The sequence below is a fragment of the Patella vulgata genome, chromosome 5 (genome assembly GCF_932274485.2).
Source record: "Patella vulgata chromosome 5, xgPatVulg1.2, whole genome shotgun sequence".
NCBI lineage: Eukaryota > Metazoa > Mollusca > Gastropoda > Patellidae > Patella > Patella vulgata.
In genome coordinates this window covers 57,318,687-57,462,865 of record NC_065883.2, presented here as the reverse complement: position 1 = coordinate 57,462,865, position 144,179 = coordinate 57,318,687, and the positions used below count along the sequence as shown (strand labels likewise).

At 36.8% G+C, this 144,179-nt stretch overlaps 5 protein-coding genes across 7 annotated transcripts; 3 read left to right on the top strand and 2 right to left on the bottom strand.

The window, feature by feature from the left end:
- Positions 1-59,211: 59,211 nt before the first annotated feature.
- On the bottom strand, positions 59,212-67,621 carry LOC126820769 (E3 ubiquitin-protein ligase RNF113A). Its single transcript, XM_050548886.1, has 10 exons — positions 67,476-67,621; positions 66,503-66,588; positions 65,828-65,926; positions 65,331-65,438; positions 64,004-64,113; positions 62,961-63,067; positions 61,912-62,001; positions 61,315-61,408; positions 60,593-60,699; positions 59,212-59,429 (listed from the first exon to the last, which is right to left on the bottom strand). Exons 1-10 carry the CDS (start codon positions 67,585-67,587, stop codon positions 59,302-59,304), a joined length of 1,041 nt encoding a protein of 346 aa, XP_050404843.1. The 5' UTR covers positions 67,588-67,621; the 3' UTR covers positions 59,212-59,301.
- Positions 67,622-67,682: 61 nt separating this feature from the next.
- LOC126820761 (D-ribitol-5-phosphate cytidylyltransferase) lies at positions 67,683-87,222 on the top strand. Of its 2 annotated transcripts, XM_050548875.2 has the most exons (9): positions 67,683-67,904; positions 71,366-71,526; positions 72,238-72,338; positions 73,614-73,763; positions 75,207-75,311; positions 82,693-82,738; positions 83,296-83,387; positions 85,169-85,459; positions 85,892-87,222. In XM_050548875.2, exons 1-9 carry the CDS (start codon positions 67,759-67,761, stop codon positions 85,976-85,978), a joined length of 1,179 nt encoding a protein of 392 aa, XP_050404832.1. In that variant the 5' UTR covers positions 67,683-67,758; the 3' UTR covers positions 85,979-87,222. The 2 variants fall into 2 exon arrangements, with proteins under 2 accessions (XP_050404832.1, XP_050404833.1); XM_050548876.2 differs by lacking the exons at positions 83,296-83,387; positions 85,169-85,459; positions 85,892-87,222 and having other exon boundaries at positions 75,238-75,311.
- A 3,498-nt stretch (positions 87,223-90,720) lies between these two features.
- LOC126820736 (uncharacterized) lies at positions 90,721-103,931 on the top strand. Its single transcript, XM_050548834.2, has 4 exons — positions 90,721-90,880; positions 97,880-98,042; positions 98,656-99,297; positions 100,140-103,931. Exons 1-4 carry the CDS (start codon positions 90,874-90,876, stop codon positions 102,139-102,141), a joined length of 2,814 nt encoding a protein of 937 aa, XP_050404791.1. The 5' UTR covers positions 90,721-90,873; the 3' UTR covers positions 102,142-103,931.
- A 2,884-nt stretch (positions 103,932-106,815) lies between these two features.
- Positions 106,816-117,052, top strand: LOC126820748 (FAST kinase domain-containing protein 4). Of its 2 annotated transcripts, none has more exons than XM_050548858.1 (7): positions 106,816-106,906; positions 109,994-111,399; positions 112,125-112,243; positions 113,343-113,457; positions 115,534-115,603; positions 115,989-116,103; positions 116,842-117,052. In XM_050548858.1, exons 2-7 carry the CDS (start codon positions 110,019-110,021, stop codon positions 116,944-116,946), a joined length of 1,905 nt encoding a protein of 634 aa, XP_050404815.1. In that variant the 5' UTR covers positions 106,816-106,906; positions 109,994-110,018; the 3' UTR covers positions 116,947-117,052. The 2 variants fall into 2 exon arrangements, with proteins under 2 accessions (XP_050404815.1, XP_050404816.1); XM_050548859.2 differs by having other exon boundaries at positions 106,887-107,004.
- A 2,265-nt stretch (positions 117,053-119,317) lies between these two features.
- On the bottom strand, positions 119,318-134,122 carry LOC126820753 (putative malate dehydrogenase 1B). Its single transcript, XM_050548862.1, has 6 exons — positions 134,035-134,122; positions 128,404-128,516; positions 122,943-124,041; positions 121,772-121,902; positions 120,906-121,074; positions 119,318-120,420 (listed from the first exon to the last, which is right to left on the bottom strand). Exons 1-6 carry the CDS (start codon positions 134,054-134,056, stop codon positions 120,167-120,169), a joined length of 1,788 nt encoding a protein of 595 aa, XP_050404819.1. The 5' UTR covers positions 134,057-134,122; the 3' UTR covers positions 119,318-120,166.
- Between the last annotated feature and the right edge of the window lie 10,057 nt (positions 134,123-144,179).

Below are 144,179 nucleotides of genomic sequence, written 5' to 3'. Positions count from 1 at the left end.
ATCTTCAATAATCGTATATCTTCAATTTACATGTTAGAATATAAATCAAAACGGTTGTTTTGAAACGGCCGAAGTGAAATATTCATAAAGCGATCGGAAATTCTAGTCAAAACAAGTAATCAATTTCAATATTTCTGACAGCTGTGAAATTGAAGTATGTGTGAAGAATTGATTAAGCGATCAAATAATTTTCCACAGGCTTATTATATAAGATATTAGGATTCCTTAGGGGTGGGAGCATTAATTTTGAAATTCACGTAATTTGTAATAAAGACATCCTTTAATATCCATCGTTAACCATATTTGATAAGGAAATCTGGCTCTATTAAAAAGAATCCTTTAAAATATGAAGCGACTATCGCGTTCACCAGGTTTTCATGGGTGGTGTGGGGTGGGGTAATTACGGAACGGAAGGTCGCGGAACACTGGACATCTATCGGGTTCGGCTTGTAATGCTTTTCACACCGTGATGTCTAGCGCATTCACTAGACAAACTGTTGGCGGATAATACGCCAAAGGGGGCGTATAAAAATCCAGGTACAGCTTAGCTCAAATATGACCAGCATTAGGATCTATTGATATGTTCAGATCCATGTTATTCAACGTTCGATCAGCATTCGTTTATACGAGATAAATTATGAGTGTAAACATTTTTAGTATACTTTAAAGCGTCTAGCATATGACAATAACAGAATTCTATCTAGGTTTTTAATCAACCTTATAAGAGTTGGCTATTGAAATGGACACAAAACGTGATTAAGACAGTTAAAAACTTACAAAGAAAGTCTCAAGAATCCAATATATTCTTTATGTTTGATCAATTTATTTTAATACGAACAGTTAATTTTAATATTTGTCTTTGCATTTCCTATGAAGGCTGTTCCGTCTGGCAAGATTAGCGGGAGACTGTTGTAGACAATAACATCGAAGGTAGGTTACCCGGTTATTAAATCGTCCGAGGTTGTCGCATATTTATTCTTTTGTAGGTTATTCGAATATATGATGTCAAGATAATAATGTGATATAATTAAATTAAATGAGGTTTAACGCCCTAATGTTCTGCACCGATTGGGCTAATATAACGGGCATACGCCATACAGTGTGCTATGTGGGAAATCCAGAATAAAACGTTTCGAAGCTTAAATTTGGTGTCATGTATACAACATTTAGTTGAATGAGCTGACCATTAACCACAAGCTTTACAGAAAGTAGTTCAAAAGAGGTTTAATTTAAATGACTGAACAATCAATAGTCTGTTTAAAAACAACTGCACATCCGCCGCCATTTCTTCCTAACCTTGGGTTGTGAACAAGTTTATATCCAGATGGAGTGATCCTATTGATATCAATCTGATCTCTGTCAAAAGCACGTAACCAAGTCTTGATCACAGATTAGGTCATGGATTGATTGTGGTTTATCAACTATATAGATGGGTATGAGCTTCAGCTGATCTCGCATTTACAAGTCCAATTTTGAGGAGAGGGGTTTTTTACTTTGAGTTTTTATTTTGACATTTGAACCTCTGTGTGTTTTATGGGCACCACATATACCACTGTATTTCAGTTCGTTGTAGACATCAGATGATAATCTCTTAGGTGCTTGATCTTTAATCTGTTTCAGTTGAGTTGAGGTATATTGAATAAATCCCATTGAGAAACAAATGAAATGAAATGAAATGAAATGGGGTTTAACGTCCTACCGTTCTGCTCCAAACTGGGCTGATGACGGCATTGAGAAACAAAGACACAGACCGAAGTGAATACTGTTTGAACATAATTAATCCAACCGATGAGTGACAATTCACAGTTCAGGTCTGGTTGAGTTTATCAACAACTAATCACTTGTATTGAAATATGTAGAAATTGAGTGGGAAAATGTTAATAACACAAAGATTCCAAACTTTTAGGAAACAACTGGCAAAACACTCAGAACAAATATTACGGGTGCAACCACTGGGTGCGACATTGACCGTGGTCCATGTTGTTGGATGAAATCAAAAACCTAATTCACCAAATGGATGCAGAATTGTTCAAATAAGAGGCATGTCATTTTTCATGTCTATTGGACTTGAATTGACAGAGCCTTTGGCTTTTTCGAAGAGTGTCACCCGAAGAAGAAGAACAAAATGAGTAGCGGTTAGCGACCAGTTCCTGGTCCAAACAATATGAAATGTATTTAAATGTGTTGCTCTACTGGTATAGTTAAGTAAAACTGCAGGCCAAAATCCGTTTTAAAGCGTCTATAGGCATTTAAACTGCTAGTAGCAGTCAGCTGTTCTGACAACTATTGAAGATTTATATCCCTTAGGCGTTGCTCTAAGTGTTGAATGAAAGTGAATATCTCCAATATTTTTATTATTCTAAGAAAAGATAACTCCCAAAGACAAGGAGTACAGAAGCACCTGGATATTTGGGGCCCATGTAGAACGACCTACACAATCAATTTTCTTTTTTCAACACCAGTTAAACATGTTTTGGATTTATATTTATGGGCATTTGCACCAATAGTTTACACAAGAAGACATAATCTATTCTTCAGACATAACTCCAACAGTTGTAAAGCTCTTGTCACAGAAACTCAAAAAAGTTTGAGTGTACCCTCTCTATATCGGATCTATACCGAAGGCCACAGGTCTGAGACCCGTACATGAGCACTGGCTTGATTGCATCATCCATATGGTAATTTAATTTCCTTACAAAGGTCTTAATAGGATTACGAGCTTTTTCTTATTTAAGTAACAGACTATAAGATCAGATGTTCATTGCATCAAAGGTCCATTAATGACAGCATGCATACATATACACTTAGACAAAGTCATATAGATTTAATAATAATATTACATAGACAACTTATACATGAACACGCACGTAATATATTTATACATATAGATTTAATAATAATATTACATAGACAACTTATACATGAACACGCACGTAATATATTTATACAAACAATTTAGTACATGCATGTCTAACGGATTTCAGCTACATGTAGTTACCACCAAATTTTAAAATACATTTAGAACAATTCAGTCATTAAGTTATCTTAGTTCTCGTAGATCTCTCAGCCGCATTTGATACGCTCGATACCGAGGATCTCCTTGGTGCATTATGTTTTGAAATTGGCTTACGTGGTTCTGTTTTAACTGGGTTAAATCATATCTAACCAATCGCACCCAAGCTATCAGAATTAGGGATTCAACATCAAACGATTATTCAATGCTTTGTGGGGTACCGCAAGGTGATGTACTCGGACCTGTACGTGTTATTATCTTCACAAATCCTAGCACTAAGATTGTTGAAGGTTATGGGCTAAATATTCATTTGTTTGCTGACGACACCCAACTTTATACCGAATTTGACACAGACTCTCAACATTCCACGATACAAAATATACAACTTTATCTCAGAGAAATTCTTGTGTGCCTTCTTTCATATACATCGAATTGGAATGATCCAACGCTATCTCAATTATGAAAGTAAAGAAAAACTCATTCAAGTATTCATCTCAATTAAACTAGATTACCACAATGGTTTACTATACGGCTTACCTGACTATCAAAATTAAGAAACTACAACATGTTCAAATTTCAGCAGCTCGACTGCTCAGTAAAACTAGAAAACATCAACACATCTCATCAGTATTGCAATCTTTACATTGGCTCCCAATTCAGCAAAGAATGGAGTTCACGTTACTCCTCTTGGTCTACAAAGCGTTAAACGGCCAAGCTCCATCTTATATATAAAAAAAAGTCTTGTAGAGCCCTATACTGCCAGCAGAAATCTGCGTTCTTAGAAAAAAAATCTTCTAAAATCCACAGCTATTAACTTACAACTTCGAAAACGTGCATTTTCTTATGTTGGACCTTTTCTATGGAATAGACTACCAAAGTCATTGATGAAACAATTATCGTATGTGGGCCATTTGAAATCTCATCTCAAAACATTCTTCTTTCAAAACCGTGATCTGTAAATAATCAACCATAACAACCAACAGCATCTTAAAAACTGTTTTTCAGTATTAACGTGCTTTATAAATGACGATATTATTATTATTATTGTAAATATACCTGTGGCATTTTCACTTTGCATACTTTCAACTAACTGATAGATGTAAAAGAAAAACAAACAATGCACCCCTGTCGGACACCAGTTGTATATTCAGAGATATGTCAGATTATGCCCTACTTTTACACTGTATAATTGTCATAATGCTGTCTGAAGTTTACCATGAATGTCCTTTTTAATAAGCAATGAAAAGAGCTGCATGTAAATAAACATCATTGCATTCGCAATTTATATTCAACAGATGCACATATTGAATACTAGCAGGATACCCGGCTTCGCTCGGGGGTCATAACTCCGAAACCGGAAGAGGTAGACTAACGCCACGTGGCCTATGTTACTCCCCAGTCCGAGCTACCCCTATACCCCAAATTTCAGACTCGGGGCAGACCTAGTGTAGCCGCCAACCCCAAACAGACCGGCTTCGCTCGGGGGTCATAACTCCGAAACCGGAAGTGGTAGACTAACGCCACCTGGCCTATGTTACTCCCCGGTCCGAGCTACCCCTATACCCCAAATTTCAGACTCAGGGCAGACCTAGTGTAGCCGCCAACCCCGAACAGAAAGACTTCGCTCGGGGTTCATAACGCCGAAACCGGAAGTGGTAGACTAACGCCATCTGGCCTATGTTACTCCCCGGTCCGAGCTACCCCTATACCCCAAATTTCAGACTCGGGCCAGACCTAGTGTAGCCGCCAAACCCGAACAGACCGGCTTCGCTCGGGTGTCATAACTCCGAAACCGGAAGTGGTAGACTAACGGCACCTTGCCTATGTTACTCCCCAGTCCCAGCTACCCCTATACCCCAAATTTCAGACTCGGGGCAGACCTAGTGTAGCCGCCAACCCCGAACAGACCGGCTTCGCTCGGGGGTCATAACTCCGAAACCGGAAGTGGTAGACTAACGCCACCTGGCCTATGTTACTCCCCGGTCCGAGCTACCCCTATACCCCAAATTTCAGACTCGGGGCAGACCTAGTGTACCCGCTAACCCCGAACAGACAGACTTAGCTCGGGGGTCATAACTCCGAAACCGGAAGTGGTAGACTAACGCCACCTGGCCTATGTTACTCCCCGGTCCGAGCTACCCCTATACCCCAAATTTCAGACTCGGGCCAGACCTAGTGTAGCCGCCAACCCCGGACAGACAGACAGACAGATACCCGGCTTCGCTCGGGGGTCATAACTCCGAAACCGGAAGTGGTAGACTAACGCAACCTGGCCTATGTTACTCCCCGGTCCGAGCTACCCCTATACCCAAAATTTCAGACTCGGGCCAGACCTAGTGTAGCCGCCAACCCCGAACAGACAGACAGACAGATACCCGGCTTCGCTCGGGGGTCATAACTCCGAAACCGGAAGTGGTAGACTAACGCAACCTGGCCTATGTTACTCCCCGGTCCGAGCTACCCCTATACCCCAAATTTCAGACTCGGGGCAGACCTAGTGTAGCCGCCAACCCCGAACAGACCGGCTTCGCTCGGGGGTCATAACTCCGAAACCGGAAGTGGTAGACTAACGCCACCTGGCCTATGTTTCTTCCCGGTCATATCTACCCCTATACCCCAAATTTCAGACTCGGGGCAGACCTAGTGTAGCCGCCAACCCCGAACAGGCCGGCTTCGCTCGGGGGTCATAACTCCGAAACCGGAAGTTGTAGACTAACGCCACCTGGCCTATGTTATTCCCCGGTCCGAGCTACCCCTATACATCAAATTCCAGACTCGGGGCAGACCTAGTGTAGCCGCCAACCCCGAACAGACAGACAGACAGACAAACGACAGTCACAAATATATAGATAGATAAAACAGTCATTTGGTTTAATGACGGGGTATATTACATGTTGATCTAACGGATTGCAGTGTTTGACAAAATAACTGTGGGTCAATTAAGCTTTCATGGAGCGATAAATAAGGCTCACTATTGTATACAAATTTCTGTTTACAATTATAATATTCATCTTAACTTTACGTTCTCCAATGCCATACAGTTTAGCTGTCTATTACTTTTCTTTTACTGGGTATTTGGATGACATAGATTTGACATATGTTTTAGACATAAATAAAGAACTGTCCCGTTTGTATTTATTCTCAACTTACGATTAAACTCTATTTCTAACCACATTTTCATTATACAATTCTGATTTGTTCTGATTCCAAATAAGTTTTATATTGGGCAATATCTTTATCAGTGACTATATTCTGTGCGAAGTAAATGGTATAATTACTCCGACTAGGTTCTGATCGGAAAATAATTAATAAGAAAAGTTCACTAGAGGCAAGTACGTAATGTACAACACTACAACCATTTTTCCAAGCCAATTAAATTCCCCATTAACATAATCACATAGCCTGTCATTGACAATATGTATATTCTTAATAGAACACAATGCCAAAAGGTATAAGCCAAAATTATTGGTGTTATTGTCCTTTAGTGTTCTTGGAGAGCAGAATTCACCCTCGATATAATCAGAAAAGTCCAAGGTTTCCAAATGACACACAGAATCATCATGCTGTACAGGAAATCTCGGGTGATAACTTTAGTCGCAAAAGCGCGTCCAGATGTTGGAACGACGGGCGGCGGGTACAATGTCCAACCACATTCCAATGTGGGCTTATACATTCTCGAAAAATATTATTTAATGGCCGTATTTTTCATAGTCTATTTCAGGTATATTCCATGAACAAATGACACTAAAGTTATTGCTACATAAGACTTGAGAATATATCTAAATATTTTATCTTGGTATTTTCCGATCAACCCTTTACTGGGCATTTTTATGCTTCCGTTTCTTTGTCAATGTAGGGACTGGTGGAAATGTTTTCTTGGTTTGGTGCATAGTATTATAGCCCGCAGGTGCAATACATGGCTTTTTTTGTCTTAAAAATCGTACGGTTTAATCATAATACGTTTAGGTTAATGCCATGTTCTCAAATACGGGCACATTAAACCAGGTGGATTCTGGATTGAAGTTCAATGCGCACTCCTTTGAGAATCATTAAGTTAAAAAAATTGTTGAAACTTTCCAGGTCATTCCCGGTCCGTTTCCGAAGCCTGTTTCGTGATTGGAATGTCTTGTTACAATTTGAGAAATAAAAACAAAAAAATCCACTAATAAGATTGATTCTATGTTCAAGCTCACGCTGTTTATTTTCTTCCATTTGCTCCCTTGACAGACTGATAATGTCCTTCTATATTTAGATGTATTGCATCGCGACTGCAAATGTGTTAAGACGACCACTAGATGACGATACTTTAAATTACATTATGTTACATTATGCTTACAAAATCAGGTTTCAGTTTCAAGTTAATTAACATTTGGGCACACTAAGTGTCTTCACCATTCGGAGAACGAAGATGGCTATTAAAATGGTTTCGCCAGTCTGTCTATTCGTCCGTCACAGTTTTGGGGCACAATAACTCTTTTCTAAATGAGGTAAAATGTGTAGGTGTTTATTGGATGAATGTCGTCTTGACCGAGATCCATTACGAGCATTTCCAATAAGGCTAAGCAGAGATAAACAATTTGATTGTTGGAACATGATAACTTTGATTCCAATTGGGTGAGAATGATGATAGCTTAGAATACCTTTACGGAGTACGGTGATGAAAAGAAGAGATAATCAGTTGGACTGATCAAGACTTTAATTGAGGTAGAATGTTGAGACTTGGTACAGATGTCCACCAGGTGAACGTCTTCACCGAGGTCGATGATTAACATTTTCCTCTTAAGCTGTGATGAACAATTTGATTGATTGGTGCATTCGTAAACGATAAAATGTCAATCCAATTGAGGAAAAATGGTGAAATTTGGTGTAGAGTTTCAATTCACCAAAACACCAAGTTCGATCCTCTCCGAGCATCCCCCACCTGCAAATGCTAAGTGAAGATAAGCAGTTTGATGTGTTACAGTTATTTAATATGTGTCATCTATTTTATTTTGGGATTTAGGTGGTGGACATAATTTTAACGTGTCTAAGTAAATACAAACTGCAAAGCAACTTGACATTTAAAAAGATCACAATTGTATTAAAATGCATACAGTATCTGTGATCCAGAGTCTCATTGAGTAGGCCCACTACCTCTGAATATAAATGCCAGCGTTAAATGATGTTTTAAAACATTGTTTTATAGAAATTCTTATGAACCATTCGATTTACAACATTATGGAAGTCATTAATACTATACAAACATAGAAATAATTTCTATAATGAACAACAACCATATAAAAAAACTAGAGCTTAAAAAACATTTTGGTTTTTGCGTTCCCTGTACCTATATCAACAATGCCAACTAGTTTACCAGAGTGTCTGTTATGGGTAACTTGTTTTTGAATAGCCATTCATGAAACTGCAACTGAAATATTGCAGTATTTTGAATTGGAACTTTAACGTTAATGTGAAGTTTGGCTGGTAGTAACGCACGGTTCCATAATATGTATGGGCAGTGATTCAGGATTAATAACAAAAGGAGACATTAGTGAATTTATCTCTGATTACCTCAATATGAAATTACGATAAAGAAATATAAATATGTGGTATTAGCTTTTAAACTATATATATTCCTATAATGGATGTGATGCCACTGTACTACTGTTTGTATATAATATTGAAAATCAATTTCGAAAACGACATTTAATACCCATAGCAACCAAAATTACCTTCAAAGTCTTCATTAAATAATTTTTGCAAATTACTTACAATTCCAACTCTTCCTAGCTCCAACCCAAGGCGCTAGATCAAAACCAGCTGCGTTAATATGACTGAGGTTTTGATAGGAATTAAGTATGATATATGTTGCTTATTAAAATAAGCATACTGTTTCAATGTCGGTTAATAATCTCTCTTTCTTTCTCTATTACTCTTGTAACAGTCGCTTGTCTGTCCGTTTGTTTGTGTGTTCAGGGATGGCGGCCACAGTAGGGCTGACAATTCAGATATAAGGGGAGTCTAAGTGGCGTTACACTGTCCGGATTTACACTATTTCTGGCTCAGGACTCTACCCGTGTAATTGTATATCCACATGGAAATATATAATATACGCATATGCGTGAGTTTGTGTGTATTTGTGGGGGCGGGGGAAGGATGGCTGTCAAAAAGGAAATACGCACATTTATAGGACGAAATGTAATAATCGACACTGTGACAGCAGTTTAACTAAAAGTCATTGAATAATTTGATTTTTGTGATTTTCTCACAAAATTTCCTTGTTCGATTTTAAAAACACTTTCCCGAGAAACAAACTGTGTGATCTGATGATATATTTGGACAAAAAACATATTCAAACTAATTAGTCTATCAAACATATGCTTCTAATCCCTCTCAAAACTTTGTATTCGCGGGGACATACCTCAAGCTATAAATAAACAGTTGTTAGACGCCATGGTTGTCACCTAAATTCATTGCGGGCGAAATTGGAAAAGACGCTTATTTAATTAATTATCGGATCTCTCAATATGGCGGTATTATAAAATTTCGCGTTCGTATCCACGATTTACTCATCAAATACGAACGAGTCGTAAAGTGGCGACATATAATTGCTGTCATTAGCTATCATGCGTGTTGCCATCATGCGTGGGCCTTTTCAACGGAAGTGTAATCAAACGTGTCTTTAATTATAAAGAAACAGATTGACGTATATATTGAAGGAACCATGAAAACGTCATCTGGACATTATAGAAAGTAATTTGTTCTTATTTGATCATTTAGCGAGTCTATAGACTGTAATAACAACGTTATATTGACTCAACGAACACTTCATTATATTCACTGTGTGGATATAGACTGATGTTATTTATTCTAATGTATTTATCAAGATGGTCGTATACTCGAAAATTCGGTAACCCAGAATAATCAAAATTGTTTAAGATTAAAAAATCGGACTGTCGTTAATGGGTAACATCAGTTGTTTTTGAAGGTTCGTGGTGCAATCTTTCAGTATAAACAGCGTGGAAATGCGTAATGTAATAACCATCTCAAATGTTGAATTCAACATTATTTATTTGTAAAGAGAATTTGATCGAGATATTTGTCAATAATTCATCGAAAGGGTCTAAAGTTATTCAATGGCACGGCACAAGGCAAACCTAGGATGCCTGTCAAGAAAGGAGGATCAGATCAAATTGACGTAGAAATTGCCAATCAATATTTACATTCAGTTCGCGAATCAGAAAAAAAACGATGTTTTTGATTGTAAAAGAAGTTAGTTAGGTATCAGTCGTTGACACTCTATTAGCTTCAACTCCAGACAATTTATTGGAGAATTTTAGTATCAATAAAAGCCTGCTGTTACAATTCTCACCATGATAATGACCACCAATTTTTTTATAAAGTAGATGTTTAATCGATAATGAACACCATCGCATTCTACCTGGTCTAGGAAAGAACACATCCTGCCAAACGCACGATATTTGGCATTGTCTTTCAGTTCTCAAATTTTATTGATACTTTTGTTGAAGATCGTTTATGATACTCATTACAATTGAGTAGTACATACTTTTTGCATTGTTTTAACATAGCGCTATAATATGGTGCCTTAACCACTTCCAGACTCATGATAAAAACAATCTATATTTCTTATAGATCGCCGACGCAATTTCTGCCCCCCTTAGGATAAATGTAAGTATATTATACCGAAGCAATCACCCTGAACTCTGTTAATTTTCAGTGATAAATTGAATTTATTATAAAACTCAATAAAAGGTTGCAGATATATTAAGACTTGTTTCTTTGTACCTTCTATTACAATAGGTCAGGATGTAATTTAACGTCTGGTTGGGTACAAAAAGAGACAGGAAGAAGATTGTCCTTTAGTCGGGCCATAACAAAATACGTCGTTAAATAACAGAATTTGACAGTTCATTGAGTATTCTTTATTCATTCTGTTTTGGGAGATGGAATGTACAGTATACCCTTCTGACAGAGAGCATTCAACGAGCGAACAAAATAAGACTTCATGGCATCCAATGCACTCGGTTCCTGGAAAAGAGTTATGGTGAAGATGAAGGAAAGTTATGGCGACTTACCTTTTGGTGATTTGCGCACAGAAATCGGCGTTTTTTGTCGCCCTTTTTTGGTACACAGCCAATTGTTTTCACACGAATGACTAGACAAATTAAGTTTTAACCCTGACGAGTGAGAATCTCGAAATATTCTTTTTGATCCGAAGGCGGATTTAAACCCAGGACCGGACCCAACAGTTCCAACTACATACGTTTCGGAGGTTGCTTTTGCACTTTTAACGACCGCGCAGAAGCGACCACCGGACTTCACAGGTAACGGATCAAATAGAAGAGATATCGACTATATTTCACAACAGACACTTTCGCTAACAGATAAACAATAAGTTTTCAAGAAATTGGTAATGTTGCGTTTAAGATCTTTTTGCAACAGGTCATTGCATACAATGAAAACAATTCCTATATAGAATATATCGATGGTCGAGTTCGACCACTTTAGTTATTGCATGATATCACGCTATATAATCATTGAAATGAACAGCAAATCTGTCTGTAAACGACACCTACTTACGATATAACTAAATCCTAATCGATGTATATCACCCTTTATACATTATAGATAACGGTTAAATGGATATGTTTCGTTTTTTTTTTTTGGTTTTTTTTTTTTAAAGGAAATCTAGAACTTAATAAGCTTGATTGATCAAGACAGACCGCACTTGCCAATACCTCTGAAGACACCAGGATTTGTTATCATTGGTCTCATAAAATATGAAAACGGTATAATATTTTTTATTCCTTATTGTGATAAATTAGAGAAAATAAATTAGAAACCGGTGATACCGTCGTTTAGTGTTATTAAAACAAAGAAATGAAATAAAATAGTGTTTAACGGCCTACTGTTCTCCTCTGACTTGGCTATAATGAAGACGCGAAAACAAAGAAAAGCTCAAGAAAAATATAATATTTCCCAGTATAAATTAGCGCAACTATCTTTAGGTAGTTTTTATTCGGAACCGGACCAACTACTTATAGCAAAGGTCAAGGTAACTGAAAGCATGACTGTGAGTATATAAAATAAGCATTAAGGAGTAGTTATGAATAGTTATGACATTTTTAGGAGAGTTCATTTTTGGCCCAGGAACACAAGGGTTACTCATCTTGTTCTTTGGGGGCGACGTTCTTCGAATAAAGCTGAAGGCTCCGTCGAGTCATGTACGATTGACATGTAACTTTGCCTTATTGTTCCTTGGACCATTCCGCATCGATTGATAGATTTTGATACGACAATTCATTCCAAGATTTCTGATATGATCTGATAGTCTGTTCCCGGTCTATTTTTAATAACAAACCCTAGTGCTCTATTTGTTAGTACCCAGAAAAACGTTTGGGGCGAGACATTCTCATCTTGTTCAAGCAATCGGCCATTTTGAAAATACACAAACAATTTTACAAAATTTATGTGGCTGGCTACAAGTGTGAACGTATTAGAAGGACAATAATAAAATATTACTCGTTTTGCCCGATTTTAATTAAAGCATGAGCATAAATTCACAAAATGGTGCATATGGGCCCAGGAGCTGTGTTCCTATTTCAGATGTTGCGTTGGAAGAAGGTGGTGTTTATCTACATTGACACTCTTTATTCCGTCTAAACCCACTAAAAGTACAGTAGCCCTTCAATACCCTACCATATCGATGCTATTATAGTGATGGACGAGATATATATTACTTGCAAACAGCACAATCCATTCTTGGATAGAACAAAAAAGGGTCCAATTACAATTCAATACATCTTTGTTAATGGCGATGTTATATTTTAACATGTGTTCAGCTGTTCTATACAATTTAATTGTAATGTCCTTAAGTGCGATATGTCATGTAATTTGTTTTGAGGACTGACGTGATATCTATTATTTGTGGCTAGCCTTCGACAACAATGGAGTTTAACGTCTCCTCAACAGATACTTCAGTCGCTTTCACACTCATAATTCATTTTATCTAATTCCAGTCGTCAAAATTCGGTGTATAGGAGTGGACCGCGACTTTTCGTTCGACCCAACGAGTTATAAGTACTTTACATGCCAGCCCTGCAGGTACTTCTCTCACACTTGAGAACCCTAAACATTCTATTCAATTATCACGTTTCCTTACTGCTCGGCTAGAAATTAAGGCATCGACCAAGTTTACATCTGATATCTCCTGTTATATTTACGTCATTACTTTCAGTACTCAAATGGTAGCAACCTGGTCAAATGAGAGAAAAAATGTTGGTAAGTGTCAGCCATGTTGTCATTTTACCGCAGTGTATCATGGGCCGAAACCGGTTGGGTTGAAGGAATAGGATATATTTCCCTTTATAATAAATGTATATCTTTGATTTACGTCAAAATTAAATTGTTGATTACATTGGATTATGTATTGATTTGTTTTGTTGAATGACATTATGTCTCGATGTTAAATCCATTGTTGAGATATAACCGATTTTGAATTCAAGTGATGACATAAATTAAAATAAACAAGCCGACTTCCGTTTAATCTTTGGAAACAACAATTTAATAGCATGGAGTTTGTTTCATCGCTTATCGAAATAACACAACAACGCAATTCAATACTTTGTTTTCTCCTGAATCAAAGATGTTTGGCTCCTTTCAAAATTGTGTATAGTCTGAATTCCGCAATTTATAATCGGAGTAGTGATGTATTTCAAAATATATTTCTTCGACAGTCGAGAGGCTAAGTACATCACAAATAATTGGAAAACATATTCAAACTATCGAGAAAAAATGTTAGTTTCTTAAAATATGATATCTTGCAAGTCATATATGGGGGAAAGCCTATTAAATCTAAAAATAGAGTAATTTCATGTATGGCCGTCACTTGACAATAGATGATATGTAAGTGTATTGTATGCCGGACTGCTTCACGTGCTAATGACAAGAGTGTAAATAGTCCATCTGTGTATTATTAATAACTTTGTACATTTCCTCAAATCAATTACAATTTGCTTTACTGCATATTGCCTTCACTGTTAGGATTAACTGCTTATGGCTTCAGTTCACCCCCTATAATACTTGTCCTTTCATCTTTTATTATACTATTCAAAAAAAGTAGGGGATATTTGATTTTGGGGGCATAATACTAAAATATGCAAATGACTACGAAAAAATGTTTCTCAGTCTGTCATAAGCAGGCTATGGTCCAGATACCGTGATACACAATCTGTACAGGACAGACCACGCTCAGGTCGACCAAGGGCGACAACTCAAGCCCAGGATCGATTTATCCGTACCTTGGCCTTGAGAAATCGTGTCATCACAGCAAATCAGATCAGCGCTCGTCTTCAAACAGACACTGGTGTGAGAGTGAGTGGCCAGACGATTCGGAATCGACTGCATAGGGGTCACCTTCGCGCCCGACGTCCTCGCGTGATCCCTTGTTTGAGAGATCATCACATTCAGGCAAGACGTCGTTGGTGTAGGGATCGTCAACACTGGGATAATCGACGCTGGAGCAATGTGATGTTTTCAGATGAGTCAAGGTTCACTGTTGATTTTTTGGACAGACGTAGGAGGGTGTGGCGTCGTCGAAACGAGCGCTTCCAAGACGTTAACGTCATCAGACATGATCGATTTGGGGGTGGTTCTGTTATGGTGTGGGGAGGCATCACTGTTGCTGGAAGAACGGCTTTACATGTTGTTGCAGGGCGTGTTACAGGCCAGTACTACCGGGACAACATCTTGGCAGTCCATGTTGTGCCGTTCGCACGACGTCATGGCCGCCGTTTCATCTTCCAGGATGACAACGCAAGATGTCACAGGGCCAGGATCGTTACAGGTTACATCCAACAACAGAACATCACCACATTACCTTGGCCAGCACTGAGTCCCGACCTCTCCCCCATCGAGCATGTCTGGGACATGCTTGGACAGAGGTTACGTCAACGTCAACAACGTCCTGCCAATGTCCAAGAACTTGCTGCTGCGTTGCAACAGGAATGGGACAATCTGGACCAAAATGACCTTAGACGTCTCATTAGGAGTATGCCACGTCGGATCAATGCTTGTTTGGCAAACAGAGGAGGATTTACCCGTTACTGACTTGGTTGTGATGCTGTGGTAACTTTGCTGTTTGACCCCGGGTATCATTTTACCCTTATAATGGTCAGTCTGTGCCTTACTTAGTCTAACGATCATTTGGAATAAATCGATGAATGTGAACTTCATTTCATTTTGTCATTTGTTTCTTCGTCAGTTTCATTAGGTGACTTTAATAACACTTAAAAATCAAATATCCCCTACTTTTTTTGAATAGTACAAATAAGTGAAATGCCGTACGTAATATATCTGGGACGACATGACATATTTAGTTAAATTAAGTACAGAATCTGTACTTAATTTAACTATCTGATGAGATTGCCTCCCCTCCCCTCCCATTATTCATTATATTATTTCCTCTATTTAAAATGTGATTTTAACCAAATCTAGAACACGAAGGGATTGGGTTTTTTTTAAATTGATTTTGTATATAGTTCGATGAAGTTACGATTTAATTTTCAAAATGACACGTATAAGGGAAGTAACTCCCGATACAGCACAAATGAAATCAACAGGAATAAATGAATAAACATTAAATAGAAAAAAAAAGAATTGCTTGTATAAGATCCATTAATCAAATAACACACTATTTATGGATAACAATTACTGTGGTTTATTTCACTGCGACGATCCTGGCCCTGTGACATCTTGCGTTGTCATCCTGGAAGATGAAACGGCGGCCATGACGTCGTGCGAACGGCACAACATGGACTGCCAAGATGTTGTCCCGGTAGTACTGGCCTGTAACACGCCCTGCAACAATATGTAAAGCCGTTCTTCCAGCAACAGTGATGCCTCCCCACACCATAACAGAACCACCTCCAAATCGGTCATGTCTGATGACGTTAACGTCTTGGAAGCGCTCGTTTCGACGACGCCACACCCTCCTACGTCTGTCCAAAAAATCAACAGTGAACCTTGACTCATCTGAAAACATCACATTGCTCCAGCGTCGATTAGCCCAGTGTTGACGATCCCTACACCAACGACGTCTTGCCTGAATGTGATGATCTCTCAAACAAGGGATCACGCGAGGACGTCGGGCGCGAAGGTGACCCCTACGCAGTCGATTCCGAATCGTCTGGCCTCTCACTCTCACACCAGTGTCTGTTTGAAGACGAGCGCTGATCTGATTTGCTGTGATGACACGATTTCTCAAGGCCAAGGTACGGATAAATCGATCCTGGGCTTGAGTTGTCGACCTGAGCGTGGTCTGTCCTGTACATATTGTGTATCACGGTATCTGGACCATAGCCTGCTTATGACAGACTGAGAAACATTCATCGTCCGCGCCACAACCGCCTGTGTTGTGCCGATCTGTAGCATGCCAAGGGCACGTAACCTTTCATTTTGGGTAAGCCGACGCATATCAAAATTTGTTTTCTGGTCACTAAAACAATTAAACTAATGTTTCCACCCTGGAATTCAATGCCACAATGACTGTAACATTCAAAGTCAGAGTCGTGCAAATCTTGGGTGGGACCCCCATGATGATCCCAAGCATCACCTGCATTCCACGCGGTAGCTATTGGTGCGTTTGGGCGTCACATGTAACTGGAAATGTTTCTTCTGTTAGGTTCTATAGTGACTTTTTTCGAAGTCATTTGCATATTTTAGTATTATGCCCCCAAAATCAAATATCCCCTACTTTTTTTGAATAGTATATTACTATTATAAGAATAAAAAGTTTCTCCCTTTATTTTCTGAAACTCTACAGATGTTTCGACGTGATTGTGAAGCACTAAAGCTCTTAAATAACACACTGCAACTCTCTGCGTTATTTTGTCAGGAACAGGAGAAAAATATCCGTGAAAATATTATGTTTTGCTTTGATTAATCAATAAAACTGTGAAGCGTTTTCTGGAAGTTTACTACAGTTCAGTTTTCGGTGTCCTCGTGAGTCTACTTAAGAGTAAAATATATTAAATCGATTTGCTATACCAGTTTTGTTAATAATTAAATGAAATTTAGTATGTGAATATTGACCTGCGTGCTCTCGTTTCTATGTTAATGTTTCTAAAATAAAATCATGTGGTGAGGGGCTCGAGTGGAATCGTCTTGTTATTATAGAACTATAGAAGGTAATTGTGGAGAGGGTCGAAGTGTGTTCGCACATCAGCAACGCCTCTGAAAGAAAGATAGCAGTTTATCGGAAAGGAAACGTGAATGTTGACCAAGTAACTTTAATAAGTGCTCGTATAGGTCGCTGAAGGTTTAAAACCGAACGTTTCGTCCTCCCAAGATCCGAATGATTACTTGAAGAAACCCGTTGAAATATGTTGCCTCTATTGCGCTCTCGGGGTTTACGGAGAAGCCGGGGTCCATTCCTTCCAACTCCAATGCTTCACACCAAACTTGAAATTCAATAGGGATCAGCCTCCAACTGCGAAACAATAAGAAATGAAATAAAATGAAATGAAATGGGGTTTAACGTCCTACTGTTCTGCTCCTATACTGGGCTAATGAAGACGGGCATAGGACCATAGTGTCACATGCATGGGAGTTAGCTGAAGGATCACCCGATTAGATTTTATTACATACTTCGAGAAGGTTTTTGTTGAGTAATAAAACCTTCTAGTAGTTTATCGAGGGCTGGCCGTCCTTACCGCACGGTACAAATATTATCACCACTAGAAGCAACAAATTCCAGAACAAGCCAGAACTCATACCAAAATGGCCGCTTTAAACAAATGAGTATTTAGGGGAATACTAACCCGAACCCTAACCCTTTTAAGAGAAGTAAAAACTAAATTAGACCCAAGTTCAGTCTTTTAAAAGGGTTAGGTTTAAGAATTTGGGGGAGAGGTTAAGTCTCCACATAAGCACTGACCTAGGATGATGAAAAATTAGTTCGTGATATTTCCTAGTTTTATTAAAATACATACAATACATTAGATTAATATACAAAGGCGATTTCACTGTTTATTGGTGTTGGTGGCGCTGATGGTCTTCCTTGGGTGGTGCTTCTGGTATTCTGGTATTATTGTTTCTAAAAAAAATCGTGTTTGTTCCACATCACCGGGTTACGGCTAGGGATTCTTATATCTAATTGATTTTAATTACTAACAGTTAGGCATAGGATTTGATATATGGTTTGTTTTGGGTCAGGGTGGAGACTGGTCTTATTTAATCTAATTTACTGTGCACTAGGATGTCGTTCAGATTTTTATTTTTAGAATATGCAATTATAAGTTTCTGTGTGAATATTTTTGGGTGATTTTCTTGGAGATCAGTATAGTGTTTTCTGATGATTTTGGACGCACTTGCTGCTGTTGCGCTAAATGGAACTACAAAAGGAGCTATTGCGCTAGCAGTATGAATATTTAAACCTAGGGGGGGCTGTTGTTTTCAATTTGTCAATCCAGAATTTTTCTCTTGTTAGCCTAAACGTTTTAATTTCTTCTGAAGTTTCAAAGTAGCTCTTGGTCTTTTCTATTGGCGTGACAATGAGATCAGAAATGTCATGATTTGGTTGGTTGAAATGAATTGAGACAGGTTTGTCTTTTTTGGTGACTATGTCAGACCGGTGACCGTTAATTCTCCCCTACGTATTGCTTGTCACATTTTCTGCATGAGATTAGATAAATTATGTTTGAACTACTGCATGAAAGTTGGTCTAACATTGGGAATTTTGTGCCAGATGTTTTGTTATGGAAATGGTCGGATATGTTTAAGATTTTGCATGTTTGACATCTTGGATGGCCACAAATTTTGGTTTTATGTGCTGATTGTATATTATTTGTTTCTTTGGCGGCAATCTTAGCTAGAGTGTTGTTTTTTATACGTCGTAGATAGCGTTTGGAGTATCCCCTTTCCCTTAGTTTGCTAAATACCAATGTACATGCTGACTCAAAGTCGGTCTTCTGAGTACATATCCTATGAAAACGGAGAATCTGAGATTTTATGATGCCAGAGAATGTATGTTTTGGGTGAAAGGAGCTTTTGAACAATAATTGATGTGTGTCGGTTTCTTTGAAAAATACTTTAGTTTCCAATTGGCCTGTGATTTTGGTGTTGTTACTTTTAAAAACGGTAGTATCAAGGAGATCTATGCTGTTATGGCTTACATTTGCGGTTAATTTGACAGATGGATGATGATTGTTTAGAATGTTGAAAAACGTCCAAAATTCGTCTAGTGTGTAGGTTCAGACTATGAAAGCGTCATTTAAAAACCGCCCATAGAAATCTGGTTTTAATGGACAGAGTGGCAGAACTTCCCTTTCCCACTCCGCCATGAAGAGATTTGCATAACTCGGGGCAAATCGTTTTCCCATCGCAGTTCCGGAAGACTGAAGGTATACTTGGTCGTTAAAAGCGAAGTTATTCCCACTCAGACAAATGTCGAGTAGTTTGAGGATTTCTTCGTCCGGCCTGGATGCTTGCGGGTTCCTAAGAAATGCTTTCCTAACTGCTTTAATACCTGTGTTATTATCAATGTTCGTGTACATGCTTTGTACGTCGATGGATATTAAAACGGTGTGTTCGGGGACTCTTAACTGGTTGATTTTCTGAATGAAATCGTTAGTGTCTTTAAGGTAGGATGGGTGTTGTCATGCTAGGGGTAATAAGAAATGGTCTATATATTGTGATACGTTGTATGATTCGCTGCCACAGTCTGATATTATTGGGCGTCCCTTGGGTATTTTATTAGGTATAAACCATTCTGTTTCTGGATTTTTATGTATTTTTGGTAGTGTATAGAGATGTCTTTGTCGGCAGTCAGATTTAGCAGATAGATAATCATATTGTTTTGCTGTTATGTATTCCTTATCCTGCAATTCATATAAGATGTTGTTTATTAAATTTGCGGTGTCCTTAAAGATGGGTTGGTCTAATTTAGTGTAATGTATAGGATCACTGAATTGTTTTTCTGCCTCTGAGATATAGTCTGCGCGATTCATTATGACACAACACGAGCCTTTGTCGCTTTTCTTAATTATTATGTTTTTGTCCTTTTTAAGGGTGTTTAATGCCGTTTTAGTTGCTCGGTTGAGATTTGGTTTTTGTGACTGTGGTTGAATGGATGATATTTCTATATTCATTTCGTCGAAAGTTTTTAGGATGGCTGGTGATAATGACTTTTTAGGTGGTTTCCATGTGGATTTTGCTGTGAATAATTTTTTACCTCTGCCGGGTTTGTTCCTAAAAAAATAAGTCAACGAAAGTGTTCTTTGGAAGCGATCGGTTGCCTGGGTGATGGGGTCTATGGATGTTATTGTGGAGGTTGGGATGAATTTAAGGCCTTTATCAAGAATGTTCATTTCTAGGGGTTGAGAAGTCTGTCGCTCAAATTGACAACTGTCTGTCCTAAAGACGGCTTCTCATTCCTTTTCCCTAATCCTAGTTTAAATTCCTCATCCAGCAGTTGATGATCTCTCTGGCCGTGTCTGGGCTCCAGTGGATTGCGTCGTTACCTTTCAGTTCTATTTTGCCCTTGAAGGTTGGTAATGTGGTGGCGTTTGGTGAAGGTGCAGTGGAGATCAGTTGGTTGTAGCTGGTGATGTTTTGGTAGGCGATCGGATTTTCTTGTCGGAGTCGGGAAGAAGTGGGGATCTGTGTGGCGAAGAGCTTGGTTGTTGGGAAAGCTGCTCTGGTCACCTTGAGTAGATCTAGCATCTGCTCGTGTATCCTTGGTCCACTTTCCTCCCTGTTGTTGAGCCCGACGTGTATCACTAATTCCTCTGGTGCAGGACCCATGTAGTTCTGGAGTATCTGTTTGATGTGGCTGATCTTGGCGCCAGAGTAGCTATGGATCTCCCAGTCCCCGACGAAGGATGCAATCCTAGCCAGGTTAGAGGATCCAATAACCAGGGTCTTTGCCATGGCGGGTGGTAGGAACCATAGCTGTGAGGTCTCTTTAGGGATAGGTTGAGTGATCGCCTACATCTGGTGGAAGATCTGGTGGCGATTCTAGGGTTAGGAATGATGGGCGATCTAGGGGACAGACAGTCGACAAGCGCGTTTAGTGGCGATATAGATCCCGAGGAAGTAGGTGAGCCAGACACAGCCCGGGGCGAACTGGTTGATCTAGCTGCACGCTTCGAGGGAGTGTTAATGCAAGTGCCTTCTCCAGGGGATAATTTTCTCTTGTTGGGTGTGTATCGTTTTGGTGTGTCCCGGAGAAGGTTGTGCGTAATGTGCATGGGTGATGGGGGAGGGGGCGTGACAGTTTAGAGACCGTGGACAGTAGGCGGTGGAACTCTGTCTTCACACTATCCTGAAGTCGCTTGCCGTAGGATTTCTTGGCCCATGCTACGGCGTGGCTAGAGTACTCTTGTAGAGCATCTTTGGTAAAGTGACGTGACTTCAAGTACTCCAGTTTCTCCGCTAGCATGGCTCGGTAGTGTGTCGACAGGGATGAGGCGACGTCCTTGGCCCATTTCAAGTTCAATGTCTCAATGGTAGTGGCTATGGTAGGCGTCTTCATGGCCGGCTTCACGAACTTATTCAGGTCTTGGATCTTCCAAGTGAAACTTCTGGTTGGTGTTCCATTCTCCTGACTATCCATAATGGTCAAGTGGTGGAGGCATTGGAGGACCTGAAAGAAGGCTTTCACGACACCTGCATTTTCTGGGGGTGGTTGGCGCTGGTTTGGTTGTCGTTTTGGTTGGCGCTGGTTTGGTTGTCGACTCGGTTGGTTTGGTTGTCGACTTGGTTGGTGCTGGTAGCGGAATCCGGGTGGTGGTTGGTGGAATCCTGGTGGTGGTCGGTTGAAGCCTGGTGGTGGTCGGTTGAAGCCTGGTGGTGTCGGTTGAAGCCTGGTGGTGGTTGGTGAAAGCCTGGTGGTGGTTGGTGGAAGCCTGGTGGTGGTTGGTGGAAGCCTGGTGGTGGTTGGAATCTGCTTCGTAGCTGTGGCCATTCCATTGGTAGTTGAGTTGGCGTGGGAAGGAGTGGGCGTCTGGTGCGGGGCCTATCCATGTTCCAGTAGTGGTGGGGTTGGGGGAAAAAAACTGCTTGTGTGGACGTGCAAATGGGACAAGATAAGAAAGCTGTAAAGACGAGATACAGTAGAGAGTGAAGAGAAGAGGGGGGATAAAATGTATCTATATAGAATGTTGTGCAGTATTTGTTTACTGTGGTATTTGTTCTAAGAAATGGAAAATGCGAGACAAAAAGTAAATTAGCAGAGAGACAAGGTTAGATATTCGACGTATGTGAGTAGATTGATAGAAGAGCTCGTGCTCAATCGTGTACTGATTTCACAATATGTACTGGTAACGTGACGGAATGAAACTAGAAATATAACACGTATGAAACAAAGGGAAATCGTTTGAACTTTGAGGTTTATTAATTACACAGTATAGTATATTGTGTAATGTCAATTGTTCAATTTAAAACTATTAACAGATATAAAAATAAAAATACATAAAAATATAAAGAGAGAAAAAGAATCTTACATATAATATAGATGGGTCGTTCCTCGATTATATCGCGATGCACATTTCGGATTGGTATCCTTTATCAAGCGATGATACTCAACAAATACCTTCTCGAAGTATGCAATAAAATCTAATCGGGTGGAAGGATCATCAAGTATGTTTCAGAGAAATGAAGTCTTTAGCGGTCAGTTTACCAGCTCAATGGAATGTTTCAGCGCGAGCAGATCATGGGCAGATCTTCTAAAAGCTCTTCGGGCGCCCTCTTTCATCCAGAGCTTTAGGACTAACTTAAAAACACATTTATTTAAAAAAAACACATTTTTTTGTGAATGCGCTTAGAAGCACTCATGTGTAATGAAGCGCAATGTAAATCCAATAATAATTATAATACATCCAGCGCGACAAGGAAAATGGTCAGTTATATATTCGACAGATTTTTTATTCAGGTTTTCCGACATCTCCCCATTTTTATGCGCCCACATTTTCATGTGGACTTATATTTTAAAAAACAAAACAAAAAAAAACCTGCCCGCAAATGAGTTATTGAATTACAAAAATTTGTATGTCGGTCCTGGAATGATCCAGACAATGTTCAATCTGATTAAAATACAGATCTATATTTTGTTTCGTTTTTTTATACTTTCGATGTCCTCTACTACATTAATATCTGACCAGTTGTAGTGGAAGGTCGCTTCAGAGGTCATACGAGCGGCTTTTGACCCTATGACGTGAGACATTTTGATTAACGATCAGCGGAATGCCCACAATCCCGTGCATCGCACGCCAAGAACTCGCTACTACAGACCTTTTCATTGGCTTATTCCACACATCAACCAGAACGCGGGTTACGTAATTACACTTCCGGATCCTAGTGTAGTAAAGAAGTAAAACGAAATTTTGAACTATAATAAAACGAAACGAAATAGGATCTGCGTTTTAATCAAATTGGACAATGATACAATGTAGAGCATAAAATCAAGTAGTGGGCTGTACGAAAATTTAAGTTTGGACATAATCCCAGATATTTAAAACAGGGCAATAGTTATTTCTTTGTAAACATATCCATTAAAAAACCACTGAAGAAGAAAGCAGAAACCCCTAGATGGATGGATTTATACAGAATCTCAAAGAATACCACCCAATTTCAAGCCCTGTTGCCTTAAAAATTCTAAACACGTGATGCCAGATACAATAACAAGTTGGTGCCTTAAGCATTGATCTCAGGAGACTTGTCATGCGAGACTTATTCCCCGTAATACGATTTCACACAAGACAAATCGGGTGCTCGCTGATTGTTATACTTATATATAACAGGCTGACACACCATTAGTGTACACGATTGTACTGTGTTTAATAAATAATCACAATCTCGAGGTGTTTGGTCCAGCGAAAAATGCGAAGCCAAAAGCTAGGCAGGGTGTAAATAAAGTGTAATTAATAATAAAATTAGAGACAACAAAAGTACCTTTGTACTAAAATATCTTTGAATTAAACAAAACAATACATAAACAACAATGACGACTATGCGTATTATTTTAATACAAGACAAGACAAGAAAGATAGGATAATATAAATAAAATAAAACCCGGTACAAACAATCCAGACCAATTCGAAGTCATAAAACACGATGTCGGCAAAATATACTGAGCGCCATGGAAAACGCATCACTTAGTTTTTCGTATAACAAAATGATCCTGTAAACATATCTTATTTATTTTGCTTCTTATTGTGAACAATATTCAAATGGGAACACATCAATAACAACACATTTTGTACACTTATGGATGTTTAATCTGTAATTAACGGTACAAAGTCAGAGGGGTCAAAACCAAAAGTACGACACAGATGTCAGTAGCGCGTGTGTCCTCCACGAGCTCTTACGCACGCTGTGTAGCGACGTCGCATGGAATTTACCAATGTTTGAAAGACGGCCTGGGGCAAATTGTTCCATTCTTGGACAAGAGCAGCTTCTAAAGCAGCAATGGTGTGCATCTGTGGTCTCCGATACAGACGACGTCCAATCTCATCCCAGACATGTTCTATCGGTGTCATGTCCGGAGACATGGCTGGCCAGTCCAAGACATTGATGTTGTTAGCAGCCAGGTATTTCATACTAAAACGGGCGGTATGCGGACGTGCATTATCCTCTTTGAATTGCTGAAGTTGTGGGTGCGCTCGAAACATCGGAACAACTATTGGTTGCAAGACATCATCACGGTAGGCTACAGCATTAACGCGACCCCTGCAAATGTGTAGGGCGGTCCGGTGATGAAATGTGAAGCCTCCCCACACCATTACACTTCCCCCACCCCATCGATTCGTTTCGAAGACGCAGCAGTCTGCAAGACGTTCCCCAAGACGTCTCCACACACGTTGACGGCCATCAGCGTGATAAAGATGAACGCGACTCTCATCGCTGAAGAACACACTTTGCCAGTGTACTCTTCTCCATGTCTGGTGTCCTTGAGCCCATATCAAACGCCGCTGACGGTGATGATCCCTGAGGATAGCTCCAACATAAGGTCGTCGTGCACGGAGTCCTACTTCTCTTAGACGACGTCTTACGGTGTTGGCACTTACTGGTCCTTGTCTTCCGACGACTGCTGCACCTGTTCGAGTCGCTGGGCGGAATCTGTCACGCAGATGAGTGACCCGGATGTAGCGGTCTTGAGCCTGGGTTGTAACGCGTTGTGGACCAGGACGTTGACGTTCACGTGTTGATCCAGTAACTCGAACACGTTCCACAAGACTCGAACACGTTGGGTTTTTCATGTGCATCTCGTGCAATTTTTTTTTTTTTTTTGTGCACACGGGCCGATATTTTTTGCGTTTGGGAGCATTATGTGAAACAATAGTTCATAGTATTGCATAATTTTATACATACAAAACCACCTAGTAATAAAATATTTGGGAAAAAAAAGTGATGCGTTTTCCATGGCGCCCAGTACAGTGGTAAAATAGCTGCATTCAAAACATTAGACGAAATCTCGGTAAAATAGCGTAATCAGTAAATAGACTCTCCATAATATGCATAATGCACACGATGAAAAGTGGTGGCAGGTGTCGTACACTCTGCAAACCTCAGCAGATTCCAGTACCCTACATCTATCCTCGGCTGTATGACGAAGTCCGTAATTGGAACAAGTTTCAAGTCCCCGGATTTACCAACGGCGTTGCCCATGACGACGCCTTTGAAGTATGTTTTATCATACAAATATTTCAAAGTCTGAAGCTCTATTTCTTTCAAGTTTATCCGATTTTTTTCAAACAAGGACAACTTTGCACATTTAAAACACACTTCGATCGACAAAATTTTGATAACTTTTTTTTAAAAGCGGCAAGTTTTCATAATAAGTAAACCAGTGCCGCATTGCAATTATATAGGCGTAGGTACATATCAATTACCGTCATACAGCCGAGGCTAGATGCAGAGTAACGGAATCTGCCGAGGTTTGCCGAGTGAGGTGCCGTAGACATAATCAGGAAAATACCAATAAGCGTCAATTAAATATATCTTGAATAATATACGAAAGAGACATGTTATATTTAGTAATCAGGTCAATATGATGGCCATAAAACTTTTTAAAGGTTTTTCAAAGTTTAGTGGGCAGATATCACTGTAGTTGAAGCTTAGATGAAAAATGTCTGGATCTACTTAAAAAAAAACAACAACAGATTAAGCTCTCGCATATCGAACTGAGACACGTGCACTCTGTAAGCTGGTAATAGTGGAATGATACTACTAATAAATGGAAAGTTGACAATCGGAAAGTCAAAGTCATCACGTTTATCAAACAATTTAACATGTAAGTTTATGACAATTGTCAAAATCGAGACGCAAATCCACATAGGAAGCTGGTGATAGTGGAATGATACTACTAATAAATGGAAAGTTGACAATCGGAAAGTCAAAGTCATCACGTTTATCAAACAATTTAACATGTAAGTTTATGACAATTGTCAAAATCGAGAGGCAAATCCACATAGGAAGCGTAATTGTCGCGATCAGTAGGTTTTTTTTTTTAAATTTCGAGCGCATCAGGATATATGAATTCTAAATAATCACTATAAATTTGGGATTATTCAAACGTCTGACAAATCGTTTATTTGTTTTACGAGTGCCTACATATAATCGGCTTCGTAAGAATACAGAAACAAATTTAATGAATGAAATAACAATGTGAAATACAAAACAACGATAATAGACGAAAAAACAAAAACCCATACTGATCGAAAACTGTTCATATTATAATCGCGTTGTTTCTTTGTAGTATTAATTTTGTTTCGTTGTGAAAAGTTCGATGTTTCTAATTTTTAGAGCAGAAAACAAAACAGGCGGCACATCAACGAATCCCGATCATCAAGTTGCATTTACTTAATTATCGGCATGCGTCGTTCGCACTTTTCGGTGGATCAAAGACACCGTTACAATCTGTACAATGTCCCAGTGTAACACCACAGCCTTGTCACAGGGTTATAATCAGTTTGTCACATGCATCCAGAAAAGATGTGACACTATGCTTCAACGATTGACTAATTTTTATGACCGGGATTTTCCTCTTTAACGTCGAATCGTATCTTTAAAACAGACAGTACTTCCGAATTTACGAAGACAACTGATCGGATTGAAATTTAAAGTACATCATTATTGTATTACTCCAGTAATTGATTGATATGTCGTTCTCTCGTTTCCGTTTTACAAGCCAATTTTGTCAGACGTTAAAAAAGTGACTATTTTGATTGCCATGTCACGCCTGTATGCGGTTATATCATCACATGTGATGTAAACCGTAACGAAATTTTGGAAATGGGTTGCAGCTTATTGAACTTCCGGGATTAGACCATGACGTTTTGGAGAAAATAAGTGTTGTCTATTCCCTATCTGCCAAGTGATATTTAAAGCCGCCTGTGCGGTATTACTGATTCATGACATTCATTTTCGCGGCATGTGTTTGATCATGGACCTTATAATACATACATCAGGCCCATAGTTTGATACCCTGATTACATTAGCAGCCTTTGTTATTGTATCTGATAGTCGCAATACTCTTTTGTTGCTTTGTGGGCATACATGTACCTATGGATACTCTACTATTAATTCGTCTGAGATGATTTTATGGTCACCGAAATTGATCTGATGTTGCACGTCGAGTCAGAGGGCAGGGCAGATGTCAGAATGACAGGACTTTATGCCAAGATAATTGTATGGATAATAGACATCAGTTTATGATAACTGTTTACAAATGACCGTCATAACTGTCAAGACTGATACTTTAATACAATTAATGGGTTATTCAAGGAATGTTAAATAAACTGGTGTATTGGACGGAACTGGTATAGTTTTCAAAGAAATGTTTCAAGATTGTTGGACTAATTCGACCTATGTTAATCTAAAATTCTTCAATCAAAACAGCTAAATCGGTATTGGAATTATTAGTGATGTTAAGAAAGTTAAAGGAATGGACCCACGGTACAACGGAGTGTCAAAATGTTTGCAGTTGATTTGCATATCTAAACTCAATGTTGAATTTGCATTTAAGAACTGAACTCAAAATTCCCTTTTTTTGTTATTAAATACTAACATCATTACAGTGCCAAAAGTCTCCCAGCCTAAATCGACCCTGCTCCCACCACGACGAATTTTAGTCCGGATAAAAATAGTGCCAAATTCGTAAGTGTTACGATTTGGTGAGAAAATAAATTACCGTTGCCTCGTATTTTAAACAGTATGGTGTGTGTATGTGAAATAGCTTTATTTAACGTCCGCTTCCATAGACGGTTTTCATGCTTCGGTGGTTGAACTGTGCACGGGAACGGGAGCAGGTCGTTTCATCCCACTACCGGTTCATCCCGGGCTGTTTCATCCGGGCCGTTTCATCCCAAATTTACACGGATCCTTTTCATCCCACAAATTTAAAAACCGGTATTACATGAATTTTTAATATTTTATTTATACATTATTACCAATAACAATATGTCAATGCAATTTTATCATGAATAATGTCCAACCCCTTCTTTTGCATACGCCTTAGCTTATTTTCCGAATATTTTATTTATACAATGTCAATGCAATTTTAACATGAATAGTGTCCAACGTCTTCCTTTGCATACGCTTTAGTTTATGTATAGTCATTTCCATGCATAACAGAACTGCCAGTAATAGAACAGTCTATCAAAGAATAAAATTGCACTTAGTCACTATTTCGACACGTGTTATCTTTAGATGTTCAGACTACTTGGCGCCTAAAATAACCCAACGTTAAAAGAAAGCATGAAGTGTCCACCTTACAACGGGTTCCATTGGTTTACGATTTATTTTATAATTTATCACACAGTTTAGATCACAGTGTGGTACGATTCGCATTTTGATATTCTAAATGAATTCTTATTCGGAATTCCTATATTTTTAGTTGTTTAGTTTCATTTCGTGTACGGAAATTAAATCAACGATCAGTTTTAAAATTAATTATGGTTTCGAAATAATATCAATCAACTTTGTCTTATTTAAAAGGGGCTCCTGCGCAATTTTGTTGATTATTTGGTAATACGTAGAGTCCATGATGTATTTTGGCTAGTGATTAAGCTGTCAATATGTAATTATAAAATACCTTTTTATAAAGAAGATAAATGATGTTAGACATCATAAACTAACAAACAATACGCGTATACTTTATTACAAAAACATCGGTGAACTAATCTAAAATCATAACGGCAATCAACAAAAATCGACGAGTAAAACTTATTTATTCCATATATTATTGTTTATTTAACAATAAGTAAGTGTTTAACAGTTTATTTAACGATAAAGTACAACTCAGTTAATTGACTGCTATTATAATAACAAGGGAGATGAAACAGCCCGGGATTTAAACAGCCCGATAAAAAATTAGGTTGGGATGAAACAGCCCGGGGTGAAACGGTTGTGGGATGAACTGACCCGCATCCCACGGGAACAGCCAACCAGACAATTACCAGACTAATATTCGTTGTAGTTCATGGGGTGAATATTTAGGTCAATTGACCTTTCTTTTTGTTAAATAACAGTATTTATAGCCTTAAAATAATTTTGTTATATATAGTTCCTTATACACACGTTGAACACACCCAATTATCTGAAGGTAGACCGATATTGGCAAAATGTTATTTTCTTATTTCTATCTATTCCTTATTCAAATAGTATTAAGACCATTCCCAAGTTTTGCATTTGAAAACAATTGAATCCCTTTCAAACGATTCGTGTCTGATAGTTAAATAAGATGAATAACCGCAGACATAACAGCAACGAGTCACATTCTAAGAATTTATATAATAGTTAGTTGTTGAGGTATTGGAAATGACCACTTAGATTAATAGAATTTAGATCATGACAAGTAACGCGTCACACTGATCCGCAGTGAATATTTGCTTGGCCGCGACAATCACTGATAAGGATGACATTGATGCGGCTTAATGAGCTTGAAATATTAACTTTTTTCCTGCGACAAATTAAATTCTAAAACATTTTTTGTATATATTGGAAAATAAATAAAGGCGTTTGACGTATTTGTAAGTAAAAATTATTTCCGATTTAGTGTAAATGGGTATTAAATTGACTAAAATGCAGCATTCTCTCCGAAGCAGTTATGTCTTATGTAAACAATGCTTGCGCCATTCAGCCAATGATTCACACCGCGTGCTGTGACAGCACGTGTTAAGCCAGTCATCTATGACAGAGATATTATACGAGACTCGTAATTCTCTGTGAAACAGATTGGTAACGCGTGTGGCCGTTTAAAGAGAGGTTACGTTAAGTTCAAATGAAACTATAAAATTTGCAAACCATCTTAAATTGGGCGAGTTAAAAGTGTGTCTTAGGCGGTTAATAATGGCGTCTCAAAGGGCACAAGGCATTACATATTTATGCTGCGCAAACTGAGCTACCATAAGGAAATTCTGATCACCAATAGTGAGCTGTCAGACTTACGAGCGTAAAATAACACGCTCTTTGGTTTTATCGATAACATTTCACGATACGAAATGACCAAACAACTGTCTGGTTTATAGGGTCTACGCCAGTAGACTATTTAGCCTGAACCCTTTTGTTACATATATCCGGGGAACTTTGCCTTTAAGAAGACTTATTATGTGTTTAGCGGCTAATGTAGACATTTTAACTCTAAATAGTAGAAGATAAATGAATTAAAAGATGATAAAGTCTAGACTTCAGTTGAAAGTAACAATTATAAGTGTATGTTTATTGTAAATAGAACAACGCGATAGACGTTAATTGGATGCTAAACGTCCATCACATTCACACTGTCAATTATTTGATCTATTACCTGGCATGGTAATATCAAAAGTTGACCCATTGTAATTCTTACTCTTTCATCTCGGCTATAATCTATCTGATGTAAGAATATATACAGACACTCTATCTGGTGATGTAGAAGACCGAATAATATACTGCTTTGGGGTGAGATCAACCCACCGTATTAAAAACTTCCTTATGTTGGAGTCGGCGTAAGAGTAATTCTTACTCTTTAATCTCGGCTATAATCTATCTGATGTAAGAATATATACAGACACTCTATCTGGTGATGTAGAAGACCGAATAATATACTGCTTTGGGGTGAGATCAACCCACAGTATTTAAAACTTCCTTATGTTGGAGTCGGCGTTATTGCCAAACAATGAAAACTGTAACAATTTCTTAGTGATAACAGAGGTTAGTTTAATAAATATATTGTTTATTTACATCGGAACAGAATACAACACATCTACATAACTACAACCGCAATACAGGTACTTAGAATATATACAGGAACTCATCAAGACGGTACATAAATATGTTAACTCTACCATTCCGCCTCTCTGCCAAGGCAGCGGTTAAACTCGGGTGAGTCCATACGCCTGTCTGCGCGTTCTCCGTCTTCTCGAAACAGAGAGACCCTTCTCTGGTGAACTCACAAGTTCCACTACTTTGTCTTAACAACCTCAGCCAATTTATACTAAACTTAGATTTGGTATAAGTTAATTAAAGTATGCGTATACATATATTATTGATTTAATATATTAAAATGAAGAACTACACAATGAATCAGCTGTCATTGATAGATTATTTCACCAATATCATATTGATGTTGGCTACACATCGGTCAGGAGTCGATCAGCCTATTGTCTAACGTGAACCCTCTCACACTAATAATGTAACAAAACCTCTAAAAATGGTAATATTAAAGTCTTAATTAGTCTGAAGGCAAATCATCATTTTCCATAAAGATTTTCATAAGAAAAAAGGTAGATATATGTCATTTGACCTGGATGCTTGAGACTAGAAATAAATTAAAACGTCTTACTATTTTTGCACATTCTGGGCCAATGAAGATGGCCATATGCCTTGTAGTGTGCTATGAGGAAAAAGTTGCTTACTTTATTTAGATTACCAACTGCCAGGAATCTTCAACGTGCTCGATTTTTCGCCCTATCGTCCATCCGTTCCGTTCCACTGCCAATGTCGATTGACGTTTTCGACCAACATAGGGAACGACCTCGGGGCCTTCTGGTTATTGAGCCAGTGCCATTGGGGTTGGTATTACAATTACAATATGGATTAAGAGAGAGAAATTGTATTACATTACAATAGGAATTGTAACAGTTCGCCCGTCCTAATTAGCCTAGTCGGAGCAGAAAAGTAGGACGTTAAACTCCATTTCATTTTCATATCATTTGTGAACTTTTAATGACCACAGCTTCCGCTAGATTGGTCGATGTGAAAAATGTACAATCATCAGTGTACTTTTTCGTAAGGCCATTCTATATGATCTTAAAGTCTATATTTGTCTGGACTATTTAGTCAGGGCCGGGTTAGATCAATATAGGCTCTGACCACTTAGAAGATTTTAGTGCCCCTCTCCCCCCATATGGTATACAATTCAAAATGTAAGCAATGATAAACCATAACCAATCCGTCAAGCCTGTGGTTAGAGTTTTTCTGAGGTATTACACACGCCATTATATACCGAGACAAATAAGGTAACAGTAAGAAAAGACAAATTCGTCATCTAACAAATCAGAAATTCTGTGGATCCCCCCATGAGGCCCTAAGCACGTGCTTATTATTTTTTAATGGTTAAACATACAATATGCAAGAGCTAAATCTGCCTATTGCGGGTCTTTCTTTAGGCCTGAAATGTTTTCTTAATTATTAATTAGACATCAACTCTCGATGGCATCGGATTTCTCCGATATTAAATAGATTAGAACAATTCAGCCATATTTTGATTTAAGCTAGCAATAGAGGAGCGAGATTTAGCGTCGAACAACCAGTACAGTTGTTGAAATTATTGCACACGCCTTATCAAACTTTCACAGGCTAATACCTTCGCCCGCAATAAAGTAATTTGAATGAAATTTTCAAATTATTCATCTTACATTATCTATTTTCGAACTAGTATAGCAAAAATGGCCAGCTCTTTATCTGAATCTTACATAAGGTATCTTTAATCTAGCCATGTATTTGGCTAGCCACTAAAAAGTAAATTTAATATTTTTCTTTTCTTGGAGAAAATTCTGGTTTTATCCAACCGTTTGAAGTAATTCAATATATCTCAGTTAAGATGAATACAAAATGAATGTCGTGAATTTCTTTCATTCTGCCAAGTTATGACGCTCAAGTATACTTTTTTGGAAGTATATTATTTTTGAATGACAGTTGCTCTATACCAGGCTTCATGTATGTCGTCAATATTGTCAGGGCGTCTGATTTATGATGGAAATTTAAGAACCCCTTGAAAATTAAATGTAAATCCTCTTACATTTTACTCTTCAAATATTAATTCGCCTTTAACAGAAGATTGTACTGGAAACTGCCAACTGTGTATGTGTTAGAACAGATTGTCTGAAATAAAAATCATCAAAAGCTATTTAATTTAAGACAGTACAAATATTTTCTTAGCAGTTTATTCAAAAGATAGCAATGGTGATATCGTTAAAGGCATATTGCTGAATATTACAAGGTGTATTTAACGATTAAATTTGCTCTGTATTGTGAGTTATCAATGTACCAATAATAGGACATTGCTAGTTAGCAGCACCCGATGACCCTACATAAATTTGCCTCAAATTAACCGTTGTAAAATCTCGAATAATAACGGCAAGTAGCAATCTGATTAAAACACGGGTCCATTTCGTTTCGTTTTTTATAGTTTAAAATTTCGTTTTGTCTTTCCTACACTAGGATCTGAAAGAGTTGTTATATAATCCGCGTTCTGATGGATTAGCCAATAAAACGATCTGTTGCAGCGAGTTCTTGACGTGCGATGCTCGGAACTGTGGGTATCCTACTAGAGACATCAACGCGGATTGGTTAATAATGTCTGGCGTCATAGGGTCAAAAGTCGCTCGCATGACCCCTGACGCGACCTCCAACTACAACAGGTCAGATCTTCATGTACTAAAGGCCATCGAAAGTATAAAAAAAAGAAACGAAATAGGCTAAACATCTGTATTTTAACAAGACTGGGCAAGTAGCGGAGCGAATCTTCTGGAACTGTAGTTTGAGTTTGAGAACTAGACACCCTGAATAAAAATCAGAATTGTGTGATTTTCTGAAATTCTGAATTCCGGTCGGGAATTACATCACCCCACACAATGGTCAATAAAAGTCCCGGATTTCGGGCACTTCTTTTTGCGGGATGGAATAATTTTCACATTTTCAGCTCGTACCCCTACGGCTGAAATATGACACTGGCGTATATTTCGTCTATATCTTGATCGATTTCCGTTCGAACTGGAGTATTATCGACACTCCTGCGTCTGGATAATCGATTTACAAATTCTGTCGCCTACTGCGTTAGGTTGGTCTTAATGATACATTAACATACAACCCAGACTATCCAAGATATAGTAAAATATCCCAAGGCCAACAAATCCAACACAGCCTCTTTAAAATGAAAACTCGAGTGCATCAAAAACATTTCACGACAGATGTCTTATGAAAAAAAATAACACGGCAGATGTCTTATGCATAACATTACACAGCAGATGTCTTCTCCAAAATATTTAACGACATATTATGTTTTATCCACAACCAGAATTGACTTTCGGGTTTTTTTTAAAAGAAATTGCGTCAAATTTTATATTCCTGGAGTTTGGGATATTTAGTCAGATCAAAATTTTAAATGAAATTCTAAACTATAACCATTAATTTTGGTTTATTATGCACAACTTGTTCTGAAATTATATTAATGAATAGGGCGTATAAGGCATAATGAATATGCTTTAACTGATCCTGTGCAAGAAACTAAGACCTCAATAGAATCGCTAACATCTTAATTACTTTCCGTGCCGATGTCTACAATGACCTCCTGGCTAGACTAATATATGACTTAAATGTTAGGATGAGCAATTATTCACAGCAGAATGTAACATTTCGCTATAATAAATAGTGGGTGTTATTCGGATAAAGCAGTAAATAACAAGTCAATTCCATAACCTTAGAAATCAGTTGTCTGTGATGTGATTTAATAAATAGTTTTCAGTTTGATTGAGTTTCAAGCCCTTAAAAGTATCCTCGTTACCCATAAATATAAATCCATGCATATTGCCAGCTATCTAAATTTCTTGAAGTGACTTTAAAGATGGGTTCCCAGAAAAGTATTTACCGGGTGGTTATTTCCAATAAAAGTATGGCAATTTTGGCATGTATGGAAAGTAGAGATATCCAATCTCACTAGAAAAGCCCTTAAAAGTATCCTCGTTACCCATAAATATAAATCGATGCATATTGCCAGCTATCTAAATTTCTTGAAGTGACTTTAAAGATGGGTTCCCAGAAAAGTATTTACCGGGTGGTTATTTCCAATAAAAGTATGGCAATTTTGGGATGTATGGAAAGTAGAGATATCCAATCTTACTAGAAAAATACTGGATTCCCCGAAAAACACTCATGGAGCGTATACAGGACAAAAATGTAAGGGTTTCCCTAATCGATAGCCCGACGATTAGGAATTTCTGCACGCGTGATGTCAAAGGTCACACGCGAACATTGAGCGCTTGATGTACAAGTTGATAAACTTTATGAAGAGTTAGACGTACAACACTTTCTGAGATAAAAAGACGCGGGTAGTGGATAATCCGAAAATTTAATTAGAATTCGATATTTGCAATAAATAGTAGCGATTAAAGACAACATCGTCTTATGTATGCTATGAATTCTCCTCTGACTTCCAAGAAAGGTAAGTCACGTGACGTAAACATGACCTGGTTTGATCGAATTTCAATTACAATGTTTGAGAAGGATTTAAAGCAAAATTATGACAAATTAATTAGTTTGGATATGTTTTTAGTCCATATATACCATAAACTAGCGCCATAATCAAAACCAGGATGTCCATATTTAGGGCTTTCTTTCTACACTGTTTCTTAGGGTTAAGTACTTGTTATTATGTATATATTTATGGCTCCCTTTTAATGTATAATAATACTTAAGTGTTTTACTCAAGTGCTATTGTATGCGATATCATTTCGGTGGAAGCGTACGTTAAATAAAGCTATTTCACACACCCCCCCACACACACATACACACCCACACACACACTTAAATCCTTGTCTACAACATCACTTCGGTGGAAGCGGGCAGTATATAAAGCTATTTCACACACATGTATGCTGTATTTATAAATACTTAGTGGTTTACTTCAATGGATGGATAGGCGGCGGGCCCCCGAGTCCAGCAGTCAGTCACGCATCTACAAACTAGCCTCGGAAAGATCATAGCATTCATGGGCTCATGGCAACGCGGGCCAGACTGGGCACGATCGCCATCTTATTTTTTTAGTACCCGGAGCATCTCCTTTTGATGAAATTTTACCCTGGACGCTACTCTGCAAAAGGCAACGTGTCTTTATTTAAGGAAATGAGATCGAATAGACCAACTAAACAACCTCTCGTCTCCCACCCAGCTTGGAGAGAGAGAGGGGGAAATGGGGTTTAACGTCCACTCGACACAAACTAGGTCATTTCGGGACTAACACATCGAAACCACACCAGTTGACCGTATGACACAGCGCGCACGTGCTAACGATTCGCCCCACCCCCTGTTTTCATTTCTGTGGAAGAAACTTCCCAGATAAAAGTTACCTGAAAATGGAAAGAAGAGCCAGCAGCAACACAGAACAGCACAATTTAAACATTTATAAGAATAATACATGGCATCCAATGTTTAGACACAAATTATATAGATTTATATGCACTGCCATTGTCATAGGCGTAGGAGCCGGGGGGCAGGTGCCCCCCCCCCCCCCAAAAAAAAAATTATTTTCGGGCTATGAAAAATTCGACGACCTTTGTTTTCTATTAACGTTTAGAGAAAAAAAATAACTAACCTATTTCTATGAGATCCACACTGCCCGAAAAGTATTTTCTCGTCTTTTTCTTGTCCACTGCATGCCCGAAAATATGCCCGAAGCTCTCTTATGATATGTATGCCCGAAAAAACGGTATTGATTTCGGGCAATTTTCTCTTATGCGCCCCTGATTTACTTTGAGCTCCTACGCCTATGGCCATTGTTAATAAATGGTTATGTAGGTCCCCATCACTTTTGTTGTTATTTTCCCTAATATATTATTATATTAAATCATACAGTAGACTGATCGCCATATTGCCTTACAGCAATAGTTCCTTCCTATGTAACTAGATATCTAGTTCCCTACCGTAACGTTAATTTATGCTGATATTATTAAAACATCCAAGTGACTACATTACTTATTCTCACAGATGGAACGGTTTCCTAAAAATCTGGGATCAATGAGCGACGAGCAGGGAGGTGGGGGGGGGGGAGATTTCATCAGGACATAAACAAGATGGAGACCAGGCATCAGGGACGCTGGCATGCAATCATGATGGCTGATTACTGTTGGACTCTAAAGAGAGAAATCCCTACCGCTGAGCATTCTAGAAGTTCGAAGCGATAGAAGTTCATGCCCTAAATTTTGAACAATGTGGACCTAATATCCAATTTATATGTACTTACCTTTATCAATGTCTACTATTCATGTACACTAAATAAATTTTATAGCATTTAATAAATAAATAAAGAAAACGATTTTGTTTTTAAACTTAAAAACCTATTTTGGAAAGAAATATTTACAAAAAAACAATAATGTTACACAAATGTAAATAATTTAGTTATAAGATCGGAATTTTTAAAATCAAATTAGCACAAAATCTTGACCTGATAAAAAAAAAACCGGAAGTCATTTTCGAATTAAGCGGTGCACAACTGTATTAAATCAGTTAAAAAAAACTTAGACAACCTACAAGAATTGTTTTTGTACCACAGTGCATTTAAGTTCGTTCGTTCGTTCTTAGGGTTTTACGTCTGCTTCCACCTTGGGTGATATCGTATACAAGTGTTTCCTGAGAAACTTGCCAGAGATGTAGCACTATCGTCGTTGCGACATTGTTTTTAAATTTATAGAAAAGGAATAGAGAAATAAGATGGGTTAAACAACATTTTTTATCTTTACAAATTCTTCTCTATTGTCAGTATAGTAGCTATTGTATGAGTTTATTTAAAACGCAAATTAATTGTCTGTAAAATAGCGTGAGAATAACAGGAAAGGGGTTCTAAGTTCAAGGATAGATTGTGTCGAAAAACATGTGACGGAAATTTACGATTGCATCATTTGGCTTATTTGACCAATCTCTGTAATTATTTACATTATATTTGACCAATTAGATAATTGAAGATCCAAAGCCAAAAGCTACAAAATTATCATATTTGTGAGAATTCGTTAGACAGCAGCTGTGTTTGAGAATGACTTTAGTTAGTATTGTAATCTGTACTATGCTTATTTGTATCCAGCTTGATATATAAAATGTAAAAACGAACGGTTGCATTGTTATAACTACTGAGAAGACAAGCGACTTAAGAAAACAGTAAGAAGTAAATACAAAACGTGAAGCAGAAGTAAAGACAGCTAGAGACAAATTCTAGACGATCACAAGGCTACTCAATGGACAGCTTTTCACGTCTGTCAGAAGGCGCGTGGTGCTACAGAGAAGCCACATAGTAAGCTTAGTCCAAGCTGGGTGTGGGGGTGGTGGATGGCTGAATGGTTAGCACGTGCGTGCTGTATCATAAAGTCTGTCGTTGAGTCTACTGGCGTGGTTTCGAATCCCCGGTTGTACGTGACAAGGAGTAGGGATGCCTGCCCAATTCGTGGGTTTTCTCCGGGTCCTCCGGTTTCCTCCCACTGCTAAAGACCCCTACGCGCAAGCGAATTATTGAAATAAAATTGGGTGTGGGGGTGGTGGAGTGGTGGATGGCTGAATGGTTAGCACGTGCGTGCTGTATCATAAAGTCTGTCACTGAGTTTACTGGCGTGGTTTCGAATCCCCGGTTGTACGTGACAAGGAGTAGGGTCACCTGTCCAACTTCGTGGGTTTTCTCCGGGTCCTCCGGTTTCCTCCCACTGCTAAAGACCCATACGCGCAAGCGAATTATTGAAATAAAATTGAACCATGTATTAGTCCCGATATGAACTGTGTCGAGTGGACGTTAAACCTAATCTCTCCTCTCTCTCTCTGTTTGTCTTTATTAATAATTTTGGGTGACCCTGTTCGGCTTTGTTGTTCCACAATATAACATGGACCATACACAAAAGGCAAAGGCTGTCTTATTTATTTCTACTGCGTCGACAAAAAAAAGGGAATGTTTTCTTTAATAATTTGGGGTGAACCTGTTCAGCGTTGTTGTTCCGCAATCCATGCGACATACACTGAGGTTGTTTTAATTTATTGCTACTGTGACGACAAGTAGTAAAGTGAATGTTTTCCTTTGATAATTTTAGGTGAGACTGTTCAGACTTGTTATTCCGCAATCTAACATGGAACATACGCTAAGGTTGACCTATTTTTGAGAATATAAGAGGGCTTACCTGTGCGCAAGCAAAGTTAAGGGGCTTACCTGTGTGGAAGCAAATTAAGGAAGCTTACCTGTGTGGAAGAAAATTAAAGGGGGCTTACCTGTGTAAAAGTAAAGTTGGAGGACTTACTTGGGTGGAAGCGAATTTAGGGAGCTTACCTGTCAATCTGATTAAAATACAGATCCTATTTCGTTTCGTTTTTATAGTTCAAAATTTCGTTTTACTTGATTTACTACACTGGGTAGTGTAGGCCATCGAAAGTATAAAAAACGAAACGAAATATAGATTTGTATTTTAATTAGATTGCTTACCTGTACGTGTGGACAGGAATTAAAGAAAGGGGGGAAAGCAATTTGTGTTTTGTGTAGTCATGTATAATAGCCACATGATTTTGTAATCTGGGGCATTAAAATTTAGCTAGAATTATTGGGGTTAATTTATTGTGACTGAAATTGCAAAGATACTCCAAATGGGAACAGAATGTATAAAAGTTCAAAGCTTTTATGTACAGTATAATTGACCGGGATTACCAAAAATGGATTAAAGGGGGGAAATATGTGGTGGAATGAAGTATATGGGGCGAAGTGTTTTGTGGGCTTAGTTAGTATTGAATGTTAATAAAGTTCATATATTGTTGTCATTGTCTTAGTTGTGATATATTCGTAAACTGATTCCGGGACAGGAGAACGGTGTCTGCAATACTTACATCTATAGGCAAGACGGTAATTCTAGGGAACATATACTATTCACTGAATTACCGTCCCTTTCCGTAAGAGAGGAAGTGTCCTGTTACTTTGCCCGAAACACTGGAGGACAGTGTATGTGAAGGGCACGGGTAGTTCTTGTAGCCCGCTTACACGTCACGTCATATGTAATTATCGTAAACCCTCCAGCCAGTTAGTAAGATAATATCAAACAGGGAGCGGGTTGTTTCATTTGTCAGTGAGGTACCACTCCCAACCAAGTAAAGTATAAATAAAACAAAAATAAGTTTGTGTTTTGCCTTAAGAACTCCTCACAGTGGAAGCACTGTGTCTGCAATACTTACATCTGTAATTTTGAGGAAAGTATACTGTTGACACCAAGCATCAATCAGCTGGACCTCCTGTTTTAAAGATGGGTTCCCAGAAAAGTATTTATCGGGTGGTTATTTCCAATAAACGTATGGCAATTTTGGTATATATGAAAAGTAGAGATATCCAATCTTACTAGAAAAATACTGGATTCTCCGAAAAACACTCATGGAGCGTATTCAAAAATGTAAGGGTTCCCCTAATCAACAGCCCGACGATTAAGAATTTCAGCACGTGTGATGTCAAAGGTCACACGCGAACATTGAGCGCTTGATGTACAAGTTGATAAACTTTATGAAGAGTTAGACGTACAACACTTTCTGAGATAAAAATGACGGAAAAAGACGCCGGTAGTGGATAATCTGAGAATTTAATTAGGATTCGATATTTGTAATAAATAGTAAGCGATTAAAGACAACATCGTCTTATGTATGCAATGAATTCTCCTCTGATTTCCAAGACGTGGCGTAAACATGACCTGGTTTGATTGAATTTTAATAGCAGGGCATTCCTTCGCAATTACAATGTTTGAGAAGGATTTGAAGCAAAATTATGACAAATTAATTAGTTTGAATATGATTTTAGTCCATATATACCATTAAATCACCCAGTTTGTACGCGGGAACCCATCTTTAACTTGTTTTCATTATGACCGGCTCCCTCTTCTCACGACAGCGATTTTTAAAGTGACTTTTTGATATACAAGAACGTGTTTTTATGTTTTTGCCCAGTTTCTTTCTTTATGTACATTACGCCTTCATACGCAAATGAATGAATTTAATCGACCTGTCCATAATATCATATTATAATGTATGGGACGTTAAATTTGTAATAAACAACAACTTATATGTTAGCATTTGCTTGATAAAAACGGAGTATCATCGTTGAAACGTTGCATGTTAATAAACCAGTAATTGTTATTCCATACATAAAGAATTTGAAGTGTGGGGATGTCCATATACCAGTCTGAATAAATCAGTAGTACTGGGGTAGGGCTTAACGTCCGCTTCCACCTAGGGTGATATCGTAGATAAATGTTTCCTAGAAAACTTTCGCGGGGTGTCAGTAGCATGCAAGGGTCTCGCCCCGCTTTAATTGAAATCGGATGTCAGTTACTTTTTATATTAATTTTTATGCTGTACCAACATCTGTCGCATTTTCTTCTTAAACTGTGTTCAGATTTTTGACTAATCCTATTGGTTGAAATAAATAGAGCCGCTACTGCCAGAAGAAAATTGTCCTAGAATTTATGTTAATAATATAGTGTAAAAACAAAACAAACAAAAAATGTGCAGGGGCGTGTCAATGAATTCGAGAAGTGGGGGGTCCAAGGTGGAGAAAACGCCATATTAGGCGTTTTGTCGGATGGGGGCGGGGGGGGGAGGGCTACGTGTGAATTTGATAATATCAGAAGCTTTAAGACAATATTTCTGCTTATTTAGGTATATACATGATTACATGTATATGATTACAGTGGAGTGAGCCAAAACGGTGTTATTTCCATGAATGTAGGATAGAAAAATTAAAAATTATTCTTTTCGCCTGCAGGGGGTGCACGGTCCGCCCCCTCCCCCTCCCCCTATTTCTGTACACGCGCCTGATATGAACGTTGTGAAAATCTTAACTCAACGATAATTATTATATCGTGTAGGGATATCCAATTACTAAAGGGGTGATACCCCAGATCTGGATTTCAGAAGCTGGGTTTGCAAGGTAAGAGGGTTAATTGAGGATTTGGAGTCACGGTGACTCATTTAGAAAGGCGCGGGACCCCAGGGGTCATACACACATAAATTACATACAATACATAAATCCAGAAATAAACGAGTTGGTGTTTACTTATTTAGTTATCGTTTTATATCTATGTGTATTATCGTGTCCGTTATATATCATTAGTATATGGATATGTAAGTGTTTTCGTTGTTGTCCAATCCTTATAAAATACATAACGATATGCTATTTTCAAGAAGATTGTACCAGGTCAACCCAATCCACATTCAAAACAAGAACTCAGTTCTTTCCGGTGAATAATAACACATAGCCATTCGACTTACAGAAAACTAATTCTTTAAACAAAAACAAAGAAGAATGTTTTATGTAAACGTTGTTATTATCCATTTTGTCTTTCAAGCAAAACAATAGTTCCGAAAGACTCTTTTTCGTCATTGATGTTTTTGAGCTAAAAGATTGATTAGAAAATTACATGGCGAATGATTGACACATTGGACGCAAAAATTGGATTGTAATTTAAGAGACACGTCGATTTGTTACTTGTTTTATTTTAAAGTATAGATCTCTTCAGGAATTTAAATTTTCATTGACGTGTTTGAACGCAAAAGACCACATAAAAACATCTTAACCGAGGATGAAATGGAATAAGAGAACTCCAGGCTGTATTTATGACAAGAATTATAAGGACGCTGGGCATGAATAAATCACCAGTAATGTATTAGTGACATTGAAAGAGTAGATTTACGCACACCAATCTGTGCTGGAAAAAAATAGAGAGAGAAAATATGGGAATCTTTTTGATGGATTTCTTCTTAGTAAAATGGATTTTCAGCTTACTAAAGCCGTACGATTTATTTGGTGTGCTCAATGTATTAGACGAAGCATTATGTTCACGCAGTGTTAATAACACTCCCATTACGTCAAAATTATAACCGTATATTATATATTACAAATAATTATATTGAAATTGTGCTTTCATTTTTAAAAAGCGATCGGGACAGGGGCGATACAACCCCTCAGGAGGAGCAGCAAACACTAGGTCCAAAACTGCATCTTTTCAGAACGCATCCTGAACATAATGTAAAGATATGGTTGTGTGTATAAAGTGACTGAAAATGCTGTCGGGGATATCATAGATTTTTTCAAAAAATTACGTCGTGTACTTGTTATAGGTTCATTCTATGTTGAAATGCTTGTTTCCAAATTAGTTTATTGGCGTATAGGACATCGATTTGACTGGATGAGATAGTTTATATGTGAATGGTGAATGGAAGTCAGATCCCGGTCACATTTTCGGATGTCATGAACAGAATTATATTAAATACGCAATCTTGTAAATGTTGATGACGATGACTGTGCGACTGTTATTTTGCTTTGTTGACACAATAAAAGAAAACGCTGGTTGTTTGTTTTTTGGGTTGCGGGTTCGATAGTAAACCAAACGGCTTAACGTATAAAAAAAACAGTGAATTTCATGGTGATATTTATTTGGTATTTTGGTGCAGCATTTAACCATAAAATTGACAATTATTGCGTTATTATGGATGTTATGGGGAAATATTCTAAACCAAGCCATCCATTTTAAGACTGCATGGCCCATTACTATGACAACATTGAACCCATGCAACGCTAGACGACTAATTTAGTTATTTCAATAACTAGAAAGGGAGTTTATCGGCAATCACGGCTTAAAACTCTACCAGACATACAAACAGCTACCGTCATTTATGGTCTGTTATAATATCCAAAGGAATTGATTTAATTATAATTTATGGGTGTGTGTCATAGTACACAGTATATATCATTACGGGTCTTAGGAGCTAATTTAGCGTACATGAGCATAATAGAAGATGGGTCTGGTTTCGGACTCGTATCTCTTTCTCTTCTCCATTCATCAAAAATAAAATCAGTCTTTATCCTTCTGAGAATATAGCTAAAAGGGTGTAAACGAGAACATCATCTTTGTACATTCTGATTAAATGATTAAATTCTTGTTTCTTTCAAAATAGAAACAAAAATCGCTGATGAAGAGCACAGTATAATCTTTCTCAGGTGACTTGGAGAATTTGATCTGTCCACAGAGAGAACCTCTATTTTGAGTTCCATTCGATTCAGTAGTTAAGTACGTCATTCCATACAGCTGTAAACAGATCTAATAATACGAAATAAAAAATGAAAGATATGTAAGATATAATAGATTTATAATAATAATAAACGCTCTCTCTAGCAGAATGTTTCATAGACAGTAAAATGTAGATTATAAAAAAGCTTATTATGAAAACAGGAACCCAAACAGATATTAAATGCACAAGGAAACGAGGCAAACTCCGATACTTGATTTGAAAAATCTCAAAGGTTCTTCTTCGGAAACCGGCGACAGAATCCGATCTTCGACAGAAATTAACGAACCAATCCGGCAACTTCCGCTATTTAATAGGACAAACCTCTCCTTTCTTGTAAATTCATCTGAGTATATAGAATAAAACTTAACACCTTATAAGTTTCATCTGCTTTGAAAAATCAAGTGATTCGAAAATTAAAGAAGAAAATCTTTAGAGGTTACCGAATAAATTTCTCGATTGATTTCCGTGAATTCAATTTCTTCTGACATCAATATATCCCAGCTTGCTTTACAATAATGAGTTTTCTCTTCCAACGAATGAAGATATTTAACTAGATTTGTCACACGAAACATCGCTGACTGCCGATCTTAATCAATTATTAGAAGTCTGCTTTAGATAAAATGGCCTACAGAAAATTATTTTTTGTCTTTCTAAAGAAATTTCTATTTAAGTTTACAACTGTTATCAAGTGTATTTTACGACAAGTGTTAATAGGTGATAGGGAGTTGTTATCTAGTGTATTTTACGACAAGGTGATATGGGATTGTTAGTATAAAATTCAGAATAAAAATGTTTACAGTATTAGTTTTAAAAGAAGCGTTAAAGCCTTTAAACACGTCACGGTTGATAAAAATATATAATCGAAGTAAACAGTTACATCAGGGAAATTTAAAATTAGATTGTAGACCAAAACAAATAAAAACAAGCCAACGGTGATAGACCGTGAACCCGGGTGGAAGGTTTCAACCTAGCTGAAAAGTATACCAATTTTCTCCTATATGGTATCAATGGATGCATATCTGGTATCATCAGAATATAAGTCTGTCGGGTATCTGGTGGTGGGTGTGGTATTCCACACCTAAAATGCCATGCCCCCAACTAGGCCACATTAGCTCAAAAGTGTACCCCATGAAAATCTTCAGGTATTACATGCAAAAACACTCTTGACAGACATTTCAAGTGGTGGGGTACCCCTGACAAAGCTATGCAATTGACAGACATCTGTAGTGGGGGAGTATCCCTGACAAAAGTTGTCTAATTTCCAGACCACAGCTGTTTTTGTTCAATACCATCACAGTAATCATGAAGGACCACTGCCAGGCAGTTTGTGCGGTGGGTTACTCCTAACAGACACGCCCTAAAATGCCACACCCCAAATAGAATAGATTAGTAGGCACTTTTCCCGTGTTCGAAAAAAAAAAAAAAATTTGCCAGGATGCGTAGAATAGTAATACCTAGCACGTATGGAATGGACAATAAACGATAGTTTATGGTAGTGAAACTATACACTAAGTTTCACCACTCTCCATAAATTACAATCAAAGTTATCTTGTCCCAAAGCATCGACCAAAGAAATGCTTAGCCTGCATAGCTTTAGCCGGAAATGTTAATCATTGAACTCGGTCAAGACATTCACCTAATGAACATTACATCAAGTTTAAACATTCTACCTCAATTATGCTCCAAAGTTTTGGCCAATCAAATTGCGTATTGTTACTTAGCCTAAGCAGAAAATTCTCATCATCGAACTTAGTCAATATGCATCTATACTCGCGAGTTTCATCGCTCTCACCCAATTAGAACCAACGTTATCGTGTTCCAAAGTCTCAACCAGTCGAATTGCTTATCTCTACTTAGCCTTAGTGGAAAATGCGCATCATCGAACCCTGTCTAAGGCATTCACCCTATAGGCATCAACACCAATTTTGAACATTCTACCTCAATTAGAAGGAGAGTTATTGTGTTCCAAAGTCTCGACCAATCAGATTGAAGTCTCTACTTTGCCAAAGCAGAAAATGCCCAGCATCGGATTTTGTTAAGGTATTGACGTAATGAAACTATTACACGAAGTTTAACCACTATTACTCAATTAGAATCAAAGTTTTCGAGCTCCAAAGTATCGACCAATCAAATTGGTTATCGCTCTGCTTACCCGGAGCCAAAAATGTACATTATCGAACTTAGTCAAGGTATTGATGTGATGAAACTATACACTAAGTTCCATCACTCTCGCTTAATTAGGGGGATTGGATGGCTGAATGGTTAGCGTGTGCTCGCTGTATCATAAAGTCTGTCATTGAGTCAACTGGCGTGGTTTTGATTCCCCCGTTGTACGTGACAATGAGCAGGATCGCCTGTCCAACCTCGTGTGTTTTCTCCGGGTCCTCCGGTTTCCTCCCACTGCTAAAGACCCCTACGCGCAAGCGAATTATTGAAATAAAATTAAACCATATGTTAGTCCCGAAATGACCTAGTTTGTGTCGAGTGGACGTTGTTGTTGTGTCCCAAAACATCAACCAATCACATTGCTTATCTCTGTTCAGCTAATGAACGCCTACACATTCTACCTCAACGAGAAGAAGGATTACTGTGTTCCAAAGTCTTGGGCAAACAAATTGCTTATCGCTCTGCTTACCCTGAGCATATATTGTTCATTAGTCAAGGTATTGATGTAATGAAACCATGCACAGAGTTTCATCACTCTCACTTAATTAGAACTAAAGTTATCGTGTCCCAAAGCATCAATCAATCGAATTGCTTATCTCTGCTTACCCTAAGCCGAAAATGCTCACCTTCGAACTCCATCAAGGCAGGCATTCACCGAATAAACACCTACACCAATCAGATTTCTTGAAGGCTATAAAAGGATCCTTAAAAAATTTGGGTCAACATCAAAGTTTATCTTTCGAATAAACTGCTCTCTGTGGCTATCGTTTTACGGGACATTGCTGATGTTCGGTCTATTCAATTTTGTTTTTGTTTTTTCATTTTCTCTATGTTTGTAAATACTGAATACAGTCTTTTACTTCTTCCATCATGTTAGATCCTTGACAGCAGTCAACCTTCACCACCACCGCTGGGATTATCTAGCCACAGAATTATTGTTTGATAGGACAGACTTCGACATTAATCATTCATTATAAAAACAATTTACACCATGCTGGTTTAATCTACTGCTGATTTGTTTGCCATGATGACTGACCCTTGACAAATTGTTGATGTGTCCGGTTAATGAACTCGGCACACAATGTGAACGATGTGTTGAACCAAACTGCAAAGTAAATACATGTATATGAATACAATTGAATTCAGATCAATTATTATAAAACCAATGATTAAAGTGGCCAGTTTTATAGATGTTTCAATTAGAACGTTGGTCTTCTATAAATGTGTTTCATAAAGAACTACTATCACTGTGCATATCCATCTAGATCCAACTCTACAAATTATCTCATTTATTCACCATATTATATCGACTAGTCTAAGCCGTCGACCATGAATCTAGGTACATCTAGGTACATTGGTCGAGAACCGATTGCAGTAAACTGGCTAATCAGATATTTCGTTTGGTTGCCTAGCAGGTAGAGCCATGATTCTAAAGCTGGCTAATTGCAAATAATAAGCATTCGTCGTGGCATGCTCCTAATTTGACCCACTCCTCTAGCTGTGCCACGGCCAATTCTTGCAGTGTTGTCCGTTGACGTCGACGAACACGTCTCCCGATCAAATTAAACGTAACACACTAAAGCAAAGATACGCTAAACAGTAAATCTTATGCAAGAACCGATAGGAAAGCAAACATGGATAGATAAACCAGCACGCGGCAGTTTTCATCAACCCTTCATTGAAATGTCAAATTTGACAATGAACCCCTCCCACGTGTATGGCGTGTCGCATGTGCAGCTCAGTGGTTCTGTTGGGGCGATATGTTCTTCATCTGTGAACATACTCTCAAAGCATGTCAAGTGTCCATGACTATTTATCATATCACAACCTGCATAGATATTTGCATTTCAATATCCCCTACTTTTTTTGAAGAGTATATATTAGTTATATAACTAGAACCTTTTTTATGATGGGCATCACACTCAGATATATATATGTTATATAACAACTAGAACCTTATTTTATGATGGGTAGCACGGAGAGAGGGAGAACTGGGGTTTAACGTCTACGCGACACAAACTATGTCATTTCGGGACTAACATATAGTTCAATTTTTATTTCAATAATTCGTTTGCGCGTAGGAAGTTGCATCCTGCCACCATCCCAGCGGTCCTTGAGATTTTATCACGTGTTTCCAGGAGCAACACGTTAGATCGGAGGGAGCTAGAATGGCACCTTTTTTTTTTAATCCAATGTAATCTAAGACAGGAGAATAATTACCGTTGATATTTTGATGTTGTGTTGTTAATTAAATGTTAAATAATCCATTTGGGTACATATTAAAAATTAGATACTGTCAGAAAACTGTAAAAGAAAAGTCGCTTTAATATAATAAGATCATTAAGAATTGGTTGTCTGTATACCGAAATACATGTATATCTTTTTTATGAGCCACGGGAATTCCTAAATTCATTAACACATGGGTTTACTTTGAACTCAAAGATTGTTTATTCAATTTTATGAACACAGACGTTCCGTTTCATTATCCCTGTTGGTGCAGAAAAATAAGACGTTAAATCCCCTGTGATTTCTAATCAAATAACCTATTTGGAAATCCAATAGCTATTTCTTATAAACAGCAAGGGATATTGATTACACACATGAAGCTAGCATACTTATAACTATCTTTATTAACTATATATTACGTTTACGCAATCTTTTATTACAACTGAAGGCTGATAAAGTATGGTAAATTATTCTGTATTGTGATTGTTCAATGTGTACTCATAATCCTGATCGATACAATAATCCTGCTGCCTCAAATAAATGTTATTTTAAACATACATTATGTAAGAGTTAAATCTGCCTATTCCAATGTTATAGAAATTATTAATTAGACTTTTATTTACATGACAAGCTCAATATCAACTCTGTAGATCCTCGGATTGTTTGAATAGAGCGTGTATTTAAACAGTCCATTTAATAATTAAATCAATAAATGGACGACCAAACTTAGGTTTACCGTCATCCACTGACGTCACTACCGGAGACTTTCGATGAAAGGCCTGCCAAGCGAGGGCACCATAGCCCATAAGAATGTTACTTGATAATTGAGAATATGTGGGTGGAGTTATCATCTGTCAATCAAACGATCGGCAATTCTCGCCGACGATGCGGGCACAGTTGATGCCTATTCCTAGTCTAAACTTCCAACAGTGACAACTACGTTCAGAATAAAGTAAATTGACTGAAATTTTCAATATTTTCTTTTTTTATCATTTATTTTTGAATTATTATAGCAAGAATGGCCAACTCTTTATTAAACTTTTAACTAATGTATCTTTAATATCCGATCTGAAGAAAAAAACAACTTCACAATTGTTGCATATTTTCTTATGGGCTAGATAATTCACACATAAAATCATTTCCGTTTCAAGTGCAACACGGGATCTTCCGTCAATTACGGTCCAAAGCTGTTTTCTATTCTTCTCCAAATGTGATACCAATTCTCGTTAATTCAGGTTTCTCCTCCGATCATAACTTGGCATTTTCGCTTCCGATTTCCTTTGGGTTCCATTCTAATGCCTGACGCAAAATGATTGAATGCGGGCGGCGTAAGGTATGCCTGGTTTGGTTTGAGTCCAATTCTCCGATTAGAAATCCTGGATATTACAATCTTGTTAGTTCGCCAAGGGATAGGCGAACTTGACACATCTTCTACAACTCTGCAATCGTTGTTAAATGGATCATTCAATTTGCTATTCAAGGGCATTATTTTCGTTTTGCAGTACGTGTTTTTCTCAAAACCAGACTTTTCTTATTGGACGAGTTCTGAGATAGGAGTTCAAAGTTATCTGCAATAACTGAGTTCTTTGAGGAATTTCCGGTAATGTTTTCAGAACTCAATACATTACCAATGAAATGTTAACACCCTTGTCTTACTAGACAAGGTATTCTGTTTTTGAATTAAGCTGATAATTTTAGCAGCTATGCAATTATGTCTTAGTATTTTCTAAATTGAGCTATCCAGATATCAAAGGCCTTCTTGAAATCAAAAAAGTTAGCATTTTAGTGGGATTACTCTTGTAGAGACCGTTTGATGATTATTCTAATATTCCAAAGGTCCATATTTGATCTCCCATATCGAAATCTAGCTTGCTAATCTCTTAGCTTTGTACCCAGCGAATAATTGGAGTGAATATTTTGCTTGTGAGTTATGGAACTTGCTACCATTTCCAGTTTTTGGCAGTGGACACGGTCTTCCTGTCGTCGTAATTTAACATTCGTATGGTATCCCTTCCTTCTCCATGCATATTGCAAGAGGTTAAGCAGAACACCTGCAGTGATCTTAACATCTGCCCTCTAAGCCTCCGGTGGTATGTTGCTTGGGCACGGCGTTCCCCATCTTTTATATTCAGCATTATCCCCTGGATCGTGTCTTCGGCAATTATTGCAAGATTGATATTAAGGTCTTCGCATCATTATATCAATAATGAACGGAATGGGAAGCATTTTGGACTGATATTCCTTTCAGAGATTCATCTTTCACAATATCGTAGTTTGCAATGGGATCCAAATGAAGACGGGGTCAGTAAAGGCACATAAAGGAACGCTCGAACACGGTATGTGCTTGACTGAATTGTGTTTTGATTAAAGTATTCATTAAACGAGCCAATATAGCTCCACTCATGAAAACTATTCCGTATTCCATCAACTAGCTAAATTATCAATAATGTTACCGCTTGTTTATGCCGTCACAAAGACCGAGGGTTTATCACAAACTAGCCAGTAATATGTGTACTCGTTTAGTTCTGACTGGTTCCTATGCCACAACGTAATAAGAGATCTTTTTAAAAGGGCAGGTTTTTTTTTAGATTCTGGTTACAATTTTGCTACAAATATTTACATTTTTATACGTCCACATTCATAATTATGCCGTCGCACCTGTCTGTGTGTGTGTGGTGGGGGGGGGGGGTCGCCTACAGGGCGCAATTCTTACTGGATTTTGTTCAAACTTTATAAACTTATTCCTTATACCCTAAGAATGATCCCTATTGTTTTTGGTGCATACCCGACTACCCGGGGTAAAGCCACGCCCATTTCTTGTATTTGTTCGTTTGTCGTCTACAGGCCGCATTTCTTAACGTATCATCTTGAAACTTTGCATACTTTTTCTTTGTACCCTAAGGCACATCCCTATGGTTTGGGGTGCATGCCCCCCCCCCCCGGGACAAAGCCACGCCCATTTTCTTTTTGTGTGCCTGTGTGTCGCCTACAAGCAACAATAATTCTTAAGTGGTCATCCCGAAACTTTACATACTTATTCCTGATACCCTAAGGATGATCCCTATTGTTTTTAGTGCACGCCCATTTCTTGTATTTGTTTGTTTGTCGTCTACAGGCCGCATTTCTTAACGTATCAATTTGAAACTTTGCATACTTATTCTTTGTACCCTACGGAACATCCCTATCATTTGGGGTGCATGCCCAACACCCAGGGACAGTGCCACGCCCATTTTCTTTTTGTGTCTGTGTGTCGCCTACAGCCCACAATTCTTAAGCGATCGTCTTGAAAACTTGTTATACTTATTCCTTATACCCTAAGGCTGAACTCTATTATTTTTGGTACATGCCCGATCCCCTGGGGCAGAGCCACACCCAATGTTTGTGTGTCTTGTGTTTCGCCTACAGGCCGCAATTCTTAATAGATACTTTTGAAATACCTTTGCATACCTATTGCTTATACAAGAATGACCCCTATTGTTTTTTGGTGATTGCCCAACCCCCAGAGGCAGAGCCATACCCATTTTGTCTTGGTGTCTGCGTGTTTTCCCTACAGGCCACAAATCTTAATGGGTCATCTTTGAACTTGGAATGTGTATTCCTTATAGCCTAAGGACGACAACTGCATGTCCCGACCCCAGTGGCAGAGCCACGCCCAATTTTTGTGTTTGTCGTTTACAGGCCGCAATTCTGAATGGATCAGCTTGGTACTTGGCATATGTATTCCTTATAGCCTAAGGGCGTCAACTAATGATTTTGGTGAATGCCCCGACTCCCAGGGCCAGAGCCACGCCCAATTTTTGCCTTTAGCGCCCGAAAGCCACAATTCTGAATGGATTATCTTGGTATACTTATTCCTTATACCCTAAGGACGGCAACTATTGATGTTGATGCACCCCCCCCCTCCTCCAAACCCCATGCGCCCCCGCCCCCTGGGGCAGTGTCACACCCACGTTTTTGTTAATATTTTGTCTGCCTAGTCTTCTTTGCCTGATCATATTACAGCCATTTCATATTTCATTCTCTTCATTTTAAAAAGTGCCATATCAGTCAAAGCAGGAATGTGAGTATATTGCAGCTTTAGCGATGTTCTCGTATATTATTTTCGACGAAATACCCGATACTACGTTGACCAGTTAAATCGCACCTTTCCTTGACAACTTTATGTGCTATTATACTATTGTCTGACTTCGTATTGATAGAATTTGAATTATTTTAGTCGACTTCGTGTATGCAATCAAGGGTTATGGTTTTAGCACTATGCAAAAAGAAAACCAGCGGCTGCCAGGCAGGATACGCCCACATTTTCGAGAGATGGATAGAGAACAAGCTTAAAAGAAAGTGATTTTTCGTACAATCAGGGGCTACAATTCAGGAAGTTACGGTCCGATATGCGCGCATATCGAAAGGAACCAAGATCTTTGGGTTATAAACTTACATTTCAAGTTTCAACAAAATCGGATAAAAATTGTGACCTCTATAGGGTCCACAACCTTGATATACCATATGTTTACGCTATTTGAGAACGAAGGGCGGCCATTTTGTCTGTCAGTTTTGGCCTATTTTCACGAAATTCGAACTCAGTCGTTCTTAGGGTCTAACGGTGATATAATAATACGTTTTTTTTTAAATCGGATAAAAATTATGACCTCTATAGGGTCCACAAGCTAAAAACGCGATTTTTCGTACAATCAGGGGCCATAATTCAGGAAGTTACGTTCAGATGTGCGCGAATATCGAAAGGAACCGAGATCTTTGGGATATAATCATACATTTCAAGTTTAAAATAAATCGGATAAAAATTGTGACCTCTACAGTGTTCACAAGCTAAAAACGTGATTTTTCGTACAATCAGGGTCCATAATCCATGAAGTTACAGTCCGATACATGCCAATATCGACAGGAACCGAGATCTTAGGGTGATAAACCTATATTTCAAGTTTCATTGAAATCGGATAAAACTTGTGACCTGTAGACTGTTCACAAACAATTGTGGACGGACGTCCGGACGGACGGACGGACAGGGGCGACGACAATAATGTTATAAAAATAGAACATCGGATGATCGAGAATTAAATGGATTAGTCAATCCATGAAATGCAGTCAAATCTACAAAATTTATTTTTAACCCAATCAAAGAGGGGGTGCCATGGGTATCGTTTAAATTTCTCTCCGAAATACAAATTATAGATTACAGACTACACACGACCCAGGGGGTATATTTTCACCAACAGTAATGATAACGAGCAAAATAAAACTTGGACTGGGAAATGCAATCGTGTTCACAGTCATTAACATGAGAAGCAGGAAGATAACCCATGTCCCACATGTTACTTTAAAGAAAAATGTGCGATTATTGAGTCCAGGATAGACACAGTGCGCATTTTAATTTATATTGGCTGAAATAGCTTTGTCTGAGATTCCGTATCTTTACTGATACCAAAGTCGCGTGGGAGATTTTAAAATTTCCAAATTGAAATACGCGGCGTATTAAGGTAGACAGCTATAACCCTTTAATGGCATACTCCAGAACTTTTTGGTAGAAAGTGGATTGCACCTGTCTGTATGATTAAGGTCACGTGAGATGACGATAAAAGGGATGAAGTTTGTAACGGCGAAAATATGCATGGATGGGATTAAAATCTGTAAAGCGGTCTAGTTGAGATAAACTAGAAGTGTACTGAAAGTACTGATCAAAATCCAAATCATATGCCTTCTGGTAATCCATTTTACCAAACAAAGAAAGCTGTGTGTGTTAGCCTCTTGGATGATGAAATAGGTAATTAGCAAACACATCCCAGGGCCGTCCACTTACTATTTCTGAAGAAACAATTTCCGTTAACTTTCCACAACAAAATTCAATTAAACAAGTCAACGATAAGTTACGAAAGAAAATTCAGATCTTATTACTGATATCCAAAAGCCAAAGGCCTGAAGATGAATTAACGTTTCTATGGACAAAGTTGCCAACGGCTACAGAATTTCGTGAATAACTGTCACAATTGGTATGTTCATTTGGTATGTATAATTGTGACATGGTGATAGGGTCCTTATTAATTTGGTGCATGGCTAAAGGGAATATTTATTCTTTTAAAAACATTTATTAATGGTTGTACAGGTTTTGGTTAGTAAAGTTTAATTATTTTCAATGTATATACGTTGTTTTTTTACAGAATGATTGTGGCTATGTTTTAACAAGTTAGGTAATGAGGGTGTAAAGTAATGAATGTGTGGGTTGTGATGCATGTGGTGCATAATTTTGATTGGATGTTTAAAGGACTTAAAGTTTCTTGGTGTACGACTTGAAAAGATTTTGTCAGAGAGGTTTGGAAGAGAGAGAGAGAGAGAGAGAGAGAGATGGGGTTTAACGTCCACTCTAGGTCATTTCGGGACTAACACATGGTTCAATTTTATTTCAACAATTCGCTTGCGCGTAGGGGTATTTAGCAGTCGGAGGAAACCGGAGGACCGAGAGAAAAACCACGTACAACCGGGGAATGGAAGCCACGCCAGTTGACTCAATGACAGACCTTACGATACAGCGCGCAAGTGCTAACCATTCGGCCATTCAGCTGCCAGGTTTGAAATAAGATACAGGTTAGACATCTACAGTAACACAAATGACTGACTTTAGATGATTAGAACCTACTAAATAAATAAGATGTATTTAATTGTGATGAATTCGTTCCTTAATGAAATAACATACTGGTAATGTCTGGGTGACCGATATTTCAATCCAGGGGTAACCTTGTGATTCATATTAGTAGTTTAATATTGGTGAACTTTGTGATTCATACGCCTATGTAGTCTTGGTGAAGTACATTGTATATTTAGGGGCTAAGTTGGTAAGACACTGGCTCGCTAGCCTGGAGGTCGGGTGTTCGATCCCTGCATTGGCCGAGAAAGTTCACCCAGGTTTTCCGGCGTGGTTTCCCCTTGTCAGTGATGCAGGATGGGGGGGCCTGACAAGGACAGCTGTCTAGTCGTTCGGATGGGACGTGCACGTAAAAGATCCCTTGGCAGTTGGAATTCGATATAAGAGTAGGCCGTAGTGCCGCTGCCCGGGCAAAATTTCCCTCATAGCACACTGTATGGCGTATGCCCGTTTTCATTAGCCCAGGTTAAGAGCAGAACAGTAGGACGTTAAACCCCATTTCATTTCATTTCATTTCACATTGTATATTTAAATCTTGGGGAATTTTAATACAACTTGTGAGTCTAGGTGAATCCTAGAAATTATGTAGATCTGTGAGATGTAAAGTTTTGTGAATTTTCGAGGATTTGTGTTCGGGTATGAAGGACAAGATTGGTGTCAGTCATTACCACATATGTGATAGAACTGGTTAAACACGTTCCAAATATAATTTTAACACAGAGAGCATTGCTACGATAGATGTGTTATGAAGATTTCAAGCAATGGAAGTGACGAACGCAAAGGGAAAACTCTAGTTATCCTTCTACATGTATATAAATGACCGAAGTGACGAGTGATAACAGATACACGGGCGAATTTCTGCTCACTAATAATTCCTTCGAAGACCAAAAGTTACGTGAGGCTGTGAGAGGATATCTGATAATTCAAAAAAGTAATTGAATGTCAGGGAAAACGAGAAAAATGGAAATGGTTCGTACATTCCCTTGTTTTTATTCATTCTATACTACCCGATTTGGATGGTGGGATTAGGACGGGGAAATGATCTGAATGCTCGCCAGGAGGATTGATAAAATTAAAGGAACAGTGAAAACCTTTAAAATTGTATATGTTAATTGAAATAATAAACATATTGAAAATAATTTAATTAATTGTGTTGTTTGTTGGGAATTGGGAAATGGGGTAATTATTAAAATATAGAGGACATGGGGTCACTTTGTGACAATAACTTTTAATAAGAGCAGTAGCTTCCATTCACATTAAGATAATCCGATCATAGACATATAGACCAAAGGTCCATTAGTTCGTGATCCTATTTTAGAGTAGAGGATTGCCTAAAACGGTCTTGTTTAAATAACGTTCACAGCACTATAGTTAATCTAATTTAGCAAAATTTTCCATGAAACAGAATCGTCTCCCAATATTGAATTTAATGAGTTTACAGCATTACATATTACGTCCCATTATATGTTTCTCGTTTGTGTTTACATTGAAAGACTCGTCCGTCATTCCAACATCAAAAAAGGGCTTATACACTTGCATGAAAGAAGGGGAGGGGGGTTTAACCTCCACCCGACACAAACTAGGTCATTTCGGGACTAAAATATGGTTCAAATTTATTTCAATAATTCGCTTGCGCGTAGGGGTCTTTAGCAGGGGGAGGACCCGGAGATAACCCACGAGGTTGGACAGGTGACCAAACCCCTTGTCACGTACAACCGGGGAATCGAAACCACGCGAGTTGACTCGATGAAAGACCTTAAGTAATTGAAGCAAATTCTAAAATATCGGCGCTCATGTTTAGAGAGAATTGCAATTCTCCAAATTATTGTCAACAACGTTGATGAGCATCTGAAATGAAATCGAGATATTTTTATCTTTGGTAAATTGCATGTTTTCCCCGTTACGGTTTTAAAGGCAGTAGTTGTTTAATCAAATCTGTCAATTGCAGTAATGTACTTGGGCTATTTGTGCAAAACTTGAGTTACCCTATGTCTACATTGTTAGGCTTAAATTCTAGAATAAAAGTGTCTAATTGTATACAGCTTTGGAATACTGAAATACCTTGTGGTCTACAATAGAGACGTGTAGCGCCATTTTAGAAACTATAATCAGTCTCCGTTGGACTGTCTGTAGAAACAAAGCAATTATAAATGCCCATTACTAATAATTTGTTTATGGTGTTTAATAATCTATGGGTTTTTTTATCCTATATTATAATAATGATCTGTACCCAAATACATACAGATAATAGAAAATGAAGGACAACGTGTCTACTGATAGCAGACAATATAGTTCACCACGGGAATTGAAACATATTTTATCAACCCATCATAAGAATTTATCTTAGAAAGATTTTATCAGAATTCTTAGCTTAGGATCAGTGTCTGAATCTAACAGAATCTGTCTATTGAAATTTCTCTATAGCCATGTACAAGGTCGGGTTAGAGTGCTGGGATTTTAAGCTTTCTACAACCACTTAAAGCACCCTTTTCATTAAAATAACCTTTACAGCTGAAATGAAAATCGAGGAATTCAACCATGTATTATTTTGTGATTTGTAAAATAATTATACAACTTTATTTAAAAATAAATACCCGGTTGTGAAAGTGTCGTAATAATATCGAATCAATAAGTCAATCAATAAGTCAAATTAATTCCCTGATGTTCTGGGTTTAAAAATAAATACCAGGTTGTGAAAGTGTCGTAATAATATCGAATCAATAAAAAGAGCCAAAATAATTCCCTGATTTTCTGGGTGAGTTGTCAATGTCTACGGGAATCTTGACAGTGCAACTGTACCTGTAAATATTGATGCACGTCATCGCATCAATCTGAACGACAGACTCACCCTACCTGCAGAGAAGTGACTCTGACACAGTGAATAGCCATGATATCCATATGACGTTATCTAAACGTCACAGGTCATGAGGTCACATCAACAAACAAATGTAAACACCATCATTATGATCATTATCAATATTACAAGACACAATGTTACATTGTAAACAATAGCCTTCTTGCAGCCTTTAGGACTATAATCCGTACAGAACATCTTATCGCTTCTTCCAATGATTTTTCACAAAAATAACAGCATCTACAACTCTAGATTTGACGTCGGCATATTGGCACAATCAATATACACAATCAATTCTGTTAATGTTTTTAGTGTGGAGATTGACTAAAAGTTAATTTATTTCAGTTCTAAACAAAAATTTAAAACTTTAACGCAATTTTAAAAAAATAGCCAAATTCTGGCTGGGATTACTGAGCAAAATGGCCATTCACTGTATACGTGCGAAAAAAAAGCCAGCTACCATTTAATTTTCGTACGTTAGTTACTTACGGTCATCGTATCTGACAAGGAGTTATTTCACACCAACTGTTTAATTATAATTGTTAAAAGGCTTATTATGCTAGACCTAATGTTTTCACCAAGACAGTGTACCCCAAGCTCCATGATGATCATGAAGATAAAATGGGGTTTAGGGTCCTACTGTTTTGCTCCGACCGTGTTAATGAAAATGGGCATATATGCAATGCAGCGTGCTATGAGAGAAATTTTGTCCGGACAGCGCTATTGCCTACTCTACCTATCGAAATTCTAAGTATATAGGGCAGAGTATGCCTACTTTTCCATGGATACTGGATACTTGAATTAGGTACTAATGTCTGAAAGTGTAGGAGAAGATGGGGGTACATCCCTCCCCCTCTTTATTATTCAATAGTCAAGAATACAAATGATTCTCTGGGTGTGGGAGTAGATAGGGGGTACAGTTCCCCTCCTCTCACATCCATGTACACAATGTTTTCTGGCTTTAATATTCAAATGACTGTCTTGATAAAAAATGATTTATTTACAATATGATATTTACAATGTGATTTCCTTGTTGATTACATAAAATTATATGGTGTTCATTCTGTGTTATTATCCATCCTCAGGTTTATCTTCATCACTATCTACATCATTTTCTACATCACTATTCTTAACTTCATTTGTTACTTCATCACTATCACTGTCATTCAACTTTTTCTTGTCCATCTTAGCTATTAATTCTAAAATTTAAAACAATATTTAACAACTTATAACCAGCACCCTTGTATAATAAACTTCACTACATACAGTCACCTCTTAATGCAGGGGGTTCCTGGTTGGTTCCAGCTGTTGGCCAAGAAAGTTGCAAGGGATTTGTCAGCCCAGTTTCTCCGGGGAAGAAATAGGAATTGTCGCATGCAAGCTTTCTTAGGGGAAATTAACAAAAGAAGGAGGAACCGGAAGAGAAAACCTTTGAGGCTAGCTAGGTAGGTTGACCTTGTTTAGCTACAAGCATCCACCACCCACTCATTTTTGATAGATCCAAATGTCATTATAAGCTTTTTACTTTTTAAATAATAAGAATATAACTTTTTAAACAAATCAGTTACTCGCAGAGATATTTGCATTATTGAGGAATATCAAAGATCTGTAATTAATAAAGGGGAAACAACTCCCATTAAGCTGAGATGAAGGCTCTCAAATTCAAATGACCAGGCCCCGAGTTCACAAAGCATTCTCAGACTTAAGTTGAGAATCTGCTTAACTTTCAATCACTGTTTATGAGAAATATCTTTGATGCAGAAACACAAAACTTTGCACATAGTTTCTTATTGATGTATTTGATACATTCAAGCAACAAAATTATTATAAAGGGCTATATTTTGGTTAAAATAAGGTGAACACGTTTGAGTAAATTCTTAACTTAAGTCTGAGAATGCTTTGTGAACACGGGGCCTGGTATATAGATATTGATTACATAAACTATGCACAAAATTAAAAGGGGGATTCAAATACTTTTAAATTCAAATAGAAATGGACTTATTTTTGATTTTATAATGTCTGAAAAATGAAAGCCTACACATTGAATAATTTATAATGATCAATGGTTTGAATGACAAAAGTTCAAGATGACTAGCTGCAGACCTGTTTAATGAGACTAGTATTAAACAAACTATCGATATTAGGATTTGACTCATTTGGCACACTACCAGGGACTGTTGCATAAAAATTGGATTGACTGCTGAACCGATTCACTCAATGTATTTACGTTTTAAAACTCAATAAAAATTGAGTGTTAACACAAGTGTCTAATACTAAAAGATCACTCTATTTATATTTTAAAATTCACTAGAAATTAAGTGTAACCCAAAGAAAGTAATGAATAAGCCTTTAATTATTATACCTTTAGCAGGATTAAAAACACCATTTGTCTGTTCATTACATACAAAACATCTTTTACTCTTTCTATAATGACTTAAAGCACATTTCTCACAAAAATAATGTTTGCACCTGAAATATAACATAACATACACAAATCAATCTTATCTAAAATCGTGAACTTCCATACAAATTTCTATAGTGCAGTTTTACTTCTCATCAATCAGGATTTATGCAGTATGGGCAGAATAATTAGCATTTTATACTCAGCCAACAGGTTTTTATTTAAAATAAAATTATAAGGGTGGAGCTAGCAGATTTTATTTGGAATAACAACATTAGAAATAGGTTGTTATCTAACTTACACATCAACATAAACTAAAAAGATTATCACTAGGTATTATCCAGTATCATCGGCTGCTTACCTGGTGCGTGTGAAATTCAAAGGATGTGGTGATTGGAGGTTAATATTACCTCAATATCAACCCCTAATGACTTTACATAAAACATCAGATATAGCCTGGAGGTGTGTTAATGCCTATACTGCCATGAAATGTCCATCATTTAAGTGTTGAAACTTTGTAGAATTCTTATGTAAAGTTTAGCAATATCTGCCAGACTCGTAATAATACCGAAGATGTGTTATCTGTACAAATGTAAACATTATTATATGGTCAAAACTTTTAATTCGACTTTCTTAAAATCTCTGTCATATTCTTACCAACAAAGAAATCAATAATAACTTACTTTGTGACTATTGGATCTTTGAAATAATTTCTACAAATAAAACATTTAAATGGTAGGTCATCCTCATCACTACTTATTTCATAATTATCATTATCTGTAATAAAAAATGAATAAATGTGGATTATTTATCTAGATAGTTATCAATGTAAATTTTTATCATTTAATATTATGAATGAGATTGGTATTTTAATTTAAGAAATACAATATACATTATTATACTGAGAAAATGTACAGTGCTTCTGCTGATATCTCTCCCTAACTTCCTTTCAGCACAGGATAATAAGGGGTTTTCATTTACTGCAAACAACAATTACATATTGTGATATTTGTCTACCACAAGATATCTATGTATCGATGCCAATTTCGCTGACATTTCTAGTTTGTCTTCTTTTAAACCAAGACTGGTGATTATTGAATTAAATATTAAATACTTTGAAACCATTTTAGCATTCCTTAAAGAAGCTAAGTCTCTAATCAGAAGTAGTATATCCATATAAGTGTTTTTAATTTGTGAAATTCCTAAGCATGTATTATAATGTTTAATTCTAAAATAGAATTGATTTCCAAGATTAAAGGAAACATTCATTCTAAACTGACCATTTTGTCCATATCTGCCTTCTGTCATTTCTCTTTCTAACTGCCAACCATGTTTATAATCACTTCTGTCATGTAAAAATTTACAGCTGTCTGAAAGAAAAATATATTTAAGTTTAAATCTAGTCATTCTGATTGTACGAAAATCCAAAGTCCTGTGTACAATTGGCATGTATGTAAAAAACATTTAAATGTAGGCATTTGATATAAGAGAAGGTTGTAGTACCACTGTCTGGGCAAAATTTCCCTTATAGCACACTGCCAGATATATTCCCAGATGGAGTAGTAAAATAGGATGTTAAACCACTGTAACGTTGATATTGTTGACTAAGCAACAAATAACTGTTTTAAATGAAAATATATGACACTAATAGATCAAAGTGCACAGTTTGTATACATGTGAATTAGTTAGTTAAATTGTTAGTAATCAGGCAGTAGTCATTAAGTAGGTGTTTAGTCACTAAGGTGTTAAAACTGTGACTATTGAATGATATACACCACTATTGTACAGGTTTGTGTATTCTATAGTGATGGGTGTTATAAATAGTCACGCTTTTACACTAGTAGTGCCCCAAAACTTTCTCCTCTCCTTTCGATGAGATTTTTAACTTGGGCATTCCCTGCTAAGACACTTTGTCTCAAATTAAACTTGATCAAGCCTAATCCCTACGGCTTCCTCCAGCAAGTTTCTTAGGAAACATCCTTGTCTACGATATCACCTTAGGTGGAAGTGGACGTAAAACTCCAGAAACGAACGAACGAACACTAGTAGTGACATCTTTTACAGCTTGTTACACACCTGCTAACTAATGACAATTGTATAATTTCTAACCACTTTCTATACATATTAAACATTAGTTTAGAATACTGACCACTTATATGATTTAATGACAAAAATTATCTTTACTAAAAGGCCTATAGCTTCATTCGTCAATGGTATCAGCTTACCAGTGAACCCTATTTTCATGCTGAAGACATCAAAAGGGAGGGAATTCAATATAACAGATTACACACATTATTTAATAGATACAATTCTTTTACTTTAATCTTACCTCCAAAACCACAAAAACCAGTTTCTTTATAATCTTTGCATATATCAGGTTGATAATCCCAGCGTACTGTAGCACGGAGATGGGCTGGTGCACGAATGGGACCTTTCCTGTATAAAAAGTTAATATAATTTTAGCCCTCACATAACTTTGCTGCTGTGACAGTGCAAAATTTTACAAATAATTTTTTTTCCGAGACCAATTCATTAAATAAAGACAGTTGCCAGGCAATAAAACATGCCCACAGCAGCAAAGTCATCAGGGTAGTCTACAAATGTTGAAACATGTTTATTCTTTTGTAGGTAATGGTAGCATTTACAAGACACCAAAAACTGATCAAGAGTAGCAACCCATCCATGAAGTACCCATCTGCAATAACAATGCTAGAAAAGATTTGACATGACATACCACACATTGACCCTTAGTTGAGGGATTATGAGTGGGCTAAGTCCTAAACTTTTGAACATAAAAACAACAACATTCAAGACTATGACCTACGAATAAAGAAAAACAAATATCAAAAGTTCGATTCTATTCTGCTCTTAGAGTTAACTGACACAACCCCAAAAACAAGAAGATGTTCAAGATTTGGACACCGGCCATGGCACAGGTGTAAAAAGTTTACTTCAAGCATGGCCAAAAATTTACTGATGACGGATTAAATGTCAGTAGGGTTTGTGGTAACAGTTAGCATACTGGCCTTGAGTATGCTAAAGCTAAAAAAGTTTCCATCTCTTTTTTTTCATTTTCCTAAAATAATTCTGCGTAATAAAAAAAAAACAACACAGACTAATTGAATCTAAATATTATGGAAATCTGGTCATGAAATCTAATCTGGAAGCCATCAGTGGAAATCAGGGCTGGGTTACGCTAGCATGGGGCCCTTGGCTGAAAATGTCACCTACCCATCCAGCACACCTCTGAATGTGGGTCTATAAACAATATAACTTTTATAGCTAATATAATATTTAGCAAGGATAAGCATGTACCACATATATAATAAAACAATTAATACATTTGACATTTTAGTTTAAAGTATTTATTACCTGACCATTCCACTAGCAGCATTTCCCTGTGCTGTATCTTTCTTCTCATAATACTGAGCATAATTATTTAAACCTCTATATACTTTATCATCTTCTTTACCTTTTAAATCCTGTTAAATAATATACTCATTTACATATATACAGTCTGTTGTGAAACTATTTTATTCAATTAAAATTTTATAAATCTATAATAAAATCTACGAGATCAGAAAGTTGTTAAAAAAGATAGGAATGCATTCTATAATAAGCCTATGCATAAAGCTGTGACAGTTAGCAGTTGGGAAAACCAGAGGACCCAGAGAAAATCCACAAAATGGGTATAAAAACCACACCACTTGACTCAATGACAGACCTTATGATCTAAAACTAAAATGTTGCATTAGATATTCACTCGACCCCCCCCCCCATCTATAGTATGACAAGTTGATATACATAGAACTGTCACTGATGAAGCTGGATTGTGACAGAAAGTAGGTTAGCTTATAATGTACTGTAAAAATCACAAATGACAAATGAAATCCTATTGTAATCTAACCTTAATAAACTTCATGTAAAATGAATTTAAACAGAAAGGGGAATTTTGTCAACGGAGCAGTATTCCAATCTGCATAAAATCGATTCTAACTACTACCAGTGTTTTTATTTCACACTAGCAGGATACCCGGCTTCGCTCGGGGGTCATAACTCCAAAACCGGAAGTGGTAGACTAACGCCACCTGGCCTATGTTACTCCCGGGTCCGAGCAACCCCTATACCCCAAATTTCAGACTCGGGGCAGACCTAGTCTAGCCGCCAACCCCGAACAGACAGACTTCACTCGGGGGTCATAACTCCGAAACCGGAAGTGGTAGACTAACGCCACTTGGCCTATGTTACTCCCAGGTCCGAGCTACCTCTATACCCCAAATTTCAGACTTGGGGCAGACCTAGTGTAGCCGCCAACCCCGAACAGACCAGCTTCGCTTGGGGGTCATAACTCCAAAACCGGAAGTGGTAGACTAACGCCACCTGGCCTATGTTACTCCCCGGTCCGAGCTACCCCTATACCCCAAATTTAAGACTCGGGGCAGACCTAGTGTAGCCGCCAACCCCGAACAGACCGGCTTCACTCGGAGGTCATAACTCTGAAACCGGAAGTGGTAGACTAACGCCACCTGGCCTATGTTACTCCCTGGTCCGAGCTACCCCTATACCCCAAATTTCAATTTCTGGGCAGACCTAGTGTAGCCGCCAACCCCGAACAGACAGACAGACAGACAAACGACAGTCACAAATATATATATAGATGTGATATATTTTATAGGGATAAAAAAGAAACTGTTCATACCTTATTAACTTGTAAAGATCGCTCATATATAGCCTGAGCATCTTTACTTAGTTCTGTATCGATCTCTACCACTGCTGTAGCACCTGAATCATCTGGACCTTCTCTTTTCTATCAAATACACATTTTAAAACATGGTATAATTACATAATAAAAGTTTCTAACAAAAGAGTAGGCAGCAAGAGTAGACAGATCACAGCACAAAGCTTTCAACACATGTTTTAGTAAATCAATGCCTTGTGTTTAAACAATTTGTCTACAAACCCAAATGCAATGTCAGTCTTTTTCACAGTAACAAGTGTTCATTTGTCTAAACCTAGTCTATGTGATTCTTTTAATCAATGTCTCTAAAACAAGATATCAGTCAAACAAGGTTACCCTGATAAGACATCCTGTCTACCTCACCTGTACCCTAACATTACCCACTAGTTGATCCATCATCAGATCATGTTAACAATTCACAATAAGAAAAATAGAGAATCTAGAGAAGACATAATTACCCCCGTTCTGCTTGATTTATATGATACAGACATAGTGCCAGCTTCATCTTCACTACTAGAACTGTATTTATCAGCATTAAATAGTTTCACCTTCTTTGTCTAGAAAAATAAAATAGATACTGATATACAAATTAACTCTAATTTGGTATAAAATAAATTCATCAGCATCTATAAGATTAAATTGTGAATTAGAAATTCAAATATTGCTTTCAGAGCCATGAATATAACTTCAGTTATGTAAGATAGATTACTATTTGTGGATTAATTTAAATATAGTCAGTCTATTTCTGACTGCATGCATACAGTAGATCTAGATTAAATTTGTTTCTAATCATAAATCCCTTTTGTTCCATATATTAGAATCTGATCCAGTTTCAGAAAATGCCTTTTTTATTATAGTAATGAAGCTATTGAATATTAGGCTAGCCTCGATCATAATTACTAAAGTCAGTAGGATAAAAAACAAAGCATCAATTATCCATCTTTATGTTTAATTATTTTTCAAAAAATGTATTCCACTCCGCTAAATATCGCTGGCTAGCGTTGGCATCGAGAGTTGATTATGATCTGGATGAGTTAATTAATAATTCTGATAACATTAGGCAGATTTAGCTCTTGCATAATGTATGTTTAACCTTCTTGGACTTAATATTAAATGTAAAATATAGTGATTACCGACTGAACCATAGGATTGACTTTTCGCTTAAAAATTGCAGTTTTCACAGCAATATTTCCATCACCACCATCGCTCTTATCACTGTCTGAAAAATAAGAAAAAATAAAGTTATTTATGGAGATAAAACATACACTAAGTATAAGTGTAACATACCCATTTATACTTTCAATGCCTTAGTACTGTTATAGAACTCTTTACAAAATTGGGGTCAATTTGTATCGCTACTAAATGCATACTGAAATAACTGTGTCTGGTTTGGTTTCCATGCTTTTGGATGGATCTGGCACTCTACAAATGTACATTATTGTTAATTTAAACTACCAAACTCTTAATTGAACCTTTTTCAATGTGGGATACGATACAGTCGTCATTTCAATATGGGTCAGTGGTCCTGTTTGGTACTGAATACTGTTCAACCAATTTACACTACTACTAACTACATGTACTTAATCCCATTTGGTATTTAGTTCTGGATAAATGTTTTCTTGTGTCCAGAAAATGGTTCCATTTTCAGAATGCAGATATTTTTTAAATCAGTCATCATCATACTAGATTTTGTACAAAATATGGGTAGATCTTCTTCTACACTGCAGAAATACATAGGCCTATTCACATTCAGTTTCAAGTTACATACAACCCTATTATTATTATAATATTATAATATTATGAAGGGCCATACTTTACAGTTTTCAATTTCTTCGCCATGTAAGCTCTGAAAAAAATGCAAGTGCTTGGATTTTCCATGATTAGGTTAGTCCTCCGGGTATATATGAATAATATCTCATTTGAAATATATATCACATGAAATATAGTACATTTGTTTTCTTGTTAAAAAAAAGTGACCATTTCACTTTCTCATAACTACCTGTACTTTCGATTTGTTTACTTGGCGTAAATTCCCACCACTTTTATTTGGATAATTTCATAACAAAGGACAAAATATGTCAGTTTTGCTATATGATACTTTCGTACCTTCACTACTGCTTTGTTTTTTTCTTCTATTTCCCTTTCGTTTATTCGTCTTCTTGAAAGAAAATGAACAAACATTGGGCTTGTCTTTGGAAGCGGACTCAGCGTCAGCCATGTTAGATTCAAGAATGCCTAACACAAATATGAAATGGGTGTTCATTGGCTAAAACAAAATACTTCCGGATAGCAGTAACCAATTCAGACGAAGCTGACAATTGTCATCGATTGCAAATTAAAAGTAGCACCATCGTTGGTCTATCGTTGTTGGCGCACATCGAGAACGAAAATGTCGGAAAACGGGATCGACTTTAACGTCGGGGTCATATTACCAGCTGGTGGAACAGGGGAAAGAATGGGTTTACACCAGCCTAAACAATATAGTGTTATCTGGGATCAACCATTGATGTATTATACAGTCGAAGGATTCCACAGGTATGAGCCATGACTACATAGTACATGGTAAACTTCGGGCGTCCACGCGAGACGAACCTGTCTCATTATGTGATCCCGTCGGTCATATACCGGTAATATGATCATTTAGAAATGAAATGAAATGGCCGGGTTTAACGTTCCACTGTTCTGCTCTGACTGGGCTAATGAAGATGGACATATGCCATACAGTTTCCTATGAGGGAAATTTGCCTGGACAGCAGCGCTACGGCGTACTCTTATATTCAATTCCAACTGCACGCCAATGTACACGGGACCTCGTTTTTATACGCCCACATTGAAATGTGATCGTATTGTTGTCGCCCCCGGATTGTGGACGCTCTAGAGGCTAAAGTTAATATCCGATTGACTTTAAATTTATACACAGTGTTTAAGGTCGTGAGACGGAGAATCCTATTGATTTTCAGCGATTTCCGATAATTACTGCCAGAGTTATGGCCCTTGATCACTTTGAAAAATCTTGTGGCGCTCTAGAGGTTAAAGTTAATATCCGATTGACTTTAAATTTATACACAGTGTTTAAGGTCATGAGACAAAGAAGCCTATTGATTCTCAGCGATTTCCGATAATTACTGCCAGAGTTATGGCCCTTGATCACTTTGATAAATCTTGTAGACTAAAGTTAATATCTGATTGACTTTTTTTTTTATACACAGTGTTTAAGGTTATGAGACGAAAAAGTCTATTCATTTTCAGCGATTTTCGATAATTACTGCAGAGTTATGGCCCTTGATCACTTCAAAAAATCTTGTGGATGCTCTAGAGGCAAAAGTTAATATCCGATTGACTTTAAATTTATACACAGTGTTTAAGGTCATGAGACGAAGAAACCTATGGTTTTTCGCGATTTCCGATAGTTATTGCCAAAGTTATGGCCCTTGATCACTTTGAAAAATCTTGTGGATGCTCTAGAGGTTGAAGTTAATTTATATACAGTGTTTGAGGCCAGGAGATGAAGAATCATATTGATTTTCAACCATTTCGGATAATTACTGCCAAAGTTATGGCCCTTGATCACTTTGAAAAGTCTTGTGACGCTCTAGAGGCTAAAGTTATCATCCGATTGACTTCAGATTGATACACAGAGTTTAAGGTCTTGAGACGAACAAGTATATTGATTTTCAATGACTCTTTATGACTTGAACAGCTAAATCCATGATTTTAAAAGTTTCATATGCTAAACGTTAGCATGGGGCAGAACTTTATAAAAACCAAACAAATTCTAATGTTTTTCTGATAATTACTTAATCAGATGTTACTCTTAATCAGATTTTTTTATGTATTATAAATGTTTGATTACCGAAAAAAGTAAAAATATGTGAAAACTCTTGTTGACTGCCAGGACGATATAGCTGCTGTGGGCGTATGTTTCGTTGCCTGGCAACCTATCTTTTTGTTTTTGAATGACTAGACAACTGTCTTTGTCAAGCCCTGCGTCCCGCACCTCTGAAAAGGGGAAACCATGATTTAGATGACAACTTTTTATAACCCCACAGTGAAATGTGGGCATATTATATCGTAACCCTAATTTCTGTCAGTGTCACTCCGTCCATCGATTTGTCTGCCTGTGCATCAACTGGCTTGTGAATGCAATAGTGGCTACAGTTTTTTTGTTTTTTTTCAAATTAATTGTAAACCATTGTGGTCATGAGAGGACGAACTAGCCTATCTATATTCAGCAATTTGCGACTTTTATTTATACATCGACATGGAAATATGTAATGGTCGTATATGGTCGTATATTGCCGTCGCCTCTGTCCGTCCGTCATCCACAATTTCTTGTGAACACTCTACAGTCTACATTTTCATCTGATTGTTATGAAATTGATATACCGGTATGTTGTTTACATTAGTGAGATGAAGAAGCCTATTTAATTTCAATAATTTTCATAATTTTTTTCTGGAGTTATCGCCCTTGTTTCACTTTGTTGCGCCTTGTGAATGCTCTAATGACAAAAGTTACCATCCGATCTGTCTGAACTTTACACAGATCATTTAAATTAGTGACACGAAGACTCCTATTGAATTTGAGCAATTTCCACTAATCACATCTAGAGTTATCACCCTTGTTTAACATTGTTGAACCCTGTGAACATTCAGAGGACGTAAGTTATCATCTGATCTGTATGAAATTTATATGCATCATTTAAATTAGTGAAACGAAGAATCCTATTGAATTTCAGCATTTTCAAATAATTACTGGGACTTGTAGACTTATGTGTTGAGCCTTGTGAACATTCGAAGGACAAAAGTTATCATCTGATCTGTCCGAAATTTATATGCATCATTTAAATTAGTGAAACAAAGAATCCTATTGAATTTCAGCATTTTCAAATAATTACTTGAAGTGTTATGGCCCTTGTTTAACCTTGTTAAACATTGTGACCGTTCAAATGATGAAAGTTATTATCCGATCTGTATGAAATTTATATGCATTATTTAAATTAGTGAAATCAAGAATCCTATTGAATTTCAACAATTTCTGTTGATTACTTCTAAATTTAAGGCCCTTGTTTTACTTTGTTTAACTTGCGAATGTTCAAATGGCAAAATTTATAATATGCATTATTAGTAAAATGAAAAAGCCGATAAAATTTCAACAATTTTTGTAAAATAATTCCAGAGTAATGGCCTTTGTTTCAGTTTGTAGAACCTTGTGAACCCTCAAACGACAAAAATTATAATCTGATCTGTATGAAATTGTCTTGTAAATAAATGACCTCAATTATCTACAAAAGAATAAATGTGCGACAACCCTTGTCGACCGTTCGGGTGATTTAGCTGCTGTGGGCATATGTTTCGTTGCCTGGCAACCTATCTTATTCTGAAGTTATCCTCCATTTGCCAAAAACCTTGTGAACATATAGAGGCTATAGTTTTTGACAGATTTTTTTCAAATTTGGTGTGAATCATTGTGGTCCATGACTGTTTACACGACTCTCTGATTTTTTCAGATTTGGTACGAAGCATTGGAATCATGAGAGGATGAACCACATCGATATTCATCTTTGCATGACCTCCTGTTCCGGAGTTATACTCACCATTTGCCAATAATCTTGTAAACACGATTTAGGCCACACTATTTCCAAATTTGGTACGAAGCATCGATATTTAGTGTTTAGTGATTTTCTGCCTTTGTTTCCAAAACCTTGTGAACATCGGTAGAGGCTACACTACAGTTTGTTTCAACTTTGTAGTGAAGCATTGGGGTCATGAGAGGATGAATCCCATCGTTATTCAGTATTCCACGTACTTTCGAATTGATTTTCTTTTCAAATTTGGTGTGAAGCGTTGTGGTCAAAGGACAAACTCAATCGTCCTCATCTGTACTATTGCACATGTGACCACAGGAATTATGTTAGTTTCAAAATGACTGAAATAGTATGTTGATAAAGATGTTAACATCCTTTCCTTTCATAATATTATACTTGTTTTCATTGCAGGTTATCATGGATAAAGTATATTATTGTTGTGGTGTCAAAGGATTATGTTCACTGGATGGAAGAATTTGTAACGAAATATAGTTTTTCTAAAGTCCATGTTGCTGTTGGGGCAGACACAAGGCATCGTTCCATTTATAACGGAATAAAGATGGTAGAAACAGGTTATTGTTAAATTCTGGATGAAAAAATAAACCTTTTTTTTAAAATGCACAAGGCAAAGAAACTATAGAATTACAACCTTATAATTAGACGAAGTAATTGTAATAGGATGGATTTAGTTATTTGAGATAATGTCATGCCTCAGTATCACTGGGAAATGGGAGAACATTTAATATTGAGCTTGTGATGAATTGTGCAACTATCTCAGTTGTCTCCTGTTACTCAATCTACTTGACTTTCAGGATGATTGTCATGGGCAGAATTAAAGGATGTCTTAATCAATTGCCCGGCACGCGCTCACATGTTTTCTTCAAGCCCTTACCAATATCTGATGGACCCTGTCTGCTGGAAACAAGCAGCCAGTCTCAGGATGGTAGTGCGATGCCATCCACGCCCTTGGGCAATGGCACTGGTACTCGATGTCATTTTGAATTAATGCAATGGCCTGTTTGCTGTGTTCAGTTTGCAACTTCGGTATATCGTTGAGTCTTTTAAAACCCATATTTTATTCCCCATGTGAACACCACAAAATCATGATTTTTCAACAATCCTATTTTGTCGAATTCACGTCTTTTGAGAGAAATGATCAATTTGGTCTTTCAATCATTTGAAATGCAGATTAACAAAACAAAAAGGTAAAACCAATTTAATAATTCTACTATGAAGTGGATGGTCGTGGACTTTAATCAGTGATATTGTGCATTATTTTCCAGTTTGTCCTAAGCCAGATATTGTTTTGATCCATGATGCTGTGAGGATATTTGCGGAGGAAGAATTGGTGAAACAGATTGCACTTTCAGCTAAATTACATGGGGTATTTAATTTCTGTCGTAGGGCAGTTGAAATTTATTTGTCAAAAAATTAGGAAGCAACTTTTTAAACTTCATTTCAGTAGACTTGTAATTTACAAATGCAATATCAAAGTGACACAAATCCTGTCATAAAGGAGCTAATTATAAACATCTTTGGGAGCAGTGGTGGCTCTGTGAGTAAGATGCTAGCTCACTTACCAGATCTCGGTTTCACTCCCGGTGTCGGCCAAGAAAGTTCTTCAGGATTTTCCAGAGCGGTGCAGGGCAGGGGCCTGAAAAGAACAGTGTCTAGTCATTCAGATGAAATGAAAAACCAACATCCTGTGTATTCATTATTGGCGTGCACTAAAAAGAACCCTTGACCGTTGGAATTTGAAATATAAGTAGGCTATTTTGCTGGTATCCAGGCAATATTTCCCTCATAGCACCATAGCATAAGCTTGTCTTCATTAGCCCAATCGATGCAGAGAAGTAAGACATTAACCCCTTTTCATTTCATTTATACACATCTTTGATTTGGGTCATAATAAAGGGTTAAATTGAGTTGATCTGATTTTTTATTTATTTGAGTGTCAGGATAAGCTTTGTACTATTATAACTGGATTTTAAAATATAAGTGTAATATTTGATTTATAGTTTAATTTTTGACTTTAAGCTATCAAAAGTTGAACACAAAATGTCAAGATTGGCTTTATCTACAGACATAAGTTTTTAAATATAGACAATATTGTCAATTCACCATAGAAATTTTATTTTGACTCAATCTTAAGTCACTTTTGGAGAATAAGTGAAGCAAGAAGAAGCTCTGAATGTCTCACCCTTTTGAAGGCACAAAACACGTCATAGATGGATCGAGACAGTCAATTAATATTGATATCTTGTTAATCTATATTTTATTGCTGTTATAAGAATACTGAATACATGTAGGTCATTAAAGTGGTTAAAATTTAAATTATAAAGTTACCCAACCATGGAGATCATAATAGTCTTTAGTGGAGAAAGAGAGTAAATTAGATCAGAAGGATTATGAATGAACTGCTAATTGCATTATTATACCTTCCTGAATCAACAAAATATTATGCTTTGTTTATCACTGTGCAGCTGAATCTCACCTGCCTTGTTATTAATTATTCATTTAATGGACTTCAGCTTTTATGCCATAAGATCAATAACTGTTAGGTACATGTATTCATGTTGATATTGTATTGGCTGTTTAAATGAAAATCATGTATATAGAGGATAATGCTTACTATATTATATATAAATGTATTTTGTAGGCAGCTGGTGTAACTAGACCGTTGGTGTCTACAGTAGTTGCTGTTGGTCCAGACAAACATCTAGCTAAATCATTAGATAGAAGTTTATATAGATGTAGTGAAATGCCACAAGCTTTCCAATATAACCTCATTACAAATGCATATAATAAGGTATGGTGACCCAATATACCAGCAGATAAACAAAGAATACAGCATTTTAGAGATGATGTTCTTTTATGTTGCTCCTTCATAGGGCTGTAGGATATTCTCGATATAGTCATTTTAGCGATATGGTATTTTCAGACCCAACAACGATATCATGTGGCCAAAAATCATCGATATAGTGTTTTATCAAATATCCCCAAAAACTTCAAATATCAGAAAAAAAATCATAAAAATAGATAATAAATACACTAGACAGCAGTGGAAATTAGCCAACGGCAATAAACTACAATAAAACTAATGTTTTAAGAATCGTTAGATGTTGAAAACCCTTGCGCAGTGTCCTCAGCCGTTTTTCACTGCATGGTGTATGCGTTACTTTTACTTTTTTTTTTAGTCGACAATAAATTATCAGTTGTTACTACATGCAAAGCTTAGGCCTACTAAACGCCTGGAATTTACCACTACCGTGGCTAATTACCAGGCTATAAATAGGTTGTCATATTTTTAAAAAAACAAATATTTTTAGAAAACGCTACGAAACCTAATTTCTGAAAGCAAGAATAAAACGATCTAAAAATAGATTACTGTCACTGTTAGGCCAACCGCAGCCAATCGAATGCTTGAATGAAAGATAGTCCGGATCATTTAGTATTTGTTAAACTGTTTGAACTTACAATACAAGACTTGAAGACCGCATCTACTTACTTCCACTGCACGTGATATTTGAGAATTTTCTTACACAAGGTCACGAGCAGACGCTTTTTAAACATCAGCGGTTGTATTTAATTTAATTATATGTACAGGCATAAGTAATGTCTCCTGTTATTGTGTTAAAAAGCATTGAAACGATTTTATCCAAAAAGGATGTTGTTTTGTTCATTTTGATAAATCTATATTATAAAAAAAGCAAAGTTTAAAGTGTATGAATAAAGCAATTCTTACCCACAATTCTTACTCACACTGTAGTCAGCTTTAATGCATTTATATTTAGTTTATTTAATAGCAAAGTGACATTATTATTAAATATTGCGATATTTAACTATATCGTTAAAACAAATGCCAATATCGATATCGTGCCTTTTTGCAATATCGTACAGCCCTACTCCTTCACATGATTTCAATGTCATGTTAGTACAGCATTTTAGAAATTCAATTAAACTTATTTTACCAGATAAAGCTTTAATATGAGAAACACAAATATACTGGATAAGTATTGACTTATCTTTAATTTAGTATATTGCTGTGGCTCTTTAGAAAGAAAATATAAATTGGATATGAAAGGTGCATCAGTCACAAGGAAGAAAATATAAACTTGATATGAAAGGCACAACACTTTATCAGTCATCAACTTACCTTGTCCCAACTAAATAACTTTCTGTCATAATATTTTGATTGATTATGAAATTTTTTGAAAATGGTATACAATGCAAATATCTTTTTCATACTAAGTGTACTGAAGATGATTTTTTATATGGAACAGAATGTTTGCTACTCGCTTTGAAATATTCCAATGTAAAAGCTCACATAATCGAAGGAAATGCTTCTTTATGGAAGGTAAATAAAACTAATTCTTATACGCCCACATTGAAATGTGGTTGTATATTGTCGTCGCCCAAGTCCGGCCGTCGGTCCGGCGACCCCAATTGCTTGTGGGTGCTCTAGAGACTAAAGTTAATATTCGATTGACTTAAATTTATACACAGGGTTGAAGGTCATGAGATGAAGAAGCCTAATGATCTCAGCGATTTCCAATAATTACTGCTAGAGTTATGGCCCTTGATAACTTTGAAAAATCTTGCGGACGCTCTAGAGGCTAAAGTTAATATCTGATTGACTTTAGATTTATACACACGGTATTTAAGGTCATGAGACAAAGAAGCCCAGTGATTTTCAATGATTTCCGATAATTACTACCAGAGTTATGACCCTTGATCACTTTGAAAAATCTTGTGGACGCTCTAGAGGCTAAAGTTAATATCCGATTGACTGTAAATTTATACATGGTGTTTAAGTCCGTGAGACGAAAAAGCCCAGTGATTTTCACTGATTTCCAATAATTGCTATCAGAGTTATGGCCCTTGATCACTTTTAAAAATCTTGTGGACACTCTAGAGCCTAATGTTAATATCTGATTGTCTTGAAATTTATACACAGTGTTTACAGTCACGAGACGAAGACGTCTGTTGATTTTCAACGATTTCTGATAATTACTGCTAGAGTTATGGCCCTTGATCACTTTGAAATATCTTGTGGATGCTTTAGAGGCTAAAGTTAATATCTGACTGACTTTTATACACAGTGTTTAAGATCTTGAGACAAAGAAGCCTAGTGATTTTCAATGATTTCCGATAATTACTACCAGAGTTATGGCCCTTGATCACTTTGAAAAAATCTTGTTGATGCTCTAGAGACCAAAGTTATCATCCGATTGACTTTAGATTGATAAACACAGTTTAAGGTCTTGAGACGAACAAGTATATTGATTTTCAATGAATTTTGATAACTTGAATGTTTCGTATACTAAACGTTAGCATGGGGCAGAACTAATAGCCAAACAAATTCTAATGATTTTCTGATAATTACTTAATGGGTAATCAGATTTTAGTGTATTATAAATATAAATGTTTCATAGAAAAAATATGCGACAACTCTTGTTGACTGTTTAGTTGCCTGGCAACCGAACTTTCAATTTTACTGAGAAAATGTGTATATTTGTATGAAATTTATAAACATCATTTAGATAATGAAACGAAGAAGCCTATGGAATTTCAGCAATTTTTGTTAATTAATTCTAGAGTTATGTCCTTTGATTCATAGGAGTAGGGTCGTTTGCCCAACCTCGTGGGTTATTCTAGAAAAAGCAATGTTTTAGCATTTTTTTTTTCTTGTCTGCAATATCACCTCGGTGGAAGCGGACGTAAAATACAACTAACAAACAACAACATTTTTTTTCAAGGTTTATTTTACTACCAAATCATGTTCAGAGTAATTTTAGCCAAATTATGTATGTGATCTTTTTAAGTTATTCATTTGGCATAAATGAATACGCTCAGCCTCTGTGGTCCTCACTGTACAGCTGCGGTGGCCACAAACTCAACAAAAGTCTTAAGTAGACTGTCACTTTTAAAATGTTGAATGTCGGCGAGGCAGGGTCACAACTTAGTGAACGTTTAGGGGTGTCACAATCAGAACGATATTTGGGGACGGGTTGTTTCTGAGGCAAAATTTGTTACTGAAGACAATTCTGAGACTATGTCACTTCTGTGACGTCATTTTCGGTTGGGGTTCTGTCCGATTTCCAAAATGGCTGCCAAAATTTAATGACAAATGAACTTCTAGTTAAGATGGTTGAATATCACGTAAGGTAAGGCTTGAGAAATATCATATATAGGATTTTCGTAGCCATTGAATTTAAATTTGATCTCTAAAATTAATTCCCCCAAATCCAAGATGGCGGAAATGCAAAATGGTAGCAAAAATTAGCCTAAAATATTTGATGCTACGGATAATCATCATTTTACTGTTTGATATGACTTGTACTATGCCATTTAAAGGGTTTTCAGTGTCACTGAACTTAAATATAACCTCTAAAATAAGAGTTTTCAAAATCCAAGATAGCTAAAATCCAAGATGACGCTACGACTTTCCTTAAAATGAACGATTTTTCAGATAATCATCATTTTTATACGCCCACATGTTGTATCTTGTGAATGTTCTAACACCAAAAATTAACATCCGATCTTTGTGAAATTTATATGCATTATTTAAATTAGTTAAACAAAGAAGCCTATCGAATCTCAGCAATTTCCGTTAATTACCTCTCGAGTTATGGCCCTTAGATCACTTTGTTGAACCTTGCGAACACTCTAACGCCAAAAGTTATCAGCTGATGTGTATGAAATTTATATGCATCATTAAGATTAGTGAAACCACGAAGCCTATTGAATTTCAGTAAATTACAATAATTACTTCTCAGTTGTGGCCCTTGTTGCACTTTTTTCAACTTTGTTAATGCTCGATTGATGAAAGTTATCATCAGATATGTATGAAATTTATATGCATCATTTAAATATGTGAAACGAAGGACTATTGAATTTCAGCAATTTCCGTCAATTATTTCTAGAGTTATGGCCCTTGTTTTACTTTGTGAACCTGTCTCATAACAAACTGTCTAGTCCTTCGGATAGCACTAAAAACCAAGTTCCTGTGTGCGCGTTGGCGTGCTCACAAAAGAACACTTGAAATATGAGTAGGCCGTAACGCTGCTGTCTGGGCAAATTTTCCTCATAGCGCACTGCATGGTAAATAGCCATCTTCATTGACTTAGTACAGAACAGTAGGACATTAAGCCACATTGCATTTCATTTCTCCTCTAGAAATGGTAATGTGATCCATTTTTACTTTGAATACACATCTTGATTAGCCCAGTCGGAGCAGAACAGTAGGACGCCAAACCCCATTTCATTTCATTTGAAGATTTTGTCTCACAACCTTCTGTCAGAGTGTAATATATGTATTTCACAACAAGTTCTAATTACAAGTTCAAATAATAATTACAGAGATAATTAACTTTTTGATGAAATGTTAAGAATGACACACGTTACCATAGAAAGTAACATTTACATACAGTTTTTCTAAAACATTTTGCACCCATTTTTAGAGACACCCCCCAACATAGTGTGGGAACCCCTAACAGACACCCAACAGACAAAGGATTAAGTCAGCCAATCAAGGCAGTTTAAGTAGTTAATCAAGGTAGGTGTATAGACGGTATAACACGATAAATACGTCGATCACTTAATTACCTAATCAATTTAGCCTATCAACGATAATCTGGTTGAGTGGTAGTTATACACTATATTAATTTTGGAATTTGAATATTATTCACCATGTCTTGATGTCTGATTGGGCATATTCCTGGTTGGACAATTTAGGACGTTTGGAAAATAGCGTTGGGCATGCCCGGAATATACGGGCGAAATCCCATCACTAATCAGGACCCCTATATAGCCCGCTCCTGGTATCTTTATAGACCGATAGTAACCCACAAGTTTATTTAAGAAAATACACATTTAAACAACATTTAAATATGGCCTAACACATGTAGCATTTTCCGCTGGAACTAAAAATAAATTATTTTTTTGGAATTTCCAATGAAATGGAAAGGTTTGTTCCGCACAAGAATTAGCTTAGAAGGGACAAATACAATTTGTAGAACCAGATATTAGATGTTAGTGAACCCATTTGTTTCCAGGACACATGTTTCACACAAAATCTTTTCTATCCAGACAGACCTGCATAATAAACTATCTGCATACAAAGTTTATTAAAATATACATTTAAACACCATTTAATATGGTCTACCACCTGTAGGACTCTCCCTTTAACTTTAAAATAAATTGTTTATTGGAATTTTCGATTAAACATCAACTTCCTTGTAGCTGGAAAATACTCGACTAATATACCAGTTGATAATTTGTAACACATTTAACACCATATCTTTCTATGCGAATTAACAATAAATTGTTCATTGGATAAAACGGAAACATTTTTATACCTGTTAAATAATATTCCAATTAATTTATATGATAAGTTAAGATCTACCATGAAATATGGTAATTTGCAACACGTTTTAACACCATATCTTTCTACACGACCTAACAATAAATTGTTCATTGTATAATGGTGTGATAGTCTGCCAATCGCTAATATAATTAATGTTTCTTGAATTAACCACTTTAAGATCAACTGACTGGTAAGTCATTAACCTGTCATCACTTTTCAAGTTGTCATTGGTTAACAAGGTTAATCCCATCTATTGTGTTTGTTGATTTATTATATTGTTTAATCCTTAATACCTTGTTCATCTATCGATATGTAAGTTTTAATTACAACATTTACTTTTATCTGATTTTCCTTAAATATAACAAAATTAGTACATTGAATGCAGTCACTAGTTAGTATACCTTACTAAGTGCAGTAACTGGCCTGTCAATACTGTATGACGATATATGTATATTTTTGTTCCGGTATATTAATAAAATGAAGAATCAATTGAAGTCTGTTATTAGGGATGGGATCAAATATATCAAAATGATGTGCAAAATTTTGACCTAGCACTTTTTTTCCGTCGGGGATTGGCCATTTTCCAAAATGGCGGCCATTTTCAGGTGAATTTCGATTTTTTTTCACAATATTGTATTAGAAACACTTCGAATAGGCCTTTAAGGGTGTCCTTCTTAGGGTTTTCGGGGTCGAAAAATATGAATACAATATAATTTTTCATTTTCGAAAATGTTTATAGCCCAAGGACGACAACTGCATGTCTCGACCCCCAGGGGCAGAACCATGCCCAATTTTTGTGTTTATCATTTACAGGCCGCAATTCTGAATTGATCAGCTTGGTACTTGGCATATGTATTCCTTATAGTCTAAGGGCAGCAACTACATAATATTGGTCCATGTCCAACCCTCAGGGGAAGAGCCACACCCAATTTTTGTGTTTTTTGTCTACATGCTGGAATTCTAAATGGATCATCTTGGAAATTGGCATATTTATTCCTTATACCATAATGATAGCAACTATTTATTTTGGTGCATGTTCCAACCCCCAGGGGTGTGGTAACACACCCACTTTATTGTTAAATTTTATCTGTAAATACTCTTCAGGTTACAATAATTAAAAGATTTTGTTCAAATTCAGCATAACAATCATGCACAGGGTGGTACCTATTTATAATGTGCCATATTCAACCCCCAGGGGCAGAGCCACGCACAATATTTGTATTTATCGTCTACAGACTGTAATTCTGAATGGATCATCTTGGACCTTTGCATATTTACCGTAAAGACAGCAACTATTTACACCCACTTTTTTGTTAATATTTTGTCTGTAAATTTGGCAAAACAAACCCAACGCCTAGCCTTCTTCGCCCCTTGTCATATTACAGCCATTTCATATTTCATTCTCTTCATTTTAAAAAGTACCATATCAATCAAAGCAGGAATGTGGACGTATATTGCAACTTTAGCGATGCTCTTGTTGAACTTGTGAACGTTTGAATGACAAGAGTTATAATCCAATCGGTATGAAATTTATATGCATTATTTGAATTATTAAAATGAAAAAGCCTGTCGGATTTCAATAATTTTGTAAATTACTTCCAGAGTTAAAGCTGTGGTTTCAGTTTGTAGAACCTTGTGAATCCTCAAATGACGAAAATTATAATCTGATCTGTATGAAATTGTCTTGTAAATAAATGTCACCAATTATCTATAAAAGAATAAATATGCGACAACCCCTGTCAACTGCTCGGACAATTTAGCTGCTGTGGGCGTACTTGCATTGCCTGGCAACCTATCTTTTAATCCTGTGAACGCTCAAACATCAAAAGTTATCATCAGATCTGTATGAAATTTATATGTATCATTTAAATTAGTGAAACGAAGAAGCCTATTGAATTTCAGTAATTTCCATTAATTACTTCCTGGGTTAAAGAGAGAGAGACAAATGGGGTTTAACGTCCACTCGACACAAACTAGGTCATTTCGGGACTAACATATGGTTTTAGCAGTGGGAGGAAACCGGAGGCCCGGAGAAAACCCACGAGGTTGGACAGGTGACCCTACTCCTTGTCACGTACACTTCCTGGGTTAAGGCCCTTGTTTCAGTTTGTAGAAACTTGTGACACCCCAAAAAACAAAATTATAATCTAATCTGTATGAAATTGTCTTGTAAATGCCCCCCCCCCACCACATTACCTGCAAAAGAAAAAATATGCTACAAGCCTCGTCGACCGCTGGACGATTCAGCTGCTGTTTCCTTGCCTTTCAACCTATCTTTAATGTAATTTTTCTTATGATCCGGTAATTATGAATACATGATTGATTTAAACTAAATCAATTATAGAAAGAAATTAATATTGATTTTTGTATACAAAACCATAATAATCAATTGTTTATCATTGATTATTGTGAATACAAAAATGAATTTATTTATGTATTATGAATATCGCTATTACTGATTATTGTGAATAGAAACATGAATAATTTTATATCTTTATAAAAATCAATTATGTCGTTAAGTATTGCTGATATAAAAAAAAAGTGCAATTGGAAGGCCAGATAGAACTTGTTAACATGTGGCCAAGTGAAACAAGATTAAAATTTATAAAGATCTCCTTTTATACCAGAGGCGCTTCACAAATATTATTCCATTAATGTACATAATGAATCATGCCTACTCAGAGTGACATGGCTGGAAATTATAAACTTATTAGTTTTAAAGATCATTTTAAAATTTTTTTTAGATTAGTAGTACGCTTAAGTCTAGCTGAAATAATTTATTGTCATTACCAGTAATTGTTCTTTAATTAAATCAGTTGTTAAATATGAATATTTATTTAGAAATTCTAATAATTTAATGGACAATATTGGTGTCAGTCATTATCACATATGTGATAGAACTGGTTCAACATGTTCCAAATATAATTTTAACACAGAGATCATTGCTAGAATAGATACGTACTGAAAATTTAAAAAAAACGTAAGTGACGAAAGCAAAAGGAAAACACACGTTATCCTCTATATAACTGATTGAAATCTTCATTATGCATCTATCGTAGCAATGATCTCTGTGTTAAAATAATATTTGGAATGTGTTTAACCATATGTGATAATGACTGACACCAATATTCTCTTGAAATAGTGCCCTGTCCTGTACACCAACACCATTTTAGTTAGCAACTAATTCAAGAAACTAAGTTTTCAAACTCTGTATTTGAGAAATATGGTGTTTTGTAGGATACAGTAATCTGTAGATGGCTATAGCAGGTTGGTTTCATTTGATGCAAAGATTGGAAATGATTTCTTTGGTGAATTATAATAACAATATACTGGAACAAAATCTCATCACTATTTTTCTGTATTATTTAAGGTTACCCATAAAAGAGATTTATATGCAGCAGAAGGTATACTAAAAGGTCAGTATTTTATGTCAATTCCACAGAAAACTATTGAATAATACATGAAGTATTCTGAATATTAAATTATAGTCATAATTTCAAAGGATGTCACAACTTCAAGGGTGGGTTGACCAAACAACTCATCCACAATTGAACTGAGCATATCAAGTATGTCGCTGTTGTTACTTGGGTAGCTGATCTGGATGACCACCGAAGAACAGGAATGTTGGTATATGTAAGCTGTGTTCGGTCGGGAATGTCATGTTAAACACAATGTTGCTTTAGTTACAATATGGAATGAAGTGAGATGGAATGCTTTCGTGGTAGTAACAAACATAAATTAAGTAGTCTGGATGTGCACAGGACCTGTCCGTCTTGTCTGAGAAATGGACAGATTTGTTGGTGGTAGTGTTACGGATTGTGTTGGGAGTAATCTTGAACCATCACTGACACCAACATCCCTCCATAACATTCAAAGCTATTTGTGATGGTTTCAGCTTTTTTTTCATCTGATTTCATTTTAAATGTGCCATGTTAAAACTTGTAATGCTAATTGCACATTTTTACTATTTCAGAAAAATTAAATATGACATATCTAGTTAATATGAAACATGATACCAAACTATGCTCAATTTTCAAAAAGCATTTCAAAGACAAATATTTAAAGGTAATGTATTGTCTTCCTCCCTATTTCTTCTTTTGGTTTTAACGTTATTACTTTTGTTTTCAAGTGATAGAGAGTAGCCCAGCAAAAATTTCTGTTACTGAAACCTTGTAACACTCCACATGTGAGAGTTTTGGATATTTTTTGTCTCCCGCCTTTCGAAGAAAGCAGGGGACTATTAAAATGGGTCTGTCTGTCTGTCTGTCTGTTGGTCTGTCCGTCCGCCCATCAGTCACACTTTTTGGGACACAATAACTCTCCTTCTAATTGAGCTAGAATGTTCAAACTTGGTGTAGGTGTTTATTAGGTCAATGCCTTGATGGAGTTCGAAGATGAGCATTTTCGGTTTAGGGTAAGCAGAGATAAGCAATTTGATTGGTTGATGCTTTGGGACAGATAACTTTAGTTCTAATTAAGTGAGAGTGATGAAACTTGGTGTATAGTTTCATTAAATCAATACCTTGACTAAGTTCGATAATGAGCATTTTCTGCTCAGGGTAAGCAGAGCGATAAGCAATAACTCACCTTCTAATTGAGCTAGAATGTTCAAACTTGGTGTAGGTGTATGAGCATTTTCGGCTTAGAGTAAGCAGAGATAAGCAGTTTGATTGTTTGATGCTTTGGGACACAATAATTTTAGTTCTAATTAAGTGAAAGTGAGGACACTTGGTGTATAGCTTTATTATATCAATACCTTGACTAAGTTCGATAATGAACATTTTTTGCTGAGGGTAAGCAGAGGAATAAGCAATGTTCAAACTTGGCGTAGGTGTCTATTAGGTGAATGTTTAAACTTGATGTAGATGTTCATTAGGTGAATGTCTTGACTGAGTTCAATGATTAACATTTCGAGCGATTCCATTTGTCGATGGTTTGGGATAAGATAATGTTGATTCTATCTAATAGAGAGTGATGAAACTTAGTAAAAAAAATAAATGTGCGATTAATTAATATGTGTCATCTATTTATTTTGCAATTTCAGCGGGGGACATCTGCTTCACTGTTGACTTGTTCAAACTTGTCTTAAGAAGGAAATGCTATTGAAATTCAGAATTGGCTCTGTTATTGAAATCTTGTAAACACCCTACAGGTCATGGTTTTGGATATCATATTGTCTAACTTATTGCAACTGTCACGAAAACCATGTAGACATTCAAAATCACATCCTGTGCTACTGACAACACTATCTTCTTTTAAAAATTCAATGATCTTATATTTTCTCTAAACATAAAATTAATAATAGGGTCTCAAAACTGGCATTGTACAAGAGGCTATCATATTTTTGTAATCATGGCAGCTGTTCCTAAAAATATTTGAGATTTGAGATCTGTTTGTACAGGTATAATCATATTAGATTTTGAGGACATCTTGTCAATAGATTTCTGGAAGAAGTTGAAAGATTGTTTGGAATTTGTGATAATTAGCAATTCAATTTACAATGATGTGAAATTAAACATTTTTAATTCCTTGCTGAAAGTGATATTGTTTCTGTGAATAAATATGATTTAGCAATGTAAAAATAATTTTGATTCATAAGAGGGTTGGAAGGTAGAGGTTGCAACTACTCTCTGGACATTTTTGATCTGGAGCCGTATAGCACAACAACAGAATTACATACTTCACAGCACATTGTCTGCTTTATTATGTTTACTATGTAACATTATTGCACATATCCCAAGGGCATACTCCTCGGGCAATCAGTAATTTCCAGAAAATATAAATTCAAGGCTGATGGGGAAAAATGCCTTCAGGCTAAATCTCTTATCATTTTCTTTTTTTTTCAGACCATTGTTTCAACTCTAGATAAAGTTGTTTTTGAAAATTCTTTGTTAAATACAATTGTTGATTTTGTGGATAAAGACAGATTATTACAAGATAATATACTAGAGATATATCGAAACATATTCTCAACAACACTTTCTCATATCAAAATGATAGTCCTCATTTGTCAAGTAGAAGCAAATAACGAAATCCTACAGATATTTCCAAAAGTTTCTGAGAAGTGTCGAGACCATGCCAAATATTTGCTACAGAATCACAAGACCATATTGAATGTCATCTTAACAGTAGAAAATGTAAGTGTGATGCATCCATACCAGATCACATCCAAAATGGTATGTTTCTTAAGATTAAGGCAGCGATCAATTTTGCAAATGGTCAATTTTGTTTAAACCATATCTGCAGTCTTATCTTCAAAGAAATATTGATTGGTCAATGTGATATCTGTATATTGACACTCAAATAAAAACTAAAGCTTTATGCTAGTTCTAGATATTTAATGGTACATTTGTATATGGTTTTAGTCTTATAGTTAACATTCACCAGATCCATCCGTTCACCCAAGACTAAAATGTCATACCATTAAATATCCAGTGGGATATAACTTATCAGAAACAGTACACCACTTTAAGTGTAGTGATGTCTAATGCTGATAAGGCTCTTAACTATTGCTGCAGGAATATCCGACAGCTTTCCCTTTTAAACATTTTCATTTTGTATAATTGCAGGAAGAAGAAACTCTTGGCCAGATGTGTGCTGATATAGTATGGAACAGAAGCAAATCTCTAAATGGACAAACTTTCATTTTAAATTGATAATATTTTTTTTTTTTTTTTAAAAAGGGAAAGAATGATATGCATTTACTTAGGAGGACAGAAGTGAACTTTTCAATTTCTGACCTCATGCTAAAACCTGTTAATTCTTATGGTGGCAGTGTGGTTGCCCAGGAAAACAGTAATTCAGTTGGGTTTTTGAGAAAGCCTTCATACTTGTATAGTACTGCTACTACTGCACTCTTTAATCCCAGCTTTCACCCCCGCCCTGACTATTGATAATTATTCATGAACAATTTGAATTATTTATGAATTTTTATACTGCTGTGGATTTAGTAATCCTTTCGCACACAAACTATTATTTTTGGAGTGCTCAGACTCTTTTTAAAACTATTAAAAGGACAGTCATTTACCGACTTCTAACTCTGTTTTTTGAGGCGCCACACCTCCATTCATACGCTTTTGCGACTTTCTTTAGAATTAGGTTAACTAAAAGTTTTGATAATAAAAATACAAAAAATATTAATATTTAAGCATAATAGGGCTAGTCTTATATACACAGGGTGATATGGCAAAGAATAAATGTTTATAGCATTTAACACTGACGGTGAAGTTAAAAAAGAAAAACACAACCATTTTAAAGGTTAATATCACTGCCATATACAAATGTATAATATATGTACAGTACTGACTAACTAGTACTTGGATGTTTATACACCTGCATTGAAATGTCATATATTCTCGCCACCCCCTTCAGCTGGTCCCTCCAAAGCATCCTATTGATTTTAAATGGTTTCCAATAATATTACTGGATCCAAAAAGTAGTTCCTTTTTAATTGACCAATCAAATTCATGTAAAGTGATATCTTCTAAGGAGATATCGCTCAGTAGATTATGAAAGTTATCACACAAGTGATGTCTACTGTAGAATGTGTCATTGGGTGATAAATGTCTCCATAAGTTTTTAGTGTTTTGTAAATGCTCCCATTACCTACAAAAGAATAAATATCGCAGAACCCTTGTAGACTGTTCTGTGGACATGTTTCGCTGCCTGGCAACCCATCGTTCCTATGAATGTCACTGCCTAATGTAAAATGTTTGCCATGTATTGACTAAAAAAAATACTCATTCTTATCTTCAATCTACCTGTTATTTTACTATTTACTGCATGAATTGAGTAGAACAATGATTGTTATCAATATATGTATTTTTCTTTGAACTTTTACATGGTTATATAACTTTAGATTTATATACAGATTTATATTTACATATAATAAAACTTTATATCTACACCTTTAATGTTAAATATCTTATTAATTTACAAACCGTTACAATTAAATCCTTAAAGGCAGATTGATCCTGATGGAGATTGTATGTGATTAGGGTTTAATCTCAATAACCCCAGGGAAATAATCCATTGTTAAGCCCCATTTATATGACGCCAAGAAGTATGGGACGATTGCAGCACCGGGGGGTAGGGGGCAGTGTTTTGTAATGGCTGTCAAAGATTGTTTGGGCGAGCGACTGATTTTAACATTATTTACACTTCTGTCTTTAGCTATCAGTAGAAGCACCCTGTCGGAGTCATGACATTTTCCTCTAAAAATGGCTTAAATTCTATTTCCCACATTCTGCACACAGTTTTTGTTAGGAATTTCTTACCCCATTTGCAAAGCCTTTCGAAAGAGCCATTGAACGTACACAGATAAAAGCGATATATAAAATACAGGTAGTGTGATTAAACCGTTTGTTGCTACTTATTAATTAACATCTGTTATAAAGTTATGTTCCATTCATAGCTTACAGCTGTGTTACAAGTTTTACATTTTAGGTCATGAACTAAGGGACAGCTGACGCAACTTTCGACATTTGTTACCATATAAACTACGTATATTTTATTATTAAAACAACTGTAGATCCCTGGTCTCATAAATAGATAACTGTATTTTCCTTATACACTATTTTTTACTACGTAATGAAGTTTTGAGCTTTGTTAACCACATTGTGTGAGGGTCTGGGTATCAAACATTTACATATCTATTCTATAAAACTAGTAGATACAACGTTTTACATATCCACAAAAAAACATCAGAGAAATAAAAAGGGGTTTAACAGCGTACTTTCCTGCACCAACGGGGCTAATGAAGGAATACGCATGTAATGTTCTCCGATGGAAATGTTGCCCAGAACGCGTCAATTACGACGCTCTACATCGAATATTCAACTGTTGTGGGGGTCTTTTACGTGCACGCTAACGGGACCTCGGTTCTTCGTCCCTTGTCATGGCATCTGTCCGTCGTCACTGACAAGGAGGGGAGGGGGGGGGGGGGGGGGTCCCGGAGTATCTTTACTTTAATTAGGAAAGAAAAAAGCGAATCGTAAGAAGTGATTTAATATTTTAATTGAAATTCCCCTTCCAATTTTCTGAGTTTCGAGTACTGACAACATACTTTTTATAATTATGATCAGGCTTTAGAAAGGTCTCGTCTTATTCTCTGTCTATAAATAAATCCAGGCAACAATTGGATACACATAAAACTGTCCAATCTGTAAGAAGGGTGTGGTTGTTTTCATGTTCTCATCCTTGGCTTTATTATCTCTATTTTTGTGGCAGTTGAGCGTCTTTGTCATAAGTACATTTGCTCAGTCAAGTCTGTCGAAAGAGTACAGACTGTATAGAGGAGAATGTTTAGAAGATTTAATGAATCGTATGACTTGAACGTGGTGAATAATTTCTTTAGAAGTAAAATCATTTAAAGTTGGCTATACATCTCTACTCGTGGTAAAATTAATCGCTGTATATGATATCGTTAGATTATTGTAATCAGTTCGGGAGTTGAAATTAAGAACATAAGTGATTATTTACAACCAGGGACGCCGGGACGTCCGAGGGGCAAGGGGTGGTCTGAGGGGTACTTTCCCTCCGGGATTGAGAGGGTCCGATTGTCCTCCAGCTAGAAAATTTTTTTAAATCGGGGACAGAAACGATGAAATCTGACGTCGTCTGGCAGGCTATCTGTTAGATAGAACCTATTAGATCAAAATACAACTCAGATCACTAGAATCAATAACCGATTAGGTTGACTTCGACGTAGCATTTATACAATTTCATCGGATACATTAAAAATTATAAAATCTTATCATGACATAGTAGGGCTCGATCAGTCCTGTATGTATGAAACACTCCCCGGCTCCATTCACTGGCGAACCCGCAGTCACGTCTCCACACACGAGATAATGTTTGGATTTCGGCATACTTAAGACAAGTTTTGGGTGTGAATGCGTTGAGCTTTGTAGAAGAAAGTGATGTTAGCTAAATATGCTACTTTTCATCTATCAAACAGTACCAAAAACGAATATTTACTTGACATCATCGGTATTACCTCACTACCATGCACTAAAACATACCCAGATCTTTGCATCCCACAATATATCAGTGGACGAGAAGAAAAGTGTAAAGATGAAGAACTCACGGTTACTTTTGTAAATCAACTTTTAATTTGTTTATATTTCTAAACGTAACAACAACCACCCATCCCAAACGTAGGCTGTCTGTCTACAGTTAGCTCCGCTTGAACCGTGTATTTATTCTCGATGTATGAAGTAGATAGATCTCTGTGTGCAGAGTGAGTAACCACCAAGTAATCAAACATGAAAATTACACGTTCTGAAATACAAAATTTGGAAAGGGGTTTCGCTATTGAATCTTCCTGGGGGTTGGGGGGGGGGTCGAAGTTGCTCAGTGAGTAAGACGTTGGCTAGTGCTAATCTGCATCCTGTTGCTGACAGAAAATGTTCATCGGATTTATCCGGAATCGCACCTCCTTGTCAGTGCTGTAGGACGGAGGGCCTGTAAGGGCATAACGTTAAGTTGTTCGGACGGGACGAAAATTCGAGGTCCCGTGTACACATTGGTGTGCACATAAAAGAACCCTTGACAGTTGGTATTCGAAATAGTAAAATTTACCTCATAACACACAGCATGGCGTAGGTCGTCCTCATTAGCCCAGTCGGTGCAGAAAAGTAGGACGTTTAATCACCATATCATTTCATTTCTTCCCGGGAATAGGGAAAACAAGGGGGGGGGGGGGGGTTGTCAAGCTAAAAGAAATTTGGATGGCGATAAGACGACAATTGATATTTTTGTTATAAAATGAACTTGCCAAGTCCCAACCAGCATCTCCGAATGTTGAAAAATTATTTAGTTTATCAAATTATTATAATTTGATGACCACAAAGATAACAATTGAACGCAACTTTCAAACGCATTTTACTCATAGTTAAAAATCCCACAACTGTCATTTCGCGAGAAACACGGCGTACAACCAAACTAGACCGTGATTTGAAAAATGTTACCCCCTCCGCTTGGGGTCGCATTGGCCATTGTTCCAGTCGTTAAAAACATAATTATTTAGACGGATTATCGATAATCAAATTATATAACTGTTACTTTTTTAGTTTAATTGGTACTATTAATATTGTTAATCATATAAAACAATATCAACATAATTTTGTAAATTGTCTTTTGTTGATCACTTTGTTGTTGCTCGAACTCATCATGGCACGCAGAACATGAGTCGTGAGATGACACGTCTACCTGTATTGAAAAAGATTCACCACCCATAGCAACCATTATTGCTTATAGCAACAGTATACAGGATCAACCAGTCGATTAATTCATTAGAAATGTTAAGCTAATTTACGTCCTGATATTCAAACAATCAATCAATGGTAATGCATGGCTGACTGTTTGTCAGGTATGTAAAGAAATGGTCACGTGATTATTATTATATCTTCACCCTGGCCTTCTTGGTTTATCTTGCATTTGTACCGTTACGTAGTTATGACCTATTTCATTATTTTACCAATCAATGAGTGTTGATATTGGTTGGTTTATAAACGAGGAATAGGCGATACAATTTTAGTCAGATCTACGAATGCCAGGTAAGTTACCGCTTTGTTTTTCATTGTTGTCAACAGTAGTGATCGTGTCGAAACCAGCCACACCTGTGATGCTGTTACTACACGCGACACTTCAGTTTCAAGATAATAAATATATATATAGCATTCAAAAGGTAGGGCACATCAATTTCAACATGGAGTCGTTCATATTCGCGCAATAGGAAACATACGTTTCGTGACAAAGATTAGTTGGTTGATTCTTTACATGTATATCTACAAATTAAATTAAATCGGATTGAACATCCTGCTCGTGCAAAATAAGGTTGTGTGTTACTCCGGAATATTCGTTACTCCCAGCCATATTCATATACAACACTATCCTTTTGTTGTTTCATATCCGATCAACCAAAATCTTTAGCACGTTTTTGTAAAAAAAAATTGTCTTGATTCCATATTTACATCGAATCAAATTCCTGAATAAAAAACAAGGGAATGCACTGACTTTTTCTATCTTTCTCGCTTTCTCGTATCTCGTGACAGTCAGTTCGTTTTATGAATTGTCAGATATACCCGATAGTCTAATATATCAACTTTTCGTCTTCAATCAAAGGAATTAGCAGTGAGCTGATAATCGACCGTGTATCTTCTATCGCTCGTTACGTCAGTAAGTTATATGTAAGGATAACCTGTACGTGTTTTCCATTTTTTGCCTCACTTCCTGTTTCTTCAAATCTGCGTTACTCATCTACCGTAGCAATGTTAAATTATATTTGGAATGTGTTTAACCAGTTCATTCACATATGTAGCAATGGCTGACACCAACATTGTCCTTAAATAGTATCGTGTAAGACATTTCGTAATAGAAATAGACAGCGGACTATCGTCCTCGTGCAGTATCAATACCGGTATAGTACTTAATGTCTCGCCCTGACCTAGACCATTAAACCACACTTAATTTGAATTTGAAACTATAGTAATTACGACGCGTGTTTATGACATAATGATCATGGGGCCTATATGTTCGGTTTGAATAAGATTTTATTTGAAGATTTTCTAAGGCCTTTTTAAAAAAGGTGTGTGTTCATACAAGCTAGGGAACTGTCAAGTTTAAACAGACAGCAAAACAGTTATAAACCTGCGCTACAGTTCATAAATAAGCAAATGAATACAATGGCGTTTAATGTCCTACATTTGTGTGACATCATAAAATACGGACTTTTATTATCCGTGTTTTTGTTACATTCCTAGACTTATAATGTGACGGAGAGAAGGATCGCCTCCCAAACCTCGTGGAGTTTCTCCGGTTTGCCCTCCCTCTTTCCTCCTACCGCTGAAGACCCATATAAACAAGCGGATTATTGGATAACGATTTAGCATGTCTATACATTTCAACTTGCCTAGGAGTTCATTCTTTGAACTAGTCTCAATGTCAGACTTAATTTATTTGCTATGACGTCATAATTCATGGGATCTATTGGGCGATCATGGTTGACTGGTCCCCATTTATTCAGAGCTAGGGACAGGACCTCGAATGGCAGTCACATCAACCACGAATGCCGTATTCGTAGAGCTACGGGAGAACTATGACCCCCATAAATGAATTTGACCTGTTTATTTTTGTATAACCATAATAAATTATATTATAATATTATATTATAATATATTTTTGTATAACCATAATAAATTACATTATAATACTATTTTATAATAAAGCCATAGAGCGTAAATTTCAATCTTAGTTATATTGGCTATTTATACATGTTACAATACGCGATGCGATAAAAACTAATGGCCCAGATATATATATATATATATATATATATATATATATATATTTCACATTACAGGTCCTAGGCCCCCGACATTTTGAGTTGAGTCAGTGTTATGTTCTATCTTCTACGATATAGGCCTATATAAGACATTCGAACATTCACATAATTTCATTTTAAAATATATATAGCCTATATATTTGTGAAGGTTATATATCGGACTATTTAAACATAGAACGTTGTTTTCTCAGTTTTAAGTTTTTGTAGGTTCTCAGGTTTATTTGCGGACATATAAAGTTTCAGTTCAGTCTTTTTATTGATTCAGACCTATAAATAGTGATAACATACTAACCCCTAAATATAATCCAACAATTGACCCTCATACCAAATAACACTTTTATACTGGTTGGTTATAATTACTTTGTAGGGGACAAATCAACCTAACTATAATGACTAATAGAAGATATTGTAAAACAATTCCAGTTTAAAAGCGAAGTGACATATTTCACGTATATTCGTTAGATATAATTGTGCATATCAAATCCAGTTTCTAGAGAATTCGAGTGGTAGTTCGGAAATGCTCGATATATTATTGTCGGTGTGTCCTGTTCAGATGTTAAACTCTCTCGTTGTAACGGAAGAAAATAATAATACAATTGCATATTTGTGAATCAGCTGTTCACGCGACTGGACCTTTGATGAATTACTAATATGTTTTTAAAGCTACGTTTCCAGAAAAGTATTTATCGGGTTGTAATTTCCAATAAAAGTATAGCAATTTTGGTATATATGGAAAGTAGCAATATCCAATCTTACTAGAAAAATACTGGTTTCCCTGAAAAAAAAAAAATACCCATAGAGTGCATACAGGACAAAAATGTAAGGGTTTCCCTAATCGACAGCCCGACGATTAGGAGTGTCTGCACGCGTGACGTCGAAGGTTGTGAACGGACGTGCCACGAAGGACCCATCTTTAAATGTTATTTTTATACGCCCACATTTTCATGTGGACGTATTTTGCCGTCGCCGTTGTTTGTGAACACTCTACAGGTCACGATTTTTATCCGATTTTGGCGAAACTTGAAATATAGGTCTTTCTCCCAAAGATCTCGGTTCCTTTCTATATTGGCATGTGTCGGACCATAACATCATGGATTATAGCCCCTAATCGTTCGAAAAACGGCGTATTTAGCTTGAGGACACTCTAGAGGTCACAATTTTCATCTGATTTTGATGAAACTTGAAATGTAGGATTGTAATCAAAAGTTCTTAGTTCCTTTCGATATTCGCGCATATCGGACCGTAACTTCCTGAATTATGACCCCTGATTATACGAAAAATCACGTTTTTAACCTGTGCACCCTCTAGAGGTCACAATTTTTATCCGATTTAAAAAAAAAAGTTTAAATGTATCGGAGTTACACCCCAATGACCGTTGAGTTCGAATTTCGTGAAAATCGGACCGAAACTGCTGGCGAAATGACCGCTCCATGTATGCAAATAGTGTAAAAGTATGTAATACCAAGGTTGTGGACCCTCTAAAAGTCACGATTTTGATGAAACTTATATTATATCTTTATATCCCAAATATCTCACCCCCCTTCCCATATTCGCGCATTTCAGACCATAACTTCCTGGATTATGGCCATTGATTGTACGAAAAATCGATTGTTGTTTTTTGTTTTTTTTAGCTTGTTCTCTATCCATCTCTTGCAAAAGGTGGCCGTATCTTGCCTGGCAACCGCTTGTTTTATTAATAGTGAATTGATTATAAATTATCACTGAGCGAAATGTTAATACTTTTTTTATTATTATTATTTTTATTAATGAATTGATTAAAAATAATCACTGAGCGAAATCCTAACACTTTGAGAGAAACTGTGTTGGTTTTTGTTTCAGATGTAACGTCGTGTAAATTGGAATATATTATTCAATAAATATATTCGTCATAATTGACTATGAGATCAAATTTCTTACATGCATCGACTTAGCGCTCATTCGGAGTTATTTCAAAATTGCGAAACTAATTATGTATAATGGTTTCTGTGTATATAAATTTATATTTTTTAAAAAGAATTGTTTTAAATAGATATTTAAGTGATAGTCTCCAATCATATTTATCACCAAGTTATTTTTCTTTACAATATCATTATCATAACATTACAACGTTAAACCCCATTTCATTTTATTTTCTTTATAATATAGCCATATGTTGCACAAGGCATGTCGCACATAATTTTAAAAAAAGAAAACACTGTATATATAATGATTTTGTTATTTTAAATGTCAAGGTCGCCTGAAGGTAGACATATGCTAGTTTGCTTTTATTGTTGGTAAATCATCACGATTTGCCGACTAAAATTCAATATTCCAAAATTGGGAAGAAAAATCGATTGTGTAAACCTGGCGTTAGGGAGTAACGTATCGTTTAAGGTATACTTCATTGTTATATTCATTTATATAAGCCCATTTTCACGTTTTCTGCTTGTGGACACTCTTATAGACGTCATAATTTTTATCCGATGTTAATGAAACTTAAAAAATATGTTTATAACCTAAGGAGGCGGGTGGGGGAATCTAGTGTCCGCGTGCGCGTGAAACCATAAGGTCTGTCATTGAGTCAAATTGTGTGGTTCGGTTCCCCGTTTCTACGTGACACGAGTTATAGGGTTGCCTGTCCAACCTCGTGGTTTTACCCCTGGTCCTCCTCCCACTGCTAAAGACCCCTATGCGCAAGCGAATTATTGAAATACTCATTATGCTATATACTCATCAATACACATGTTTATAGCATGTCAAATAAATGATTTAACACTTCTTACCGAATAAAATATAACCCATGCTAATTTAAGGGGAATAGCTCTATTCTTTGGAACCTTAAAATAGACGAAAAAGGTTCTAAAAGCATATATTAATGTAATATGAGGGTGTATAAAATTATGCATGTTCAATTATTATATAATTGAAGGGGGGGGGGGGTCGTTTGTAAATCTTTGTGTTTTTCTTTGGTCGTTATAAATGGCGCTCGAAACCATTGGGCTTGCTTGATTTCTCCGCCGATAGGTGAGCCGGTTTGCAAACGCCGTACGCCGGTCAAGTGATATTCTCCGCTCCCGCCGGTATGCGCCGTATGGACAAATCAAGCAGGGTCATAAAATACACGAGTCGTGTAGTGATTTAAATAATATGAGGGCTGGCTAAAAATGTGAAAGACCTGTGCAAAGTCGATGGTTTCCATTTCTTTTTCTACATAGTACCCTTCGACATCATTACTTGGAAAATGTCGACCGACTAGTTTCTTTTCCATTTTGGGAAACGCGTCTCATCCATGGTTACAAATCGGTCCAAAACCTATCAGAATCTGCGTAAAACGGCTCAGATTGCCGGGGGTGGGGGGGTCAAGAATCTGACACGTTTCTTATCCGTAGTCGAGAGCTTTGGGCCCCCATCTTACAGAAACTTTGTCATTCCTAACTCGTTATCGATAAGTTCTTGATGACTGCCCTATAGCTAGTTTTGTCCATTTCTGTTAATTTCAATGGGTAAGTTCGCAAGGTGGTCTGGTACGAAGACAATAATAACCACTACATTTGTAGTTCTCAAGTCTATGCTTCATTCAATGATTGTATTTGTTGGTAGCAAAACTTTGTTTCAACCCAATTGATCTATACTTTTCAGGCTTAGAACTGTTCAACCAGTCCTCGTATGTTTATTGTGTCTTAAATATTGGATAATAGGATCACACATTTTCACGCTAAGATAATAACATCAATAAGACCATATAGATTGAAATTGACCAATATTGAATTCTAATTCGTGTTTTTAATTTCCAGTGAGTAAGACGTTTGCTCGCTAACCTGATGGTCACGTGTTCGATCCCTGTGATGACCGAGAAAGTTCCTCGAGATTTAAACCATATTTCATTTCATGTCTTTTCTTAACAGTAAGCTTTTTGAAATATTTCGCAATCGATCTCGTTTTACTTCCCTAATCAATTTTTAAACAGCCTGTTATCGTGATCGATCGATTCCTGGCCATATTCAAGTATAATGTGTTCTACATGAAGGTCTGTGTTATTGGCGCCAATATAATAACAATGCTGGAAGAATTATATTTCGTTATATTATATATGGCATTATATTTCACATCCGAATACGAAATTCAACAATTTCCCCATTACGCGTGTAACGATCTACAGCGTTGATATTTTAATCAACCGATTGAATGGGAGTTTTTCATTGGCTAAATCTCTTTCAATATCGCGAACAAAGTTGCAAAAAATGGGTATGTCCTTTTTCGTTGAATACTTGGGGAAAAAATCTATGATTTCTTTAATTTATTTGGATTGAGTATGAAACGTTTTAAAAATTATTTTATTTCGACAAATAATTGGAGATTAATAGCGCTACCCTAGTGCACTTTTTATTTGTTAAAGATTGAGTATGACCCATATTAAAAACCTGTGTTTGTATAAATAGCTGAAGAATGTTAGTCCTCGCCTAGTACAAAAAATATTATACAGCGAGTGGATTATATACACGTTTTAAGGTTGCGTGCTATTAAAATAATATTGAGTTTTTCACTTTTAGAACTATGCCATTATTTATGATATTGGAAACCCCAAATAAGTAAATAATCGGAAAAAATAGTTGTAGTAACTTACTATCTATATAGGATTATGGTGTAAAATTCAAGTGCGTTTTAAGGGTTTCGTTAGCGGAGTCAAGCGGGTCGTATTTCCAAAAGGTGTACCAAATACGAAACTGATTTGATTTGCAGCAGCTGGTCCAGCCCTATGGAACTCACTGCCAGACAACATCAGATCCATTCCATCTCTGGATGATTTCACGAGTGCAATAAAGACAAACTTGTTCAAAGAGGCATATCCATAGACAATCCCTCTATTGTATATATCCATGTGTAGTCAGACTCCAGCAGCGCCTTTGAGCTGTTGTACTCAACTGGTAAAGGCGCTATAGAAATACATAGTTATTATTATCTTGAGTATAAACCAAGACATTTTAAATGGAAGTAAAATAAGAAATCCCAACCCTTAACTTGATCCTTCATATCGCCAGAATCAATACGCCGATAGAAATAATATAATATATATATATATATATATATATATATCTGTATTTACATCTATAGTTACAAAGTACGCAATATGCATATACCTCCAGGGTTTTGAAATACGGCTTCTGATGAGAGGCTTTACGGGCGTAATAAAACTTTTCACGTATATGATGATGATATATTGTATTTTTGACAGGTTCGGATAGAATGAAAAGAGGAGGTGGAAGGTGTAGATGTAATTATTACCGGATTTCTTCAGTTGTTGTCATGTCTTTTCTTATACTCTTCGTGTATTGGGCAATGTTTACCTCACCCAGTGTCGATGGACACAAACAACAACTTAATCGTTTTACTGAAAGGTGAGTTTCATTTTAGTACACTTCTATTGGTTGTACGTTAACTCGCACAACCCTCTGGCCATTCAGGGGCCACCTAGATATTCTGAAAGTTGAAGTATTTGACTTAAGCTGTTTCTGGTAGCACATGAATATGGATTGACGTCTTACAATAACGTCACATAAAGCATGCCTATGTAAAAAAGTTTTGTTTTTTTTTCTTTTGTAAAATAACATGCCTTCCAATAAATTGGGTATTGGAGTGTCTTTTATTTTGGAGAATTTAGGGATTGGTTTGGTGACCCGTATATTTCATTTCCAGTATAACATAACCGGAATGTAACTCGAGGATTAAGAAATAATTTTCATGAACCAAAGAAATTTCGGTTTGTAACTAATGGGCCACTAATTTGCCCACAGTTCCAACTTGTCAGTGGAAACGCTGTAGTACTAGACGAAAAACGTTGGTGAGGTCCTAGACCCTTTGCGCACCCCCCACAATTGTTGGTGTTACTTGTTTTTCACTACAGTTAGCATGTGGGTGTTCATTACCTTGGACGAAAAGCCAGCCATTGCTGAAGATCTTATAAAATCTAATAAACAATCATGTACATGTACATATTTTTGTTATTTTCAGAAAACGCAATATGATATTAAAAGGAATGCAGGGGAACAGATTAAATAACTTTGATGAAACCGTTAGACAGTTTCAGGGTAATAACGGGGATTCTAGACCTAGGATGGATGTCATTCCTAAACAAGAGAACCTCCGAATAGACGAAGCTGCCACTACAAATAATAGAGACAATGGTTTCAAAATACCCGACGCTATTGGACAGAAAGGTACAGGCAATAGCGGCGAACGTTTGTACAAATCCATGATAGATTTTGAGCTAAACAAAAAAGAACCAAAAAGTTCCGAGTTATTTAAAGAAAATGATCCATCAGCCACTGTGGTTAGCCCTAATAGAGAGAGTGGCAATGAACCCCAGAACAACCAGAACAGTCAGCAAGGTAATGATCAGATGAACTTAGGGACTAGAAGCCGATTCATACCACAACCTGCGGGACAGAACACTGGACCGGACGCACCTCAAGTAATTGCTGATACCCCAGCTATTGGCAGTAACACGGCTGTTGGAGATCAGAACGGCTCAGGTGATAAATGGATAATTATAACAACCATCCAGTACCCAACTGAAGATGTTAAATTCTTAGCTAAACTAAAAGGATGGCAAGTTGTTGTAGCTGGTGATACCAAAACACCAACTGATTGGACGTAAGACACTCCTATATAAGTTATTTAAAAATAAAATATTTAATGTACAATAGTAATGTTTAAAAATTAGTATTCACATAATGGCTATTTAGTGTTTGGACCAAACCGTGAGAAAATTGGACTTTATTTTCTTTTCATAAACACTTGGTGTTAACTTTCGGGAAATGGCATTCAAACTGCACTATTTGATCTGTAGTTATATTCAAACATGTGAAGATGGTCCGAAATGGCTTTAAAGACATGGTCTGAAGATCACACTCAAACACAAAAGCGCAGAATGCATCTCTGAATGCAAAAAGACAAGAAATGAAACAAATGTATACTAATAATCAGTACTTTACTACTGGTACAAACAAATTGTAAATGTGTGTCTTTTGAATACTCCATTCTTCGGACCCAATGCCTTTCAATACTAATAATCAGATACTTTACTACTGGTACAAACAAACTGTAAATTTATGTCTTTTGAATACTCAATATTTCATTTTATCGTAAGGTAATCGATTTCATAGCCTGGTTTGAATTAAATAACTAATATTTAGAAGCGAAAAACCCCAATAAATATTGAAAGAGTGGTTAGTTTTATGGGTTTTTATAATATGGCATATACAGTGCTAGTAAACACTGTGTGTCAGGGGATTTGAGGGTATACTGCGTATAAGACAATGGCATAAAAATATTGTAATTAGACTAAAATATGGTTATAATTATTTCAAGTATAAAATAATGACTGTGGCGTCCTTACCTTACACCCTCGTCGCAACCTCTCCCTTAACAAAGCTTCTGGTGATTAGCAGTTTCTATTAAAGCAAACATTATTGAATTACTTTTGTTTCTTTCAGATTTCCAAACTGCCACTACTTGAGTGTAGAGAAACAAAAAACACTGGGATTTGAAACAGTTAACCTCCTTCCCGTCAAGTCTTACTCAAGAAAAAACGCTGCCTACCTATACGCCATTGCTCATGGCGCTCGTATTATATATGAAACTGACGACGACAACAGACCTTTGGATTTATTGAAGCACTTTATTTATGAACCTAAAATGTCTGGTTTGAAATTTGCTGGTGGAAAAATCTTCAACCCTTATAGACATTTTGGCCAGCCTACTTTATGGCCCAGAGGTTATCCACTTGGATATATTGGTGGTAATTTTACCGATAAGTATGAGCTTGGTGTGTTTAAAACACCATCCATTCAACAGGGAGTCGTCAATGGAGATCCCGATATGGATGCTATTTTCCGGTTAACACGAAAGAGGACCACCGAAATGTTGAATGTATCATTTGATGGATATGCCCCACCTGCCATCTTACCACCTGGAGTTTTGGTGCCTTTTAATTCCCAGAATACCCTTTTCCTTCAAGACGTTTTGTGGGCTTTGGTTCTCCCCACATCCGTTACGTTCCGAGTAACTGATATATGGCGTGGTTATTGGATTCAAAGACTCATGTGGGAAATTGATGCCAACTTAGGATTCTTCGGACCCAATGCCTTCCAAAAGAGAAATTCGCATTCTTATGTAAAAGACGCCCAAGATGAAGACATGTTGTATTTCATGACCCACGACTTAGTGGACTTTTTATTGGAATGGAAATGCGACCAATCTTTGAAGTTTTTTGCGTGTGCAGTGAAACTGACAGAGGATATGAATAAAAAGGGATTTTGGAAAGGGTCGGATGTAGAATTAATAAAAGCCTGGTTTAATGATTTGACTAAACTCAATTATAAAGAACCCACAAGAAAACCTTTTATGATGCAATTCGAACTTAATTCCCAGCCAAACCAAGATACTTCCTCAGAGGTAACCAGTCTGATGTTTACTGCAGGGGAGATGTTTCCTCCAATGTACTATGATAGCAAATACATCATTAGCTCTTACTGGAACCGTGTTCAGGGCATCCTCAAATTCTGCGACCGGTCCGATTTCTCGTTAAACAAGGCATCATTTGAGCAGCCGACATTCCCAGAAATTGTTTTGGTGGTTGTGTTCAAGGATACATCTTATGACGTCATCCCAAATCTGAATATGTTGTATGCATCAAAATTTCCTCATATCGTTTACTGTGGAAGTGATATCTCATCATATCAAAAGTCTGCAAAATCTTTCACTGAACCCTTTACGTTTGTGGAAGCCAACGTCCAAAGGGGTTACTATAATTATCGATGTCTGTCAAAAGCTATGGAAATGGGATACCGTGTTAGCGGCTATATGATGATTACCAGCGAAACCTTGCTTAATCCTTGGACCATCGAAACCATGCCTCGTGATAGAATTTGGGTAGACCAAAGTAAATATCTGAGTCCAATCCAGCAGACCACAGAAACACTGAACAACTGGCCGGCTTGGTCCTCAACGGCTGGGAAGACGGCTTATAACAAAGCCGTGCTTTACATATCCGAAGAAAGTCAGCGTATTCCTTCTGTGACTTCGTATTTCACTTTCAAAAAAAATCTGCTTAAAAACTCCAACTTTGATGACGGTCTTTTTATTGGACTTTCCGACGTTTTTTATATTCCAACACAATACAGTGCTACCTTTGCAACGTATTTGGATATGTTTTCTAAATATAATGTCTTTCATGAGGTTGTCGTGCCTACAGTGATATATGGACTTGAGTTAAAAATCAACACGTTGCCGTTGTCTGGAAAATACATGTTCTATGACAATGAAAAGCAAAATTTCCAACAATACTTCAAACCTGAACAAACATTCTTAAACCCAATCAATGTTCAGGAAAAACTGACATCCAAGGAGGGTGCCAGTTTCTTCTGTAGCATTTATTTACCCAAAATTCTCGGTAAAACGCCATATTCTGGACTTTTTAGACGAAACAATTTTTAAGTTGTGGATTGTTGTTTTCTTTTGTATCTAGTTTAGTTCTCTATTACGTGGGACTGTATATCTCAAGGGTTCTGTTTAAAGACATGGTTATTTCATTATGTAAATAAACTGGGTCAGTTTAAATTCAAATTAAATATAATACTGACAGAAGCACCAGCATAGTTAAAGTTACAATTTCATATTTTTAAGTTATATTTTTAAAATGTATTAAAATAAAGCCTTAAAATAGATGGTATCCATAAACAGTCCTACCTTGTTAAAGAATAATCCTAATCCTATAATTCACTATTGCCAGCTGAGAAATTGGCAAAAATATCATTTTCAGCTTCAAATTCAAACTTTTAAACATAGCTATTCCATGGAGATAATAGGAAAACAAGGGAGGTAATTGTGTTATTTCCTGTGTCAATGATTTTTAAGGGTGGGAAATAATGCCCATGGTCGTATAATAGTGAGTTGATAACCTATTGAGCAAAAGACATAGAAATAATTGTTTTGACTTTCTTAGTAAATATGAAATTGTAACTTTAATGTTACACGAAAGCTGGACTTTTATAAAAAAAAAAAAATAAAAAAACCCCCCAAAACCAAGTGATTGAACCATTTTCTTTTTGGTGAACATAATTATTTGTCAGATTAACATTTTAAAATTGCAAGCTAGAAAACAGCGGATGCAAACTTGGACTGTTGAGCACAAAATCAATTATTTCTCAACTTTGAATTTATCGGTAGACCTAAAATTTAATGAACACCAATACCCACTTCGAAAAAATAATCAACAGATCAAACCGAAGTTTATTTTTCACCAAATCGATGAAGTCGAATCACTTTAAGAATGCATGACACTTTTTGCGTCTAATAAATGATTTAGATGAACTTATTGTCATTCCAAATTTTGGGTTTTGTGGATCTCTTTTTTTTGTGTGTTCATAAAAAGTTACAGTGAATTTTATTATTACTGTTTTATACATTAAATGTTATTCTTGCATTTAGCACATTGTAGATTTCTAATATATTTTGAACTTTGGATTATTTCTTGTTGATGATAGTTTTACATGTAAATCGTTTTATAGCAATACCATGCCTTGCCAATATTAGTAAGTTGACAAAAATGTCAAATGGTGGCATTAAGGCATGATAAAACAAAATGTAAATCATTTACACCTTATCTGTTCATTTCTATTCGAAATGGCGCGAGGGTTTTTTTATGATATGGGTTATGCAGCTATGTTAAGGTAAATATTGGTAGAATCGTTAACAGCTATTATAAAAAGTTCAATATATTTTAATTTAAAGTCTCCGTTTAAGTTACACGGCTGAGTTCACAAAAATATGTGCATAATCATGAAAACATAATATACTGTACACAAAGCATAAAGTTCAATGAAGGTATATCTTTATGTAGGTAATAATTGTTTGTATACAATAGGAGTTCGTTGTATTAAATTTGCATAATGAGATTTAATTATATATAAGATGTATTATAATATATATAAATATGTATGTAGATCACCCACCATAAGCATACATGTATCACCTTACATGATTGTTTCAAACAGCACAATCGTGCTCGATCACTTAATATTATAGTCGCTTATTTATAACAAATTATATCAAAGGGAATCTGTTTTATTTGTTCGCCATATATCGTTAATTCATGATAACAATGTTTAATATTATATATGAAATCAAATTGTTCGTGTAAATGTAACCGTTATGTTTTGTGTTCATGTTTAAACTGTTTTTTTTTTCACGTATTCATTTAAATAAAAAGTTTTAATAAATCAAAACCTAATCTTCTCTTTCTACTCCCGAAATCAGCGACTGGCGCCCTGCACATTTATGGCATTTCTGAAAAATCACGACCTGTAAAATAATTGCCGCATTATTCAGTCTGAATTGTCTTCAACTGACTTTCGCTGTCGTGCAAAGATTGTGTTTGTACGTGACAATGAGTAGAGTCTCTGTCTCTCTCTCCGAACGCATCCAAGATATTTTGATACTTAACATTATATGTTAAGTTTCATCCAAATTAGAGGCTCGGGTGCCTTGGTGTCATCTAAATGCTTTGCCAATGTTTGTGTAAAAGTGATGGGCAATTTTAATGGGAAGTTACAGTCCGATTTGTACGAAAATCGAGTTCATCCACGAATGTTGTGTAATCTAATAAACACATATTCGAACGTAACATTTATTTTTAAAATTATACAGCACAAGTCTGTGGCCAATATATGCTATAGACTAATATAGTAGAATTTGATTGCGTCGAAAGGCAACATACAGTTAATATAAAAAAGTACAAAATTTATGCACGAGCACAAATTCAGAGCATTCGCGGGCCGAAGCATATTTTTAAGTGATCGATCTAATTCATTAGACTTTCGCAGTGTCAATTCACATTGAAAGGCAACTGCGCGGCACTCTTCATATCTCAAGATCGAAATGTATAACATTTGCTAGAAAATCGAAAAAGATTCGGTGTTTCCACTCCCCTCTGCTCAAGACTTCTTAGAATAAGATTAAAAAATATAGACCTACCAACTCCGAGATCCTAGTTAGAAAGGAGGCGCCGTGTCGAAATATAAGCCTAAAGTAGGATGATATCTTCGTTTGTAAAGAAAAACCAGCGGCTGCCAGGCAGGATACGCCCACGTTTTGCAAGAGATGGACAGAGAACAAGCTAAAAACAAAAACGATTTTTTGTACAATCAGGGGCCATAATCCAGAAAGTTGTGGTCTGAAATGCACAAATATCAAAAGGGACTGAGATTTTTGGAATATAAAGATATGTTTTAAGTTTCATCAAAATAGGATAAAAATTGTGACCTCTAGAGGGTCCATAACCTTTACTTATACACAATTTGCGTACAAAGAGCGGCCATTTTGTCGGGCAGTTTCATTTCGATTTTCCCAAAATTCGAATTCAACCTTCATTATGGTGGAATGGTGATACATTTGTATATCTAAACGGTTTTTAAAATCGGAAAAAAATTGTGATCTCTAGAGAATCCACAAGCTAAAAATGCGATTTTTCGGCCAATCAGGGTCCATAATCCAGGAAGTTACGTTGGGATATGTGTGATTATCAAAAGGAACCAAGATCTTTATGGTAAAAACATATATTTAAATTTTATCCAAATCGGATAGAAACTGTGGCCTCTAGAGGGTCCACAACCTTGATATACCATATTTTTTAGATTATTTGTGTACAAGGGGCGGCCAGTATGTCCGTCAGTTTTAGTCCGATTTTCACGGATAAAAATTGTGACCTCTATGGGGACCACAAACTCAAAACGCGATTTTTCGTACAATCAAGGGCCATAATTCAGGAAGGTACGATCCGATATACGCGAATATCGAAAGGAACCAAGATCTTTGGGATAAAACATGCATTCCATATTTCATCAAAATTTGATGAAAATTGTGACCTCTAGAAGGTCCACAACCTTGATATACCATATTTTTACACTATTTGCGTACAAGGGGACTTTTGGTCCTATTTTCACGAAATTCGCACTCAACCACCATTAGTGTGTAAGGTTATATAATAAAACATTTTTTATTTAAATCCGATAAAAATTGTGACCTCTAGAGGGACCCCAAGCTAAAAACACGATTTTTCGTACAATCAGGGGTCATAATTCAGGAAGTTACTATCCGATATGCGCGAATATCGAAAGGAACCAAGATCTTTGGGTTATAAACATGCATTTCAAGTTTTATCAAAATCGGACCGGAGTTGTGACCTCTAGAGTGTCCACAAGCTAAAAACGTGATTTATCGTACATCAGGGGCCATAATCCAAGAAGTTATGGTCCGATACATACCAATATCGAAACAAACCGAGATCTTTGATAGATATACCTATATATATTTCAAGTTTCATCAAAATCGGATAAAAGTTGTGACCCGTAGAGTGCCCACAAACAAATTGTGGGCGGACGGACAGGGTCGACGACAACATACGTCCACATGAAAATGGGGGCATATAAAAATAATCCCTGGGGCTTAGGAGACATGCCGCTAGTTAAACCCCCGAAAAACATTAAATACATTCCCACGAAAGTATCGGGTATAGTTATTTCCAATAAAAGTATGTCAGTTTTGATATCGGTTTATATATATATATACATTGTATATATATTATGGAAAGTAGAGACCTAATCTTAACCGTTCGTGTTTTGATGTAATGGCTAACGGTTGTGAGAAAATTGATCAAAATATTTTTCTTCCGATTAAAATGTTTTTAGATGGATTTGAAGCAAATCTTTTAGAGATAAATTATGTTTCTAGTATAGTATCAAATCAGTCGAAAATGTTTCTTTATAAAAGCTTGCGACTATCAAATTTGAACAACTTTTAAAAGATTTCTGGGTCCGCCCCCTCCAAACACAGAACCAACAGATATTGTTAGAAAGATTGTGGTCTTTATCCTTATAAACTATTGTTAAGATTGGAGTGCTCTGCCCTAACTGTGGTGTACATGATTATGACGTTTTAGCTGTGCCGTTTTTGTGTCCACCAACCATAAAGGAAATGGAATTGAGTTTAACGTCCTACTTTGCACTATGGCAAATTTTGTCCAGGCAGCGGTGTTTCTGTCTACTCTTAATCCAGTTGGCAAGAGTTATTTCTTTCAGCTTTTGAAAGACAACTTAATTCGGTTGTAAGAAAACTGCGTAAGCGACAGTGAAAAATCAAGTACGACTTTAATTTGTCAACGCAAGGTTATGGATTTTACCGACAATTGACTACAGTTTTAGTGGTGAGCAAATTGCAATAATAGTATAGTAAATTGTCATACAACGACCAGCAGTGGTGTGTGCCAACAACAGCGGGTTTAAAATAAACATATATTTGAAGGTGATGGTAAAGTGACACCGTATAATATTGTAACTGTAACACCGTGTTACGAGTACTACTGTCTGATTCATCGTAAATTTTAAACGGATTTCTTCGATTATGAACAAACTACTTAACTTTGGTTATTATAAACTTACCTGTGTGTTTGTAATGAACTCCCGTTCGATACAATCCATTGCACAACTAATTATCACAACGATGAAAACAATTTCTCTCTTGAAAAATTTGAAAATTTACTTGTAATTTCGACAGAGTCGATGTCAACAATGTCTTCGTGACGTAATGGTCGAATCCAATATACCTGTTGCGGGGGTTGGTTAACATTGAAAGATAGTTTGACAGCGCGATCATTTTGATCGTATATGGGTTTGGGCGACGAAAAATATCAATTGAAGGCAATTACATAGGAGATTTATATGGAAACCATTGATCGCCAGTCTATCAAATTTTCTTCACAATTAAAATATCACTGATTGCACGGATACTCGTAAAAATAAAGTCATGAATAAACTATAAATATCCTATCTTCTTTATGTTATAAATAATTTAACAAGGATCATGAAGCTTACCTCCGAATTCTCTGAGTGTATTTTTAATTTTATACGCATTCTTTCGATCGAATAATAACCGCTTCAGTAACATCTTTAAGCGTGTTGCGGCAGCCCTCAGCGTGTCTATTGCCGTATTGGGTGCCCGGGTGGGTATATAATGCTACTAAGCCCGTATGACCCCGTAAGAAGCGGAACATTAATTCTCGATTCGACAGTTTTGACCGAAGTGTGATAAAGCCCGTAAAACGAATGTATAGTTGTGTTTGTGCGGCATGCGTGTTCAAAAGTAAATAATCCCATCCGAGTCGCTAATCAAATAATTAGAACAAAATATTTCAAAAAGTAAAGCTATAAAATTTGCAGAGATTTTACTAGAATGTAAAAGACGGTAACTAAATACAGGAATGCGGGTAGTTATGTGTGCGAACGCTCAAACTCAATGCCAATTGTCGTAGGTATCCAGACCACTCGGACCAAAGACTACTCGGACTAAGACCAGTCGGACCAAAACAAGACCAGTCGGACCAATTAAATTATATTATAAGGCTAGACAATATGCTATTTATTTATTATTAAATCACAATACAAAGAAGCAAATAATTCTTATACGGAATTCTTATATTTAGAGTTGTTTGGTTCAATTTTGTGTACGGAAAATAAATCAACGATTAGTTTTAAAATTAATTAATAATGGTGCCAAAAAAAAATATCAATCTAATTTTTCTTTACTCTTGCAATGAGACTCGGTATGTCCAGACTTTTGACAGTTTCTACATATACGGGTATACTGTTCTTGTCTGATAGCCTAATTTTACTTTTTCCACATTCGCGGTATCCCCAGTGGTTTCATTCCGTTCTACCCCACTAACCCCTGGGTTACTATATATGGGGGGTGGGGGGTGGGGGTGGAGACACGTTTTCAAGTTATCCGCCCTTGATGCGTTAATATATACAGCACATAATAATACGAAGACCGGACGTTTATATGCCCCTTTTTAAACGTGACTACAAGTGTGGTTCTCGATATTTTGCGATTTGGAATACAATTATCAATTTATTCAAACAACACGTTATTATTAGTTCGAGTAGTCATATTAAAACACACACAATTATCAATTTATTCAAATAACACTTTATTATTGGTTCGAGTAGTCATATTAAAATAAACACAATTATCAATTTATTAAAATAACACTTTATTATTGGTTCGAGTAATTATATTAAAACAAACGCAATTATCAATTTATTAAAACAACATTTTATTATTGGTCCGAGTCGTCTTTCTGTTGGGTCCGAATAGTCTTTTTGTATGGTCCGAGTAGTCTATTTGTTTGGGCTGAGTGGTCTATCAGTTGGTCCGACTGATCTTGAACCGAGTGGTCTTTGGTCCGAGTGGTCATGGATTCTTGTCGTAATTGTACTTGAATTTCCTATGCTGTCACCCCTAATACGAAATGATATCTTCCGCAGAGTGACGTAACCATCTTCCATATTGGTATTTTTCTCTGGGAAAAGTTTGTGATATTTCAATTTTTCAAGAGAGAACTTGTTTTCATCGTTGTGATAATTAGTTGTGCAATGGATTTTATCGAACGGGAGTTCATTACAAACACACAGGTAAGTTTATAATAACCAACGTTAAGTAGTTTGTTCATAATCGAAGAAATCCGTTTAAAATTTACGATGAATCAGACAGTAAATACCATCGCATCGATGATCGAGTATGATCAACCGGTTTTTCAAGAAAAATTTGATGGTTTTTGCTTAGTTAATGCTGTATTGATTCTCAAAGACTATGCCATAAGATAAATCTTAGTTAGGTTAGGCCTAGATACATTAGTTTGTTGGATTTTTTTTCTCTAAAAATTGCTGAGCAGATGTGGTTATCATGATATGATTTTAGACCAGAGCTATTATTTGGTGGCGATGATGGCTTTGCTGCTGCTGGGCATTTTGGGGCTTGAAGGAAATGAAATGGGGCTAAACTCCTTTTGATCTGCACCAACTGGTCTAATGAATATGGGCATATACAGTGTGCTATGAGGGAAATTTTGTCCTGCCATTGACACTACAGCTTACTCTTAAGTCTTAATGTACATGTATGTATAATAAATATAGAATTTCAACTGTCAAAGGTTCTTTTACATGCTCTCCTATGTGTAGGCCTATACAGGACCTCTTTTTGTCCCAACCAAACAACTGGGCACTGTTATTTGTCTGGGGCTTAATCCTACACACCTGACAAAAAGAAACCATGCCAGTAAATCCTGAAGAATTTCATCAGCCAACACTGGAAGAAAACCTAAGACCTCCTTATTAGTGCGCTAGCATCTTACTCACTAAACCACTTCGGCTCCCACAAATGCTGACAAGCCCCTGTTTGTAATATTTGTATGTAAAGCATATTATATTTAATAATTGATTAATATATGTTCCAGGGATTACTGGTGAAAAGAAAAGTCCATGATGTTGTCGAAACGAGTTTTGTCGTCCCTATGGTGGAACCTTCGATTCAGGCAACATATAAATGTTGTACCGGCCGTAGCCATGACTAAATGCAAGATTAGTTCAAACTCAAGATTGCTTGGTCAAAGCAGTCAGGTGTTAAATGACATAAACTTGGTTTTCTCCCCTCCGGTTAATTCTGTATCTATAAATCAGACAGAAATGGAAGACATGAAGAAAACTCAAATCTTGTCTGACTTTATGGAAACAATGAAATTCATGACAATAGATCAACTTTTAAATGAAGCTACCAACATTACTAATATAGAGCAGGCTAATATATTTCTTACAGTGCTGTGTGTCAAATTAAAAGTACAGAATGTGTCATCTACTGATAGCATAGAACAGGTTCTCACAGATCATAGACTTCAAAATCTTTTTTCTTTTTTTGATTTGGAAAATAATGATATTCCTGCTTACATATGGATAAACACATTAAAGAATTTATTCAAATTAAATATAACTAATTTCGATTTAAAGCATCGTGTGCAGTCTCATTTAGTTTCAGTTATTGATAAATTAAGCATATCTGACCTCATTAAATTAAGCACTGCTTATAAACATTATAAAGAGAAAGATTTTGACCAGCAACAGATCTTTGATAGGATTATAAATATTTTAGAAGACAAATGTGCCAATGTAACGATAAAACCAAATGAACTTATTTCTGTTATGTATTTATTTGCAAATTTAAACAATATGAATGGGTTGGAAAAAATAGAAAAACAATTGTTATCTTTAGTGCCTGAAATGAAAGTAACTGAATTATATAAAGTGATTTTCATACTTAGTTCATGTGTAATTCCACGACGTAAAGATGCATTACTAAAGACTGTGGTAACACGTTTGAATAAATGTGAGAGGCTAAATCTAACTAGAAGTCAGTTGTCAAAGTTATTATATGCTTGTGGAGTTTTAAGTATATATGATGTACAGTTGTTGAACAAGATTTGTGATGAAATTAAGAATTTACATAATATAGGTTCCAGAAAAATAGATTTTATATGTTCAATTATAATATCTCTTGGTCGCTTAAGGTGGAAAGATACAGAATTGTTATATGAATGTTCCACAACATTAGACTTACGTCAAAACGAAATTCATCGTTTACCAGATAAACCAATTGTTATGAAGAATATTTTGTTGGCATTAGCAAGACTAGATTATAAACGTCTACCACCTTTATTTAAACAGCAGTATACAGAATTAACTAACCCTGCAGACAGGATAGATTTTGTTTGGTCTTTAGTGGTTCTACAGAAAGCTCAACCAAAGCATTTTAAAGATATTCTAAATCCTGCTTTTTTAAAGCATTTTACATCTCATGGCAATTCTACAGGTAGGCAATCATAATTTGAAAAATATAGGTCTATATATATATGAAATATATATTTCTATTTGTGACTATTTTGAAAATAGACTGTCATCTACTGAGTTATTGTAGCAATAATAAAACACTGTTCAGTTGTGAATGACAGTAACCTGTATGGCTGAAGGGTCTTATGCATGTACTGTAATCTATCTAAATCATTGGGAGGGGAGGGCCGAAGGATTAACACATGCATTTTGGATAAGAAGGTCTGTCATTGAGTCAAGTGGATTGGTTCCAATCCCCCTACTTGTACATGATGCTTGTACTTCAATTTAATTAACAATAGAATGTTGACCACAGGCAAATTATTAATTCCTCAATCAAGTTTCACTTGTTCAAATTGATCTACATGTATTGCAGGTCTTTCTTTAGGCCTGAAATGCTATATAAACTATTAACAAGACATTTATTAACATGAAAAAACCTTAATCAATTTTTGATGTCATCTTATAAGTCGGATTGTCACTGGATTTGAAATGGATCTTCTGCTCAACGCTCATTGATGATTAAATCAAAAAATAGATGATCAAGACTATGTTTTTGATCGTACCAACTAGGCAGAAAAATCGGTCGCTAATATCTCGGTTCAGAGCGGAGCAAATTTTAACATTATAGTGAGAACTGCCAGCTCTTTATCTGTTCTTCCACAATGTATCTTTAATAGATTAATATTCTTTTTCATATCTTAAAAGACCAGTATAAAATGGTTTTAAGCCATCAGAAATTACAAAATATTGATTGTGATGCCAGAAAAGTAACAGTTTATAACGGTCCATATTTACCAGAAAGTTACAGTTTTTGTTTACCAAAGGTAAGGTACAAACAACTCTGATTAAGATTACACTACAATGTTAACTTTGATAAAGGCCATGGTCAGCTCATCTGAACAATTTTATGACCAAAATTGGTATCAAATTATTTTAAATACATAGTGTATCGATTGAATTGGCTATAAATTATGGATCCCAGTCATTCAGCCTGTGACTTCTGGTAGTAAATGGATGTTATTAGCTTATAGTATTCGATGTAATAGTCAGATATAGAATTGACGTAATAGTATGACTTATGTTGTCACTTCTGTCCGTCATTCGGTATATGTATGACTTGTTCAGCATTGCTGATCGGTTTTTCTACCAAATTCCCCATGTGATTGTTCAGTTTAATTTTAGTTGAGTTAATTTTAGATTGTCTGAAGTAGGGTCATTTGTTTTGTTCATTTTTTGATTGTTGACGCCACTTCATCTTGATACTAAAAACATTTGTTTATAGTGAGTGTATAGTGTGCAGATTGTGTGATTGATCAATTCAACTTAACAATCAAAACCCATGATGACCCAAATTACTATCAATTGTTTGAAAGGCTTTGATTATTCAGAAGTTTACTAATCAAAGTCATTAAAGGACCAGAAAGCCAGAACACACTTCTTAACATGTCTATCGTGTTCAGAAACAGTTGCTCAATTTCGATCTAGACTTAAGGCGCATATGTTCACGATGTATTATCCACAGGAGCTATTAACTTACAGTGCTTAGAGCATGCTCATGGATGGATTAAGCACTATATAAATGTACATTATTATTATCGTAGCTAGTGGAGCAGCCATCGGAATAAAGGGAAAATTAACAAGATTGCATTACATCATGATTTAATGTGAAAAATTAAGATTTAATCTTTTATTTTAATTTATGGAAGGAGATTTTAATATTGTACTTCTGGGCATTCATATTCATGTACTCTGATTGCAATTAATAAATGCTCTTTTTTAACAACTTGCTGGGGGTGCGCTTGTATCATTGTTACCCCACCCCCTTATAAGACCCTTTTCACCCAAAGTTTAAAAATGTAACGGCTGAAAATGGGGCAAAATGTTAAGACTTTTAACATTGTGTTTATATTTTGTTTGTTTTAGGAATTAGTAGGGTGTGAAAAACAATCACAAGATCTTGTGTTATCAGCTTTAGATAAAATGGCTCCTTCTGATAGATTTTTGAATACATCTGAGTGCCCAGGTGGCCATTCTGTTGGTAAGTTACATATCAACCAAATAGTGAAGGAGGTAAATAATTCGCACCAAATGCTATTGAATACAAGCCAACAGTGAGGCTGATGTCCCCCGCCGAAATTGCAAAATAAATAGATGACATCATCACTCTCTATCAGATAGAATCAAGATTATCTTGTCCCAAACCATCGACAAATGAAATCGATTAGCTCTGCTTAGCTTCAGCTCGAAATGTTAATTATTGAACTCAGTCAAGACATTCACCTAATGAACATCTACATATTCATCAAGTTTAAACATTCACCTAATAGACACCTATGCCAAGTTTGAACATTCTACCTCAATTAGGAGAGTTATTGTGTTCCAAAGTTTCGACCAATCAAATTGCTTATCACTCTGCTTACCCTCAGCAAAAAATGTTCATTATCGAACTGAGTTAAGGTATTCATATAATAAATCTATACACCAAGTGTCCTCACTTTCACTTAATTAGAACCAAAGTTATCGTGTCCCAAAGCATCAAACAATCAAACTGCTTATCTCTGCTTACCCTAAGCAGAAAATTCCCATCTTCAAACTCCATCAAGGCATTCACCTAATTGACACCTACACCAAGTGTGAACATTCTAACTCAATTAAAATGAGAGTTATTGTGTTCCAAAGTCTCGACCAATCAAATTGCTTATCACTCTGCTTACCCTAAGCAGGAAATGCTCATTGTCGAACTTAGTCAAGGTATTGACCTAATAAACACCTACACCAAGTTTGAACATTCTAGCTCAATTATAAAGAGAGTTATTGTGTTCCAAAGTCTCAGCCAATGAAATTGCTTATCGCTCTGCTTACCCTAAGCAGAAAATGCTCATTGTCGAACTTAGTCAAGGTATTGATGTAATAAAACTATACACCAAGTTTCATCACTCTCACTTAAATAGAACTAAGTTATCGTGTCCCAAAACATCAATCATATTGCTTATCTCTGCTTACCCTAAGCAGAAAATGTTCATCTTCGAACTCCATCAAGGCATTGACCTAATAAACACCTACACCAAGTTTGAACATTCTAGCTCAATTAGAAGGAGAGTTATTGTGTCCCAAAAAGTGTGACGGACAGACGGACAGACAGACAGACAGACAGAATAACACTTTGTTCAATAGCATTCAGTGCCCATTTGGTACTAAATCACTTGCTACTATTGATGTCATATGAATAAGTCATGTGGACCCAATTTGATATTGAATGAGATGCTTATATGATTGATGTATGTATAAAAAAAAAAATTTCAATTTCTTCTTGAAACTGGTAGTATTCCTGATCAATGGTGTGAATCATTCATAGTTTCAATACACAAGAAGGGGGTGGGGGCATAGAGGACATGAATAACTATTGTGAAATTGTGCTAGAAAGCTGCATAACGATATATCTAAATATATTTAATAAAATAACATGTTTTACCAAGCGCAGATAATATGTTCATTCTTACGACTAATTAACAAATACAAGAAACCTTTCTTTTTGTGCTTTGTCGATTTCTCAAAAGTTTTCATCTCTCTTTTTGTGCTTTGTCAATTTCTCAAAAAGTTTTTGATTCAGTTTGGCACGAAGGCCTCCTTATTAAATTATTGAAACATAACGCATGAAACAATATTTGAATTGATTAAGTCTACATGTATATATAAACGTTATGTGGTAAAAAATAACAACTCCATTTCGAATATCAATGATTGTACCAACAGAGTTAAGAAAGGCTGTGTTTTAAATTTTACATTTTTTAATATTTATATCAATAATCTAAATACTGAGATAATTCTAGAAGCAGCAATAATTGCCCTATATTAAATACTACCTGTCTCCCTCATCTGCTCTTTGCTGATGACCTTGTGCTGATGTCAGTCAGCTATGAAATAGGATTACAAAACAATCTTGATAATTTAAAACTTGAGAATATTTTGATCCGAATTATCTTCCTTGTTTACAGGTCAGTGAAGTTTCTGATGTCAAAACCATAGATTCCAATTGTTACGGTTATATTTTCTTTGGTTTGTGGAAATAAATAGGTGCTTGTTAATAATTATGTCTATATTTATATATTTACAGAGGCTATTTTGTATGTAGATGATGATGGAAATCCACAGAATTTAAACAATATTACAGACAAACATCACAAGTATGTTTTACATTATTTTACTTTCACACAATCATTCTCTAATAACTATTTATATTCAGTGTTAGGTTCATGTTTCATTCATATTTGATAAAGAAATATGATAAGTATGAAAGTTTCCTGACAAGTCATGTAGTTTTCAGTTTAAAAGACAACAAGATTGATTTTTGAATTAAAAAAAACTTAAATAATCACTTTATGGCAATGCTCTGTTTCAATTAAATTTTTGAAATAAGGGGTTTTAGTCTTCAAAACAGAGTCTTCCTCGTATCACTTGAATGATGGACAAAAACTGTTGAGGGGTGACTATTTTGTTGCTCCGGGCATACATGTTATTCTCTATATAATGAATAGTTCTGATTTTATGTCTTATTCTTTTAAATTGCAGAATTTGTATCAAGATTCAGAGTTTTTCGGATACAACATTGAAAACAGAAGGACCGACTGGAATAATGTCAATGACAATAAGACATCTAGAATTTATGGGATATAGAGTTGTTATAGTAAGTAATATCTACTGGGATATAGAGATTTGGAATTTACCTAATTCTGCATCCTAAATATTTAGTAAAAGGCAGTCTTATTCTTTCATGCATGCCATCCACCTTAGAGATATATTTGCATGACCAATTTTATAAGCATTTTTAAAATTGAAATTTCAAATGGCACTAACTCTCCTTTTGGACACCAGTTTACCAGAACTACTGGATAAAATTTGCGAAACAGTCTTGTAGCTTTAAACAGGACCGACATCTACAGTTGCTAACAGCAACGAAGACTAGCTATGTTTATCATATTGATCAGCATTAGAATTATTAGTGAATAATAGTACTAATTATATTTCTCTTATACTTCCTGCTAACCTTATTCTTTTTATTTCCGACGTGGTTTCCCCTTGACAGTGATGCAGGACTGAGGGCCTGACAAGGACAGCTGTCTAGTCCTTCGGATGATACGAACAACCGAGGTCCCGTGTATACATTGCAATGCACATAAAAGATCCCTTGGCAGTTGGAATTCGATATACGAGTAGGTGATAGTGCCGCTGTCCGGGCAAAATTTCCCTCATAGCACACTGTATGGCGTATGCCCGTCTTCATTAGCCCAGTATAGGAGCAGAACAGTAGGACGTTAAACCCCATTTCATTTCATTTCCTTTATTCTTTTTAAATTATTTTTTAACAGTCCAAGATTTAATAATTTTACTTTGTGTTTAGTGTCATATTTTCTATTTATTTCAGGTTCCTTACACCATACTGTCTGGTAAACCTAAACTGCTGGACATAATTCGGTATATCAAAACTGGTATAAAAGAGGCTGTAGCGAAATCAAAATCTTCGGAATAGTTATAGGATATTTAGGTCAATTATAGTATGTTACGTTTGCTTTGTTTTCTTGATAAGATTAAATAATAATTTTTTAAATTATTCAGTAAAATTGATTTCAATTTTATTTAGTGTGGAGTTGTAATTTATTTGAGGGAATTAATCCAGCTTCTCAGGATTTGAATAAATATCTTTACAATCTGGTTCATAGCTTATAAATCTGAAGCAGATCTTTTTGTCTCCAGAAATATGGTATGAACAAAGTCTACAAAATATATGTACTTCACCTGTAACTGGTATGTGTAAAATTAACATAATTTAAACATAAAAAGATGCATGAAGAACCTGGCTATAGTGTATCCATCACAAAATTAATGTACTAGTTTCTCCCACAGCCTTTTAATTAAACATGCATTATGCAAGAGCTAAATCTGATTATTGCAAGTCTTAATTTAGGCTTCAGATGTTATAGAAATTATAAATTAGATCTTTATTTAAACAACAAGACCAAAATCAACTCTGTAGACCCACGGATGGCTCGGCTACAGCTCGGATTTAAATAGGATTTCACTAATTGATTAAATCAAATAAGGGATAACCTGATGAAAATACGTCAGTTAGATCGAGGCTAAATGATAGAGTGTACTTAGCGAGGCTGCTGTAAAGCGTTTCGGTATGCCATTGAAAACTTTACTTGATAATCGAGATATGTAGGTGGAGTTAACGCCTGTCAATCAAACGATCAGCGAAGGTGAAGACACAATTCGCTACCATTTCTAGGCAAATATTACAACAATGATAACTATGTTCAGAATAAAGTAATTTGACTGAATTTTTCAATATATTCTTCTTTCATCATCTACTTTTGAACTGTTATAGCAAGAATGGCCAACTCTCTATAAAAATCTCCCATAATGTATCTTTAAGGATCCATGTGTGTGTAAATACATATTGAAGTTTCATACATTCCTTGCAGGCTAGGGTGGGCGTTTGTTGTCAAGTCATCCAATGTGTGCACTTTAGAAATGAAATGCGGTTTAATGTCATACACTGATTGGGCTAATGAAGATGGGCATACACCATACAGTGTGCTTTGATGAAAATTTTGCTGGGACAGCAGCACTATGGCCTACTCTTATATCAAATGTTGACTGTCAAGGCAAGGGTTCTTTTATGTGCACACCAAAGTGTAAACAGGACCTCAGTTTTTGTCCCATCCTAACAACTGTACTATATGTTATCCCTTGCCAGACACCCCTGACATAGGGGGAACCACGGCAAAAATCCAAATAAACACCAGGAGTAAGATGTTGGCTCGCTAACATGGAGAGAGAGAGAAATGGGGTTTAACGTCCAGTCGACACAAACTACGTCATTTCGGGACTAACATATTGTTTAATTTTATTTCAATAATTCGCTAGCGCGTTGGGGTCTTTAGCAGTGGGAGGAAACCGGAGGACCCGGAGAAAACCCCCAAGGTTGGACAGGCGCCCCTACTCCTTATCATGTACAACCGGGGATCGAAACCACGCCAGTTGACACAATGACAGGCTTTATGATACAGCCCACACATGCTAACCATTCGGCCATCCAACCCCCCCTCGCTAACATGGAGGTTAACTGTATGATCACTGCGTTGGCCAAGAAGTTCATCAGGATTTTACGGCGTGGTTTCCCCTTGTCAGTGGTGCAGGACAGAGGGCCGATGTGCCGAAAAACTGAGGTCCTGTGTACACATTGGCATGCACATAAAAGATTCCTTGGCAGTTGGAATTCGATATAAGAGTTTGCCGTAGCGGCGCTGTCTGGGCAAAAGTTCCTTCATAGCACATTGTATGGCGTATGCCCGTCTTCATTAGCCTAGTCGGAGTAGGATGTTAAACCCATTTCATTTCAAGTGGCGTGGTTTTAATCCAAAGAGTAGGACGTTAAACCCCATTCCATTTCATTTCTTTTAATCCAAAGATTGTATGTGACAATGAGTAGAGTCACCTGCCAAACTTTTATCTTTGGGTCCTCCGGTTCCCTCCCACCGTAGAAATAAAATTACATCTTGTGTTAGTCCCGAAATGACTTAGATTGTGTCGCATGGACATAAAACCTCATTTTTCTCTAAATTTTTGGTAATTTTAATTTGGCTGGCTTACATTTGATGAATTTCTAACTACTTCCTTATAAAGTCTCCTGAAGTCTAGACAAAGCATCTTTTCCCTGGCTAGGAAAGCGATCAGATCAATTGAACACAAACCATGCCGTAATTTGAATTTAAATGTAAACGTGTAATGTAAATGTAGTATAAATTTGGATACTAATGTTTTAGTTTTGAAGAAGAGATCATATTGATAAAGAAAACACAGTAGCTGTCAGCTATAAAATAAAACTTCCATAAAACTTAAAAATAAAACAGTTTGTATATTTAAAATCACAATACAAATATTTCATATTCCAGGTAACAAAATATCACAGTTTTACAATGTAATACAATATTAAATATTTTATATAAACAAATTCATATTAATGACATCTTTATAAATTAAATTCTGACAGAATAGAGCTATTCAGAATGATATATTTGCACTGTGACAAGACATTTCCCCCCAGGCAATGTGTGTTTGTACATATCATATATTCTAATTCACAAAACATTCTACCAGAAAAGAACTATGTGTAAGTTGACATCTACAAATATTAAAGTACTGGGCCTTTAATATGATTTACCCAACATTGTCAAATGATGGCTCATTTTACAGTACAAATTCAAAGAGTATCCAATAAATATCTTTGATTTTGACTGAGCATCTTTAAAGGAGATGGTACACCTGTATCTCTATTCTCACAATAGCTAGATATCAATGGCTACTACCCGAAAATATTTCCAGACCCTATGCTGCAGACACCACCCTAAATAATTATTAATGATTGTCAATGATGCCTTCAGAACTGACAATTGTACATTAAAAAACATTAAGACACAATTGTACATTAGATAACATTAATCTACAATTAGCAGTAATCTAGGAGCACTAACAAACAAAATTGACCATTTACATTCATGACCTCAGAGACTCTGCAGTGACAGATCTATTGGCAGTGATGACGTCACTCACTAACACATACATTAATTAAGGGTAGAAGTTGTTGAGTAGATATGTTTTAGTTATTAGAATATAGAAACTGGTGAACCATCTTTTTACAGTTATGATTTGTTTATGATAACTATTTATATGGATCAATATTAAGATTAAACATCAACATTTTCATTTTCAACCTCTGTGGTCTTAGTTTCTTCTTTCTTTTCATCTAGATTCTCATTTTCAACCTGTTCTGCGCTTTCTTCTTTCTTTTCATCTAGATTCTCATTTTCAACCCTTTCTGCGCTTTCTTCTTTCTTTTCATCTAGATTCTCATTTTCAACCAGTTCTGCGCTTTCTTCTTTCTTTTCATCTACATTTTCTGTCTCTACTTTAATTTCCTCCATATTTTCTTCAATATTATCTATATAAGAAAAAAGAAAACCCAATTTCATTTAAAAAAAAGAAGAAACTTTTCAAAATATGGATTAAATCACCTCTCGTTTTATGTTTTCAAACTAAAAAAATCTAAAAATATACAACACATGACACTCTTCACAAATCAGTATGGTTTAGGAAGATTAAAATTTACTCCTTGTCACATACAAATTAAAGTACCCCCCCCCCCACTCTCCAGATCACAGAACCTCCTCAATTTTTGAAGAAAACTTGGTGTGACTGTTCACCAGTGGAAGCAACATGGGCAAACATAAAATACTGAAAATTTAACGAATGTCCTTTCAAATCCAAGTTCTGTGAGCCAAGTTTCTCTGATTGATGCTAAGATACAGTTATTTCTGTTGGTTATGTTCAATACCCAGGACATACTGCAGTTGGATAATCCTGGTTTTGTCACTAGTTCATTGAGTTACTGCTTCTTAGGTCAGCTGTTGTAGAAGTAGGACTTACCTGTATCATTATTTTCTTGTTCAAGTGCTAATCCAAACACTTTCTTTTCTCCATCAGAATCAGCTTCTGTTAGAACAGATTCTCCTGCCTGTGTTTCACTTTCTGCCATCTGTGGTGGTGGTGGTGGTGGTGGTGTGGCTGTCAATAAATCTATTTCACCTTGTATATCCTAAAATTATAATAAAAAAACATGTGATCACTTATTATCACAGTTTTACACTTAAGTAAAAACTGGAGAGAGAGGAAATGAGGTTTTATATCCAGTCAACACAACTACTATCTATCTATTTCATTGTTGGAACAAGATATGATAATTAAACACATTATTCAATTTATGTGCATATAGAAGGAACTATTATAAACCAATGACATTGGGCAGTTGATGTCCAAGTCTTTGTCATTGAGGGGTCACGGTAGTGTACAGTAGGGGCACAGGACTCCCGGGTTCGAATCCAAATGTGGGCAGAGAAAAACCTTGGATTTTTTATGCCTAGTTCCTATTGATCAGAGGTAGCTCCTATGGGGCTGATATGGAATGTCTTGCTTAGTCGTTCACTTGTGTACACACTGGAGTACACATGAAAAATACCTTGACAGATTGAATTGAATGAAGAGTTGGTGGCAATGTTACCGTACAAGGCTAATTGATCTTCCAAGAACTACACAATCAAGCTATTAACACATGAATCTATACATGTCCAAGTGAAACTGCTTATCATTCAAAGCCTAGATCTAATGCAAGTACCTTCCAGCTACATGTATCTAGCAAACCCATGTAAAATAACAGCTAATGAAGTTAAGGGTACTAAAATTTTTTTGACTTTTTAAATGTGACTCTGACATTCACTCACTAGCTATATACTTACATTAACAGCCTTTTGTAGTTTTTCTTTGACTTCATCAGGTATATTAACATCTTGTACCACATTCCAATAACCTTTAGGATGCATAGTTACAGGATAGGAAAATACTAAACCTTCTGGTACACCATACCATCCTAAAATATATAACATGTGCATCATTATTCACTTTAGCAACTGTTGAAAAGACTACTGTATAAGCTTTTAGATACATAAGCCAAGCACGGCATGATTACTTTTCTAAAACACATGATACCACTTCTAATTTATTTCACTTATCGACAAAAGTTATATGATCTACTTAAAATTAATATAAATCGTTGAAGCTAAACTACATGTGTTTCCAATATCTACTTGATACAATAATATAGCAACAATATGCAATCTGCTTGAAATTATGATCTGTGCAAACCTATTGAATTTCTGATAATCAGTCACTGCCCTTGTTTACTTTGTACAACCTGTCAACACTCTTCACAAAAGTTATGATCTCCTTGAAACTGATTGTTCAGATCATGGGGCAGGATAAAAAAAAATGATATCTTTATAATAAATGTCTTTAAATTAAAAATGAGAAATCCAAATAAAGACAGTGCACAAGCAAATATCAGACAGCATATGTACAGATACATAAATTTGTGTTATTTAGTTTTAAATACTACTAATAATTAGAACGAGAGCCCAGGGGGTTAACCTAGCTGAAAAGTGTACCAATTTTCTCCTATACTATATGGTATCAATGTATGTATATCTGGTATCATCAGAAAGTAAGTCTGCCGGGTTTCTGGTGGTGGGTGTGGTATTCCACACTCAAACTGCCATGCCACCCAACTAGTCTAGATTAGCTCAATAGTGTACCACATGAAAATCGCACAGCAAAGTACCGTACATCTTCAGGTATTACAAAAACACTCTGACAGACATTTCTAGTTGTGGGGTACCCCTGACAGAGCTATGTAATTGCCAGATATTTGAAGTGATGGAGTATCACTGAGCTAATTTAGCCCAGTTGGTGGTCATGGCATTTAGGGCGTGGAATACCACACCCACCACCAGAAACGCGGCAGACTTACATTCTGATGATACCAGATACACATACATTGATACCATATATAAGAAAATTGGTGCACTTTTCAGCTAGGTTGACCCCCTGGGCTCCTGGTCTAAATATACATACCATCAGAATAAACACCCAATGAAAACAGCTGTCCTTGTGGAGATCCGTGCCACCAGTGATTCAACATAGAAATAACAGCAGATGCAAAGGCAACTGCTGGAGGATGATGTAATGATTCTGTCACGGTGTCTTTTCTTTTATCTAACAATTCTAAATATCCTCCTTCAATCCATTTACTGTCATGAATCAATTCTACCGCTGGAAGGGTAAAAGATGGTGGGCCCCAAATGGCACCATCATAATTTGTCACTTTGCATTGGGACACATCCACGTATTTCACACCATTGATATTTCCCCAGACGAGTAAATCTAAAACACATGATGTATTAAGGTTTAATTTTCCTCCAATCACTGACTTCGCATAATTTTCTACCATTCTCGACATGGCTACTATGTTCTGTCGAGGAATATTTGGAGCATTTCGAATCATCATTGTTGCACACAAATTAACAGGCCCATTGCCAGCCAACATTACTTTGACATTTTTCTTTGCCACCTCATTGATTATTTTGGCATATTTCACATAAAGTTCAACATTTCTTTTCAACCAGTCCTGTTGAGTTTCATCCTCTTTCTTCTGTAAATCATCAATGAGTAAAATTGTACTACAATCTTTAAATGCTTCACATGGATCTGAAGTTACCATGACATCTCTTAAAAGATTTTCATTCAAATCTTCTGCTTCCATTTTTAAACCGGATAATGACTCTGCATTTTCTTCATTTTCATCTAGTAGGCGTAAAGTTATTTCATTAGATGAACCAAATGCTTCTCCAGATGCCAAATCTTTAATCATTTGATAACAAATGGGATTATTCGCATTAGAAAGACAGATATGTAATGGTTTACTTTGAGCTTTAAATGCTGCCTCTTCTGCATCCACCTCAGCCTTTACTCGACTATTTTCTTCAGCAATTTTTCTCATATCATCACTAACCATACTTGACTGGATTCCATAGTAACCATTAACATACTCCTGAAACTCATTAGCTCCACCAATCAGGACCCCTTTTCCACCCCGATCCAATAATTCTCTCCATACTAAAGGAGATTTATTTGCAGTCCAGCCTCTTTCTGAACAAGTATCAGACAACCAAGTCTAAAGAAATAAAATAGAATTTCAACTATATGAATATAAAACATTAAAACTCTTAAAACATGGCCCAACATTCTGATGCAGTATCCAAGTTCCATCTTGCCCTGGAAGCAGTTCTATCACCCACTATTAAATTTAAAGAGGCATTATGCAAGAGCTATATCTACAGATCTTTTTTCTGACTTAAAATGTTATATAAATTATTATTTAAAACTGCATTTATTCACATGACAAACCCATATTCAATCAATGGATCATCAGATGGCTTAGATATCGAGTGGATTAGATAATAAAAGGACTGAAAATCAATACTTTGTTTATTATCGTAGCATTGGTACTTGGCAATTGAGAATGTGAACCATTAATCGGCATAGACTAAATTTAGGCTATTTCTTATCCAAACACATAATCCTGATGCAAACTATAGTACCGATAATGTGAAAGATGAATCTCTAAATAGGGCTATCGCAGTCCAAAAATAGTTTAATTTCATTCAGTATTACAAAGATGTGTGTAACTGAAATTTCATCGATCTATTCAAGCTTCGCTAAACAGGTCGCCTTTTTGTTGTCTGCAAAAATTTATTGGTAGGCCTGTTTCTAATTTGATTAAATCCATGCCAAGAGATTATCCAGCATTGGTAATTATTAGTATTTTGATTTTGTTTACTTAATTAAATATTAAATTTAAGCCATGGGAAATTTGATATTTTAGCAAAAAAGGCAAATGTTGCATTTAAGACATTCATAACTTTGCTCAGAATGAATCAATTTGCCTGATATATTCATTTTTCATTATATATTTTTTTTAACTATGTTTATTGTAACATAAAGGTCAGCTCTCTATCTAAATCTTACAGTTCGAAGTGATCTTAAATTATTTGTAGGTCTATCTGTATACATTCTCTTTTGTCCAATATACACAACCATCTTACAGATCTTGAGCTCATGGCACTGATGACAGACAGTTGTTTTACAGTTATAGCATCCTTTGACAATGACTACTAGAACATGTACAACAGAACAAGAGAAGATAGGGTGCCAGGCAATAAAACATACACCCACAGCAGCAAACACATCCAGGCAGTCAACAAAGGTTTTCAAATATTTGTTATTATGTAGGTAATGTAGGTAATGGAGACATACACGCGACACAAAATACTGGGCCCTTATTCACGAAAACTTAAACTAAGATACAATCGAAATTTTAAGAAATACTGCAATTCGATTGGCTGACCAGTAAAATCAATTTGCATATATCCAATTTGCATATTGGTCAGCCAATCGAATTGCAGTATTTCTTAAAATTTCGATTGTATCTTAGTTTAAGTTTTCGTGAATAAGGGCCCTGATCAAGACTAGAGTAACAACTCATCAGGGCCCGGTTGTTCAACTTTTAGTTAAATTTAACCATGTGGTTACGTTTAACCATGGGTTATATATTTAACTAATCGTTACATAACCTGTGGTTAAATTTGTGTTGTTCAACTACATTTAACGACGTTGTTATGTAACCATATGGTTAAAATTTAAGCATTCGATAACCATATGGTTAAAATTTAACCATTCAACTAGTATCCCATAATTCTCCTTACTAGCAACCAATTCAAGATGGATGACACTGCAGGGGAGTGGGGGGGGGGCAAAAGAAAACCAATTGATATCCTCCATCAAAATTTTCTAATGTTTAAAGATGTTTAGCTGAATGGGAAATTAGTCTTCATGTGGTGTTTTTAGCCAGCACTACGTCAATCTTCAATGACATGTTGTGGCCTGCTAATCGAGACTGGAGAAGGGTAACTCTTGACAACAAAAATTGTTTCGCTTGTAAAGTCCCCCTCTTGTAAAATGTGGTAAGTTGTTCTTTTAGCTTTTTAAAGTCTTATTTGCAGACCTTTGACACTATTTTTATTAGTTCCCGTTCAGACAAAAGTTATTCGAGGCTTACATCCACCAAAAAGCCCTGTAAAATTATGTGATGCCTCAGTGGACAATGGTTGCTACGTGATGTCAATGAATGTAAACATGGATAATATAATGAAGTGTCAATTTTGGCATTCCTTATTATGTGGCGTATTTCAGCTGCCATAATCATCTTTTCATCTTATTAAGCCCTTTCTTGTCACTAATGATTTTATTAATTAGGTGGTAGTCGGAATTTGATAAAAACTAGTAAAATTTGCTTAGTTAGTGATGCTGCCAAAAAAAAATGGAACAAAATTGTGTATATAGACAGTGCCTAATTAGGATAGGCCTCCAAATAGTTTTAATTAATTTGTGACTGATTTTCTACTGTTTTATGTGTTTCAGGGATGTGTTTTCATATAAGATGAAATTTGAAAATAGTGTGATGGACATTTTTGTCACCCTAGCCTACTTTTGAGGTGGCGAAGATCCATGACCATGAAAATCTGTATGCCTAGACACCAATATTTATAGGTGGTTATTTGCCTTGTTGAAACAGTTGTTTTTGTCCAGTCGACCATAATCTTCTATCTATGAGAACCGAGGAAATTTCAGATTTGTGCTACGATTTTCCCGGAGTTATATATTTAAAGGACATAGACGTATCATGACATCTAGGTCTATCTTCAAGTGAACCAAGATCTACTTCCAACTTTACACACAGACTGCATACCATTATAGCCTACATAAAGAAGTTACATGATTCTAACATAGAATTACAGAAGGCAGAGGTTATATTATACAAAAGATCAAAAAGTTCTAAATATTCATGTACCAAACCATCAATATTGACAATAAATCCTAATGCATGTAAATTATTAATTACTTATCTTTGCTGAAGAAATCTGTTTATTTTCTTTTTAAAAGCGACTACATATGTAGTCGTTCGGATGTCATTGGGCCAGGATTACCTAGCAATGGGGAAACTGGGCTATTTGTGCACAATGTCATTGATTTAGAGAAAGGACCCACTTGCATAAAAGCACATGGCAATGAATACTTGCTGCTTCACTTCTTTGGTTATTAGTTGCGCATTTTAGGTGAATGTCAAGACGATTTCATATATTGGTAAATGACTTTTTCTTCAAGCATGTATCAAGATGTTAAATCAGAAGGAATCTTTTGAACTTGAACTTATTAAAGGTGCCCCTGTATACATTCCTTTCGGGAGCCACTGTGGCACAGTGAGTTAGACGCTGGCTTGCTAGCCTGGAAGTCACAGGTTCGCTCCTGGTGTTTGCTAAGAAAGTTCATCATAATTTTTCGGTGTGTAGGACGGAGGACCTGGGAAGGTCCTGTGTACACATTTGCATGCACGTAAAAGATCCCTTGGCAGATGGAATTCGAGATAAGAGTAGGCTGTAGCGCTGCTGTCCGGGCAAAATTTCCCTCATAGCACACTGTATGGTGTATGCCTGTCTTTATTAGCGCAGTCGGGGCAGAACGGTAGGATGTTAAACGGTTTCATTTCATTTCCTTCTTTTTTCATGTTAAAAGTGGGAAACTTGACATGAGAACTTGACTGGCAGTCACCTTGACTGATTTAACGACAGGTTAAATATTTAACGATGCCCTGCTAGGTGGGTTAAATATGGACCATTTTAACGATGACATAACCATGCGTTAAATTTAACGACACGATGAACAACAGACTTCTTCAGTCGTTAAATATAACGATGTCGTTAAATTATTTAACCACATCGTTAAATTATTTAACCACATCGTTAAATTATTTAACCACATCGTTAAATTATTTAACCACATCGTTAAATTTAACCACAAGTAATTAAATTTTATTGGCTTTTAGTTCTTCTAGAAGTTAACATTTATTTATTACACAAAACATGTAACAATGATAAATTATTAAATGTTATTAATTTCAAATCCACCAAAGATTTTTAAAAGTGATCAAGGTTATTAACTCTGAAAGTAACTGTAGACTTCTTCATTTCATGATAATAAACTTGATGTGTAAAAATAAAGGACTTGAAAAATAAATTTATAATCTTGAACATCTATAGGATTGTTCAATGTTATAACAGGCAATAACTCTGGCAGTAATTATCGAAAACCACTGAAAATTAATCAGCTTCTTTGTCTCATGATCATAAACACTATGTATAAATTTAAAGTCAATTGATAACGTTAGTCTCTAAAAATGATCTGGCAGTAATTATGGGAAATCCATGAAATTAAATAGGGTTCCTCTTCTCAAGACCACAAACACAGACTGTAAACTTATAAATTTTAAGTTAATTAGTTAACTTTAGCCTCTAGAGCGTCCACAAGCAATATTGTGGATGCCGGACACCGGAACCTTGACGACCATGAACAACCACATTTCAATGTAGTGGGTGTATAAATCAAATCAGAGATCTAAAAAAATAAAATTGTATAATACCTCCCATTCCGATTTAGTTTTCACTATTTTGTGTAAGTTAAAATCAGGTAGATTTTTATTAAGTCTGTCGCCGAGGAGCTCAGCTTTAGCATAATATGGACAATCATCACGACCTTTAATAAATAAAAAAAATAATATATACCAGTATTAATTATTAAATAGACAATAACTTGAATAATAAATCATTTCTTCACTAAGATTTCAGTCCATATTTTATTCCACTTTAAAAATCGTTATAACTTAGTACAAAATAATCGTTTATTTAGAGACCATATATGGGAGAAAATAAGTTACAGTTTGTTATAACTGTGGGAATTATGGATATATTTTTTAATTTAGACTTTAAATGGAGATATTTATTTTCTATGGTCATCTGGGGCACTATTATGTTACATAATTCTAGTGAGCTTTTCAAATCCATCCTTGCATGGATGGGACTCTGTAGCTACAAGAACGTAGCTAAAAATGCTGAGATATACTGATGTGCTTGTTTTTTTGCCTCCGATTGGGTGCTTTTAGTTTCATGTGGCTAAGCTAACTCCATATAATCCAAACTCTTACACGTTCAACATTGATGTTGTCATTTTACCAGGAAAAGGTAGGCTTCTCATATCCAATATTTAAGACAAAATAAACATTTTATCATTGGTACACGAATCGTATACCATAATGTGTTTCAGTGTCATTTGTAACGAGTGACCAGAAAGAACGAGGCTAGACATATTCCACAACTCATGTCAAACGGTAATGATCATGTGCATTAGATTGGAATAACCAGACGCTAGAAATTGCTATTCGGTTGAGACTCATGCCGTATTTCGCTGGACATAACTGATTTGAAATTAGAGTCAAAATGGAAACAATTGAATGTAAATCAGTTTATATACAATCAGATTACATTATTATATGCGTTGCGTCCCATTTGGGTCAATTTCTAGGTCCCAAATATTAGCGATTTAGCTCCTTTAATTTCGTTATTCATGCATGTAATGTAACATCTTAAAAATAAGTTAATTTTATACTATTATTAGAACTTATTATACATATGCTGCCCAATCTAGTGAAACAACTTTCATTGATCTGCAAATATTGCCATAAAGTAAATCAAGCGTTGTTTTTATCAAAATTGATATGGACATTCATAATTACGGTGTATTATTATTCCTGCGCAACTCATATCAAGTTAGTAATTTGATTGGTAGTAGTACACGACTTCCCGCCTTCATGACATAAAGATGTCAAATTTAAAATGGCGGGGTTACCAGTTTTAATCGCTTCAATTTAACAGAGATGATTTGTACCTGTGTCAGGTAGGATTATATGCTTAAGAACGTGTCCACGAAAGGACAATGCAGAAATTGAAAAAACAATAACCCTGGGGGTCAGATAATTTCAACCATACTTGGTCTGTGGGGACCCCTAGGCGACAGAAGTCACACGATGAAGTGAAAATTTTTTAAATGGACAACTTCAGGTATATAACTGGAAATTGTTGTTTTGGGGCAAAATGTGACATATTTCGACCAATTTTTTTACTCTAATTTCAAAACGCTCCTACCCGAAATATTATGTACCGGTAGCTGCTTCTTTGCAGGTCTGACATAGAATTGCTTGGTGTAGTTGTGAAGGGCATTTCTCAAAGTAAGTGTCAGAATAAAAAAACTGACCGAAATGCAACCCACTAGAGAGGTGCAATATTCTAAAAATGTGTAAAAACGGTATTTTCCACGAAATTCATCATTTCACTGATGACCGACTACTATCTTCAAGAGTTCAAATGACCATTGATTATCAACATTAGTACCATATTTGGTTACTTGACTGTTCCTTGTGCCAAATATGCTATCTTGGTTAAAAATCGTGAAGTTTTTGTGACAAAATCGGATGTTCGCGGTCATCGTAGGAAAGGGGCGCAACTGGTGTAGAATTTTGCAGTCCGTTCTCATCTGTATTCACTACTGACAGTAGTTAGTAGCACGGAAGTGCATAAATGTATGGGCTGACATGGCTCACTTGATAGCGATAGGGAAGGGTCATAAGACGTGTATAATTTTGTAGGGATCAGACCATGGTTATTAAGATCTGTATTCAGGAGCAGATCATTGTATAGATTTATTGACTGACATGAATATCATAAACTTGATATATCTAATATCTATTAATTTCCATTGGTACACTTGCTCATGTAAAGAAAAACCATTTAGAAGGAACATTGAAGTGTTCATGTAGGGACATCTGATGTCTGGTATTGAAACCTCTGAAGGGGAAGATGGTATAGATCACAAGAGGATTTATGGCACACAAGGATAAAGTTAACTGCATGTGCCAACCTCCGATATACCTACGTTCGAGCAGAAGTGCTTACTTACTTAAATGCCTATGTTCAAGTGTAAATGCTCTCTGACCTTCCTTCAAGTTTTTGGACCCCAGGGTACTGTTTTATTTCGTAGTACAGTTTTTGGCCTATATCCTCTTCTCCTTAGAGATTTCAATATGGAATTATCATAGCCTCCCGATTTCCAATGTCTCTCCATGAAAACTTCCAAATGTTTCTATACAATGATCGGCTCCTAAATACAGATGGGAATAAGCTGTTCTGATTCCTAAAATATTTTGACCAAAATAATTTATTTAGCACAAGGAACATTGGTAGAAAAGGTGATACTCAGTGGTAAACCCACTAATCCTATTCTTGTTGTGTAGTCATCTTGCTGATCATATGACTACGACTTGATGTCGCTGGATCATCTACAATCCCCTCGTTCTTAAAACCTGTTACAAGAGCGAACATGTACATCCTCCAGAAACACTTCAAGTCTTCAAGCCACGGGCGACTAACAGTCTGTGATCACGGACTTAGCTGATATGGTTTTTTACCACTCAAGAATTATTGCAGTTCCGTTGTCCGGTTCTCCACAGAACATTTCCACCCACAAGAATGTACTGAAGATGCTACTGCAAGTCATCCACAGCTATCGGCAGCGTAGTGATCTTTTACCTAAGAGCTGTGTATCATATTTCACTTTTCATTAACATATCATATTCATATAAGATGAATTATTCTGTGTAAATTGCATTGGACATTCATGAAACTTGTCCCTGGTCTAACAAATAGGCTTGAGATCATAAGGTCTGTCATTGAGATAAATGGTCTGACAGCATGCAGGTGACGTATTAATTGTAGTGTTGTTTGTCCAACCTCATGGATTTTCTTTTTTCGTACAAGCGTATTATTGAAGTAAAATTTTACCATATGTTAGTCACAAAAATACCTAGTTTGTGTTAAGTGCACCTTAAACCCTATTTCTCTCTTAAGTCAAAATCACCCTTGCTAACTACTGAATGGAATATATTAACTGTGTAATGATGTCCATAGATATGCATCACTATATTCAACTTTGGTCCTAGTCCCTGCAAAGAATGAGCTATAGCATCCCAAACATTGGTTCAAACATTGGTTTTCATTAAATTCAATTTTCAGAGAGAGTTGGGTATCCGGCCAGTACCAAGGTAGAATTAGCAGTAGAAACTTCAAACTCGGTGTGTAAGAGGGACCTGAGTGGTCCTACTAATGCCCAAAAGTTTGTCCGAATAGCAGATCATCCAAATTTGGTTCAAAAACTGCCTATTTTTTGCTTATTTTTTTATTACAAAATATTATTCCAATTTTCCAGGTCAGTATCAACTGAATCAATCTAATATTTTGTGAGGATTCATTTGGGTACTGACCTATCTCACAGAAAAGATTTGGTCCAAATCCTTGACCCAAGGGTTATCACCCCCTGCATGGTGACGTCATTTGCGGAGTAATGGTTCACAACAGCGACCTCACAGCAGCAATTCCAGGACGACATAAGATCTCAGACCAGATAGTCCTAAGTTGCCAACGCAGAGCCAGACATCCTGTTAGAGCTGCTATTTTGGAATATGCCAACACCATCAAATCCGACTTCACTTCACTTCAATAGGTTCAGCAGACACATGCACATACACAGGCCACAGCAACGAGTAGCAGTTACTGTTGCAATGAGGCGATGGTACAGCGAGGGTATACCTACAACGAAATGTCACTATGCGTTTCTGTTTGAAGAGTATAGTAGTTAGTACTGTCTCTTATTCCTAAGATTATCTCGACAGAGGGTTGAGAGTAGCGACCGGCACCACCGCTAGAGGCCTCAGACAGTGTTGCGCTCAGATATGGATGATTTTTAACCCCACTCCATCTGTTTTTGGGTATGTTTTTGCTGAGCTAGTACAGACTTTTCCGACGGAATTTGGGTCAGAAACGATGTGGTTCTCCTAGTATCCAAGCGTGTCTGAAAATTTGGTTAATGGTGGTTGACATGCGGTAAGTTGGCTTTTTTTAATAAATTGTTGAAGTTTTCCTTTTTATTGAAATTGTCTGATGCGCATATACGCTCACAATTTCACTTACAATTATGAAAATAAACACTAAAATTAGTGATCTAAAATATTCCCGAGGACAGAAACTCCCATGGAAAGTGGCAATTCCTGGAAATCGGCACCATGCGTTTGTTTTTTGTTTTGTTTTTTTTGTGGGGGGGTGGTATTATTTTCATTTTATTGTTATTCTTAGCACATTCTTATTCGGTTTTGAATAATCTACAACGAAGTTTGGGTTTTTTTTTTTTAAAAAAGTGTTGATTATTTATATTGTATCATTATTGATTATGATTATGTATAGTTCAAGTTCAAGTAATTATTTAATATTCTGTACCAGTATTTCAAACAACAGAAAATAAACTATTCAAGTTATGTGTCATGTGTTTATATGGTTGTGTTGATACATAAATAAGCTTCATTTTGGGGACATAATTATGCCTCTAGCTCTTTTCGCTTTCAGATATGGAGTGGGACTGAAAATTGAAGCAAAATATGGCTGATTTTGTGAAAAAGGGGGCTGCCAGTTGGTGTTACTAAACGGACAGTTACCTTCATCAATTCAGCTCAAATTTTGAAAAACTTGCTATTGTTACAATGCTGAGATGTGCAGCATACGGAAAATAACAAGGTTATTGACAACAAATTAATATTTAAAAATAGCTGCCGGTATAGCTACTCATAAGCTAGTTCACGTTTACGTAGTTATTTAATCTTCTGTGCAATTATTGCAAATATTAGAAAATAAACTTTGTCTGCATGTGTCTGCATGGATGTGTTGATGCGTAAATAAGCTTAATTTTGGTGAAATAATTATGTCTCTGGGACTTTGGTTTCTGAGAGAAGTGGTGTTGAAAATTATAGCAAAATGGCCAATAAGGAGTCTGTCCTGTCAGCTAGCGTTACTAAATGGGCAGTAACTCAATCAATTCGGCTCCGATTTTGACAAACTTGGTATTGTTATAGTACTGAGATGCACAGCTTTCCGAAAAATAACAAGCTTCTGGAGAAGAGAGTATATTTCAATAATTTCATTTAAAATAAAAAATAGCTGCCGGAGCCTTGCAGAGTATAATGAGGTTTCTTAGGGACTCTGATACTCCTCTTTAAATCTAAATGTGTATTTCAAGTGCTAGGATAGAAAGGTTACTGATATCTAATTCAAAAAGATAAAGTTTAAATTAAAAAAGAATTATTTTTTAAGTTACAAAAGTTAACAAATTTGCTCACCAGCTATGACAAACTTCGCCATCTTGTTTACAAGTTGCTATGTGGTGTTCTCAAAACTATCATCGGTGTTTAAAATGCAACGAATTCCTGTATTGAATAGAAAATGATTGATCAATATATGGAAAATATGTATTATTTTTAAACAAAAATGATATATATTATAGGTGGTATAGAATGATTTGTCTTTTAACAAACTGTAATTGATGATATAGGGCAATGTATTTCGTTTTATATTTCTGAAATATTTAGTCCTTAATTTTAGATATTTGAATCACGTGAGTCGACCCTAAGTCCAAATCAAATAGTCAGTCGAATAAACCGGTCGATGGCTTATTAAAATTTTGAAATCGTTTGTAATCAGTATAAGTTAAAGAAAAAACGCACTAATTCCAATATCTTTTATCATTGTTTTTGTTTATTTTTTAAAACTTTAAGGTGTTATTGCCACCGCGGCTTAATAAAGTCATGCTTTACTTTTTCCCTCATCCCCATATGCCCCCATCTTTTAAGTGCACGCCAATGTGTACACGGGACCTCGGTTTTTCGTCCCATCCGAACGACTAGACATCTGTCCTTGTCCACCTCCAAAAGAATATAGAGTCCCTATATATGATATGTTGGGTTAGGGGGGCATATGGGGATAAGGTATTTGACATTATCATGTGGCCTCGTCCAGTCAATAAAATCAGTCAGTTAGTTCAGTCGATAACATCAGTAAGTTAGTTCATGCTCGTCCCATCCGAACGACTAGACAGCTGTCCTTGTCCGCCTCGAAAAGAATAGAGTCAATATATATGATATGAACATGGAAAGGGGATGCGATGGGGCGGGGGCGGGGCGGGGGCGGGGCGGGGGGGGGGGGGGGGTAGTGTCGGGATGAGGTATTTGACATTTTCATGTGGCCTCGTCCAGTCGATAAAATCAGTCAGTTAGTTCAGTCGAATAATCCAGTCGAATAATTCAGTCGAGAAGTTCAGTCGAATACTTCAGTCGAATAATTCAGTCGAATAAACAAGTCGCTCAATATTAAACAGCGGTGGCAGCGGGCTAAGATAATTAGTAGCAAATCATGCTCGTAGCCATAGCTGAAGGAGCCGGGGCATGGGGTAGGGGCCGGGGGGCTTCCCAACTAGTTTCAAGAAATAAAAAGAAATGAAATGGGGTTTTAACGTCCTACTGTTCTGCTTGGAACTGGGCTAATGAAGACGGGCATACGCCATACACTGTGGGATGAGTGAAATTTTGCCCGGACAGCGGCACTACGGCATACTCTTATATCGTATTCCATCTGTCAAGGGATCTTTTACGTCCACGCCAATGTATACACGGGACCTTGGTTTTTTCGTCCCATCCGAAAGACTAGACAGCTGTCCTTGTCCGCCTCGAAAAGAATAGAATCCCTATATATGATATGAACGAAGAAAGGGGATGGGGTGCGGGCGGGGGGGGGGGGGGGAGGTATTTGACATTTTCATGTGGCCACGTCCAGTCGATAAAATTAGCCAGTTAGTTCAGTCGAATAATCCAGTCGAATAAACCAGTCGAATAATTCAGTCGAGAAGTTCAGTCGAATAATTCAGTCGAATAGTTCAGTCGAATAATCCAGTCGAATAATTCAGTCGAATAAACAAGTCGCTCAATATTAAGCAGCGGTGGCAGCGGGCTAAGATAATTAGTAGCAAATCATGCTCGTAGCTATAGCTGAAGGAGCCGGGGGTATGGGGTAGGGACCTGGGGGGCTTCCCAACTAGTTTCAAGAAATGAAAGGAAATGAAATGGGGTTTTAACGTCCTACTGTTCTGCTTGGAACTGGGCTAATGAAGACGGGCACACGCCATACACTGTGGGATGAGGGAAATTTTGCCCGGACAGCGGCACTACGGCATACTCTTATATCGAATTCCATCTGTCAAGGGATCTTTTACGTCCACGCCAATGTATACACGGGACCTCGGTTTTTCGTCCCATCCGAAAGACTAGACAGCTGTCCCTTGACCGCCTCGAAAAGAATAGAGTCCCTATATATGATATGAACGAAGAAAGGGGATGGGGTGGGGCGGGGGGTGTGGGGGTGTGTGTGAGGTATTTGACATTTTCATGTGGCCTCGTCCAGTCGATAAAATCAGTCAGTTAGTTCAGTCGAATAATCCAGTCGAATAAACCAGTCGAATAATTCAGTCGAGAAGTTCAGTCGAATACTTCAGTCGAATAGTTCAGTCGAATAATCCAGTCGAATAATTCAGTCGAATAAACAAGTCGCTCAATATTAAACAGCGGTGGCAGCGGGCTAAGATAATTAGTAGCAAATCATGCTCGTAGCCATAGCTGAAGGAGCCGGGGCATGGGGTAGGGGGCCGGGGGGCTTCCCAACTAGTTTCCAAGAAATAAAAAGAAATGAAATGGGGTTTTAACGTCCTACTGTTCTGCTTGGAACTGGGCTAATGAAGACGGGCATACGCCATACACTGTGGGATGAGTGAAATTTTGCCCGGACAGTGGCACTACGGCATACTCTTATATCGAATTCCATCTGTCAAGGGATCTTTTACGTCCACGCCAATGTATACACGGGACCTTGGTTTTTCGTCCCATCCGAAAGGACTAGACAGCTGTCCTTGTCCCGCCTCGAAAAGAATAGAATCCCTATAATATGATATGAACGAAGAAAGGGGATGGGGTGCGGCGGGGGGGGGGGGGGGTGAGGTATTTGACATTTTCCATGTGGCCACGTCCAGTCGATTAAAATCAGCCAGTTAGTTCAGTCGAATAATCCAGTCGAATAAACCAGTCGAATAATTCAGTCGAATACTTCAGTCGAATAGTTCAGTCGAATAATCCAGTCGAATAATTCAGTCGAATAAACAAGTCGCTCAATATTTAGCAGCGGTGGCAGCGGGCCTAAGATAATTAGTAGCAAATCATGCTCGTAGCCATAGCTGAAGGAGCCGGGGGCATGGGGTAGGGACCTGGGGGCTTCCCAACTAGTTTCAAGAAATGAAAAAGAAATGAAATGGGGTTTTAACGTCCTACTGTTCTGCTTGGAACTGGGCTAATGAAGACGGGCATACGCCATACACTGTGGGGATGAGGGAAATTTTGCCCGGACAGCGGCACTACGGCATACTCTTATATCGAATTCCATCTGTCAAGGGATCTTTTACGTCCACGCCAATGTATACACGGGACCTTGGTTTTTCGTCCCATCCGAAAGGACTAGACAGCTGTCCTTGTCCGCCTCGAAAGAATAGAATCCCTATATATGATATGAACGAAGAAGGGGATGGGGTGGGGCGGGGGGTGTGGGGGTGGTGTGTGTGAGGTATTTGACATTTTCATGTGGCCACGTCCAGTCGATAAAATCATTCAGTTAGTTCAGTCGAATAATCCAGTCGGAATAAACCAGTCGAATAATTCCAGTCGAGAAGTTCAGTCGAATACTTCAGTCGAATAATCCAGTCGAATAATTCAGTCGAATAAACAAGTCGCTCAATATTAAGCAGCGGTGGCAGCGGGCTAAGATAATTAGTAGCAAATCATGCTCGTAGCTATAGCTGAAGGAGCCGGGGGTATGGGGTAGGGACCTGGGGGCTTCCCAACTAGTTTCAAGAAATGAAAAAAAAATGAAATGGGGTTTTAACGTCCTACTGTTCTGCTTGGAACTGGGCTAATGAAGACGGGCACACGCCATACACTGTGGGATGAGGGAAATTTTGCCCGGACAGCGGGCACTACGGCATACTCTTATATCGTATTCCATCTGTCAAGGGATCTTTTACGTCCACGCCAATGTATACACGGGACCTCGGTTTTTCGTCCCATCCGAAAGACTAGATAGCTGTCCATGACCACCTCGAAAAGAATAGAGTCCCTATATATGATATGAACGAAGAAAGGGGATGGGGTGGGGCGGGGGGGGTGTGGGGGTGTGTGTGAGGTATTTGACATTTTCATGTGGCCTCGTCCAGTCGATAAAATCAGCCAGTTAGTTCAGTCGAATAATCCAGTCGAATAAACCAGTCGAATAATTCAGTCGAGAAGTTCAGTCGAATACTTCAGTCGAATAATTCAGTCGAATAAACAAGTCGCTCAATATTAAGCAGCGGTGCAGCGGGCTAAGATAATATAGTAGCAAATCATGCTCGTAGCCATAGCTGAAGGAGCCGGGGGCATGGGGTAGGGACCGGGGGGCTTCTCAACTAGTTTCAAGAAATGAAAAGAAATGAAATGGGGTTTTAACGTCCTACTGTTCTGCTTGGAACTGGGCTAATGAAGACGGGCATACGCCATACACGTCAACGCGAATGTGTACACGGGACCTCGGTTTTTCATACCATCCGAACGACTAGACAGCTGTCCTTGTCCGCCTCGAAAAGTATAGAATCCCTATATATGATATGAACGAAGAAAGGGGATGGGGTGGGGCGGGGGGGGTGAGGTATTTGACATTTTCATGTGGCCTCGTCCAGTCGATAAAATCAGTCAGTTAGTTCAGTCGAATAATCCAGTCGAATAAACCAGTCGAATAATTCAGTCGAAAAGTTCAGTCGAATACTTCAGTCGAATAATTCAGTCGAATAAACAAGTCGCTCAATATTAAGCAGCGGTGGCAGCGGGCTAAGATAATTAGTAGCAAGTCATCTGTCAAAGGATCTTTTACGTCCCGTCTTTCGGATGGGACGAAAAAACCGAGGTCCCGTGTATACATTGGCGTGGACGTAAAAGATCCCTTGACAGATGGAATTCGATATAAGAGTATGCCGTAGTGCCGCTGTCCGGGCAAAATTTCCCTAATCGCATAGTGTATGGCGTATGCCCGTCTTCATAAGCCCAGTTCCAAGCAGAACAGTAGGACGTTAAAACCCCCATTTCATTTCTTTTCATTTCTTGAAACTAGTTGGGAAGCCCCCCGGTCCCTACCCCATGCCTCGGCTCCTTCAGCTATGTCTACGAGCATGATTTGCTACTATATTATCTTAGCCCGCTGCCACCGCTGCTTAATATTGAGCGACTTGTTTATTCGACTGAATTATTCGACTGAAGTATTCGACTGAACTTTTCGACTGAATTATTCGACTGGTTTATTCGACTGGATTATTCGACTGAACTAACTGACTGATTTTATCGACTGGACGAGGCCACATGAAAATGTCAAATACCCCCCCACCCCACCCTATCCCCTTTCTTCGTTCATATCATATATAGGGATTCTATTCTTTTCGAGGCGGACAAGGACAGCTGTCTAGTCGTTCGGATGGGATGAAAAACCGAGGTCCCGTGTACACATTCGCGTGGACGTAAAAGATCCTTTGACAGATGGAATTCGATATAAGAGTAGGCCGTAGTGCCGCTGTCCGGGCAAAATTTCCCTCATAGAAAAGTGTATGGCGTATGCCCGTCTTCATTAGCCCAGTTCCAAGCAGAACAGTAGGACGTTAAAACCCCATTTCATTTCTTTTCATTTCTTGAAACCGGTTGGGAAGCCCCCCGGTCCCTACCCCATGCCCTCGGCTCCTTCAGCTATGGCTACGAGCATGACTTGCTACTAATTATCTTAGCCCGCTGCCACCGCTGCTTAATATTGAGCGACTTGTTTATTCGACTGAATTATTCGACTGAAGTATTCGACTGAACTTTTCGACTGAATTATTCGACTGGTTTATTCGACTGGATTATTCGACTGAACTAACTGACTGATTTTATCGACTGGACGAGGCCACATGAAAATGTCAAATACCTCACCCCCCCCCCCCCGCCCCACCCCCTTTCTTCGTTCATATCATATATAGGGACTCTATTCTTTTCGAGGCGGACAAGGACAGCTGTCTAGTCTTTCGGATGGGACGAAAAACAGAGGGCCCGTGTGTACATTGGCGTGGACGTAAAAGATCCCTTGACAGATGGAATTCGATATAAGAGTATGCCGTAGTGCCGCTGTCCGGGCAAAATTTCCCTAATCGCATAGTGTATGGCGTATGCCCGTCTTCATAAGCCCAGTTCCAAGCAGAACAGTAGGACGTTAAAACCCCCATTTCATTTCTTTTCATTTCTTGAAACTAGTTGGGAAGCCCCCCGGTCCCTAACCCATGCCTCGGCTCCTTCAGCTATGTCTACGAGCATGATTTGCTACTATATAATCTTAGCCCGCTGCCACCGCTGCTTAATATTGAGCGACTTGTTTATTCGACTGAATTATTCGACTGAACTTTTCGACTGAATTATTCGACTGGTTTATTCGACTGGATTATTCGACTGAACTAACTGAATGATTTTATCGACTGGACGAGGCCACATGAAAATGTCAAATACCCCCCCCCCCCACCGCCCCACCCCATCCCCTTTCTTCGTTCATATCATATATAGGGATTCTATTCTTTTCGAGGCGGACAAGGACAGCTGTCTAGTCGTTCGGATGGGATGAAAAACCGAGGTCCCGTGTACACATTCGCGTGGACGTAAAAGATCCTTTGACAGATGGAATTCGATATAAGAGTAGGCCGTAGTGCCGCTGTCCGGGCAAAATTTCCCTCATAGAAAAGTGTATGGCGTATGCCCGTCTTCATTAGCCCAGTTCCAAGCAGAACAGTAGGACGTTAAAACCCCATTTCATTTCTTTTCATTTCTTGAAACCGGTTGGGAAGCCCCCCGGTCCCTACCCCATGCCCTCGGCTCCTTCAGCTATGGCTACGAGCATGACTTGCTACTAATTATCTTAGCCCGCTGCCACCGCTGCTTAATATTGAGCGACTTGTTTATTCGACTGAATTATTCGACTGGATTATTCGACTGAACTATTCGACTGAAGTATTCGACTGAACTTTTCGACTGAATTATTCGACTGGTTTATTCGACTGAACTAACTGACTGATTTTATCGACTGGACGAGGCCACATGAAAATGTCAAATATCTCACCCCCCCCACCCGCCCCACCCCCTTTCTTCGTTCATATCATATATAGGGACTCTATTCTTTTCGAGGCGGACCAGGACAGCTGTCTAGTCTTTCGGATGGGACGAAAAACCGAGGTCCCGTGTACACATTCGCGTGGACGTAAAAGATCCTTTGACAAATGGAATTCGATATAAGAGTAGGCCGTAGTGCCGCTGTCCGGGCAAAATTTCCCTCATAGCACAGTGTATGGCGTATGCCCGTCTTCATTAGCCCAGTTCCAAGCAGAACAGTAGGACGTTAAAACCCCATTTCATTTCTTTTCATTTCTTGAAACTAGTTGGGAAGCCCCCAGGTCCCTACCCCATGCCCCCGGCTCCTTCAGCTATGGCTACGAGCATGATTTGCTACTAATTATCTTAGCCCGCTGCCACCGCTGCTTAATATTGAGCGACTTGTTTATTCGACTGAATTATTCGACTGAAGTATTCGACTGAACTTTTCGACTGAATTATTCGACTGGTTTATTCGACTGAACTAACTGACTGATTTTATCGACTGGATGAGGCCACATGAAAATGTCAAATACCACATCCCGACACGCCCCCCCCCCCCGCCGCCCCACCCCATCCCCTTTCTTCGTTCATATCATATATAGGGACTCTATTCTTTTCGAGGCGGAAAAGGACAGCTGTCTAGTCTTTCGGGTGGGACGAAAAACCGAGGTCCCGTGTATACATTGGCGTGGACGTAAAAGATCCCTTGACAGATGGAATTCGATATAAGAGTATGCCGTAGTGCCGCTGTCCGGGCAAAATTTCCCTAATCGCATAGTGTATGGCGTATGCCCGTCTTCATAAGCCCAGTTCCAAGCAGAACAGTAGGACGTTAAAACCCCATTTCATTTCTTTTCATTTCTTGAAACTAGTTGGGAAGCCCCCCGGTCCCTACCCCATGCCCCCGGCTCCTTCAGCTATGGCTACGAGCATGATTTGCTACTAATTATCTTAGCCCGCTGCCACCGCTGCTTAATATTGAGCGACTTGTTTATTCGACTGAACTATTCGACTGAATTATTCGACTGGTTTATTCGACTGGATTATTCGACTGAACTAACTGAATGATTTTATCGACTGGACGAGGCCACATGAAAATGTCAAATACCTCACACACACCCCGGCCCCATCGCATCCCCTTTCTACGTTCATATCATATATAGGGACTCTATTCTTTTCGAGGCGGACAAGAACAGCTGTCTAGTCTTTCGGATGGGACGAAAAACCGAGGTCCCGTGTATACATTGGCGTGGACGTAAAAGATCCCTTGACAGATGGAATTCGATATAAGAGTAGGCCGTAGTGCCGCTGTCCGGGCAAAATTTCCCTCATAGCACAGTGTATGGCGTAGGCCCGTCTTCATTAGCAAATCATGCTCGTAGCCATAACTGAAGGATCCGGGGGCATTGGGTAGGGGCCGGGGGGCTTCCCAACTAGTTTCAAGTCTTAAGTGATACATGTACTTTAGATACTAGTATTTTCGCTCCCACGCACAGGGCCCCTCCCAATCCACCAACACCCCGTTTCTATGGTCATATACAGGGACTATTCTTTTCGAGGTGGGGGCCGACAATATTAGTATCTACTTAAGTACAATTATATCCTGCGACGGGTGAGGACCAAACCCCGCCCAAGCCCTCGGCTCCTACAGCTATGGCAACGAACATTGAGCTACTCAATGGGCTGTTTTTCCGACTGGTTTCATCGACTGAAGTATTTGACTGATTTTATCGACTGAGATATGTGTGGGATTTTATCGTCTGGACGAGGCCACGTTAAAATGTCAGATTTATGTAAGATGAATCATTACTTGGAGAGACCTAGGAAACCTATATACTACATGTAATTGGGGATCCGATTTATAGGAAGTTATAAGTTGTTTAATTGTTGCTGTTATGTAGGCACTATTTGCTCCTGAAATAAAGTGTTGAAGATCCAGTCCAAGAATCTGTATTCATTTCTGATCCTAACAGAACACACGTCGAAGAGCTACATTCCCTGCTAGTCAAATTGTACATAATATATTGAAGAAGAAGGCGTGGATATCAACTTTATTCTTCCTTCAGCAGCAGTAGCAGCAATAAGAAATCTTGATCAACTATCAGTGTCTTGGAGTCTCAAACAGGGGTTTAAATGGGCTTTAAAAAGGACTTCTCAGAAAATTAATTACCCAGTCCGGAAAAGAAATATCGTTCTTTTGTCCAAATACAAAGGGATAGACAGCGACAGCTGGAATTTTTTGCAAAGGGTGCCCAAAAAGTACAGGTTTCTGTGACCTCCAGTAAAAAGGATGCGGGTGTTCAAAATGTTCTGGATACTAACGATGTATCTTTTTTTAATAACCTTGTGTTAATGGTGTCATCCTGCCAATTGCCATGATAAAGGTTGCAGCCATGCGAGATGTTTCAAGTTTTAGTGCCAAATGCACCAGCCGTCAAGACTCAAGATCACAGATTTAGACATGTTAGGCCTTACAGCAGGAATCCTTTGTACAGGAATAGAAATTATTATCGTGAAAATAGTTATAGATTATGTTATTTTGAATAATGGAAAAATAAGGATTTTGATTGTATTAATGATTAAAACATGGGGTCATGTTTTTGTTTGAAATAATTTTAAGGTGGATACACATGACTAATGTATAGGTCATATGTTATTTTATTATTGTTTAATTCTATTTTTAATTTCAAATCTATATTTTAACATTCATTAATGCTTGGTTAGTCATTAGAAGCAGACAACAATTAATTTGTCACTCCATATAAATTATGACAGGCTGGCAACTAGAGTGTTTGATCTCTTCAGTTTCTTTAACTATTGTTTTAAATGGCTTAAGACTTAATCCTTCAATAATTATATGCTTATTTCAACACTTTCATAGTAACTAATTTATATAAAAAGACAAGTGTATGTAGGATGAATTATACAGTAGTTGGAGAGACCAACTTAGTTGCAGGACTGATTTATAGGAAGTTATAAGTTATAAGTTGTTTACTTGTTGCTGTTATTTATTTGCTCCTGAAATAAAGTGTTGAAGATCTATTCAAAGAATCTGTAGTCATTTCCAATACTTAGAGAACACACTCCACGCGATACATTCCCTGAAAGTCGAACTATGTTATGAGCATGAAAGGGCTACTTAATAATATGAAATGAAATGGAGTTTAACGTCCTACTGTTGGGCTAATGAAGACGGGCATACG

Excerpts from the sequence above, each read along its gene's own strand:
- LOC126820748 (XM_050548858.1), top strand. The coding sequence starts at position 110,019 with ATGATGTTGTCGAAACGAGTTTTGTCGTCCCTATGGTGGAACCTTCGA. Across the intron at positions 111,400-112,124 it reads ATCTCATGGCAATTCTACAG|ACCAGTATAAAATGGTTTTA; the intron begins GTAGGCAATCAT and ends ATATCTTAAAAG. Across the intron at positions 113,458-115,533 it reads CCCAGGTGGCCATTCTGTTG|AGGCTATTTTGTATGTAGAT; the intron begins GTAAGTTACATA and ends ATATATTTACAG.
- LOC126820736 (XM_050548834.2), top strand. Across the intron at positions 98,043-98,655 it reads CTTAATCGTTTTACTGAAAG|AAAACGCAATATGATATTAA; the intron begins GTGAGTTTCATT and ends TGTTATTTTCAG. Across the intron at positions 99,298-100,139 it reads AAAACACCAACTGATTGGAC|ATTTCCAAACTGCCACTACT; the intron begins GTAAGACACTCC and ends TGTTTCTTTCAG.
- LOC126820761 (XM_050548875.2), top strand. The coding sequence starts at position 67,759 with ATGTCGGAAAACGGGATCGACTTTAACGTCGGGGTCATATTACCAGCT. Across the intron at positions 72,339-73,613 it reads TTTCAGCTAAATTACATGGG|GCAGCTGGTGTAACTAGACC; the intron begins GTATTTAATTTC and ends TGTATTTTGTAG. Across the intron at positions 73,764-75,206 it reads TTACAAATGCATATAATAAG|TGTACTGAAGATGATTTTTT; the intron begins GTATGGTGACCC and ends TTTCATACTAAG.
- LOC126820753 (XM_050548862.1), bottom strand. The coding sequence starts at position 134,056 with ATGGCGAAGTTTGTCATAGCTG. Across the intron at positions 128,517-134,034 it reads GGCGAAGTTTGTCATAGCTG|GTCGTGATGATTGTCCATAT; the intron begins GTGAGCAAATTT and ends TATTTATTAAAG. Across the intron at positions 121,903-122,942 it reads ATTGGGTGTTTATTCTGATG|GATGGTATGGTGTACCAGAA; the intron begins GTATGTATATTT and ends TATATATTTTAG.
- LOC126820769 (XM_050548886.1), bottom strand. The coding sequence starts at position 67,587 with ATGGCTGACGCTGAGTCCGCTTCCAAAGACAAGCCCAATGTTTGTTCA. Across the intron at positions 63,068-64,003 it reads GCTGCTAGTGGAATGGTCAG|GAAAGGTCCCATTCGTGCAC; the intron begins GTAATAAATACT and ends CTTTTTATACAG. Across the intron at positions 62,002-62,960 it reads TGGTTTTTGTGGTTTTGGAG|ACAGCTGTAAATTTTTACAT; the intron begins GTAAGATTAAAG and ends TTTTTCTTTCAG.